Source organism: Cydia amplana, chromosome 26 (assembly GCF_948474715.1).
Source record: "Cydia amplana chromosome 26, ilCydAmpl1.1, whole genome shotgun sequence".
Taxonomy (NCBI): domain Eukaryota; kingdom Metazoa; phylum Arthropoda; class Insecta; order Lepidoptera; family Tortricidae; genus Cydia; species Cydia amplana.
In genome coordinates, this window is record NC_086094.1 from 6,666,517 (window position 1) to 6,810,695 (window position 144,179).

At 40.6% G+C, this 144,179-nt stretch overlaps 5 protein-coding genes across 5 annotated transcripts; 2 read left to right on the forward strand and 3 right to left on the reverse strand.

Annotated features, from left to right (window-relative positions):
• Positions 1–872: 872 nt before the first annotated feature.
• LOC134660325 (WD repeat domain-containing protein 83) lies at positions 873–1,840 on the reverse strand. Its single transcript, XM_063516072.1, has one exon. The coding sequence runs from the start codon at positions 1,806–1,808 to the stop codon at positions 909–911; it is 900 nt and encodes a 299-aa protein (XP_063372142.1). The 5' UTR covers positions 1,809–1,840; the 3' UTR covers positions 873–908.
• A 9,338-nt stretch (positions 1,841–11,178) lies between these two features.
• LOC134660264 (uncharacterized) lies at positions 11,179–27,283 on the reverse strand. The gene is made up of 7 exons (XM_063516008.1): positions 27,222–27,283; positions 25,539–25,763; positions 24,202–24,344; positions 22,512–22,671; positions 21,740–21,908; positions 12,293–12,394; positions 11,179–11,349 (listed from the first exon to the last, which is right to left on the reverse strand). Exons 1-7 carry the CDS (start codon positions 27,241–27,243, stop codon positions 11,184–11,186), a joined length of 987 nt encoding a protein of 328 aa, XP_063372078.1. The 5' UTR covers positions 27,244–27,283; the 3' UTR covers positions 11,179–11,183.
• Positions 27,284–27,742: 459 nt separating this feature from the next.
• Positions 27,743–54,899, forward strand: LOC134660095 (uncharacterized). Its single transcript, XM_063515795.1, has 13 exons — positions 27,743–28,030; positions 29,473–29,574; positions 30,317–30,441; positions 32,561–32,697; positions 37,518–37,645; positions 38,810–38,916; positions 46,954–47,067; positions 47,189–47,328; positions 48,741–48,846; positions 50,434–50,489; positions 52,137–52,368; positions 53,101–53,218; positions 53,845–54,899. Exons 1-13 carry the CDS (start codon positions 27,878–27,880, stop codon positions 54,859–54,861), a joined length of 2,535 nt encoding a protein of 844 aa, XP_063371865.1. The 5' UTR covers positions 27,743–27,877; the 3' UTR covers positions 54,862–54,899.
• An 8,387-nt stretch (positions 54,900–63,286) lies between these two features.
• Positions 63,287–111,228, forward strand: LOC134660274 (cyclin G). Its single transcript, XM_063516018.1, has 10 exons — positions 63,287–63,422; positions 89,095–89,201; positions 90,686–90,852; positions 93,070–93,185; positions 95,035–95,162; positions 96,623–96,819; positions 98,313–98,507; positions 109,590–109,715; positions 110,136–110,224; positions 111,106–111,228. The coding sequence occupies exons 3-10, from the start codon at positions 90,712–90,714 to the stop codon at positions 111,185–111,187; spliced, it is 1,074 nt and encodes a 357-aa protein (XP_063372088.1). The 5' UTR covers positions 63,287–63,422; positions 89,095–89,201; positions 90,686–90,711; the 3' UTR covers positions 111,188–111,228.
• Positions 111,229–124,567: 13,339 nt separating this feature from the next.
• On the reverse strand, positions 124,568–133,098 carry LOC134660192 (uncharacterized). Its single transcript, XM_063515918.1, has 5 exons — positions 132,333–133,098; positions 127,598–127,768; positions 126,847–126,974; positions 125,387–125,546; positions 124,568–124,695 (listed from the first exon to the last, which is right to left on the reverse strand). Exons 1-5 carry the CDS (start codon positions 132,500–132,502, stop codon positions 124,623–124,625), a joined length of 702 nt encoding a protein of 233 aa, XP_063371988.1. The 5' UTR covers positions 132,503–133,098; the 3' UTR covers positions 124,568–124,622.
• Between the last annotated feature and the right edge of the window lie 11,081 nt (positions 133,099–144,179).

Below are 144,179 nucleotides of genomic sequence, written 5' to 3' on the forward strand. Positions count from 1 at the left end.
AAGTTCTACGTTATTGTCAAACTCTAATTTAAAAAAATCAAACTATCGCTGTCCTGTTCTAGCGGACGGGAATGAAAAAAACAATACAGTAATAACTTATTACTGTAGTGTTTTTTACTTTTTAAAAATAAAAAACGCAAACAGCCAATTATTATAGCCGCGAGCCGCGTCTACACGACGCGATCAGCTATATTTTTTTAAGGATCTCATCCGTGTACATAAAGTTTATATAGTTTGTCAAAGGACTTTCTCATTTCAAACATAGACAGAGAGAATCATACTATCTTTGTCTTACACTAGTACTAGCACCCAAAAGAAAAGGATGGGTATAGTTTTCCTGGTTCTTACTGACTGACAAATTGGTTTGACCAACTATATTGCGCAATTAGTTATATTGAATGAACGAATATTGAATGGTACTGAATGGCAGAATAAGTTTGTGCCCTAAACTTTAAAAAAATAATTTTAGAGGGAAATTGTTTTTGACATTTTTGATGTGAAGGTTCGATTTGAGTGATGCTTGATGCTTAAATAATTATTATTTTACGATATTTCCTCGCATGTTTGGAGAAAAGCACTATATATGCCTCGGCAGGAATAGCAATTCGTGGATTCGTCTTCTTTGTCGGACTCCGCTTCGCGTCGTCCGACAAAATCGAAACTCATCCACGAATTGCCCTTTCCCGGCCTCTGCAATAATGTACTATTGTTTTGTTTTGTAATTATTTTGATTGTGATGATTTATATTTTATAGCATTGTGTTGATTATTTTATGTGATTATGATTGAATTATTTTTAATTGTTAATGCATTTTAATCCATTTTGGTGTTCTGAAAAGCAGGAGAAATAAAGGAAAAAAAATAAAATCAATCAACCACTTTTATTTGTGCATTGTTTTACAGATCATTTTACGGTAGGAGGACATCACCCCACAAAATTATTTCGTCCTCGCAAGCCGTCAACAAGTAATCTTCTGTAGGGTGGTGGCTCAAAGATACCACCGGCTTATTCTTACTATGAACCAGTTTACAAGTAACATTACTGCTAATTAAATCCCAAAAAAATATTTCTCCAGTCGCCGAGCCAGAGATAATATGACTGTCTTTCGCATTCACTGCATTTTCTAGCAAATAATCTTTACTGTCATGACCAGTAAATGTATTAAGTAGCTCTCCAGAATCCTTATCAAATAACTTAACCGTACTATCTGCACAACTCAAAATATAACACTGGCCATCATGAGTTACGCTCCCATATGTTATTATATGTCCAATATAGTCTGAAAACATCTTCCCCACCCTCATATCATACCGTCTCACGTGGGAATCTACGGAACAGGTCACAACTTCGTAATCTGTCACTTGTATTGAGGTTATCGTGTCTTTAGCATCCTTTAAAACTTGCACGGGCTCCTGGCGACGGCTTAGGACGTCCCAGAAGGCAACTGTGTTGTCCACAGAGCCGGATACAGCCATAGTAGATTCCTCGTTGTACTTGATGCGAGTCACTGAGCTGGCGTGCCCACGGTATCGTCTCAGCGGCTGCCCCGTCGTTACGTCCCAGAGAATAACCGATTTATCAGCACTGCAGGATATAATCTGACTGCTATCACAGCTCCCGGCAGCATCTAGGACCTCATTCGCGTGTCCTCCGTAAGTTTTAAGTAAGAGCTGTCGGTGCGGATTCCATAGTTTGATCTTCTTGTCCGCGCCGCAAGTGAGGCAGTAAGTGCCGTCAACGTTGAAACGCACAGCTCGTATGGCTTGTTGCTTACATTTTATTGTAACCAGTGGTTTTAATTCAGTCATAATGTAAAAATAAACTTACAACGCGAAACAGGCGAAAGGTAAACAACAAACATCAACTAATATGACAGTGACAGTTAATTAACTGTCATTTATGAGTTTTCTTTCGACCTAGTTTATTAGTCAAATATCACCATAATAAATCTAAAAGCCATAACACATTACTGCATAAGTAAGAACGACAAAGAAATACCTCTTGGTGCGGTGGGTTAGTGTGTTACGGATTTAAATCTGGCGGTCTAGCATGAGTTGCGTTCTCGTGCGCGAGTCCATCTTATACGAGTCGCTAGATATATAGCGCGATTCAGGGTTTATGCTACACGGAACAGCGCCATCGAACGGGCGAGACGTAAACTATCCTAAGAAAAATCTTGAAAACGCAATGCAAGATTTATACTAAAACAGCGCTGTCTGTGTATGAATAAGGATCCTGATCCTGAACGAATTTTTAGTAATTTTTTTCGAGGATTTTTCTACACTAGCAAAAAGCAGAGCTTTGTAAGGGCTCGCGGAGTTTTTCTACCTAAACGTACCGGACCGCGACTTTGATCCAGTTTTGAGTCTTGTTCCATGTTCGATCGATAAGTGAGAGCAAGAAAGAAATATACTTACCTACTAATAGGACCCCGGTCGCTGTCCGGTACGCCTGTCTGTTACAACTTTTACTTTGTCCTTTAAAAACGTGTCCAGACGACAAAATCAAATTGCCAATATCATCCACACGTAATATACAATTTCATAAGTGCTTAAATTTAGTGTCCGACCGAAGGTTCGGTTTCGGTTTCGGTTTCGGCCAGTTTCGGCCAAAAAATCATGTTTCGGCCGTAGTTTCGGTTTCGGCCAAAAAACGGCCGAACCTTTCGGCCAGGCCGAAACATACGCAATGGTACTTCGTTCTATGAAACTAAACTAAGTGACAAAGACCAAAAGTTGTGGAACAAGTAGGACAACAATATTAATACATATATGTACTGATTTATGTATACAGAAATTAATCGGTTTATTATTGTTTATTGTTTATTGTTTATTTATTAGGATCACCAACAGAAGATACAATTTACATACGAGTATACGTTACAAACTAAGAGGGCACATTTATTATTGATCCCCCACTTAAAGGCAATCACAGCATGCATTAAGTATTATAATGTTTAATTTAAACTGTAAGTTAACTCTCAGAAAAAGACTAACTAAGCATAAATTACAATAATTTAGAAAAAGTACCTATAAAATACTAATTAACAACTTAACATTAACAATAAATTTTCCACACAACGCAACTAAGGTGAGTTAGACGAGCTAGCTGAGGTTGCCAACAGATAATAATTTGTTTTTAAATAAGGCTTCACTGTCGTGAAACACATCCAATGAGGGGACATTGTTAGCATGCTTGTTGTATAGGCGAGCCAGGCGAGGCAAAGGGGAATGAGCTAATAGGTTAGTTCGACTACGACGCACATAAAGTAAGGCACAAGGGTAACGTGGCAAACGAGACGGCACTTTCAGCCCTATCTGACTAACCATATGCATGCAATCAATCCTGCCGTTCAGAAGCTTGTGCAAGAACATTAGGTCCAGCATAATACGCCTACTACTAAGAGATATTAATTTAAATTGTTTTAGTCTTGTATTATATCCTTGGCAGCCCGTTCCAAAGCGATACGCAAGATGTCTAGTAAACCGTTTTTGCAAACGTTCAATCCTTTCAATATGTACTTTATAACTAGGATTCCAGATAATGCTACAGTATTCTAGTTTACTTCTTACAAAACAGTTAAAAAGAGTCACCATTGTTGAACATTCTTTAAACTCCCTAGCACATCTTAACACAAACCCTAGAGATTTAAAGGCAGCATTTATTGTCTTATCTTATCTTATCGTCCGATAGATTTTTTATTACTCGTACCAATTTTAGATCATCCGCAAACAGCGATACGGCCGAATTATTGAATATACAGGTAATGTCGTTAATAAATATGTTAAAAAATAATGGCCCCAAATTAGACCCCTGTGGTACACCGGAGAGTGCAATGTAACAGTCAGACTGAGTGCCTTCTATTACCACAGTTGAAGGCCTGCCTTGAAGGTAAGATTGGCACCAGTTAAGTAAACTACCTGCAATGCCGAAACTGTGCAATTTATTAATTAAGATTTTGTGATTAACTTTGTCAAAAGCCTTCGAAAAGTCAGTGTAAACCGCGTCTACCTGATGACCACCATCGACAGCTTCTGTAAGGTTAGTGACGTAGCTAAAAAGATTTGTACAAGTAGATCGCTTAGGCATAAACCCATGTTGATATGGAGAGAGCCCGCCTTTGACATGATCAAATAGTGCAGCATACACCAGCCTTTCGAACACTTTGGCCACCGAAGACAAAATGGAAACGGGTCTATAATTTGCAACTAATTCCCGACGGCCGCTTTTAAATACCGGAATAACTCTGGCTCGTTTCCACGCTGATGGGAATAACCCTGACTTTAGAGACGCATTATATATAATCATTATATATAATTAAACACAATTCCACTAATGATGGGCCCACTGAACGGTCGACGCAGTCTTAAGAGGCTGTCAATACCTAAAACGCGCACACTGTCTAATTGTATCGTAATAGTAAATGAGATAGCACTGTCGCATGTTACTGGGCCTGGGCAAGGGAATAATAAGAAAACTCATCATCTTCCTCGCGTTATCCCAGCATTTTGGCCACGGATCATGGGAGCATGGGGTCCACTTGACAACTAATCCCAAGAATTGGCGTCGGCACTAGTTTTTACGAAAGCGACTGACATCAGACTGACCTTCCAATCCAGAGGGTAAACTAAGCTTTATCGGGCTAGTCCGGCTTCCTCAATGGTAAATATCAAATGATATTTCGTACATAAGTTCCGAAAAACTCATTGGTACAAGCCGGGGTTTGTAGTGTTTGTACCTGCGACCTTTGGATTGAAAGTCGCACGCTCTTACTCACCGCTAGGCCACCAGCGCTCAAGGGAATAATAAGAAAACTATTTAAATAAAAATAAATGTGGATTATTTGTGTAATATTACTCGTTATTGGTTTAGGTATATAAAGTAAATGTTTTGACAAATTGATTTTAATTTCAGACACATAAGTCAAGAAATAAAGACATTAGAACCGTTTAATGGTGATTTTAAGACCAATCTTTGCAATTATTTTCTATCGAGCCGATGTCGTTCAATCATGTATCGAGTGCGGCCACGGTCTTAAAATATAATAAATATTAACATAGGTAGGTATTAAATATATTTTTTGCTTTACTAAATCAAATAGTTTTTCTAAAAAGGGGCTACCTGCGGTTTTCATCGATTTTTGACAAGTTTTGAATCGTATCTCCTACTTTTGCACTACAGATAGATTTTTATAAGACAAACGGCTATCGGTTCTTCAATATTTATCTCCATTATTGTCTACCGGATTTTGAAAGAAATTCATACTATTTTATAATATTTTTAAACATTGCCTAAAAGAAAACTTTTTTTGTATCTATAAGATTGTTGTGAAGGATATTACTTATACGAAATCTACATATTTGGATTCGTCTTTGACGTGTCGTAAAACGTGTCTAGGGTTTTAATTTTAAACGAATTAACACAAAAGTTATGGCCAGAAAAGCAGTTTTTTGGCCTTAAATTGTTCAACTTTGATGCCAAATATCTCGAAGACAATGAACTTTGAAGTAAATATGGAATACTATATTGCTTAAAGCCGTTGCTGTTAATATGATAAACTACAAAAAACATAAGAAAACTAAGGGATTCAGATCGAAGGTTATTAGCGTGGCGGAGCCCCTTAAGTAACATCAATTTCAAGGACATTGGGTGTTGACAGCCCCTTAATATGAGTTTTAAAGCGGTTTTATGACATTTTTTCAACGATTTTAAAAAGTCTTCAAAAGTTTCGGTTTCGGTTTCGGTTTCGGCCGAAACTAGAGCCAGAGCCGAACATTCGGTTTCGGTTTCGGTTTCGGCAAAAAAACATGTTTCGGTCGGACACTATTAGTATTACATCCTACAGTCCTACACGGTCGCCCAGTACTTTTTGCAAGGAAGCCAACTGGCTTTCCTACATAATGTTGGTCAGCGAGCCAATGTCCTTGAATTTATTTATGCGTCCATACCACACAATTGAGCGTAAAACTATCCCGTCTGGATCTGGACACCTACTGGCGGTAATCATGCTGCTCCGCAGATAAACTTACGTATAATTTGCTCTCTTAAGTGCTCATCAAGACGAGTGAGATGACCAAAACAGCGTGTGCCTATGATGCAACAAACGTGAGTTCCACTAAATACTGCCAGGGTTCAGCTACAGCTCTATCGTGAGTATCGAAACAGCTCTATCGTGAGAGAGTGTGCCTATATTGTATTAAACCCGAGCTCCACTAGGTACTGCCAGAGTTCAGCATCAGCTACCTTGGGTACTACTCTCCTAAGTGCTCATCAAGACGAGTGAGATGACATCGTGTGCCTATATTGTGACAAACCTGAGTTCCACTAAATACTGCCCGGTTCAGCTACAGCTCTATTATGGGTATCTCCCAAGTGCTCAAAAAAACGAGTCGGATGACCAAAACAGCGTTTGCCTATGTTACACCAAACCTGAGTTCCAATAGGTACTGCCAGGGTTCAGTATCAGCTCTATCTTGGGTACTGCTCTCTCAAGTGCTCATCAAGATGTGTTAAATGACTAAAACAGCGTGTGCCTATTTTGCACCAAACCTGAGTTCCAATAGGTACTGCCTGCATCAGCTCTATCTTGGGTACTGCTCTCCCAAGTTCTCATTCTGACGAGTCGGATGTCCAAAACAGCGTGTATCTATGTTCCACCAAACCGGAGTTCCACTAGGTACAGCCAGGGTTCAGCATCAGCTCTATCTTGGGTACTACACTCCTAAGTGCTCATCAAGACGAGTCGGATGACCAAAACAGCGTGTGCATATGTTGTATTAAACCCAAGCTACACTCGGTACTGCCAGGGTTCAGCATCAGCTATCTTGGGTACTGCTCTACTAAGTGATCATCATGACGAGTCGGATGTCCAACCCAGTGTGTGTATATGTTGCACCAAACCTGAGTTCCGCTAGGTACAGCTAGGGTTCAGCATCAGCTCTATCGTACTGCTCTCCCAAGTGCTCATCAAGACGTGTCGAATTACTAAAACAGCGTGTGCCATGTTGCACCAAACCTGAGTTCCACTAGGTACTGCCAGGGTTCTGGGTCATTTTGTTGAACTGCACGCCGACGTTGCAATTGGCGTGCAGTCGGCGTGCAGTTTCCATACAAGTTGCAGTCGTGTTGTAGTCCGTCTGTATCGGCCCGGTATATTATGCTTATCTTTATTTATAATTTTGGCAGTTCCAAGCAATAGTAACACTAAAACTGTTTCTCGAACTGAAAATAACCGATTTTAGTTTGCTAACACAACATGACTGATCAGTTCATCGGCGTCACAAAACATACGAGTAAATTGACCTCCGCAGTGAATATGTCGTAGTCAGATTGTATAATCAAATTGCTAACAACGATGAATACAAAAAAGGGTTAAAAAAATGTAGATTCTGACTTTTCTGACCCATCTCGCTTCGCTCGGTTTGATTCCCAATTTAGCAATTAAGTTTCTCTGAATACTGGAACATTCAATCTTGCTGTATATTTGTCGCAGTCGGATTGTATCCGCCGTATTACATTACGGCTAGCCGTTTTACAAAACAGGGGCGTTTTGAAATGCGGCGGTTCGACGATTAGCCGGATTGTCATTGCGATACGTTCTTCAATAAGGCGGCCTACGTTTAGCCGCATCGTATCTACTATTTAGATTGTAGAGTGACCATTGTTTCGGTCGCCTACGTAACCGGAGATTGACAATGTTTGCAATTTAATTTATTTTTACCATGGTCCCACCGCACTACATGTGTTTCTTTTCCAAAACATTTCCTTCACAACTTAAATAGACGGAGCCCCGCAAGCGGGGCTCCTATTTCTGGGCGGTTTGCCCTTCGGGCATCTGAAGCTACCTAACGAACCTGACCTACTTACCTACCTACGCTTTTTTCCCCAAAGTGTAATGTTTTCACGGACGTCTCACTAAATCAATAGTTGTTGCAAGTTGCGAAGGAAATGTTTTTTGAAAAGAAACAGTCCGACGAACTCCAGATTTGATGGACACCCCAGCGTTTTTCATAGTTTGTTGTTGTTATGTCAGGCAGCGCCACGAGTGTTAAAAATGGGGACTAAAAACTGTCAAAGCGGCGGCTAATGACTCGCTGTATTACATTACGGCTAGCCGTCTTGAAGAACGTATGGCGCCGAATACATTCCAGCGGATTTTCATTCAGCCGCATTCAATCCGGCTAATCGTCGAACCGCCGCATTTCAAAACGCCCCTGTTTTGTAAAACGGCTAGCCGTAATGTAATACGGCGGATACAATCCGACTGCGACAAAAATACAGCAAGATTGAATGTTCCAGTATTCAGAGAAACTTAATTGCTAAATTGGGAATCAAACCGAGCGAAGCGAGATGGGTCAGAAAAGTCAGAATCTACATTTTTTTAACCCTTTTTTGTATTCATCGTTGTTAGCACATAGTACATTTAGCACGAATTTTAATTCATATTTTTTCTAACAGATGGCGCTAGTAGTAATACAAAGTATTTTTCCTGTATTTTATTATTTTAGGTTTATAAAATGATATTTTTATGTTTGATAACACATCTAGACATGAATTTAAATTACTATGTTAAATTTCAAACCTATAAGTGCGATAGTTTTTCCGTAAAGTGTACCACAAGAATGCATAGTTTGTCGAATAGTGATAGGGCTCGCTTCGCTCGCCCTAATTACAGCACAACCGAGGTTATAGCACAGAATAACTAATAGTACTACCGTACAGAAAATTCACTCCTTCACAAAAGTCAAATTTAGGTATAAAATTACACCTATATCGCTGCCTGCAAGCAAAATTGAAACTTATAACCGCGCACGAACCGTGAATCTCCTTTGCGCGCCGCAGTTTTATGACCGAGCTGTGAGTGTCGGCACGGGGTTATCACTTGACAAGTTTTTATACCTAAAGTCTATTTTTTTATTCGGTAGACTAAAATGACATTTTATAGTATGAAATGAGACATGATGTTCATACTGTGAAATGTCATTTTAGTCTACCGAATAAAAAAATAGACTTTATACCCACCGATTTATTATTTTTTAAGATAAATATGTAGGAATTACAAACGTTGATTATGTAAACATACATTTTTTATCCGGAGATAGTATGTCTGATTCTCACGGAAGTAAGTTTCGAAGCCATTGTGTATTTTCAATTTTGCGCGAGCGCCACGTGACACGACTATCGTGCACGCCGAGCGGCAGCCCACTACCATACCCCTGTCCGATGGGCGCGCCGGCCAAATGTACCTAAACTGCGGAGTGACACCCCCCTGGTTATAGATCCTGCTATATTTACGGGAGTGAGTACTTGTGTAGGTATTCGTTTTCCAAATAAGACAAGTCATGTTGTGTTATATCAGTCTTTATTAGTGAGTAATGAGTATACTAAATATAGTCCGTTAACCATTTTAGGCAGTAAAATATGCGCGAAATTAAAAATGCCTATGGGACCCGCCATTATCTCTGCGAGCGGGACAGCAATTTAATTATGCGCGTGCAATAGAGATAGCACATCGCCGCGCGGGGGCACAGCTGGGATTGACGCCGATGATGATGATGAATAGAGATAGCACATGTACGAAATTTTGCAGCGTCTTTACTTTAGTTTCCTCCATTTTTTGTGACAAAACGGAAGGGACCATGCGCGGAGGGTCTGCCATCTTGTGGCCTGAATCGGAACCTTAAAAATGTACATTGCAAGTGCTGCGATCTAACGTTCTCGTACGTTTTCTTGTGCATAGTAGGTTCTGCCATCTCGTGGGCTACTTTGGAAGCATAAACATCACATTTACGCCTCGCGCCAAAAGTCTGACGTGTCTTGTGCTGCCCCCTACAGTTTATGCACGCTCCCTATGGTACAAACCATAGAGATATATAAGTAAAGAAAGAGTGGTAGCTCCGTTCGTAAGTTTTCTTACCAAAACGCGAGTTATTTCGTAGACGACATCTAACGTCAAATAGTGGAATTATTAGTACCGGTACTTGTCACCAGATGTCACCAGTTTCGCTACTGACGAAAAATGTACTACTAAAACAATTTACAACTAATATTATAAGCAAAAGGAGTTGAAAATAGAGTTCCGGTTAATTCGCTTATAATAGCTAAAAATTGTCGAGCATTACAGTTTTTGTTTGCCGCGACATCTATTGTCAACTAGCAGAATGATAATGTCCGCTACTTAACGTTAGATGTCGACTGCGAAATAACTCGCGTTATGGTAAGAAAACTGACGGAGTTACCACTCTTTCTTCACTACATAGTATAAAACAAAGTCGCTTCCCACTGCCTGCCTGTCTGTATGCTTAGATCTTTAAAACTACACAACGGATTTTGATGCGGTTTTTGAAGTGAAAACTTCTTTAGCGGCGTTGGGCACTTTTAGAGGTGGGGAAAAAATTATAAACTAAGACAGCGTAAGGCGATCACGTGACCGTAAGGTTTAGATGGCCACTCATTTAGATGGCATTTAAATCAATAAAGAAAAACTCCATGACATTACATGAAAAAGGTTCTAATCTTGTACGGGCTGAAATACGAGGATCTCACAGTTACATTCTAACTTTATATTATTCAAATAATTATAATGCAATAAAGCTACATCTTGATGAAAACGCTAATAAAAGTGAACTCTAGTACTGGTGAATAAAACTCAAAATATCATGACCAAATATATTTAGATGCGAGGTCTGTAACTTTACAATTTCTATTCGAATTTTAAACAATTAACGCTACAAATTTGAATTTCGAATTTTAAACAAGCTCACTGACCAGCAATTTCGGAACTAAAGTTTTTCAATATAGCCGGTCAACCAAATATTGTCAGTAAAAAAAGGCGCGAAATTCAAATTTTCTATGGGACGATACCACTTCGCGCCTACATTTTTCAAATTTGCCGCCTTTTTCCACTGTCAAGATCTGGTTGAACAAGTATAGAAAGGAGGATGGGTCAATTACATAGTGCCGCAGACATTTTGGACTAGTCATTGAGTTTTCACTTCTGTCGGCACTCCCGGAGTGCAGCCCGTTGTTTTTTTTTTAATAGATAGAGTGATTCAAGAGGAAGGTTTATGTATAATTTATTAACCTGTGCGAAGCCGGGGCGGGCTAGTTTTTTTTTATTATTTTTTTTATTTTTTATTTATATTTATTTGTTCCTTATAAGTTATGTGTCTCTATGGTATAAGCTAGTCGTCGTCCCGCTGGTATGTGATGCTGCTGCTCTGCGTCTGGTGGAAGATCTGCACGAGCGGGGAGGTGGGCGCGAGCGCGCCGAGCCGCACCCACTCCTTCAGCGTGGCCGCGATGTCCGGGCTCTTCAGCTCTATGGTCAGGTTTATGTTCTTGTTTAACCTGCAAAATACTAGAATATTTACTATTCAACCACCCTGCAATTGATGAAATTATGCTCGAAACGACTAGTATTGTTTACATATCTACCTGATTGCTGTGCCCATCAGGGTTTCATGTGTCATTTGTGTACCTACCTATACTCTTAAGTACTTGGAAAACCTGTAATGTACATGTGAATTGCAATAAATAAATACAAATACAAATGTACATATTATAGGTAATTGAATCCGCTTTTTGAAGTGAAAACTTCTTTAGCGGCGCTGTGCACTTTTTGAGGTGGAGAAAAAGTGTTAAACTCGCGACAGATCACCGTCCCGTGACCGTAAGACGGACCCGTGACCTGATCGAAAAACTTACAATGTCATTGAGTTTTTCTTTATTGATTTAAATGCCATCTAGTGAGTTTCCCTCTAACTGGTATTAATATAACTCGAGTACTAACAGCGACGTGCTTAGGGGTTTCAAGTAATGCGACGAAATAACGCTAGATGGCGTTAACCTCAATTATACATAGTGCTGCAGACATTTTGCACTAGTCATTGAGTTTTCACTTCTGGCGGCAATATAATAGAAAGAAAGAATAAGAATAATATTTATTTAAAAGAAAAAACCTTATTAACAACACATTATGTATGTTTACATGGGGGCTATTCATAAATTACGTCATTTCAAATTAGAGGGGGGGGGGTCTGAACATCGGGTGATGGTAGCATGACGTAGGAGGAAACGGGGTCATTCGAAGCATAACTTTTGGATGATTTTTAGGGGGGGGAGGGGGTCAAAAATAGATGACGTAATTTATGAACAGCCCCATGGGCCATGATAACCGCTTACTATCAGGAGGTAAGCTCGATTATCAACAACACAAGGAAAATTTACAATAGGTTTTGGACGATTTTTAATATTACCTACTTAGACCAGAGAAAAATGTAGTCAACATTACCTATTAGGGTCATAGAAGGGCTCGGAGGTCTGTATCTTGAGGTTCGTCAGCAGCGGCGGGTCGGGGCCCATCACCAGCTCCATGTACTCCTCGTTGTAACCCCTGGGGGAACAAAGTACCCACATTATTTGAGCCCGGGACGTTACGGATTGTTGATGAAGTATTTCTATTTAGTCAGGCGTGTCTCATTCCGCGCTTTCGTCGCTTTGATACAGGTAGCTAAAAGTACATCCGTTCCACACCAATTTTGGTGGCTAGCCATAAGCCGCGCGTGGCGCTGTCGCCACCTAGCGGCCATATCTGTCCTGATCGTAACCATAAAGTAAGTATAGTATAGAGTAGTCGGCCTATACAAGCCTCGCTTAGTTCCACAAAAATTCAAGAGATGTCACTCAGAGCACCATTGGGCCTAAATATATATTTGTGTTATTTCAAATCTTGCCAATTTTTAAATTAACATGTATAGTTCTAATTTATTTAGCATATTACAACAAAAACCTTTTAAAACATCCATTTACACATAGTAAATCGACGCAGAAAAAAATTAATAAATAATGGCATGAACTATTCTAAGCGCCATCTATCGCATTACTAGACAGTTAGTTTCTTGCCGTTGTAACACACTAAATAGCTCGATTGTTTGAGAAAGACTATCAATAGATGTCACTGTAGTAAATCCTCATACTTTATGATCATATCAACATTATTAAGTAATAATATAATTTATCTCAAAAATGGACGGCAAAGTCGACGTTGCCGGTTAAAAAATAGGTCGCGAAGTGTGTAGTTTATGGTCATTCTAAAAATTAAAAACATTGCAGTCTCGATTTCGGGACTGCAATAATTATTAAGTGTAAAAAAGGAAAAATAATTATTAAGTAATAAATAATATAATTTTTCTCAAAAATGGACGGCAAAGTCGACATTGCAGTCTCGATTTCGGGACTGCAATGTTGCATACAAATTCCATTATTAAACGAGTTCCAAACTTTTTAAAACTTTAAATGGCCATATCAAATGAAGGCATAGGTCCATTAAACAGCCAAACAAATGATCAGCACTTATTATTAATATAATGTTGGTACCGCGACTATTTAGGTGTCTCAAATACGTTGGCGTGAGGTTGGCGTATTTTCAGCAGAAAAATACACTTCTATTTTTTTTAAAGGCGGCAAGCAAATCTTTTTAATGGTTTTACTTTTCTCTGTGAAAATTAGGACGTTGCTTCTGTAAAATATCTCTTGCACCATTTTTGAGAAAAGCACTATATATGACTCGGCTGGAAGGCTACTTGCTGGCTTCGGATTCAATTAAACGGACTCCCAAGGTCGTCCGTTTAAAACGAATCCTCAGCTTGCAAGTAGCTACTTCCGAACCTCGACAATAATGTACTATTGTTCTTAGAAACGTGATAATAATTAAAATATATTAAACCTACATGGTATCATCAGCCACACTGTTAAGTGTTAACTGTACCGATGTACAGTTAGGAGTGTTGCTGTTTGTATATTAATTTACTTAACCTTACGCATTACAAAATTGTCCTCATATAGCTATACATATATTTTAGGACCGTCTTACACTAATCGACCTACTTGATAACAAAACATTGTAAATTCTTGAGCAGTTTGAATAGCAGGGCAGGTGACAAAAACTTGCTCAAAAGCATAGAAGGTAGCATCCTATAGAAGTGGTGTACGCGTGCCTCCGTGAGGGACAAAACATATAAATTCGACCAATCATAGCGTCGCATTGCGCCGCTATGATTGGTCGAATTTATTTGTTATGGTGGGCAACAAATGAATTCGACCAATCACGGTGGTCAATTTACGGTGGGGAATAAAACAAGATGTGAGACTGTGACAAGGACAAACAATAATAGCGCTTTCGCTGCTACTCCTACTGAAAGATACATAAGACTATCCCGTTCTGTCAGTTATCCCCTGCTTCTATTCATGCTCAAAAGAGAAGAGACATCCGACATTTAAAAAAATATCCCTATATGTATGAGAGCAATAATACAATGTCTAAATATAAATACATACATATCTTATATTTTATGATCATATCAAAGCTGGAAGTCCTAGGTTCGGATCCCCCTAAAAGTGTATTAATATGGTGTCCCATGGTGGTGGCCCATTTGTCCCCGCCGCCATACAAGAGGTGTGGACAGATGGGAATAGATATAGACCATTAATATATACACACACAATTAAAAAACAAATAAATGTCCTATGAGGATTTGAACCCAGGACCTCCTACTTCATAGCACATAGCAGAGCAGGGTCACTGTCACTACTACTACTACTAGGAGGCCGTAGAAATAATATACAATTTATATATATTTAAATTAAGTACAGTCAGCGTCGTATAGTAGGTCGCATCCAAAGTATTCAAATAGTTCAGTACGCCATACAAATAATATGGTGTACCGAACTATTTGAATACTTTGGATGCTACCTACTATATGACGCTGACTGTACTTATATAACAATTAACAAATCAGACTGGTAGCCACAGTTTAATGGCTAATCTAGGATTAAAACTTTTTAGTGGCTTGCCATTATGTTCAAAACATTTAGCTTCATACCACATCAAATATTTAAGTTTACCGCCATTGCCCGCCAGCATTGAACAAATTGGTTGTTAGTGGGTAGACAAAATAAAGTCACTATCATGTTAAACATTGAATTTATTAATTGTATTTTATTATTTTTAAGAGAATCTTCATAGCATGTGTCTGTCCGTTGAAACAGGAATCAATCTCAACCATCTTCCACTCAAAATATTTTACTTGTGGTACAGTCGCCATCAGATATATCGGAGCGGCCAAGGCGCTCACAAATATCTGAACACGCCTCTATTGTCAGGGCGTTAGAGTGCGTGTTCAGATATTGTGAACACCTTGGCCGTTCCGATATATCTGATGGCGACTGTACAGAGATGCATTGACTATTTCATCTTCACTCTCTTGTTGCATACATTGTAACTTCTAGTGGCTAGAGGCTGGGTCCTGAAATCAGAAACATATTTTTTATATATAAAATGTAATAATATCACAATAAAGTTTAATACACATTGCCTTCACATTGGAGTCTGTTTGCAAACACTAACCATTGTATAGATTTAGACCAAGAAAAGTATGCAGCGATATTGATCGCCTGCGCAGTACATGTGCTATTTTAAATGTCAAACATCTTTGAAATTATGACGTACCTTTCTTCTTTCTTGCTCTAACTCTAAATACTTTGGAATCTTTCGCTTGCTCGGGTATCAATATTAGCATGGGGGGTTAAAATAAAACTTGACAATAGTTATTAGTGGGCAAGGGGGCAAAGCAGTTGTTTAACCGCTCATGCTAATGTTGATTCCAGAGCAAGCAGAAAATTTGAACTATGAGCGTAGCGAGTGGTTCGAGAAGTGGAATCTTGAGCGTTGTGAGAATTCAAGGCACGAGGGTTAAACAAACATTGCCACCTAATGAAACACAGAATTTATCACCATGCCAACGCAGGGAAAATACCAACTATAAAATACCAAAAAAATCAAATCCACATGAACATTATAAAGAATTTATAATTCAAAATCATCATTTAAAAGTAAATTCTACCAGCTAACATAAGGAAACTCAAAATTTAGATCTGATTACTTTGCCCCACATGTGGGAAAAATTCAATTTTCTCATTAGTATTTGAACAATCAAGGGGGCCTTTACCAGTTGGTGTGGTGATAAATTATTTAATTAACCTTTGTATTCAAAACAAACTTACCTGAAGTGTTATTTTTTTATCATTTATTGGCAAACAGTAGACACTGTCAGATTAATATGTAGGTTTTACCATTAGTAGTGTTCCGTTACTACATCGGCAATTCACGTCATCATCACAGGTCTTTTCGTCTATTGCAGACGATTTATGCATTGCTGTTTAGACAACGGGTTTGGTGATTGTGGAGGCCGATGCGTGAGCGGCACGACCTCCCACATTTTGGGCACATGTCACGCTTAGCACAGTCTTTAAAGCGCCACATCGGTCATCCAACTTTCCTTTTAGCATACCTACGCAACTGCACCAAGCAAGACACGTCTAGGTATTCTATTCACGTACTTGTACTATAGTTCAAATGAAGCTATAATATGAAATTAATAAGTTTGTATAAACAGAAACAAAGCAAAGGCAACAAACGCGGTGCCGCTTTGTGGCGACTTGACTATTTGACAGTTTATTTTTAGTGTTGCCGTTGAAAGTTCTTTCTTGTCCCTAAATAGAGCTTTTATGATTTATTATTATACAATATTATTAGTTCAAATAAAATATGATATTCCAAAAGACTACAAATAATATTATATAGTACTTAAATTCCAAAATAATGATAATTATGCCTCAGTGTCCATTTCTGCTTTTTTAAGGAACAGGCGTATAACATTACCCTGAAGTAGGGGACTAATTTTAAAATAGCAATAATCATTACTTGATGCCGCTTTTGACGTTTCTGTGCACGCTGTTGTCTGTCTATACTTATAGGTCACATAATTAGTGATACAAACACCTGCCTGGTCAATATACGCAAAATTAGATATATTTATTCTAATTATAACAGAAAAAGTTTATTAAAACAAACATTAAATGCTTTTGTCTAATAATTTCAGGTTTGATAGGTACGGGTTTTGCCATGGGAGAAGTTGAAAAGGAACGTTATGAAAACATATCTTTGTATGTATAGGTACTAAGATGGTACAAATCATGTACAAATCTGTTGCTTAAAAATAAAAGCACGACGCGACGTTGCCAAACTGCTATGAGTTACTGCGAAGCCAGTTTAACTCGACAACGTCGCATCGTATTGTTACAATAGGGTATTTTCGTACTAGTCAAATCAGTTACTTTTTTATAGTTATTGCAATGCAACTTGTATCGTAAATTTTTAGAAGGCACGATAAGAGTGAATTGAGCATGAATTGAGGTATTTTATCTCATTAGGATCGAAAGAGCTCGTGAATTTGAGTACAAATAACACAAAAGTGGCAAAAAAGATCACAATATAAAAAATGGCAAAAAATAGTAGTTTTCGATATAAGTGCGAGAAGTATGTCATTTTGCACGAGTACCGAGCTTTCGATTTTTTCGGTAATATACTGAGGGGCTACCGCCAAAACCGAAATTCGCAAATTGCGGGGATCTTTCTCTTTTACTCCAATGCAGGCGTAATTAGAGTGACAGAGAAAAATGCCCGCAATTTGCGAAATTCGATTTTCGCGGTTATAGCCCTGTCACTTACAACGGATGCCTTTGCTTTGATATCTGGTGGCGTTAAATTAACTCCAAAATCGTCTGAATCACTCATTTTTATTTAATAACTTATGCTTTCTTGGCAATTACTTACAAACATAAATCACTTTAAATGTTGAATAAAAAAGGCGGGAAGGGAATAAAAAAGTTTTACTTTTAATTGCCATTTTTTTCAATGTGGATTCTGTTGTCACTGTTGTCAGCATTATGCCAATTGAAGAGAAATTGTATTATTAAAATTAATAAAATTAATTTTCAGAACATATAATTATACATGGTCAACCAGATCTTGACAGCAGAAAAAGGCGGCAAATTTGAAAAATGTAGGCGCGAAAGGATATCGTCCCATAGAAAATTTGAATTTCGCGCCTTTATTTTACTGACAAGATTTGGTTGACCAGCTATATGTAAAAAAACATGAATCTTCTGTTATTTCATTATATTGATATATATCTAATTAATTACATTTATATTAAGTGTATAAAGTGTATTGTACGAACGTCAGCTTCATTCAGTCGCGCGTTGTTCAAGGTTCAAGTAATACTATTGGGTCTCGAATAATACTCCTTTATGCCCAATCGCGCGTTGTTCAGGTGGGTTATTTATAAGCGGGTCTCGCATAATACTCATTGATTTAAAATGTATCAATCAGATTACTTTTTAGCACTAGTGTAAAAAAATCAAACTTTACGCACGATTTGCAGCTACAAAAACTAAACTTTTTGAGCAATTGGATTAAAAAAATATAAAGAAACGCTCAAGTACCAGTGGCATGGTGGCATATAGACGGACTTACGCCAGTAGTAATGTCTAATCCTTTTGCCATGCACCAATGGTAGCATGCGCAAAATTATTATGACAGGTATTTATTTTCAGCCGGTTTCAATAGTTTCGGCAAGACTTATGTAGCATTCTTATAATATATAAATATTATCATCACCACAGTATCGTTTTCCGAAATTACTTTATGGTTATACCGTTCGGCTACGCTATTTCTCTGTACCCTGCCTCTCCCTTCCCTCCCTGTACTCCTTAAGTGCCCGAACTCTCTTTACTCATACTGAAAGATACATAAGACTATCCTGTTCGGTCATTTCCTTCCACCCCTCATGCTTGATCCAGTTTTAAACTAGATTCATGATTTATTCAATACGCTATAAAGCGACATCTGTTGATTACTTCTAATCGTTGGCAACGACATATGTCTACTAACTTTCAATGAAGACGTATAGATGTCGTTAGGAATTCTATGATTTGGATGTGACACAGCGCCATCTTGTATCCATGATAGGCAACAGTGCATTTTCAGTGACGCCATCTAGTAATGATGCGCTTTTAGGCGGTCACATTTGAATGTATGGGATAGCAGCGTCTGTATATATGTAGTCTGTGTCGTAACAGACGCGTTTTGTTAGAGAGTGAGTCTTCTGTACCTAGTACTATTATTTATTCTGTGATTTAGATACAGAGATACGAGGCTGATGGTATCCCTCCATGGGATTGCTCCATTTGGATCCTATAGATAAATTGTGACTTTCCATCAGAGAAGGGTCTTTATGCTATATGTGCATAAGGATAAGGACCCCGGAAAAAATAAGACCAAATATGTTCTGGCTTTTTCAATTATGTTGAAATCTAAGTACAGAAGAATAATTAAGGTTGTAGTAGATTCATTGTAATTTTTTCTTATGTTATAATAGATATGTATTGCCTGTAATTAAATAAATGATTATGATTGTGCTGACGTCGTACAATGCGTTTATTACACTGACTTAATATAAAAGAAATAGACACACAAAGCAGAACAAAAACGTCAAGAAATGTGGATCCCAATGACGTTTCGCACCATTTGCATTGATGATAAAAACGCTTACGTAAATTTTGAGTCAAGATAAATGTTTCGTACAGAAAAGAGCTTAATGTCGTAAGCATTAAGTGTCAAATTTGCAATCATAAGTACCAACACTGTTAAAAAATTTAGTCCGATGGCACTAAACGTAACGTATTTACGTCAAACAACGTCAAACGAGAATAATGAACGAATGGAGTCACTTTGGTACACTTTAATATGTATTACTGTACAGGAAAATATTAAAATTGAAGTAATAAATAAAACAAATTTAATTTAATCGGGAGCTCAAATAAAATTAATTCGTGGTTCAAATTCAAACAAATTAAATTTTTAATTCGTAAGTAGGTATACGTCTTTAAATACTAATTTCCTTGAAATAAATTCTACTTATTAAATAACTGTGTATTTAAGATCTACATTTACTCATAGCACGAGTGCACGGGGACATTTAGATACTGATTGGATTTTTATTATAGTCTACCTATACTTTATAAAAAAAATCCTGTGGTTGTCACTGTGTTCCGACAGGTTTAGCATTTACAGTTAAGTAGTCGATATAAGCCCTTATTGGTGGTGTATATGTCGGAAACAGGGAAATGGGCCAAACACACAAGTGCCGTTTTGCCTTGTTTAAAACTGCATCACCCCTATCTCTTGCTATAATTAAATAGCAGTCCACTTTGCACGTCGCATAGGTTTTCTTGGAAATCTTCAATTTAAACATAATATTATTTCTTATAAGATAAAGTGCAAATGCCATAAAAGGGTCACAACTCAGCATGTAGCTGGCAAAGCCAGCGCTGTTCTTCCGTTGTGACCCAGGTGTACGCCGTTCGACGACGAGGCGGCTATGCTTCAATTAACTAATTAATAACTAGATCTATAACTATACCTAAAACATAAAAATTAGACTAAACTATTACATAAAAATTAAACTAAACTATTAATACACTGCAACATTGCGGCAATTGCCGTATCTACAACAGCCCTGACAGCTGTCACTTGGCGTTGGCGTGGCTTATGAATTCCATATAAAAATATAAAAAAATATTGACCTCACATCGACTCAATAGAATTTTGTTCCTTGACATCCCTTCTTTGGTACTAACAAATTAATTTATTCAAAACCATAAAATTACCACCAGATTACATAAATTATGTAATGCTATCCAAAGAACTAACCGAAAGAAATACATTTCATCGTTTTTCCTTGTTTTATCATTGTTATTTTTACATATTTTAACGGCACATTTCGTAATTGTTGACAACTTCACATTTGAGCGTTTCAAACAAGACTAAACGAAAAAGTAATGCATGATCTGTTTTGACATCACTTTTGTGGGGCCATTTTTGGCGGCTGATTGGGTATCCAGTTCTTTATACTATATCAATGGTTTATTACTAATTTAATTTGATTCTGCCTGATAGGAGCAGTTGTGAGCAGGGGCCCATTTCTCCAACGGTATTAGTCTAATATTATTAGTGTGTTTTGAATAAATGTCATATACTAAGAAAAAGTGACCAAGGTCTCCAGTGCCCCAGGCTGGAATCGAACCAGCGTCCTCTGCTATCACCTCAGGCACCTGCCGCGATAGCAGAGGACGCTGGTTCGTTTCCAGCCTGGGGCACTGGAGGCCTTGGTCACTTTTTCTTAGTATATGACATTTATTCAAAGTTTATAATTTATAGTAGTGTGTCTACTTGAAATAAAAACAAATTAAAATATTTTCTGAAAATAATTTAATTTGTTCTAATACATTATTAGTGTGTTGTCATGAAAACCCATACGATTTGACAGTTCGTGGACTAATAATATTAGTCTAATAGCGTTCGTGAAATAGGTCCCAGACACAGAATGTACCCTAATAACAGCCCCCGTGAGGGTCCTTGTGAGCAAATTCCCTGTGAGCAAGGTCCCTGTGAGCAAGGTCCCTGTGAGCAAGGTCCCTGTGAGCAAGGTCCCTGTGAGCAAGGTCCCTGTGAGCAAGGTCCCTGTGAGCGAGGTCCCTGTGAGCGGGGCTAGGCAGAGTTGGGCAGAATTTATTCGAATAACGATTAACGATTAAAATTAACCGATTTAATCGCGAGCGACGATTAAAAGTGGCGATTAATTAGTTTTATTCGAAGAACTTCGATTAACATTAGTCGCGATTAAATTAATCGTCGACTAATTTCCGCGATTAATTTTTTCATTCGAATAATTATTCGACTAATTTTCTCTCGATTAATTTTAGGAACCATCGCCCACACTTAACTGTACATCGGTGGACCTTATGCCTTTTGTAATAAGGCCCGGCTAGGACTCACTTGTAGGTGAAATCGATCCCGTTGTCGGTGAGCAGCGGCTGCGGGCGGTACTCCGGAGCGCCCCGGAGCTCCACGTGGTCGCCGCCGGAGCCCCGCGCGTGGATGCGCAGCAGGGACGGGATGTCGCGCCCGTGGAGGCTCTCGTCCGTGTACGTCTTGTAGCCGAGACCTCGGATCATGATTAGTATTTTATAGTTAACTGCAGCTTATCGAAATGAATATTATAGTTGAGTTGGGATACATGAAAAGTACGCAATTATAGTTTGGTATACGAAATCTTAATTCAGCCATTACAGTTGACAAGTAGAAAAATACTATTTTATCATCCAAGATACTAAAGTTAAAGCTCTTAGGCCAAGCGAGCACCACGATTTTTTGTCGCGCGATTATTTTGTCGCAGAAATACAACGTATGTGTTTATGTGTCGGTGCGCGCACATGCGACAAGAAAATATGTATTACAGCGCGATTTTAAAATCGTGTCGCAAAAATTAAAATCGTGGTGCGCGCTTGGCCTTATATGTGTTTTTGAAGTACGCAAAAAATTAAAAGTCCATTTTTGTAAGACTTATTTTGAAAATACAGGCAAGCCCTAGTGTAGGAACCAGCTCTGTATGATAATGTGGAGTATGTTGTATAAATAAATAATCCTTTAATCTTGAAAAAACAAAAATTGGTGTTTATTTTTTAAATAAATTAAACAAAGCGGACCTATTAGGATACAGCAGCTATGATGAGGAGTGGAATGCTATAGAAATTTTATTTACTCATACCTTCCACGATGGCCTTCAGCATGGTCTTGGCCCCGAGGGAGCTGAGCAGCGCCACAGGGCGCCCCGGGGGCACTGCGCAGTACAGGGTGCTGCCCTGCTTCGTCGCGGATACTAGTTGTACGCTGAAGTACACCAAGTCACCGATGTTCACCGACTCCACCTTAAAAAACATTTTTTGGGGATTAATGGGCGTTTTTTTTGTCCCCTACACTTTTTTTTTCAAATTTGGGATTTTTTATGTTATTTCTACTCGGAATCACGAGCTCTTTCTATCCTAATAGGAGAAAAAAAGTGTCCTAAGGTTTTTATTTTCATTACGTCACCATTTTTCATTTTTTTTTTTTTTTTTTTTATGGCGGTCGCGGAATGGAAAGATCGAAAAATTTATGGAAATTTTGGGACACTTTTTTTCTCCTATTAGGATAGACAGAGCTCGTGATTCTGAATAGAAATAACATAAATTTGAAAAAAAAAGGTGTAGGGGACGACAAAAAAAAATGCCCTAATGACAGAGGACATTTTGCGTTTATATGTGTGCGCGGCACGTCTGTACACGCGTCATTGTGTATGTGTGGGTAAGTCGCTTTACTGGGAGCACGCCAGAAGTCCGTCAGATTCATGTCGCGGGGCGAGGTAATGCGAGTCGGGGCGGGGCGGTGCGTGGCCGTTCTGTATGATAATACTATTACTTATTCTATGTTTGTGTGTAGAACAAACTGGTCATGTTTAACAGGATTTTCACCCGACTTCATTAGTTTTTTCCCGTTTTCATTAGTTTTTTCGCTTTTTCGGTTATTATGCGTTTTTATATATAAAAAAACCGGCCAAGTGCGAGTTGGACTCGCGTTCCAAGGGTTCCATACATTAAGCCCGACTCACGTTTGACTCGGTAGTTTCGGTGACAAAGGGGGAGGGGAATGATCGGACAGATAGACAGACAGACGCACGAGTGATCCTATAAGGGTTCCGTTTCTTCCTTTTGAGGTACGGAACCCTAAAAAGTATGTAAACGAGTTGCAAGGACCAGCACAACATAGCATATTATAATCGTATCAAAGCTGATTGTATAGAAGGGGTTCTACTGTATACAGTTTAATTTTCAACAAGCAGAAACGTCTGGGAACCATGTTATTAAGCTTATAATAAATTTAAAAGTGGAAAAATTACTGCCGGGTGAGAGTTGAACTCCGGCTTCTGGAGCCACCGAGACCTCATCCATAGCCAGCAAACAACAAACAATTTTCTGTCATACTACAGTAATACGCTTTTTCGGTTATTATGCGTAATGTTGACGGATTGGTGGCCGCTTTCGGATGAAAGAAGCGCCTGGCGTCTGTTGGCTCGTTGGTTGGATGAAGTTCGAAGTATCGCGGGGCACTTTTGGATGAGACTAGCTCAGGACCGGGACAAGTGGCGTACAAGAACAGAGGCCTATGCTCTGCAGTGGGCATGATGATGCGGGTATATATAAAAGTATGTAAATGAGTCGCAAGGACCAGCACAACACAGTACATTATAATCATATTAAAGGTTCCGTCACACAGGCGCGTTTTCCGGGCGGGGCATGAGCAGAGCGCGAGCGTTTTATATGTAAAAGCGGCGCGCCCCGCCCGGAAAACGCGCCTGTGGGACGGAACCTTAAAGCTGATTGTATTAAAGAGGTTCTATAGTATAGAGTTTTCTGTCATACCACAGTGGTCATATTCTTGGGCGCCTTGGCCTTCCGCAGCGCGTGCCGCACGCGCGACGTCACGGCGGCCGCGGACACGGGCTCCTCCGACTCGGGCTCCGACAGAGACACCAGGTGCCACACTCGCCTTTGGGTCGCTACCACTGCAATGCGATTATTTAATTAACCCGTGGAGCACCCTAGTGTCACACGCGTGATGCTAACTCGAATTGGGCCGTAGTGACTCAGTATCAGACATGTGTTACTATGGATCGATATGGTTCAAATTGCTTTACATCAATTTGTTGTATGGTGGGTGTTCGACGGGTTAATTGTAAGGTTTTCTGCTAGCTTTCAAAATATTCCTTATCTTAATTTAATGGCCTTGTTGCAAAAATGTCACGAATAAATGCCCCTTTCGATGCTAAAATTTCTCCAATTTGAAAAATGTACAGTTACTTACCATCAGATATATCAGGCCGATCAAGGTGTTCACAAATATCTGAACAATTGCCCTAGTATCAAAATGTGAAAGTGTAGGTTCAGATATTTTTCAGCACCTTGCCTGCTCTGATATATCTGATGGCAACTGAAACATTTACAAAGAGTTCTCTGAAATGACCTGACCATGTGCCCTAGTTTTCACAAAAAAAATCATAAAACTTAAAAGGGACTTTTTGCAAGTGCAAGTATTATGCTAGGTTTTAGTGTAAGGCCTGAGTGGACGCTCTTGTTGTGCGTGCAGCGGGGCGGGGCGTGCGGCGTGCATGTTAAACAAATGCGCACGTATAGGAGCGGCCTTAGTGCACGCTGCTCACATCACGCGTGAGCTCGCCAGCACGCTGCACGGCACGCTGCACGCCCCGCCGAACGCTCTGCTTCGAGTGTCCACTCAGGCCTTACACTTAGGCATAAATTATGCTAGTAAGTGAAGGCTAGGGTTGGTTGACTCACTCTAAAGGTTTTTGAATGAGGAATAACAGCTTTTCCTTGTACACAATTACTTATATCTTTTGATTATCTACTCATATATTGTATTATGTCTGCCATCTTCAAATCTAATGTATAACTTATTTAATTACACAAACAGGTAATTAAATAAGTTAAAGGTAAAACCAATGAAATTATATTGCGGTAGACCCGTTTCTGTAATTAAATGTGTACACAACACAAGTGTTTAAAGTGTTATAATGTATAACTTGTCATTAATTGTGGTACTTTCAAATTAAAAGAAAATACAACAGAAGTAAGATTATAGCCTTCATAACAGCTAGATTTCATACTCAGGCATATAAAAGAACCTTCCAAGGCCACCTTAGAATACATATTTCAATAAAATCAGATGGTTATTTACTCACATTTAAGCTTCAATCGGTTTAACAAATCATCGTATTCTTCAGCCGGCAGTGACCGGGATATGTGTCTGCAGAGCACCCTCGCGGCGCTCGCAGGCGTCATGGGCATCCTCGAGCTGCGGATGGCACGCGACACGTCGCTCCAGAGGAGCCCTAGCTCCGGTAATACCGCGACACAGCACGCCTCCAGCGACATTTTAGAAATAGTCGCTTGAAGCTCGGATAACTCTGAAGCCATGATAATAGGTTAGTTATTTGAGATAGAAACATACTGCAAACGTCCAAAAATTACTTTTTTTGCAAAAAAGCATGGAAAAGCATTCAAACATCAAAATCATGTTTTGCTAACTTTAAATTTTATTTTATTTTATTTTATTTTATTTATAAGGCACACTTTAAAGACGACATTCAATACATGAATACAATAAAAGTGGTAGGCTTTGTATAGAAATGCCACCCAAAATAAGTGAGCACAGCAAGAACAATAAATAATAACGAGCAAAAACTATCCTAAAATTATAAAAAAAACACTACTACTTAACTACTACTGTTATTCTTTTTGAGAAATAAAAATATCTTTAAACCGACTTAATTATTAAATTACATAAATGATCTTAACATGTTAAATTGCTTACTATTGTTGTTGTGGGTTGGACTGTAGCAAAGGGGGGGCTGGGACTTAGATTTTTTTTTGACAAAGTGGTGTCATTATGACACTATTTTTAAATGATTGTAATGTGTATATCACGTCAAAATAAGCATCTTTTATTGGAAAAACTTTTCTCTAAAATAAAAAATGGCCGAGTTAGACGCCTCCAAAGATTGATATTTTTAAAGGGAGCTGGGACTTAGAAAATTTTCATTGAGAGTGGTGTCATTATGACATATATTTTAAATGATTTTAATGTATAGAACACATCGAAATAAGCAACTTTTACTTGGAAAACTTTTAACTAAAACTGAAAATGGCGGAGATAGAGCTTAAGGCAGGCCAGGCTTTTAAGGCAGGTCGGAGTAGGTACGACGACGAGCGAAGCGAGGAGGAGTGTTAGGTATAACTGCGACCATACAGCGCGCGAGCCGAGCGAGCGAAGCGAGCGTGCCGCGGCAGCGGCCGGCGAAGCGCCAGAACCGACGTTTTTATAATAATACAATTTTACAAGTCCCAGCTCCCTTTAAAAACATCAATCTTTGGTCGCGTCTAACTCGGACATTTTTTATTTTAGAGAAAAGTTTTTCCAATAAAAGATGCTTATTTTGACGTGATCTACACATTACAATCATTTAAAAATAGTGTCATAATGATACCACTTTGTCAAAAAAAAGCCCCCCCAGCCCCCCCTTTCGTACAGTCTGACCTTGTTGTGTAGTATGGTGGCCAAGAACCCTAACGACTTGCCTCTTGAAAACCGCTAGCCGTGAGTTGAAAATGTCGATGTCTCTATGTTGTGAATGTTGTGATGCTAAATCATTGTACTGACGACACATTCTAACAATTGGGTTATAAAAAGAAGTAGACCATTATTTTTGTAGACTTGAAGGGCGAAAGTCTTAGGAGCACGGGATCTGAATCGAGGAGTATTGAAAGTAACCAGGGATAGTAAGCTAGGTGAGTCAATATTATGATGAAGAAGTTTAAATGCAACTGTTCGTGTAGGGCAGCAATTACATATTTTGATTACTTACTAGATTTAGGATCAGTGGTCATCTTGGAGACTTTTTATCACTATCAATCTTAGAAAATCGCGGAAATTAATTTAATCAATTCAAGTGTCAACGGTGGTCAACGGTCAAAACGAAGTCTTTGAACGAAGTGCATCATAAATCATAAATGCATACTTGCATAGACAAACTTTTTTTTATTCTATAATAAAGCCTACACACATGTGCTACGCTGCCAAGCTTAAGGTACACTACCAGATTCACTTGGCAGATTGTCATACTTGGCTAATCACAAAATACGCAATAAAATGTAGATTACGCTTGTATTTCAATTTCAGGGTAAATATATATTACTTCTTTGCTTCGGAGTATTAATTTTCATCAAATTATAGCGATTTTAACTATTTTTCTACACTTGACTGCCAAGCTGCCAAGTTTAAGAATATTTCCAATTGCATAAAAAAAAACTCCCGCCAAATTTTGTGGCCATGTTTTGATTTGACATCTTGAATTCTTGATAATGGCACTGGATAATGGAATGGAGATGGTCGACAACTGCAACAAGTGAAAGCCTTTTACTTATACTGTAATGGAAGAAAGTTATTGAAAATGTGTGAAATAAAGTGATTAATAACAACTGATATTAAAATATATTCAAACTAACCATTTTGGCTTCCAAAATGGCTACTAAATTCTTGAAGAAACGGGAAGTAGCTAAGCTTGTTACTGAAAACAGGCAGCCTTGTGTTTTCTGCAACCAGGATGTGGACGATGAAGTGATTTTCGGCAAATTATACTCTTATGGTGATATACAATGTCATTACTTCTGTGTGGTAAGTTGCAGATTTGTCACCATCTTGAAAATTAAGCCCATCCCACCTTTACTGTGCTTTACTAGAAACTTATTCGTCAGTAGCTTTGATATATTTTCTCAAAGAAAACTCACGCATCACGCACGCATAGATACTATAAAACTACAAATGGTAAGTTATTACTTGGAAACTAATCAGAAGATATATCTTTAGAGTTGTAAAGATGCATACTACTCTCTACAACTCTGAAGATTTGTATTGTATTTGTTTTGGAAATTTTAGAAACAAACTAATCAAGTAGTCAATCAATAATATCAATCAAAGGAAATGTAATTTCTGCCTACCTCTTTGGAAACAGACATAATTTGCATGTATGTATCTGATAAGATTTATATTATGAGCTTATCTCATGTTGTAGTTATCTCATGGTAATTATTTTTAATGTTCCCATATCTTGTTTTTGCATTAGCTACTCAATGATTATTTTATTGAGTCAATGGTTATTGTAACTTCTGTCAAGATAATAATAAAGTTATAGAAGTCAATGAGGGTGGCTTGACCAACTTAAAAAAGTATCCCAGTGTGGTTTTGGCATGGAGAAATAATTAATAACTCTTTATGATTATATTACAATCAAAGTAAATTAAATTTAACGAATACTATTTGCCTATTGGATAAGAATCATTTATTTACAAACAAGATATATACAGTGTATTACTTAAAGAAATTAAAAACTAGCTTAAATTTAAAATAGGCCCTTGGGGCATATTTAGATAGTTTAATGAAATGGTTTGTTATTCCAAAATGTGGTTTTTACCGAGCCCAAAAAGTCTTAGTTAACCAGTTTATCGGTTAACTGGTTTGCAATCCCTAATTAACGCGTGTAGTGCCCCAGAATTACCGTAGTATGGAACTCCTATACTAGTTACTAGCACACGTGTCTTGTTAGGGCGCTCCACGGGTTAAATACATAAAGATGACTAAAAAATATACAGACAATAGGTCAATATGTACAGTTCACATTCTTCTTCTTGTTAGGGGCTATATAAGGCTCCAAAGCCTATGTAGCACTGCAACCATCGCTGATCTATTGTGATCGCCACCTACTACAACTCTCGATCCAAACCTGCAACTTCAAACAGCTGCAGGATCTTTTTGATCTCGAGAGACTTTACCTCCTCCAGGCGCAATATGTGTCCGCCCAGGATTAAGTCACGGGTACGCATTAGGCAAGGGCACTCTGTGAGGATGTGCAAGGGCGTCTCCTCTGCCTCCATACAGAGTCTGCACCGCCCCATGTCACGTTTACAGTTCACATTATCTGAACAGTGAACAAGCACTCTTAACGCCTTGACAATAGAGGCAGGCATAGATATTTTTGAGCACCTTGGCCGCTCGAATGTATCTGATGGCGACTGTGACTGTACATTGTCTGTTTTACAGTTCTCATGTTCATGTTTCAGCTGTTATCCTGCTGCCTGGTGCAAAAGGGCCGGGACACGGAAGGCCTGTTTGGTTTCCTGTACAAGGACATACTGGCCGAGGTGGAGCGCAGCAAGAAACATGTATGTTACTATTACTATAGGGCTCAGTATGGTTTATTTTTGAAAACTTTAATTAAAGGCATTTTGTACCTATGGCAAGCGTGGCCCACTCCGCGATTTGTCGCGTCGTTACAAGTACCTACAAGTACATGCGGCCCACACCAATTTTGGTGTCTAGCCATAGTAGTTGCCACGCACCACTACGGACCGGACACCTGCTCGCGCTTGCGTATCCGTCGTATAGACGCATTTTGTTAGAGAGTGTATCTTCTTCTGTACCTAGTACTATTATTTATTCTGTGTCATTGAGTTATGGGTAAGTCAATAGATTGGTGAGCCTTCTAAAATTCTTTTTTTTTTACCTTTTTGATAGGGAACCAAAACATGTTCATTCATATGAAACATTGAACAAAAATTGTTTTAAAGCGATAACTTACTTGATATTAATCTTGTTTCTTCTTCCTCGATTCCTCATGTCTGACCACATGAGTTCATTATTTCGTGCACCAAGGCTCTCCATTCTGTACGATTTTCCGCCTTCGTGTAAGGCCTGAGTAGACGGTCGAAGCGGAGCGTTCGGCGGGGCGTGCAGCGTGGCGTCGGGGTCAGGAGTAATTTGAGCAGCGTGCACTAAGGCCGCTCCTATACGTGCGCATTCGTTTATCATGCACGCCGCACGCCCCGCCCCACTGCACGCCCAACAAGAGCGTCCACTCAGGCCTTACACTTCCTGATGTCCGGCCCCTGTGTAATCTTGTTGCAGAAATGCTCGTACTGCGGGCGCGGCGGCGCCAGCCTGGGGTGCTCGGTGGCGGCGTGCCGCAAGCAGTTCCACCTGCCGTGCGGCCGACAGAAGAATGCTGTCTCGCTCTTCTACGGCAATTACAAGTATGTCTCTTTTTAGTCCGTCAGTCTTGACAGGTGATCCATTACGGGTCATTTTATATTATTATTTATTTATTTTTAGGGTTCCGTACCCAAAGGGTAAAAACGGGACCCTATTACTAAGACTCCGCTGTCCGTCCGTCCGTCCGTCCGTCCGACCGTCCGTCCGACCGTCCGTCCGTCCGTCCGTCCGTCCGTCCGTCTGTCACCGGGCTGTATCTCACAAACCGTGATAGCTAGACAGTTGAAATTTTCACAGATGATGTATTTCTGTTGCCGCTATAACAACAAATACTAAAAACAGAATAAAATAAAGATTTAAGTGGGGCTCCCATACAACAAACGTGATTTTTGACCTAAGTTAAGCAACGTCGGGCGGGGTCAGTACTTGGATGGGTGACCATTTTTTTGCTTGTTTTGCTCTGTTTTTTGTTGATGGTGCGGAACCCTCCGTGCGCGAGTCCGACTCGCACTTGGCCGGTTTTTATTAAAGCCTTATACGAACTGTTAACATTTCATTTAACAATTATATGTGTATGTATATTTCTATATGCATGTTCGTAAGGTCTTTTTGACCTAGGCCTCTTCCAAATCGCCTTTTTCTAATATATTTAAGTATTTGTCCAACATTTTCTTCCATTCTTGTCTATCTATTGCCCTTTCTTTCCAGTCTTTTCCTTTTGTTTCTATTAGGTCTATTTCCCATCTTGTTTTTGGTTTGCCCATTTTTCTTTTACCAATTTTTGGATTCCAATTTGTTGCTATTTTTGTCAATCTGTTGTTTTTCATCGTGGCGATTTTCAGGTCATTTTATAAATATAAATAAATAAATATTGGGGGACATCTTACACAGATCAACCTAGCCCCAAACTAAGCAAAGCTTGTACTATGGGTACTAGGCGACGATATACATACGTATATAGATAAATATATACTTATATACATAGAAAACATCCATGACTCCGGAACAAATATTAGTGTTCATCACACAAATAAATGCCCTTACCGGGATTCGAACCCAGGACCATCGGCTTAGCAGGCAGGGTCACTACCCACTAGGCCAGACCGGTCGTCAAATTTTATATAGGTTACGTTTATTCCTTTGCAATGTTTTGGCTTCAACGTCCAGTTCCCCAACACTTCGGTCCCAGTCTGTCCAATTCCCTGGACATTGAATCCCTGTTACCCGAATACCAATCTGCAGTGTCCAATACCTAAGGCCCGTCACACACTACTGCACCGCACCGCGACCTTGGTGCGGTGAGGTAGTGAGTAACGGCTTTAACTGTATTTAAAAAAATCGGCTCATTTTATGTTTCTTACTCTTTGTCTGTTAGCTTCCGTGATTATTTCTTATTTCTCACTTGATGGTCTCATCAGAAGATCAGCGCTGGAAGTCGCCAGCAACATGCTGAGATGTGGCCATTTCGTGACACTTTATTCTCACTATGTATGTCTATTGTCTGTGTGTTATCTAATAGATATTTTTAAATTCAATGTTACTGCTGTATAATTGCTAATGTATGCTGTGTATTGTATGGTATAATTATTATTTAAGATGAGTTATTTTTTTTGACATGTATTTTTATTGCTATTTAATTCTAATTCTAGTTATTTTATTGTACATTAATGTTAATATTCGAACACAATCTTGTATTGTTATATGAATAATAAATAATAATAATAATAAAAGACATTCTATTCCTGTCTTTGTTTGTATTGTCATAGAGAAAAATATACATAGATTGCTCACTCCATACATCAGTTTTAGTACCAAAAAGACTATTAGCATCTAGAATCGAGTAGCGGAACTATCAGTACTGCTACTTGACAATAGATGTAGCACCGACCGGAAAGTCTTATGCTGTTCAGATAAGACTTTCCGGTCGGTGCTACATCTATTGTCAAGTAGCAGTACTGATAGTTCCGCTACTCCATGCTAGATGTAGACACTGAAATTAATAGTCTAACTGATGTATGGAGTGAGCACTCTTGTCTTACTATATTTCTCTGGTATTGTGAACTTCTCTTTATTAGTGTACAATAAAATATGTTTATTATTATTGATGACTGTCTTACTAAGCGATCAGCCATTACACATATGCATAAATTAAAATGGCAGGTCGTTCTGCGAGCTCCACGCTCCGAAGCAGAAGATATCAGACGACGTAATGGCCAAGGCCAAGGAAAGGATGAAGATTGAGAAACTAAAGAAGACGGGCAAGATATCTGTCAGCGGTGAAGGAAACCAACAGGCCGGTAAGATCATTTTTGATAAAAACCGGCCAATTGCGACTCGGACTCGCGTTCCAAGGGTTCCGTACAAGTCCGACTCACGCTTGACTGCACATTTCTTATAGGTTTTCCTGTCATCTATAAGTAAAGAACTATTTTGTGTGTTTTTTTCAAAATTTTAGATCAGTAGTTTCGGATATAAGGGGGGGGGGGGGGGGGGATTTTTTGCCTATTTTCTTGAATAACTGCTAAACTATTTATCCTAAAATTATAAAAAAAATATGTGAGATTCGTACAATGAGCTCTTTCATTTGATATGTAACATGATATAGTTTGAAAAACTTTATTTTGTCAATTTTTTCATTAACCCCCCAAATATGGCCTCCATATATAAAATTCATTTACGTTACACGTCCATCTTTGGGTCACAAACTTACATATGTGTGCCAAATTTCAACTTAATTGGTCCAGTAGTTTCGGAGAAAATAGGCTGTGACAGACGGACGGACGGACAGACACGCGAGTATCCTATTAGGGTTCCGTTTTTTCATTTTGAGGTACGGAACCCTAAAAAATAGTTTTAAATACACAACAGTTATGGTGGAATGCTCCAGGAAACTGGACTGTGTCAACGAAATGTGTGTGTGTATTGTCCAACAACATTCTTCATTGATCTAGTCAACTCTATGGCTGCTGCTCGACGCAACGTCGGCGCAACTGCGCAGCGACGCCATTTTCCATAGAGCTGCCTAGACGCCGACGTTCAAAAAACGTTAGTGTGGGGTACACGCAAAGGACTGACTGTAATAATGGGGTGGCAACTATCAAAGGTTTGCATAGATGGTGCCATCGTAGCTTGCCCCTTTTTCTATGAGATTTGGCTTAAAGGACTGGCATCCAGGGCATTAATAGTACATTACTGCAGACGCCGGGAAAGAAGGGCTTGCCGGGTGAGTAGGTATAGCCGGCCGACCGTAGGGAGGCCGGATAGTGATACGAAGCCGGCAAGACCTTTTCACGGCTAGGCATGTATAGTGCTTTTCTCAAACATGCAATGAAATAAAAAAATACACCACTCAAAAAAACAAATTTATAATCTTTATAATAAAAATCCAACTTCACAACAAAAGTTTTTTAATTTTCCTTCCAATCCCGCCATAATTGTTTTTTTTTACGGAAGTCGTCCGTATTTCGCGTGCGTAGTGTTCGAATAGACCTTATTAGGGCCATTATACACAATCTGATAATAAGAATCTCAATTTCTATAAATAAAATAAATGCAGAGGATTTTAAATATTGTCTATGGTCTCTGGTGACTTACGTATAGGCAAAATTTTAAATTTATTCATCAACACATTGAATCATACAGATTCGTATTCTTAATATCAGTACGTTCGTGTATAACAGGCGTTAACACGGATATTTTGGTCCGATATAACCATTCATTCACCAAAAATAAAAAAAAATATATAATTCGGCTGTTTAGTCTGTTCATGGAGACAGACCCCATGTTTACATTAGAATTTAAAAAAAAATTACTTCCCGGCCTAGGCCTTCAATTTCGTATGAAATTCCTTTACAGTTCTTTGTAGTTGCTCCGCCCTAAACATGATACTTCGAAGCCTGATATAACGCCCGGAGCGACGACATTTCATTGCATGTTTGAGAAAAATAAGTTTTTGGCAAAAATTTCATTTTTGGTACAAGCTTTTATCGTTGACTACTTTTCTTACGACAGACAACTAATTCTCATCGAGACAATTCTAAAAACCCCTAACACAATTAGGTTGCGTTGTTTCATCACAGAGTTCCTATGGCCACCTCCTGTCTCCATCATCAGATCAGCTCGATGGTACCATAATATTGCATCGTCACCCGACTTACATGTTGAAAAATTTCAGCTCAATCGGAAACCGGGAAGTGGATCAAATTTAACTTGCAAGATTCCATTACATATACTTCGTTTTTTTTAGGATTAGAAATTTGGTAAACAATCTTGATGTGTCTTTTAATTGAAAAACACATTTTAAAAATAAGTTACGGTAAATATGTAACAATTATGAATCTAATACGATCTTTTATAGTCTTCTGCTTTCATAAGTAATAGTTATTGATTTTTAAAAAGTGTTTTTCGATTAAAAGACACATCAAGATTGTTTACCAAATTTCTAATCCTAAAAAAAACGAAGTATAGTTACATACAGGTCGACCTGCTTGTTAAAAACAAATAATTGACACAATTCTAGGGATTAAAAAAAATTAAAATTTAATCTGTTTATTTTCAATCAAGAGGTTAGTTGTACAATCAATCTCAGTTACAATCTCTATATTTGGAGATTATTTAAACTAAGCTTAGCCTTATATGTGAACTTATGTTGTTTTGTTACAGTTAGTTAGTGCTTACATGTTAATACTAGTTATATCTTACATTAATTCATGTTAATCAGTGCTTTCTTAAGTGTACTCTTTGCTTTATCAGGATATTTTTCTAAAGTTTCTACTACTTGTGTGGGTAAGCTGTTCAGGATATTAGGTAGGTATATTGACCAGAGCCTTTTCCCATATTCATTGGTGCTATTTAGTACATTATTGCAGAGGCCGGGAAAGAGCAATTCGTGGATGAGTTTCGATTTTGTCGGACGACGCGAAGCGGAGTCCGACAAAGAAGACGAATCCACGAATTGCTATTCCTGCCGAGGCATACGAGGGGCGCTCAAAATATTCTCGGTATTGATATCTTACGACCTCTTCTAAAATTTCTTTCGTTACTGGCCGCTAAGGTTTATTCATTGACATTAAAAAAAAGTATAATTCGAACCGAGATGGTCTTTTGTTTTTCTGCAATTGCTGAACAAACATGAACATCATGTGCGAATTGACAATGTTAACTAAATTAGAACATCGATGCGTGATAAAATTCTTGACAAAACAGGGTAAAAATTAAAAAACCATAAAAGAGGAAATGGATTGTGTTTACCGTGAGTCTGCTCCTTCTTTATCTACCATTCAAAAGTGGTCAAGCGAGTTTAAACGCGGAAGGGAGAGTATTGAAGATGACCCTAGACCTGGCCGGCCTGTAGTAGCTACTTCACAAGAAAATATTGATAAAGTGGAAAAACTTATATTGGAAGATGGTCGAGTGAAGGTAAAATCTATAGCCCAAGTAACCAATCTCTCTATTGGTACCGTACATGATATTATACATGACCATCTTAATATGTCAAAAGTAAGTGCAAGATGGGTTCCGCGAATGCTGACTCGGCTTCAAAAAGACATGCGTGTAGCTTGTTGTTCCGATTTTATTGACCTGTGCGGTGAAAATCCTGATGAGGTGCTGCAAAGAATAGTTACTGGAGATGAAACCTGGGTTCATCATTATGACCCAGAGAGTAAACAAGAGTCCATGCAGTGGCACATTAAGGGTTCAGCTCATCCCAAGAAGTTCAAGGTCATCCCTTCAGCTGGCAAGGTCATGGCCACGATATTTTGGGATTGTGAAGGAGTATTACTAATCGATTATAAAGAAAAAGGTGTAAATATCACAGGACAGTACTACGCTAACATTCTACGTCAATTAAAGGATGTAATTAAAGAAAAGAGGCGAGGAAAGTTAACCAAAGGTATTCTGCTTCTGCATGACAACGCCCCCGTCCATACTGCTCATATTGCCAAGGCAGCTATTGTTGAATGTGGGTTTAAAACTGTTACTCACCCACCGTATAGTCCGGACTTAGCCCCCAGCGACTTCTTTTTGCTCCCCAATCTTAAAAAGGATCTGCGTGGAAATAAATTTTCTGACGATGAAGCATTGAAGGCGGCAGTGGAGGAGCATTTTTACACGAAAGATAAAAAATATTTTTACGAGGGATTAAAAAAAATAATTGATCGATCTTTTAAGTGTATGAACATAGGGGGGGAGTATATTGAAAAATAAAAATATCAAACTTTTCGTACTTGTTTGTTTTCATTCTCATACCGAGAATATTTTGAACACCCCTCGTATATAGTGCTTTTCTCCAAACATGCGAGGAAATAAGGTAAAATAATAATAATTTAAGCATCAAGCATCACTCAAATCGAACCTTCACATCAAAAAATGTCAAAAACAATTTCCCTCTTTAATTAATTTTTAAAAGTTAAGGGTACAAACTTATTCTGCCAGTCAGTACCATTCAATATTCGTTCATTCAATATAATTGTGCAATATAGTTGGTCAAACCAATTTGTCAGTCAGTAAGAACCAGGAAAACTATACCCATCCTTTTCTTTTGGGTGCTAGTACTAGTGTAAGACAAAAATAGTATGATTCTCTCTGTCTATATTTGAAATGAGAAAGTCCTTTGACAAACTATATAAGCTTTATGAACACGGATGAGATCCTTAAAAAAATATAAAAATAATCTTTGATTTTATTAAGCAGTATTCGCACGATCATACACGAGCACAACGGTCTTGTAAGAACGAGACAAGTAAGGTCGTTTATCTTACTATCTCACTCTATCCTATAGCTTGAAATGATAGCTGATCGGGTCGTGTAGACGCGGCTCGCGGCTTGGCTGTTTGCGTTATTTATTTTTAAAAAGTAAAAAACACTACAGTAATAAGTTATTACTGTAGTGTTTTTTTTCATTCCCGTCCGCTAGAACAGGACAGCGATAGTTTGATTTTTTTAATTAGAGTTTGACAATAACGAAGAACTTCCGGTACTATTTTTGCTACAATAACGTGAACATTTCCGAGCATATTGGAGAAAAGGTATTTTAAAGTATGGTTCATTGGGTGGGTATTGGATGGATTGACAGGGCAAGCCATCTTCGACCCATTAGCATAATCCTGTTTTTCAGAGAGTGCTGAAGACCCGGCTATGGTGTGCGTGATTTGCTATGAGCCGGTGCAGGCGTACCCGAGCACGCAGACCTTCTGGCCGCCGTGCTGCGGCCGCGACGCCTGGCTGCACCGCGCCTGTCTCCAGGTCTGTCCAGCCCCGGATCTAGGGTAGAGCATAGAGAAAAAAATACCACTCTATGTATTTTTTTATCCGCACGAAGCGCTTTGCTTTCTCTTTCCTTATGCGCACTGCCAAGGAATGGAATTCCTTGCCGGCGTCTATATTTCCGAGCTCATATAACCCGGCAACCTTCAAATCAAGGGTGAACAGGCACCTTCTGGGCAGGCTCGCTCCATCGTAGGCCACGTCTTCGCCCCGGCTAGTCTGTGGCCATGAGTAAGCCCATTTAAAAAAAAAAAAAAAAGAGTGCTCACTCCATACATCAGTTTTAGTACCAAAAAGACTATTAGCATCTAGCATCGAGTAGCGGAACTATCAGTACTGCTACTTGACAATAGATGTAGCACCGACCGGAAAGTCTTATCTCAACAGCATAAGACTTTCCGGTCGGTGCTACATCTATTGTCAAGTAGCAGTACTGATAGTTCCGCTACTCGATGCTAGATGTAGACACTGAAATTAATAGTCTAACTGATGTATGGAGTGAGCACTCTTGTTTTACTTATTTCTCTATGGTCCGTGTCACTATAGGCTAGTGCACTAGTGTCACACTAGAATATATGTCTATACACAGAGCTAAAATTAAAACAAATTTAAATAATCTGTAAAACTTAAGATGTATTTCTATGTTACTCCTTTCTCATCTACGAGTTTAAGCTCTAATATTTTATCACCACACCAACTGGTAAAGGCTCTCTTGATTGTTCAAAAACTGATAGGAAAGTTGCATTTTATTCACATGTGACGCAAAGTAATGAAATGTAAATTTTTAGTTGTTTTCTTCCATTTTCTCGTAGAATTGACTTATAAATGATGATTTTGAATTATAAATATTTAATAACATTCATTTGGATTTGATTTGGATTGAATTTGTTTGATACCTCACAGTTAATATTTTCTTTGGGTTGGTGTGGTGAAAGAATTTGTTTCACTCGGGGGCAAATTTTGTTTAACCCTCGTGTTTTGAAACCCTCGCAACGCTCAAGATTCCGATTTTGGAATCTTTTGCTTGCTCGGGTATCCTTATTAGCACGAGAGATTAAACAACAACTTTGCCCACTTGTAAAACAAATAACTATTTCACTGCAGTCTTGTCACAATTTTTTTTTTATTATATATGTTTTTCAGCGAATGGCACTAAGCGCGGGTATGCACTACCTGAAGTGCCCGCTGTGCAATGACAAAGACAACTTCTACGATGCGGTCTGCGAGCAAGGATACTATCTGCCGGACCGGTAAGTCTTACTATCCCTTACTGCATGTAATAAAAAAAGCCGCCCAAGTGCGAGTCGGACTCGCGCACGGAGGGTTCCGTACCATCAACAAAAAATAGAGCAAAACAAGCAAAAAACGTTCACCCATACTGACCCCGCCCGACGTTGCTTAACCTCGGTCAAAAATCACGTTTGTTGTATGGGAGCCCCACTTAAATCTTTATTTTATTCTGTTTTTAGTATTTGTTGTTATAGCGGCAACAGAAATACATCATCTGTGAAAATTTCAACTGTCTAGCTATCACGGTTCGTGAGATACATCCTGGTGACAGACGGACGGACGGACAGCGGAGTCTTAGTAATAGGGTCCCGTTTTTACCCTTTGGGTACGGAACCCTAAAAATATTTGTTGAAATTTGAACTTTAATAGCTGTCAATAGAGTTGAATATCATATCCAACATACATATATGGCTTCGTATGCGGTAAAGGGTTACAACCCCGACGCAAAAAGAGGGGTTATATATGTTTGATGCCAATGTCTGTCTGTGGCATCGTAGCTCTCAAACGGATGGACCGATTTCTATGCGGTTTTTTTACGTGAAAGTTTCCTTGCGGTGGTTATTACCTATGTTTGATAGAAATGGATCCAGCAGTTTGAAGAGTATCAGCTCTGCCAAAATAATGTAAAGCATTTTTGGCATGAAATGGGTGGATCAACTATTTCTTGTAGTTATTCTGTCCGGTCAGCCAAGAGACAATAGTAGCATAGTTTGTTAGAAGACATTGTCCACCACCTTCTTCTGACACGCTTGGTAGACGACCCTCAATGGAAAGGGTTTATAAGTATGTATCACAAAAAAGCGTGTTTGGTGAATTTAAATGCCTAAAAATCAGGTTTTAAAGAGTGACCCAGGAGAACGTAATCATGGCAACGAGTGACAAGAAAAACTAGATTCACCCATTTGATAGGTTTATAATTATAACATAGGGGTTTTTAATTTAATAGTTATAGTATTTGAGATACACAGGTTAAACGCTCATTGTAAAGTTGCCTTTGAGGGCTTGTATAGTTACCAATAAAACGGATAACCGCGAGTCGGACTCGCCCACCGAGGGTTCCGTACTTTTTAGTATTTGTTATTATAGCGGCAACAGAAATACATCTGTGAAAATTTCAACTGTATAGCTATCACGGTTCATGAGATACAGCCTGGTGATAGACAGACGGACAGTGAAGTCTTAGTAAAATAGGGTCCCGTTTTTAGGGTTCCGTACCCAAAGGGTAAAAACGGGACCCTATTACTAAGACTCCGCTGTCCGTCCGTCCGTCCGTCTGTCACCAGGCTGTATCTCACCACAGACTACATATATACAGACGCTGCTATCCCATACATTCAAATGTGACCGCCTAAAAGCGCACCATTACCAGATGGCGTCACTGAAAAAGCACTGTTGCCTATCATGGATACAAGATGGCGCTGTGTCACATCCAAATCATAGAATTCCTAACGACATCTATACGTCTTCATTGAAAGTTAGTAGACATATGTCGTTGCCAACGATTAGAAGTAATCAACAGATGTCGCTTTATAGCGTATTGAATAAATCATGAATCTAGTTTAAAACTGGATCAAGCATGAGGGGTGGAAGGAAATGACCGAACAGGATAGTCTTATGTATCTTTCAGTATGAGTAAAGAGAGTTCGGGCACTTAAGGAGTACAGGGAGGGAAGGGAGAGGCAGGGTACAGAGAAATAGCGTAGCCAAACGGTATAACCATAAAGTAATTTCGGAAAACGATACTGTGGTGATGATAATATTTATATATTATAAGAATGCTACATAAGTCTTGCCGAAACTATTTAAACCGGCTGAAAATAAATACCTGTCATAATAATTTTGCGCATGCTACCATTGGTGCATGGCAAAAGGATTAGACATTACTACTGGCGTAAGTCCGTCTATATGCCACCATGCCACTGGTACTTGAGCGTTTCTTTATATTTGTTTAATCCAATTGCTCAAAAAGTTTAGTTTTTGTAGCTGCAAATCGTGCGTAAAGTTTGATTTTTTTACACTAGTGCTAAAAAGTAATCTGATTGATACATTTTAAATAAATGAGTATTATGCGAGACCCGCTTATAAATGACCCACCTGAACAACGCGCGATTGGGCATAAAGGAGTATTATTCGAGACCCAATAGTATTACTTGAACAACGCGCGACAGAATGAAGCTGACGTTCGTACAATACACTTTATACACTTAATATAAATGTAATTAATTAGATATATATCAATATAATGAAATAACAAAAGATTCATGTTTTTTTACATATAGCTGGTCAACCAAATCTTGTCAGTAAAATAAAGGCGCGAAATTCAAATTTTCTATGGGACGATATCCTTTCGCGCCTACATTTTTCAAATTTGCCGCCTTTTTCTACTGTCAAGATCTGGTTGACCATGTATAATTATATGTTCTGAAAATTAATTTTATTAATTTTAATAATACAATTTCTCTTCAATTGGCATAATGCTGACAACAGTGACAACAGAATCCACATTGAAAAAAATGGCAATTAAAAGTAAAACTTTTTTTATTCCCTTCCCGCCTTTTTTATTCAACATTTAAAGTGATTTATGTTTGTAAGTAATTGCCAAGAAAGCATAAGTTATTAAATAAAAATGAGTGATTCAGACGATTTTGGAGTTAATTTAACGCCACCAGATATCAAAGCAAAGGCATCCGTTGTAAGTGACAGGGCTATAACCGCGAAAATCGAATTTTGCAAATTGCGGGCATTTTTCTCTGTCACTCTAATTACGCCTGCATTGGAGTAAAAGAGAAAGATCCCCGCAATTTGCGAATTTCGGTTTTGGCGGTAGCCCCTCAGTATATTTCCGGAAAAATCGAAAGCTCGGTACTCGTGCAAAATGACATACTTCTCGCACTTATATCGAAAACTACTATTTTTTGCCATTTTTTATATTGTGATCTTTTTTGCCACTTTTGTGTTATTTGTACTCAAATTCACGAGCTCTTTCGATCCTAATGAGATAAAATACCTCAATTCATGCTCAATTCACTCTTATCGTGCCTTCTAAAAATTTACGATACAAGTTGCATTGCAATAACTATAAAAAAGTAACTGATTTGACTAGTACGAAAATACCCTATTGTAACAATACGATGCGACGTTGTCGAGTTAAACTGGACTCGCTTCGCAGTAACTCATAGCAGTTTGGCAACGTCGCGTCGTGCTTTTATTTTTAAGCAACAGATTTGTACATGATTTGTACCATCTTAGTACCTATACATACAAAGATATGTTTTCATAACGTTCCTTTTCAACTTCTCCCATGGCAAAACCCGTACCTATCAAACCTGAAATTATTATACAAAAGCATTTAATGTTTGTTTTAATAAACTTTTTCTGTTATAATTAGAATAAATATATCTAATTTTGCGTATATTGACCAGGCAGGTGTTTGTATCACTAATTATGTGACCTATAAGTATAGACAGACAACAGCGTGCACAGAAACGTCAAAAACGGCATCAAGTAATGATTATTGCTATTTTAAAATTAGTCCCCTACTTCAGGGTAATGTTATACGCCTGTTCCTTAAAAAAGCTGAGGGCCTACCGCGAACCACGTTCGACGTGTTGCCTCCCTGTCACACTTACGTACGAATTTACAAGTGCGACAGAGAGGCAACACGTCGAACGTGGTTCGCGGTAGGCCCTCAGAAATGGACACTGAGGCATAATTATCATTATTTTGGAATTTAAGTACTATATAATATTATTTGTAGTCTTTTGGAATATCATATTTTATTTGAACTAATAATATTGTATAATAATAAATCATAAAAGCTCTATTTAGGGACAAGAAAGAACTTTCAACGGCAACACTAAAAATAAACTGTCAAATAGTCAAGTCGCCACAAAGCGGCACCGCGTTTGTTGGTTGCCTTTGCTTTGTTTCTGTTTATACAAACTTATTAATTTCATATTATAGCTTCATTTGAACTATAGTACAAGTACGTGAATAGAATACCTAGACGTGTCTTGCTTGGTGCAGTTGCGTAGGTATGCTAAAAGGAAAGTTGGAAGACCGATGTGGCGCTTTAAAGACTGTGCTAAGCGTGACATGTGCCCAAAATGTGGGAGGTCGTGCCGCTCACGCATCGGCCTCCACAATCACCAAACCCGTTGTCTAAACAGCAATGCATAAATCGTCTGCAATAGACGAAAAGACCTGTGATGATGACGTGAATTGCCGATGTAGTAACGGAACACTACTAATGGTAAAACCTACATATTAATCTGACAGTGTCTACTGTTTGCCAATAAATGATAAAATTGATAAAAAATTAACACTTCAGGTAAGTTTGTTTTGAATACAAAGGTTAATTAAATAATTTATCACCACACCAACTGGTAAAGGCCCCCTTGATTGTTCAAATACTAATGAGAAAATTGCATTTATCCCACATGTGGGGCAAAGTAATCAGATCTAAATTTTGAGTTTCCTTATGTTAGCTGGTAGAATTTACTTTTAAATGATGATTTTGAATTATAAATTCTTTATAATGTTCATGTGGATTTGATTTTTTTGGTATTTTATAGTTGGTATTTTCCCTGCATTGGCATGGTGATAAATTCTGTGTTTCATTAGGTGGCAATGTTTGTTTAACCCTCGTGCCTTGAATTCTCACAACGCTCAAGATTCCACTTCTCGAACCACTCGCTACGCTCATAGTTCAAATCTTCTGCTTGCCCTGGAATCAACATTAGCATGAGCGGTTAAACAACTGCTTTGCCCCCTTGCCCACTAATAACTATTGTCAAGTTTTATTTTAACCCCCCATGCTAATATTGATACCCGAGCAAGCAAAAGATTCCAAAGTATTTAGAGTTAGAGCAAGAAAGAAGAAAGGTACGTCATAATTTCAAAGATGTTTGACATTTAAAATAACACATGTACTGCGCAGGCGATCAATATCGCTGCATACTTTTCTTGGTCTAAATCTATACAATGGTTAGTGTTTGCAAACAGACTCCAATGTGAAGGCAATGTGTATTAAACTTTATTGTGATATTATTACATTTTATATATAAAAAATATGTTTCTGATTTCAGGACCCAGCCTCTAGCCACTAGAAGTTACAATGTATGCAACAAGAGAGTGAAGATGAAATAGTCAATGCATCTCTGTACAGTCGCCATCAGATATATCGGAACGGCCAAGGTGTTCACAATATCTGAACACGCACTCTAACGCCCTGACAATAGAGGCGTGTTCAGATATTTGTGAGCGCCTTGGCCGCTCCGATATATCTGATGGCGACTGTACCACAAGTAAAATATTTTGAGTGGAAGATGGTTGAGATTGATTCCTGTTTCAACGGACAGACACATGCTATGAAGATTCTCTTAAAAATAATAAAATACAATTAATAAATTCAATGTTTAACATGATAGTGACTTTATTTTGTCTACCCACTAACAACCAATTTGTTCAATGCTGGCGGGCAATGGCGGTAAACTTAAATATTTGATGTGGTATGAAGCTAAATGTTTTGAACATAATGGCAAGCCACTAAAAAGTTTTAATCCTAGATTAGCCATTAAACTGTGGCTGCCAGTCTGATTTGTTAATTGTTATATAAGTACAGTCAGCGTCATATAGTAGGTAGCATCCAAAGTATTCAAATAGTTCGGTACACCATATTATTTGTATGGCGTACTGAACTATTTGAATACTTTGGATGCGACCTACTATACGACGCTGACTGTACTTAATTTAAATATATATAAATTGTATATTATTTCTACGGCCTCCTAGCTAGTCAGTAGTGACAGTGACCCTGCTCTGCTATGTGCTATGAAGTAGGAGGTCCTGGGTTCAAATCCTCATAGGACATTTATTTGTTTTTTAATTGTGTGTGTATATATTAATGGTCTATATCTATTCCCATCTGTCCACACCTCTTGTATGGCGGCGGGGACAAATGGGCCACCACCATGGGACACCATATTAATACACTTTTAGGGGGATCCGAACCTAGGACTTCCAGCTTTGATATGATCATAAAATATAAGATATGTATGTATTTACATTTACACATTGTATTATTGCTCTCATACATATAGGGATATTTTTTTAAATGTCGGATGTCTCTTCTCTTTTGAGCATGAATAGAAGCAGGGGATAACTGACAGAACGGGATAGTCTTATGTATCTTTCAGTAGGAGTAGCAGCGAAAGCGCTATTATTGTTTGTCCTTGTCACAGTCTCACATCTTGTTTTATTCCCCACCGTAAATTGACCACCGTGATTGGTCGAATTCATTTGTTGCCCACCATAACAAATAAATTCGACCAATCATAGCGGCGCAATGCGACGCTATGATTGGTCGAATTTACATGTTTTGTCCCTCACGGAGGCACGCGTACACCACTTCTATAGGATGCTACCTTCTATGCTTTTGAGCAAGTTTTTGTCACCTGCCCTGCTATTCAAACTACTCAAGAATTTACAATGTTTTGTTACCAAGTAGGTCGATTAGTGTAAGACTGTCCTAAAATATATGTATAGCTATATGAGGACAATTTTGTAATGCGTAAGGTTAAGTAAATTAATATACAAACAGCAACACTCCTAACTGTACATCGGTACAGTTAACACTTAACAGTGTGGCTGATGATACCATGTAGGTTTAATATATTTTAATTATTATCACGTTTCTAAGAAAAATAGTACATTATTGTCGAGGTTCGGAAGTAGCTACTTGCAAGCTGAGGATTCGTTTTAAACGGACGACCTTGGGAGTCCGTTTAATTGAATCCGAAGCCAGCAAGTAGCCTTCCAGCCGAGTCATATATAGTGCTTTTCTCAAAAATGGTGCAAGAGATATTTTACAGAAGCAACGTTCTAATTTTCACAGAGAAAAGTAAAACCATTAAAAAGATTTGCTTGCCGCCTTTAAAAAAAATAGAAGTGTATTTTTCTGCTGAAAATACGCCAACGTATTTGAGACACCTAAATAGTCGCGGTACCAACATTATATTAATAATAAGTGCTGATCATCTGTTCGGCTGTTTAATGGACCTATGCCTTCATTTGATATGGCCATTTAAAGTTTTAAAAAGTTTGGAACTCGTTTAATAATGGAATTTGTATGCAACATTGCAGTCCCGAAATCGATACAGCAATGTTTTTAACTTTTTAATTTTTAGAATGACCATAAACTACACACTTCGCGACCTATTTTTTAACCGGCAACGTCGACTTTGCCGTCCATTTTTGAGAAAAATTATATTATTTATTACTTAATAATGTTGATATGTTGTCTGTGATATGATCATAAAGTATGAGGATTTACTACAGTGACATCTATTGATAGTCTTTCTCAAACAATCGAGCTATTTAGTGTGTTACAACGGCAAGAAACTAACTGTCTAGTAATGCGATAGATGGCGCTTAGAATAGTTCATGCCATTATTTATTTATTTTTTTCTGCGTCGATTTACTATGTGTAAATGGATGTTTTAAAAGGTTTTTGTTGTAATATGCTAAATAAATTAGAACTATACATGTTAATTTAAAAATTGGCAAGATTTGAAATAACACAAATATATATTTAGGCCCAATGGTGCTCTGAGTGACATCTCTTGGATTTTTGTGGAACTAAGCGAGGCTTGTATGGGCCGATTACTCTATACTATACTTACTTTATGATCTCACGAACCGTGATAGCTAGACAGTTGAAATTTTCACAGATGTATTTCTGTTGCCGCTATAACAACAAATACTAAAAACAGAATAAAATAAAGATTTAAGTGGGGCTCCCATACAACAAACGTGATTTTTGACCGAAGTTAAGCAACGTCGGGCGGGGTCAGTACTTGGATGGGTGACCGTTTTTTTGCTTGTTTTGCTCTATTTTTTGTTGATGGTGCGGAACCCTCCGTGCGCGAGTCCGACTCGCACTTGGCCGGTTTTACCCTTTGGGTACGGAACCCTAAAAACAACATGTTTTATTGCAGGGATGCAGCTTGGGAGTTGGAGCAGAATGCATTCGCTGAGATATACCACCGGGACGCGTCGTGCGCTGCGGCGGAGTGCAAGTGCCCCTTCGGCCGGAGCCACGACGACCAAGGGTAAGCAGGGTTCGAAAGGATAATTGGGGCGTTATCTATGAAAAGGGACCTTGGAAATCTATGGATATGTATGAAAAGGGAAACGAGGCAGTCCTTCGACAAAGTATATAAATGTTTGCAGCACTTGGGATATAAAGCTGTGCCTGCTGTGCGGCAGCTGGGGGTTGCACTCGGGCTGCGGGGCCGCGCGGCGCGCCCTGTGCCCCGCCTGCGCGCCCGCCGCGCGGGACGTGGAGCGCCTCGAGGCGCGCCTCGCCGAAGGTAACTCTTGTCCATATTCGACTAGAATTTTGACGACCGGTCTGGCCTAGTGGGTAGTGACCCTGCCTGTGAAGCCGCGGTCCTGGGTTCGAATCCCGGTAAGGGCATTTATTTGTCTGACGAGCACAGATATTTGTTCCTGAGTCATGGTTGTTTTCTATGTATTTAAGTATTTGTATATTATATATATCGTTGTCTGAGTACCCACAACACAAGCTTTCTTGAGCTTACCGTGGGACTTAGTCAATCTGTGTAATAATGTCCTATAATATTTATTTATAAAAAAAAATATTTATTTATTTATTTATCTAGCAAAAAATATCATCTGAAAACATCACTATACCCCTCAAGTCCCAGGCATACTAAGCATAAACGATATCAAAAAAATATTAAATTTAAGTGGTTAATTTTCGAATTTTCATACATTTGTAAACTAGTCACGTGTATAATATCGTGTCTTCATAATAACTTTTCTGTCGACGTGATGTCGCGTCCTCGAGACGGGTTATCGCCAAATTTTAGCCCCGACGCTTGGCTAACTCCATTCCGCAGGACTCGATCAAAACATACAGATGTGAAAGTTGCGGAAAGTTTCCAAATAAAACCGGCCAAGTGCGAGTCGGACTCGCGCACGGAGGGTTCCGCACCATCAACATAAAATAGAGCAAAACAAGCAAAAAAACGGTCACCCATCCAAGTACTGACCCCGCCCGACGTTGCTTAACTTCAAACGGTCAAAAATCACGTTTGTTGTATGGGAGCCCCACTTAAATCTTTATTTTATTCTGTTTTTAGTATTTGTTGTTATAGCGGCAACAGAAATACATCATTTGTAAAAATTTCAACTGTCTAGCTATCACGGTTCGTGAGATACAGCCTGGTGACAGACGGACGGACGGACAGCGGAGTCTTAGTAATAGGGTCCCGTTTTTACCCTTTGGGTACGGAACCCTAAAAACTAAAAAAAATCTTAGAAATTTCAAGAAAATTGCACTAGAAATATAGGACACTTTCTTTTTGGAAATTGAATATTTCAATGAAACTCACCAATACCACAAGTTCGGAGTCATCTTAAAACATACTAGTATCAAAACAAAGTTGATTTATTTATTTTATTGTTCAAATAAGTTACACAGCTATTTATTTATATATTTTTTACAATGGGATTGGCAACTATCAAAGATTTGCATAAATGACGCCATCATAGCTTGCCCCTTTTTCTATGAAATTTGGCTTAAAGGCCTGGCATCCGAGGCATTAAAAAAAAACAAATATTTGACACAATTCTAGGCATTGACCGAGCAAGCTATAATGGCGCCATCTGCTAAATACTTCGACCGGCCAACCCCATTAATGAACTATAGTTGTACTTGTATCTGCCGATTTATTGATCCTAGTTTGTGTGTTGTCAGTGATGCTGGCGGAGCAGGCGCAGGCGCAGGCGCGCGCGCGCAGCGGGCCCGTCATGCCGGCGCGCATGTCGCTGCGCCGCACCAAGGGCGGGATCCACGCACACAGGTATACCAGAACTAGCTTCATGCCCGCTACTCCGCCTGTGTTCAATGATGCTAACGCCTTGAACACCTTGGCCACCCGCCGCGGTCGAACACGTCCCAATTTCTCGACTATATGCGGCGGGGTGGCTAAAGGGTTCAAGGCGTTAGCCCGGATTGCTAAAGACGCCGGTTCGAATCCGGCCTTCACCACTGGAGGGCTTCGTCACTCTTTCTTTAATATATGACATCTATTTCAGTTTATAATTTATATATAGTAGTCATCTTCCTCGCGTTGTCCATTGTGTGTCGTTGGCATTTTTTGCCACGGCTCATGGGAGCCTGGGGTCCGCTTGACAACTATTCCCAAGAATAAACGCAGGCACTAGTTGTTACGAAAGCGACTGCCATCTGACCTTCCAACCCAGAGGGTAAACTAGGCCCGTTTAGGGATTAGTCCGGTTTCCTCACGATGTTTTCCTTCACCGAAAAGCGGCTGGTAAATATCAAATGATATTTCGTACATAAGTTCCGAAAAACTCATTGGTACGAGCCGGGGTTCGAACCCGCGACCTCCGGATTGCAAGTCGCACGCTCTTACCGCTAGGCCACCAGCGCTTAACTCCGCCTGCGTTCAATGATGATGATTAATCATAATCATATATTCAATGTGCATCAATACAAACTATCCTATGCCCTTCCCCGGGCCTCCAACTATCTCCATACCAGGGATGTTACAGAGCTCCGTTTCCGTTAAGTCGGAACTTCCGTTTGGTATTACACATCCGTTTCTGTTCCGGTTCCGTTACTTTTGAAACGGAAGTTATATCGGATGTCAATGCTTAGCGCGGCAGCGGGACATGAGCGGTGTACATAAAAAAAACAGGTTTATACCAGTCATTCGCTCATAGCCCCGCTTGCCACGTGCTGCAGTAATTACATGTTCTGGTTTATCCGTGTTTTCGAATTTAAGGTACCTATTCGTATGTGTTGTGTTGTGTAATGTATATCTACTGATAGTACTGACTCAGGCTCCGGTTCTGGTTCCGGTTCCGTTTTCGGTTCCGATTCCGTTTCTGGTTCCGATAAACTAAATTTAAAACATCTGGTTCCGCTTTCGGTTCCGATAAAACCACATCCGTTACATCCCTGCTCCATACCAGGAATGTTGAGAATATCCGCAACCGCGGAACTTCATTTTCAACATCCGCATCCGCATAAAATCGATGCGGAGTTTAATGCGGATGTGGAACAGGTCGGTACAGGAACGTCTTAGCATCGGCGTAAGTGCTAGACTGCTAGGTAATCTAGTCATTAACCAAAAAAACCTATTAGAAATGAGCAGTCAAGCGTGAGTGGGACTTAATGTACGGAACCCTTGGAACGCGATTCCGACTCGCACTTGGCCGGTTTATTTAATAAAAATTACTAAAATGTAATATTTGACGTTTTTTATTTACCTATCTTGACATGCGCATCCGCGGATGTCAAAAAAATCGGCATCCACAACATCCCTGCTCCATACCGAACAAACCTCTAGCGAAACAAACAGATTACAATTTTAATTGTTTTTTTTAACTCAAAATTTAACTCATATTTGTTACATTTTCAGTGCTTCAAGTTCATCACAAAGTTTGCCGGCTCACGAAACTCAAATCAAGACTGAATGTAAGTTGTTTTTGTTATTATTTTTAAATTATGTAAATTCCCTGTTACCTTGATATTTGAGCTGTCAATTAGTCAATTTTTTATTATTACAATACAAATGCAAAAAATAGGAAATTCGCACATGTATCGTACTACGTTTTTCAGTACATATAGCTCTTTAAATTTTCGACATAGTCACGTATGTGCTAATATATTACGTGAAAGTTATCTCACTAGTGCGGTCATTAGCACCAGGGATGTTGCGAACATCCGCATCCGCATCCGCAACCGCGGAACATCCGCATTATTTTCAACATCCGCATCCGCATCCGCATAAAATCGATGCGGAGCTTATGCGGATGCGGATGTCGAACAAGTCGGTACAGGAACGTCTTAGCGGCGGCGTAAGTGCTAGGTAATTTCGTCATTACCTATAACGAAATCGTCTAGATCCAGAAAAGTCGGCGAAGTTACTGTTTATTAAATATAACGCACCTATATTCTTGCTCAAATACTAAACGTTTGGTTTTTTTTAAATAAAAAAATACTAAAAATGTAATATTTGACGTTTTCTAAGTACCTAATCCTGACATCCGCATCCGCATCCGCATCCGCGGATGTGAGCCTTTAAAAATCCGCATCCGCATCCGCATCCGCGGATGTCAAAAAATCTGCATCCGCAACATCCCTGATTAGCACTATATAATATATGTACCGTAACTCATGTCGATTAAAAACGCTCCCTTCGGTCGTGTTTTAATTTATCGCCACTCGTTGCAAATTTCCTATTTTTCGCACTTGTATCGTAATGTACACTCGGCTGCAGAGAAAAGGTACCACCGCTACATAGAAGTTTATATGCAGGGGTGGTATCTTTTCTCTGCAGCTGACTGTACTATGAGTGTACAATTGAAGGGATGTTTACATAAACAACATATGTAACTGCTTAGAGCGGTTGACACTTTTTTAAGAACATTGTTAGTCGTTTCAGGTGTCAACCAGTTATGTTGTTTTTGTAAACATCCCTTCAATTTGACTGGAGTAACTGACATTTATAATGTTATCTTTCCATAGATTGCATTCCAAGAACACCAATTTATTTTTCACCTCAGCAGCTCGAACAAGGGTACTTTGCTACTTAAAAACAGTGAGCAAAATCGCATTTTGCTCACTGAGTGAGACCAAATGAGCAAAATGCGATTTTGCTCACTGTTTTTAAGTAGCAAAGTACCCTTGCTCGAGTTGCTGAGGTGAAAATTTAATTGTTGGTATATCTTAAGAAAACATGAGTGAATAGAGGTAAGTGATGAAGAAGGAATACATTTTTCGGGTTCTCTAATATGTTCTCACTGCTGAGGTGAAAAGTTTTGTGAACTACACGAGATCAAAGTTATTTACATCTCGTGCGCTTTTGAGTCCCTTACGCTCAAGATTCTAAATTAGATTCACTCGCTACGCTCGTAAATCTAGTATAGAATCTTTCGCTTGCACGGGGCTCAAAATAAGCACTCGAAGAAATATCAAACTTTGATCTCTTCTTGTACAAATAACTATACCTGGTCAACCAAATCTTGTCAGTAAAAAAAGGCGCGAAATTCAAATTTTCTATGGGACGATATCCCTTCGCGCCTACATTTTTCAAATTAAAGTTTCAAAGTATATTTCCAGCCCGACCCACCAACCGTCTCGACCTGAACCTGAAGACCCCCCGCCGGCCCAAACTCCTCGCCCCGGCCCTCCGGGAGCTGGAGTCCAAGCTCCTCTCCCCGCTCAAGCTCCTCGAGCAGACCTGCCTGGAGGGGGGGGGGGGGGACGTGGTGCTGTCCGGGGATGTTCTGGAGAGGATCCGGCTGAGGTTCAGCAAGCCGAGACCGCTCAGTGCGAAGAAGAAGATTGTCAAGTGAGTAGTAGTAAATCACTATTGTACGAAAACAGCCAGCCTATTATGGATAGCTTTATCCATCTTTATCCACGTGATAAAATAACTGTCACTGTTTAACACCGTGGGAAAGAAAGTGACGGACACCGTTTTATCACGCTGTCACGTAGACAAGAACGACCATCATATCCGTACAGGTTCACATGAAATTCACATAAGTTTAGCTACAAAGGCGAACTTATCCCTATAAGGGATCTCTTCCAGTTCCAGTGAGTATACAGTTGAGTGTATTATTGTATGTGTATTTGCGATAACCTCTAGCCGCCCATATGTCAAACTTTGCCAAGCAAAATGAAATTTTATTTTGTCAACGCAAAGTTCAAATTAGAATGGAACCTGGAATGGATGGAATGGACCTTTTTATAGGTCTCTGGGCGGCTAAAGCAGTGGTTCCTAACCTTTTCAGTCCGGTCACCCCTATGACTAACTAGGGAACCTGATTTTACCCCTCCTCCCAATGGTAGTAAAAAATAAAACGTGTACGTTTGTTATATTGTTATATTAGGTTAGCTTATTACCCCCGTAAAATACCAGTTTTACCCCCACGGGAGTAATTACCCCCAGGTTAGGAATCACTGGGCTAGAGGATAAGACAGCCTGTTTTTAACCTCTTCTTTTCTGTATTATTTGTATTGTTTTCTGTAATGAGGTGTGCAATAAAGAGTAATTGTATTGTATTTTATTTGTATCCAGTGAGATCTTGGACGACCTGTTCAAGAATGTGTTCAAAGAGAGCCACAAGAGCAAAGACCCGCTGAGGGAGTGGAACTCGCCCAAGAAATCCTGTGACATCACTACCGACATGAACCAAGTAAGTGTTGATAACACAGACAAGACATCCTCTAGACTGAGCATAGTAGCGCTACCCCCTCTGCCACAAATATACGGTAGTTTTACTCCATTCTCGAGTCAAAGTGTCTTTGTGTGACGTCCGTGTCTTTGAACGGACCAATCACGGCACGGGACTCGCTCGCCTCGTCCCCCGCACCCCAGTATTTTTGGCAGCATCGGTTTCATGAAATAATTGCTCTAAACTCCGTCTAGAGGATTCCTAGTCTATGGTTGATAACTATAGTTTGGCAAGCCATTGTATTGTAAAAACAATTACAATATTTAAAGAATACAATATCCGGGAGACCGAGCTCTGCTCGGAAATCATATAAAAACTCAAAAATGCGCGTCTTCACAGAGATAAGACCTAGCTAGGTCGATTTTTCGCCCCCGAAAACCCCCATATACCTACCAAATTTCATCGAAATCGTTAGAGCCGTTTCCGAGATCCCCGAAATATATATATAAATAAATAAACACGAATTGCTCGATTAAAGGTAATAGATAACGGTACCCACGTGTCATGTCATACTTTTATCGACATCGACATAAGTTTCGCAGTTATAATTTTAGTCTTGATGCACTAATGTTTTTTTTTTTCAACAGGAAGTGAAGGAATTTATGGAGCCAACACTTAACACGAATGAAGAGGTTCAACAAAATACAGAAGAAAATTCAATGAAAGTTGATGAAGACGGTGAAAATCAACATGAAAATAGAGAAGAAAAATCTGATATACTTGATGGAAACTCGAGTGACAAAGAAAACAATATGAATCATAATAACGATGATAAAAGCGATGGCGAATCGTCATCTAGCACCTTCCAATTGGCTCCAGAATTTATAGCTGACGGTGAAGACAGCTTGCCAATCATCGACACACCGAAGAAGCTCAAAATGGTGGACATTAAACAAGACTCCATTGAAATATCGAAGAAAGATGAGATTGTTAACATAGACGTACTGCAAATAGGGAGCGACAAGGAAAAGGAGTTTGTGAAAAGCTTAGATTTGAGTCCTGTTAAGAGTAAGATGTTTTCGTTCAAATTCAGTCCGTTGGACAAAGAACCTTTAAACACTGAGGTAGATATGGACGTTGAGAGTTTTAAAGACCAGTACCTGAACGAGGTACTGGACAAAAGTGTGAAGCATTCGAATGAAGAGAGAAAGAAAGATGACTTGACTGACAGAAAATTTAAGAAAAGAAAATTAGAAATGAAAGAAGTTAGTAAGAAACGAAAGAGAGACGGTAAACAGAAGGATGGTGTGAAACATAAGAGAATTAAACTGAAAATAAAAGCATTAGATCCGGACAAAGCAGGACAGAAGAGAACCAAGAAGATGAAGAAAAAAAAAGAACTTGACAAGAAAATAAGAGAGAAGCATGTAAGAATGAAAATAAAGCTAAGGGATGGAAATAAGTCCAAAACTAAGAAATCCAAGAAAATTCAGGTGAAGAGTTATAAACAGTATGTGTTGAAATATTCGCCTTTACGGAGCAGTAACATTGCTAAACCGGAGACAGATATTACTCCAATGAAGAGGAAATATACGAAGATGGAGAAATCACCGTCGGACAAGCTAGTTCAGACTTCTATACAGAGTTTCTTTAAAGTTAAATAGACTCCGACCACGCTAAATTTGCACTGAATTGGCAGTAACAATCTTACGGGCACAGAATAAATAATAGTACTAGGTACAGAAGACTCACTCTAATAAAACGCGTCTGTCACGAACAGGACAGATATGGCCGCTAGGTGGCGACAGCGCCACGCGCGGCTTATGGCTAGCCACCAAAATTGGTGTGGAACGGATGTACTTTTAGCTACCTCTAGCAAAGCGACGAAATCGCGGAGTGAGCCACGCCTGTTACGGGCCCTTGCACACACTTCCAGATCCCGAGATAAAAGGGTTTGACTACACAGACTGACAGACAAGAAAACCCTAAAAAACCGGCCAAGTGAGAGTCGGACTCGCGTTCCAAGGGTTCCGTACCGTACATTAAGTCCGACACATGCTTGACTGCACATTTCTAATAGGGTTTCCTGTCATCTATAGGTAAAGAACTAATTTTGTGTTTTTTTTTAATGTTAGACCCAGTAGTTTCGGAGATAAAGGGGAGATAAATGGTCGCACAGACAGACAGACAGACGCACGAGTGATCCTATAAGGGTTCCGTTTTTTCCTTTTGAGGTACGGAACCCTAAAAACACCCATATGCCTTTATATATTATACAGTTATACAATTTTTAGTATACAACACAATGTGTAGTTTTTTATTGTAATTTGAATAAACTTGTTCTCAATTATATCTAAATTGGATCGTGATTTTCGGATAAAACTATGTTAAGGTAAGTTAGTTTAGAAAAATAAGTAGTATTACAGTGTTTCTTAATATTTAATTTTAAATATATTTAGATTGTATGCCTAATTATAAAATATTTATAAAGAGTTGTTAATGTTTTCCATCTTTATATATTGGATATAAATTGATTATGATTTTACTATTAAAGGAGGATGGGCAGATTTGTATGGACACTGGCCTATGAACCAATAAGAATAAGCGACATAATACCATTGGAGAGGTTTTTTTATATACTCCATTTTTAGGGTTCCGTACCCAAAGGGTAAAAACGGGACCCTATTACTAAGACTCCGCTGTCCGTCCGTCCGTCTGTCACCAGGCTGTATCTCACGAACCGTGATAGCTAGACAGTTGAAATTTTCACAGATGATGTATTTCTGTTGCCGCTATAACAACAAATACTAAAAACAGAATAAAATAAAGATTTAAGTGGGGCTCCCATACAACAAACGTGATTTTTGACCGAAGTTAAGCAACGTCGGGCGGGGTCAGTAGTGTCAGTACTTGGATGGGTGACCGTTTTTTTGCTTGTTTTGCTCTATTTTTTGTTGATGGTGCGGAACCCTCCGTGCGCGAGTCCGACTCGCACTTGGCCGGTTTTTTTTTGTATGACGAGACTTCTCAAATCTCTGATAAAAAAAAATTATGACACAAAAAGCATAAGAAAACGAATAAAAAACTAAAATATCGTGACACCAAATCATCCACAATAACAAAACCTTAATGATTGCGACACAGGAACTTAGTATAAAAAAAACTATTGCAGTCACGTTTAAACTCACACTACTTTTTGTGGTGATAACTTTTTTCACACAAAGATTTGGGACTATCTGCCATAGTAAAAGTATTAAAACTTAGAATAAGCTATCCAGTGACATATTGCTTGTCCTTATTGGTCATTAGACCAATTTGCCCACCCTCCTTTAAATTCTGTTCTGACCCTTTTATGTAGAATATTAAGTTCCAAGCTTATGTTTTTTCATATACATACATACATAATATTAACTGTTGGTGATAACTTTAGAAAGTGCCTTTTTATTCAAGATAATGTTGACATATTGTGCTAGTGTTATTGTTAGGCATCAAATTCAGTTAAGTTTATTAAAATACTACACTACCTAGGGGCTGTTCATAAATTACGTCATCTATTTTTGACCCCAGGCCCCACCCTAAAATCATCCAATAATCATGCTTCGAATGACCATGGGATGATTTGTCATAAGTCATAGCATATAATGTTTTAAATGATATATCGTATGCCACATATTTGTATGATATCACGGCGGTACGGCCGGTACGGTAGAAAATAGTAAAGAAAGTATAGAATAAAACTTTTTCACACATAAGATTTTGTTAATTCTCTACTCCCCATAGTCCCACGATACTAGTTAGAGCACAGACTTGTAATTCTCGCGCTCGCGCTTGAGTTAGAGCGACTGAAATTAGGTGTTTGACAGACTATATTTTTTTTAATTAAAATTTTATATTTTTAAACCATTAATTTTGGATATTTTTTTTTGGTTGTTATTTTGAATGGTATAGCCTGTCAAACGACTTTGTCAGTAGATAAATTCAAATGTTCTATGGGACACACAGACTTGTCATTTTCGCGCTCGCGCTTGACAGACAGCTGAAGTGTGCGAAAGGGAAGCCATCACGTATATGAACATCCCATGAGTGCGAAAGAGTCAGACTACCAATGAGAAAACGTGACCACTTTTGAGTTTGATGACGGCCGCAGACGTCCGGAATTCGGAAGAAAACTATTTGATAAAGTAATACAATGAAGATACTACCATCTATGTGTCTTGTAGTGTACCGGATTTCAGTGTCACGGGGCCAAATAAACCTAGCAAATACTCATTTCAAAGGAATAATGATATTCCGAGCGAAATTTTCTTAACGATATTTTGTCAAATTAACAGCATAAAAAGTGTAAGAAGCCGGTTTATACAGTTGATTATAAGTTTTTCTTCCTTTGTGTGCTAATATTTTATCATATTACTCAATAATTTAAAATATTTTGTGTAAAAACAAACTGTTACTTTACGCTAGGGCTTGACAAAATGTTCAGATGACAGTATCGATAACTTGTCGGTATATTAATAGCTATATATGTAATCATTTCTTCACAAGACATAATTAAGATATTAACCTTTATAACCTACTTCAAATAATAACGATTATTATAAGTACCATTTTGAAGGTGCAGATGTTTAGCAGTAAATTTAAACTTCACCTTCCAACACAGTAAGAGTTAGACTAAGATAAGGCTGTAACGATTTTGATAGCACACGCAGTCCAGGTGTTATTTTATACATCATAATGTCGTAGAATTTTAACGTTTAAAATAACACATTTGAAAAAGTAGTCGATAAAGCAATCAAACACCGACAGATTAGTAATATGTTGTAACATGACATCACTATTTTTGATCTCACATCTAGACAATTTACGCTTACACTTGCATTTCATTTTTGGTCGCACTTTTGAAGATTGACAGACGAGAGTGTAAGCGGTGGGCTCGCGGCTCGTCTCGTGGCTCGCAAGCTCGTCGAGCTAATATAATTTAAACACTAACGGCACGGCATAAGGTTTATAACCGAATGACAAGCCGAACGCGAGTGTAAACGGTGGACTCGCTTCTCGTGGCGCGGCTCGCGGCTCGTCTCGTGGCTCGCGCGAGAGTTTAAACCGGGGGTAATTCTATGATGGGACATATAGCTGGTCAACCAAATCTTGCCAGTAAAAAAAGGCGCGAAATTCAAATTTTCTATGGGACGATATCCCTTCGCAGCCATTGATATAGTATAAAGAACTGGATACCCAATCAGCCGCCAAAAATGGCCCCACAAAAGTGATGTCAAAACAGATCATGCATTACTTTTTCGTTTAGTCTTGTTTGAAACGCTCAAATGTGAAGTTGTCAACAATTACGAAATGTGCCGTTAAAATATGTAAAAATAACAATGATAAAACAAGGAAAAAGGATGGAATGTATTTCTTTCGGTTAGTTCTTTGGATAGCATTACATAATTTATGTAATCTGGTGGTAATTTTATGGTTTTGAATAAATTAATTTGTTAGTACCAAAGAAGGGATGTTAAGGAACAAAAATCTAATGAGTCGATGTGAGGTCAATATTTTTTTATATTTTTATATGGAATTCATAAGAAATAATATTATGTTTAAATTCAAGATTTCCAAGAAAACCTATGCGACGTGCAAAGTGGACTGCTATTTAATTATAGCAAGAGATAGGGGTGATGCAGTTTTAAACCAGGCAAAACGGCACTTGTGTGTTCGGGCCATTTCCCTGTTTCCGACATATACACCACCAATAAGGGCTTATATCGACTAACTGTAAATGCTAAACCTGTCGGAACACAGTGACACAGGATTTTTTTATAAAGTATAGGTAGACTTTATAAAAAAAATCCAATCAGTATCTAAATGTCCCCGTACACCCGCGCTATGAGTAAATGTAGATCTTAGATACACAGTTATTTAATAAGTAGAATTTATTTCAAGGAAATTAGTATTTAAAGACGTATACTTACGAATTAAAAATTTAATTTGTTTGAATTTGAACCACGAATTAATTTTATTTGAGCTCCCGATTAAATTAAATTTGTTTTATTTATTACTTCTATTGGTTTTCCTGTACAGTAATACATATTAAAGTGTACCAAAGTGACTCCATTCGTTCATTATTCTCGTTTGACGTTGTTTGACGTAAATACGTTACGTTTAGTGCCATCGGACTAAATTTTTTAACAGTGTTGGTACTTATGTTTGCAAATTTGACACTTAATGCTTACGACATTAAGCTCTTTTCTGTACGAAACATTTATCTTGACTCAAAATTTACGTAAGCGTTTTTATCATCAATGCAAATGGTGCGAAACGTCATTGGGATCCACATTTCTTGACGTTTTTGTTCTGCTTTGTGTGTCTATTTCTTTTATATTAAGTCAGTGTTCGCAGCCTACATTTTTCAAATTTGCCGCCTTTTTTTACTGTCAAGATCTGGTTGACCAAGTATAATAACCCTACGCGCCTACATTTTTAAAATTTGGCGCTTTTTTTCTACTGACGGAAATGAAAAACTTTAGTATCTAGTACATAGTGTTGCTACAAGTAAGAAGAAACCTACTATTCAAATTATTTTGTAACTCAAGGAAAGGTGCCCATCTGTCCGGCTCCGATTTGATTTATTTTTATATATGTTATACGAGTAGTCTAAATTTCTAAAATAACAGACACGTATTCATTTTTACATGTCCAAATTGGGAGAAATTGTCCTCCTAAGTACTGAAAAGTGACCAAACGCTGTAAGTTCTGTAGAGAGTTACTTTTTGTTAAAACAAATTGCTATACTTGTTTCCTTTACTTTTCTGGTTCGAGCTCATATCTATTTGTTTTATGATATATATTGAGTATTTATTTATTTATTTAATTTAGGTTATATTTATATATGTACGCTTTATTTTTATTTATTTAAGTATTTCTATTTATGTTTATGTATATTATTTGTAACAATGTGTATTCAAAACTTGCATTTCATTAACTTTAGTGATTGTACACTATTGTTTTGCTTGTCATTCATCGTTACTTCTGTTTTGTTTTATTCGTTTCCTCAAAGGTTAACTGGAAGAGATCCCATACAGGGATAAGTTCGCCTTTGTTGTATTTAATTTACTCTGTAACTATGTTTCTCGTGTTTTTATTTATATGTGCAATAAAGTATATACATACATACATACATACTTGGTCAACCAGATCTTGACAGTAGAAAAAGGCGGCAAATATGAAAAATGTAGGCACGAAGGGATATCGTCCCATAGAAAATTTAAATTTCGCGCCTTTTTTTACTGACAAGATTTGGTTGACCACCTATAGTTAATAACTGATTTGATTATATGTTAGAGAAAATGAAAAATTAATGGACACATGTTTTGGTATTTCGGCTCAAACTCATATTTTACAAAAAAAAACACTTCAATGTTTCATCACTGGAGTAAAAGAGAAAGATCCCCGCAATTTGCGAAAAACGTTTTCGCGGTAGCCCCTCTGATAGATTTTCGTACATTGACCCACCTGTTGCTATCTCTATTGCACTCGCATAAGAATATTGCTGTCAAAGGCGCACAGTAGTGACATAGACAACCAGCACTTACTTTACTCTTTGACGTTGTCTATGTAAACAAGATGGCGCGGTTTCCTAGACGGCGTTGATTGTCAACGAGGGCAATAATCTTTAGTAAGCGGAGTCCATACGAGACAATTTTTCGCCAATCTGATGAAATTCCCCGATAAAATCAGCAGGTGCGGACACAAAAATGCCAATTTTCGAAGTTAAGCTTTGGATTCCTCCGAAAACGGTGCCGTAATATGACGGCCGTCATATAGCGGCCGCAAAAGACGGCCGTCTTTAGGGTGACGACATGTGGAAAGACTGGAAAGTACCACGGCGTCATAACACACCGTCAGCCACCAAAGTCAAAGCGGCAAATTTGAAAAATGTAGGCGCGAAGGGATAACGTCCCATAGAACATTTGAATTTCGCGCCTTTTCCTACTGACAAGATTTGCTTGATCATCTATAATTTACTTGGAGGATGAAATATCATCAGAAGAGGAAAATAATCGTAGTACGGAATCATTTATTCAAATCTCGTGTCATTTATTCAAAATGGCGTCACCGCTATCTAATAAAACGTTCACGAAACTATCGACACCGTCATGACGGCCGTCATCTTACGTTACGTTGACAATCAACGTAACGTAACGCCGTCTAGGAAACCGCGCCATCTTGTTTACATAGACAACGTTCTAGTGACGTCATTCAACGCTATATAGCGGCCGTCATATTAAGCTTTGGATTCCTCCGAAAACGGTGCCGTCATATGACGGCCGTCATATAGCGGCCGCAAAAGACGGCCGTCTTTAAGCTTTGGATTCCTCCGAAAACGGTGCCGTCATATGACGGCCGTCATATAGCGGCCGCAAAAGACGGCCGTCTTTACGGTGGCGACATGTGGAAAGTACCACGGCGTCATAACACACCGTCATCCACCAAGGTCAAAGCGGCAAATTTGAAAATGTAGGCGCGATGGGACAACGTCCCATAGAAAATTTGAATTTCGCGCCTTTTCCTACTAACAAGATTTGCTTGATCATCTATAATTTACTTGGAGGATGAAATATCATCAGAAGAGGAAAATAATCGTAGTACGGAATCATTTATTCAAATCTCGTGTCATTTATTCAAAATGGCGTCACCGCTATCTAATAAAACGTTCACGAAACTATCGACACCGTCATGACGGCCGTCATCTTACGTTACGTTGACAATCAACGTAACGTAACGCCGTCTAGGAAACCGCGCCATCTTGTTTACATAGACAACGTTCAAGTGACGTCAGTCAACGCTATATAGCGGCCGTAATATGACGGCACCGTTTTCGGAGGAATCCAAAGCTTTACGGCACCGTTTTCGGAGGAATCCAAAGATTTAGTATCTATGAAATGCACCGAATGCAAATTGGTGATTAAATTGTGTATGTGTGGACGCTAGATGAGGTTGGCGCCAATTATTTTCCTGACCAAATCGGTCGATTTGCCCAGCTCGTCTGGATACGGCTATATGTCTGTCTGGCTATTCTCCTCTACAAATCACATTCGATTGTATTATGGATTGTATGTCAATTCAAATTTTGTAAAACTATAAAAATGGAAAACAAAATCTTAGATACTCAGACCTATAGCTGGTCAAGCAAATCTTGTCAGTAAAAAAAGGCGCGAAATTCAAATTTTTTATGGGACGATATCCTTTTGCGCCTACATTTTTCAAATTTGCCGCCTTTTTCTACTAACAATATCTGCTTGACCAGCTATAAGCTCATTGTAAGTTCATGGTTGCAATAAAGAATTATGATTACATACATACAAACCCGACATACAAATTTCAATACGACAAACAAACAAATTAGAAACACCACTAGTAGTTTTAGTAGCTTTTTTGAACGGAGTATGGCAACACCGCGTCTTTGTTTGTTTACTCCTACCCAAACGAAAACAAGCTCGTTCGATTTCAGTTATTTTTACACTTTCTAGCGATAACTATCAACTATCATATAAAATAAAAGTAGTTATTTTTTGACATCATTTTGTACGTTTGTAGTTTTAAACTAGTAAACTTGAGTTATTAACTAATAGTGATTTTAAACATAAAAGTCAGATTTTCTTTGTTCAAATAAATTCAAAGTGATTCAAGCTGAGCGACGTTGCCGTTCCGCCATACTAGTTTTGGGACAACGAAAAGTAATACTTGCGTTGATATTTTGATGTTTTTTCTTGTTGGAAAGATACTTTAACATTATTATTGTGGAATTAACAATAAGTTATGATCAAGTGTCTTGAAATGTTTAAATCTGAACGTTCTCAAATTTCTGATGCAATAACCATTTGGCAACAGCGCACGGAATCGGATTGATACCAGCCATCTAGATGTATTAGCAAAACTCACGAAATTGTCACTTATCCACATAAATCTTCAGTTCATGAGGTGAGTTCATAATTTTAAGCCTATTTTAAACATATTTATTAATTATAATTTACTATATTTTAATTAAAAGTATGTGAAATGACGATTTTTGTATTTCCCGCCGAGTGACGTAATTTGGCTACCATCCTCCATCTTTTTGGACGGCCAGTCATCTGTCAAGCGTTCAGTCTTATTCATCCGAGGTGGAAACAGAAAAATTATCCGCTCATAGGGTGTTTTAAACGCGAAAAATTATCACGGAGGCATCCGGGTAAGTCCTAAATTGTCATTTCTCATAATTATTTCCATCATTTTCATTGTGATTAGTTTGAAAATTGTCTTTGTTCGGAACCTAACCTAAATACAACCGTACACTACAACCGTAAGGACTCGTTTTTTGGGTCAACCAGTGTCGTCTTCGTCAGTTATTCAGTGTTTACTTGGATAAATTTGCATAATCGTCACTCGGAGCCCCTTTTACGTAGGTGAAATCTGTTTGACTTCAACAGCGCCTGCGACGTAGGTACCTAGTAGGTAGAAAGTCGCGCCTAGTAACAAGTTGTTCACATTTCTGATGATTTCGAGAATTTTCTTTGAGGCTGTATTAATAGATATGAATTTTCTTATAAAAAAAACGTAGGTATATTTTGAACAAATTTCTAAAAATATCTAGTTTTTTAAAGAACTTGTTCAAACTTGTCTGAGATATTTGCTCAATGTTTTATCATCCTTGGGTACCTATTAGTCATAGGTGTAATATAACTGAAGATGTTTTATTTTTCAACAAATTAAACATAAATATTTAACATTTTCACTTTCAATAATTACATATTTTGGTATAATGGGGCGGCTACATTTCTAATAACTGGCACTTGCAATTGCGAATATTCAGCTTAACATAGAAACAATACTGACCATACGGTTGGTGGCCACTTGTAACTAAAAATAAAAAGAAACAAAGTATGATTTAATGGAAACACTCCATTTTTTTGAAACCATACTGTATTCTCTTGAGTTTGGCTGGGCCTGGGAGTTGTATTTTATGATTCCGTTCCCAGGCCGTACAACCCGATAGTCAGGATTGTGGTACTACAGCTTTATATGACATTTTTGTGGCCTGGCGCCATTGAGGTATATACAAGAGACAACATCTCGAACAAAATGTTTCCGCACCTCAGAGAAGCGCATGCACTTCTTTGCTTTTAGTACGTCACCAACCACTGACGAGATGCCACACATGTACAAAAAATTAAAAAAAAAATTAAAAATTAAAAAATGCCTTTGTGCGTGTTAAAAAGTTGCAACAATAGCACAAGAAAATATAATAAAAGGGATGGAATAACATTTCACCGGTAAGCAATGGAATAACTGTTGATTTACTATTATTTAGTTTTCAAAGTAAATGTTTGGTCGTAGAAAAAGTATTGTATGCAACATTGTTTAACGGAGTCTAAAAATACTCGTGGCATCCTTATTAACAATTTTCGGCTTTGCATGCATGCATGCACTTATCTGAGGTGCGGAAAAATTTTGTTCGAGATGTCGTCTCTTGTATATACCTCAATGCCTGGCGCAGATGTTTTGTTTAGCTGGGTGGCAATGAATGTCATAGACATAGCGTAAGTCTTGTGAAGCCGCACATGCGCACCGTGATTTAATTCATTTTACATGACTTGAAGCTACAGTTTATTTTAATACTTAATTCTATTTATAAATTTAACTGCCTATTGCTACATCATATAAAGTGCCCCACCATGTCTGTCTGTCTGTATGTTTGCAATAAACTCAAAAACTACTGAATGGATTTTTATATGGTTTTCAACTATCAATAGAGCGTTGAGAAACGTTTTGGTGAATAAAAAGTAATTTGTTAAGGTTGTGTGTAACCTGTGTGCTAATTTTTTGCCATGATAGGCCGCTAGGCACTTATACTTGGTCAAACCAATTTGTCAGTCAATAAGAACAAAAAAAACTATACTCATCCTTTTCTTTTGGGTACTAGTACTAGTGTTAGACAAAGATAGTATGATTCTCTCTGTCTATGTTTGAAATGAGACAGTCCTTTGACAAACTATAATTTATTAATGAGCATGATGCCCAGTGTACAAAGTTCAACATTTTGTTATCTCCAACTATAACTTAAGTCGTTAACATGTGTAAATATAGGTCAGCTTTAACAAACTTGGCATGGACATAGAGCTATAGTTCATTTTTTTGCATTAGAAAGAACTTGCAAGAAGGTAAGCGATCTTGACGTCTTTTAATTGAAAAACGCTTTTTTAAATTCAAAAACTATTACTTATGAAACCAGAAGAATATAAATGATCGTATTAGATTCATAATTGTACATATTTTGTTTTAAAATGTGTTTTTCAATTAAAAGACACATCAAGATTGTTTACCTTATTTCTAATGCTAAAAAAAACGAACTATAGTAGAAGCTTTGTATTATAAAATTTGTCAGTCAAGTGTAAAAATATGGGTGCACTCATCATACTCAAAAATGTGTCCCATATCTCTTATCTCAGCAAATTAAGAATTATGGGACATATTTTTGAGTTAGTTGTATGCACACATATTTTTGCACTTTACTGTGCGTTTATTACCCATATTTTTGCAACTTAAGTGTAGTTGTGCGTGAAACTTGTACTTACTATAGTAGTTCTCGTCGGGGTAGATATCATTAAATAGAATACATCTTAGCCATTGGCACAGGGCGGACACGCCATACATCAGAAATTATTTGCGTTTATATGTGTGCGCGGCACGTCTGTACACGCGTCATTGTGTATGTGTGCGTAAGTCGCTCTACTGAGAGCATGCCAGAAGTCCGTCAGATTTATGTCGCGGCGAGGTAATGCGAGTCGGGGCGGGGCGGTGCGTGGCCGTTCTGTATGATAATACTATTACTTATTCTCATTTAATATGGCTAATGGAATCAATAAATTAAAAATGTAAATTGGCTATTTGAGCATAAAAGGGCTTTTTAATGAACAACCTTCAATAATCCGACTATAATGCTGATAAGCATTTGGGACGGTGATAACACCGCTCAGAACCAAAAGGCAGTGACTGTGTATGATAACCGTTTGTTTAAAACATTTTATGACCGAAAGTGAGGCAAATGTTTTGTAAACTACTTTATCTGACCCCGTTTTGTGTAGGGACACTTGGTTAAAATAGCCAAATATATTGGAAATAGCTATAGGTATTTATTTAGTCAAAGCAAACCTTTGTAAACTTTCTCGTTTGTAGTTTGTCTTACAACAAACTATGGTATTAACACGAAACACTCCTTTTATACCGCACTAGCTGTTGCCCGCGACTTCGTACCCGTGGATTAGTATATTTTCCCCATACAAACTTTGGACCCCCATTTTACTCCTTTAGGGGATGAATTTTGAAAAATCCTTACTTAGTGGGCCCCTAGACCTTATAAGGAACCTACTTGCCAAATTTGGACTTTCTAGTCCCAGCGGTTTGGGCTGTGCGTTGATTTAAGTCAGTCAGTCAGGTCTTTCACGTTTATCAAATCAAATCAAATCAAATATCATTTAATATCAGGCAACTAAGGCCCATAGATACATACCTTACAAACTAACATACATACAATAATAAAAATCTAGATATATATATAGATTATCTAGGGTAGGAACTAGAACCTAATCGCTATTTACACCCCGCTAACATAACCTGGGGCCTTACCATGAAACCATAATGTCTTATTGCGATTCTGTTTAGGACCTAAACTGAATCGCTAAAGGAGGGAGCTACATAAGTCTTATAACTCCGTCCCTTAGCAAATCAGTTTAGGTCCTAAACAGAATCGCAGTAAGACATCATGGTAAGGCCCCTGTAAGCCTTCTGAAAACAGCATTGTATGCATGGGCGTAGGCAGGTACAGGCAGGGGGGGCAGCTGCCCCACCCTGGAGCTCAAATTTTATGCATGCCCCTCTGTGGCCTCTGCTCTCCCCCCCCCCCCCCCAGGCCTATCAACTCGCCACCCCCTAGTTCACTGGCTGGCTACGCCCTTGATTGTATGTGTAAAACGACGCGGTCCCATCCGAAAACTCGACACAATGCGTGTTTACACAGGTGGCCGGTGGACTTATTACGCAGTTACGCTACTTTCAGCTTAGTTTGCCGTGAGCTAACACACGCAGTTTTCCGTATTCGGAAATAAGTTCAGCGCATTGACATAGATATCTAGGGACTGGCTTTACGGGCAATAATAATGAGGCATGACAGGGGCCAGTACAGCGCTGTGAAATCGCTACAACGCGATTGGTTGATGAGTTCGCATCACGCGCGCGATTGGTTGACGAGTTCGCATTACGCGCGCTATTTGTCGCAACTAGTTGCGTTAGACTGCACGATTGGCTGGAATTCGTGAGTGACACCGCTGAACTAGTACCATTTTTAGTGCCCCATTAGCCCGTCCTTATATAGATATTATACGTCAATGGTTCAGCGTAGGTATAGTCGGTATTTCAGGGGCTACTTTCCGGTTTTTATATCGCTGTCTTGTCAATTTTCATGTTCTTTCAGAATGTCGATTTAAAATGAGACCGTAACTAATCTAAAAATTTCCTAAAATGCATAACTTAGATAAATATAGTTGGTCAAACTAATTTGTCAGTAAATAAGAACAAAACAATCTATACTCATCCTTTTATTTTGGGTGCTAGTACTAGTGTGACACAAAGATAGTACATATGATTCTCTCTATCTATGTTTGAAATGAGACAGTCCTTTGACAAACTACATATAAATGCATGACGCATAGAGCTTACATTGTGATGTCTATTGCCATAGCAACTGCATTTTGTACATAAGTAGTGAGCAACCGGCCTTACACAGAGGTTAGGGATACACCAAGGTCAACACCCTTCGACCGTGCACACAGCTGTTGCATGCACCACAATGAAATCTGCACCTTAACGCGTAAAAAATAAAGCATTACTTCTCTTACTGCAACATTGCTTTACGATTGCAAACCTTACCTACAATAGAATAAGGCTGTTTTAGTTCCCCCTTTAAAAACTGAAACGAATCGGCGCGAAACAAATGAAAAGAAGACTTATTTACGCGAGTTAAAGTTCATTTTAGATTGATTTCTAAATGTATTTAATAATCAGCGTTAGTGTGCGTCAGCAGCAATTAAATTATACAGACTGGGATTTATAAAAGACCTGTAATGATGTGTCTCTTTCTAGCTAAGGTGGTTAGAAACAGCCAAACAGATATTACAGGTTGACAATTAACGCGAAAACTGTCAGTCTCGAAACAAGTTGCGTTTCTCATCATTGTTGAGTCACATTAGGTCATAAAGGGGGTGCATAGCCTTGAATGATTCCATTTTGAGGGCATAGGGCAGGGGTCGGCAAAGAGCAGAACGTCTACCACGAAAATCGAAATTTAATTATCTGCCCCTCTATCGCCCTTGTACAGTGTGGAATGATAAGTCGGGCCCTGGAGGGAAACTACCTTAAATCCTTAAGCTGGCTCATTTTACTTAAAGGAGACATTCCTTTATTTTTAAAAAGAAACAAAACTGCATTCAAAGATTTTTTAAAACTCGCTTGCCTCGCCCGGGACTCGAACAGACTAAAAATTCCAAAAAATAAAAACTGGCAATTTTATTCTACTAGTCGATACAGTTAATGTTAATGATAACATTTCTCCAAGAAACATTAGGTCTTAAACTCGTCTGTCGTACAAAATATCCATAAAATCTAATATTTATTACTCAAGATTTTTTTAGACAAGCCAAATTGAAGAAAAAAGAAAAATACTTTGAATGCAGTTTTGTTTCTTTTTAAAAATAAAGGAATGTCTCCATTAAGTAAAATGAGCCAGCTTAAGGATTTAAGGTAGTTTCCCTCCAGGGCCCGACTTATCTTTCCACACTGTATATTCGAGCGATAAAGAGTAAGCACTAAGCAAATAAATACATTTCGATTTTAGTTCTTTGCGTTAGGATCTCAGCTCTTTGGACGTACTATGGCTCTTTCAGGGTCCCAAAAGAATGGCAATGGCGTTACAAAAATGACAAAACATGCGACTTGACAGTCTATTGCCTTATCTCTGACTGTAGTTCTCACGACCATTGTCTAGTCTAGAAATCTGTATGTACGTGTGAATAGGCAGTTAATTTTATCAGACGGTGTATGTTTCGCGAACTCATTGTTTTTTGCTTGTTCTTCGCGTTCGCTGTTTAATGATGTCATAAATGGTTTAGAGCAGCGGTCGGCAACCTGCGGCCCGTGAACCTGTCACTTGCGGCCCGCGAGCCTCCCTGGCTATTTTGTATGTAATATTGACCAACGACAATGTCTGATAAAGTCATAAATATTAACAAAGTATTTAATATTCGCGGTTCTTTCGATTTTTGACAAAGTTGAGCTCGGCGCTCGAGGTCACAAACTTGGATTATTCATTGGGCCAACATCATAAACAAGTCTGCAAAAAATCAGAACTACCGGATTTGACGCAAAAGAGCCAGGTTACAACATTCGACAAAGTTACTGGATTATAATATGTGCACCCATATTTTTACACTTGACTGTCCCATAAATTTGTGGAATTTTAAACTAATTTGTGAAGTTTGCGTGAGTAAAATTGCATTTTGCAGCCTCAAACCCGTTTGCAGGCATCGGTTTTCGAAGCCTTTCCATTGCGCATCTGCTTTCCTGCAGACTGGCTTGACCACTTCCGGCCTACTTATGAATCACTTTAAGGTCCGCCCAGAGGGCCTACCGCGGAACACGAAAATCGATAATTTCTTTATCTCGTGCGAACGATAGGGAGGTAAATAACGAAATTTCGATTTTCGTGTTTTCCGGTAGGCCCTCGGAGGCCTAGAGCAGTGGTTCCTAACCTAATTACCCCCGTGGGGGTAAAACTGGTATTTTATGGTGGTAATAAGCTAACCTAATATAACAATACAACAAACGTACACGTTTTATTTTTTTATTACCATTGGGAGGAGGGGTAAAATCAGGTTCCCTAGTTAGTCATAGGGGTGACCGGACTGAAAAGGTTAGGAACCACTGGCCTAGAGCGACGTAGCTCTCTAACTGATGAACCAATTTAAGTGCGTTTTTATCGAGTCTTGATTCGGGTCTTGGCTTTTTGATGGAAATGTTTCGAAAGTTTTAATAAAAATAAAAATAATACACAATACATGTATGCAATATGACGTCCTATTAGTCCTAGACTCAAAAACGAGCTAAAGTTAAAAGTTATTAAAACTTATAAACATCAATATCTACCTACAGCCATGGACCTATAATATTACGGACGGACTGTCACCTAAGCCAAACTGTGACACTGCAATGGCGGACGGTTTGAATCTGTGCGTGTAGATGAGTGTTACCATGTAACACAAATTCTCCCCTAATGGTGAAACAATTACTTTTAATATCGTCCTTGTTTTCAAATAAAAAATTAGGATAGTTTTACGTTAGACAATAATTTTTTATTACACCTTTTGGTGTGTACGTATCTGATTTTATAGGTCTTGAAAATGCGCAATATTGCACAATTACTTTGTGCAAACATTATTTTCAATACCTAATGATATTTAGCATCGTAATGAAATCAGTTCGTCATGTTTTTTTTAATTTATACATTTAATTTGAAACATATCTGGTTTTCAACAAAAAAATTATAATACATAACAAACAAACGTTAAGTATCGCTCCTTAGTATCGGGAAATTACCATACCGACCTAGTTTGAAATGCACAATCAATAATTTAACCATTTACCTAAATGATCTCTTAATACATAATGATTTAATAAGAAGGGTATCAATTACCCTACTTTCGGGAAATTACCCTATTCATGTTACTGGTCACACTCCTGCTTTGCAGTTTGGTAATTTATAAACAACAAATTATCGTGATTTTACGTACTAATTGATAAACTTAAGTATGAAAAGTTATTCCTTGACTTTTTTTCTTTCGATCGGTACAATTCTAGCAGGATTTAACTACGCATGACGGCATATTTTATATTTTTCTTCGACATGTTTACTTCAATGACGTTTCGACTCGTCTGACGGCAGACTGGTGGATGTGGGCTGTCAATGTGTGTGTGTGTCACGCGTAAATACTATGAAACTGGTGGATGTTGGAATCACAGTTGTGTTGTAAGCGAAACTTTGTCCGTAATATTCTAGGTCCATGCCTACAGTACCATCTGCGTACATACTACGTCACATGCCCGAGAATAATACGCAAAATAACCGCGCCTACAACGTTGTAAACAAGTTCATATTACAAGTTCGGTTTTCATTTCATTAGTGCCCAAAATCCCTACTCTGTCTCTTACCTGTTCACGCTTAACCTTTTGAACGCCACAGACGGCAATTGACGTCAACGCAAAATCGTGACAACGACGCCAAAGACGGCATTTGCCGTCGATCGTTTTTTGATGAAAATCTACTGAAAAACACCCCACTTTTAGGTTGGCATTGTTTATTCACAAAACTAAATTTTACCCCCATGGCGTCAGTGGCACGGCAAATGGATGCGCCGTTTGGCGTTCAAAAGGTTAACCGCTGAACCGAGTTCGATGATATTTGGTATGGAGATAGTTTGAGTCCCGGGGAAGGACATAGGGTAGAATTTCACGCAAACGACGTCGCAGGCAGAAACTAGTAGCTAAAATAAAATAGAACATTAGTTTTATAAGTTCAATTGAAAGCCAACGTTATACGCAAGTACTAATCATTGAATTAATATCCTAAACCTATCGGGCGGCGCGGCGGGCCTCAACACGTTTCCTTATACTTTTTGCGCGCAAAAACATTCAAGGTGAAAGATAACATACAAAAACAAGTCTACTTTATATTTCAATATCGCAACATAATCTAGCTCGCGTTCAAAATATTTTCTTTTAGTTAAGGTGATATTTTATTATATCATATCTTATGATAGTATAATATGCGACGTTTTACGGCTAAACGTACCTTATGGCGGTCGGCGCTTACGCTATTATTGAACACGCCCCAATACAGTGCGGTACTACGCGACGTATGTGACGATCGCCATAAGGTACCTTTATCCGTGGAACGTCACAATTATATACGTAAATGTATATACTTGTATAGTATAGAGAGATGAGATACGTATCATCACGCTAGCTATGCGTGCTGGATTTTCGTGCGTAAACACGTGTTCCATCCACACAGTTTACTGAATATGAACTTTATTGCATATATATAAGATCTAACAAAGGAAAAAAGTGTTGCTGCTAATACTATTGTAACACAGTTACTATATAGCCGTAGTAAAAAAAGTGTGCCCCAGGGCCCCCAGGGATTTAACTTTTTTAGGTCCGGAACATTTCCTCATGGGGGCTTTCCACAAAAAAGTCCTAATTTGTCGGGGACGCGTGACGCGTATAGCAGCTAGCAGCTACCTTAATACATTCAGTGCCGAAAACCCGACTATCGGGTATTTTTGATTTCGTTCCCAGGCCGGACGACCCGATAGTCGGGAGCTTTATATGACGAAATTGTTGTGGCCTGGCGCGGATGTCTTGTTTGGCTGGGTGGCAATAAATGTGTTAATAACCTGTAGAAATCTGAATTATATACCGTTGAGTTTAAAGCTACGTTATCAAACGATATCATGCCATATATCGCCGTCTTAGCTTTATCAGAACTATCAGAAGTGTTTAAAAAATAGCGTCACGTACCCTATACTTCTCTGTAATGCCACTCATGAGAATACTGAAATATAGGGGATCTTATTTTAAATTTTAAGTTTACGTATTAACTATATTTGCGCTGTAAAGAGGCTACGATGTCAAGGATACGTGGTTTGACAAACAGAATGTATAAACGTAGAAAGTAAGTACCTGCATAGTCTACATACATAGTTCTTTCTCTACATCTAAAACGTAATTTGTTTATCAGTCATTCGTTCTACACGATAAATTCTCGAAAATTTCCTGAAAATATCAGCTGTAATCAATACGGTTACGTAATGAATGAATGACCGTTGAGTGAATATTCACAATCTTATCAATATCAGTTCCGTCTGTCACATAAATAATTGTCAAATAGGTACAACGCTTCATCAGTGGAGTGAAAACAGAAAAATAAGGACCTTAGTAGAGCCATCTTAAAATCTGAATAGCGAAGACAGTTTTTGATGATGATGAGTATTCGTTTTGCGTCGAATCCCTAAAGTCCATCAGCTAACTCTGCCCCAACTTTGGCATTATAAACGTCATATAGAAATTTGTAGTTTATGATGACATTTCCACACCCTGTCTTTAAAATGTAATAAAAGCCAAAAATGGTCCTTCGAGCATTTAATCGTAGCCAAAAAACAATAGAGGCCCGCCTAACCTGACCCCAGTTTCGCAAGCGACCTAATTCACGGCCCCGCTGCGTCCGCGCACGTACTCACTGCAACACTCTACTATCGTTTGAACTTTATGTCGTGTACAATAAAGTTTGGATTTGTTAGTAAACAGTGGACGAGGCGGCCTGTGGAGCCTGCGCATCGCGCGGCACGTTCGCATCTGGCTGCGCGTTGCATTGATGCACGAGTCAGTATATACAGGTGATATGTTTCACTGAGAAGTGAATATGTAGGTGGTACTGTGCTGATTTACTAAAAAACAAACAGGTTTTCCAAGGAATACATCGACATATGACGCCGAAATGTATGAAACAGCTGTTTCTTTTTGTTATTATTGAAACTAAGCTTTTCTGAGCTTACGTGAAAACTAGGGCTTCCAAATACCGGACTTCTCACAATACCGGTATTAATACCGAAACTGTCTTCATCAATACCGGGATCCCGGGATCCCGGTATTGGATATGAATCGCTTAAAAAAATATAGTTTTATTGAAAAGGGGAATTAAAAAAGGCTCACCGGAATACCAGATATGTCCAAAAAGCTATTACAACAATAAACAATAAATGCCGCCATCTGCAATAATTTTATTTCACACTCCAGGTTGCCAATAATTTTATCCAATTTGTTGACTTCACCTCACCACTCTCACCAGTCACATTTTTAGTCCAACTTAACCAACCAGACAACTTTTTTCAAATTTCCGTCAAAATTGGTTTGCCATTATTACAGTTACCTTTCTCTTTCGTTTTAAAAAAATAAGAATAAGAATAAAATTATAAGAACGAATTATGTTAATGTTAATGTCACTATCATCATATTCATCACTCACATAACTTCAGGATTCATCCACCACCAACCACCGAATATTTATCTGGCAAATCTTGTTTCAATAATAAAACCTAGCTTTATTTGACGTTCATAAGCGCATTGTAATTATGCCTACTTGAATAAACTATCTTTTATCTTTATCTTATCTTAAAATGACGGCTAGAGGTCAGTTAGAGTTAGACCAAGTAAAGTCTGCAACGATTTTGATAGCATACGCAGTATGCAGTGCAAGTGTTATTTGTACGTCTAATTTCATAGAAGTTTGACGTTTTTAAATAACACTTTCACTGCGCGTGCTATCAAAATCGTTACAGACGTTTCTTGGTCTAGCTCTATGCATCTAGATGCATCTGACGTTTAGTAAGCTTTTTGATACAGCTGAATATAATCGATTTAAACGGTTTATACTGCACATTTCCCTCGTTTTTTAAAATACCGGGATCCCGGTATTGCCTTTAAAAATACCGGTATTGAAAAATGCGTTTAAAAAGACGGGATCCCGGTATTGGAAGCCCTAGTGAAAACTACTACAGAATTTTTTTTATAGATTGTAAGGTAAAGCCAAGCCATAAACGATTGATTTAACTCTCCGTTATAAAATAAACGAGATCATTGTTTAGGAACTGCCCCAGTAATAAGACATGTCACATACTTTTAAATTTATTCTCACTATAACGCTACGGCTTACGACGCTTACGTAGGCGAACAACGCGCGAACGCGGCGCGCCGCGCCGCGCCGCTTCGCGTCTAAATCGCTCACGTACGAGTAGGACACACCTATACGTATCAACGGTTTGTTTCATCCTCGCCGCGCCGCGCCGCTTTCGCGCGTTGTTCGCCTACGTAAGCCGTAGCGTTACAAGTCAGAAATACCGTTTGACCTTGTATCACTTAACACGTACTCAATAATACGATAAACGGCCATATTTCGATAAAAACAAATGAAGCTAAACGTTGTAAACACATTTGAATATCGAAAACATGTAAATTCTGACGAGTTACGCAAATAATTTGCAAGCAAACCGTCACCTGCTGGTGACGTAAGAATTAAGATATCAAAAAAAAACTACAGATATGCAAACATATCTTGTTTTCAAAACGCATCTTCAATATACACGAAAATACGTAACAGTTGGCGCAAATGTTTGAAAACTGACATGAAAATTAAACAACACCTGCATAATTTTCCAATGAAAAGTCACAAGAACACCCATTATTATTGTACTTGCGATCTTTTTAAATACGCAAGGTTTACAACAGAATAACGTAATAGTTCGTAATAGAGAGTCAAAGCCATGGACGTTTGCCCAAATTTTTGTTTTTGTATCACATCTTAAACACTCGCAAAGCTTCAACAGTATAAAATTAAATGTCTGACTGGTAGTTCAATAATTCGTAAACTTTATTGCAAAAAAATCAGGGTTCGAAAGGATAATTATCAATGATCGTGATTTTTATGCCTGATAATTATCGATTTGATAATAACCTAAAATATAAAAAAACGCCCCAATCATGCATTATTTTTTACTATCAAAGAATATCAATAGCTGGGATAATTATCCGATAATTTATCGGATAATTATCAAATACTATAATTATCTGGATACAATACAATACAATACAAATACTCTTTATTGCACACCTCATTACAGAAAACAATACAAATAATACAGGAAGAAGAGGTTAAACAACAGGCGGTCTAATTCCGAACGGTGACGGCGGATAATTTCGAACCCTGAAAAATATTAGGATCACCATCGGTTAGTGTACTACTGGTACGTATTTTAACCTCGTAAGGCCCAATGTAGGCGTACATTACAATGTACACTCCGTGTCAATCTAATAAGAACAGAATCTTTCATAATTTTGTATGGTGATTTTGGATAGCTGGTTGCAGAACTTGCGGATAAAGTGATGTATTGTGAATGTTTTCAAGGTGTAGAGGACCGAATCTAGAGTGGGTGTGAGTTTAACTGTGTTGTTTATGCCAGAAGACAGTTATTTTCAGTATTAGAAATAAAATGTGAATAAACTAGTAGATGGTAGGTGTCAAGAATTCTTTGTGAACTAATTGGCTTTGGAAATAGTAAAAAAACAGTCATAACCACACATCTACAATGTACAAGATTGCCTGTCAAATATATGTAATAAAAAGTGCGACTAAAATCGGAATGATGTCCTGTCATTGGAAGGATCAGGGTTTGAAAGGATAATTATCAATGATAATTATCTTGAAAATTATCGCGATATTTATCGTGAATTTTATGCTTGATAATTATCGATTTAATAAAGTAAAATTTAAAACCTAAAAAAAAAATGCTTTTTACTATCAAAGAATTCAAAGAAAAAAAACATAGCACCATCCATACCTGGGATAATTATCCGTTATTTATCGGATAATTATCAAAGACTATAATTATCTGGATAATTTAGAACCCTGGGAAGGATTGAATTCAGAAATAATATGCGGGCGTCCGCTCCGTGCATCGAAAGCATCGAAAGGAAAGGCGCCAGGGTCCCTAAACCTTAATTAACGATTGTATCGTAGTCACAGTTGCCCATATGAGCGTAGTTACCCCGAACCGACTAACCATACACTTAGTAAAGCAAAACGAATACGTAAACATTCAAACGTGTCCTATTTACAGAATAATTGTCTGTTGAAGTCATTACACTTGTTGACAACATTATTTAGGTTAATTGAAAACTATTAAAAGCGGTCCACTTCTGCATATATAAATATAAACTTGACACTAATCACTATGGGATTGTTGTTGTCCGTAAATAGAGTCGGACCAATATAACTCTGCATGGCATTTGTAACGACAAAACGTGGAAATGTAATTTCTATGATTATAATATGACGTTTATAATGACACTGTCACTTTCTTTTTAAATCGGTGCAAAGTATCTTAGACGGGCTCTAGTTGTCATTTTCTAAATTAGAGGAAATTAGATCTTATTACTAAAGAGCTATTAGCGAAATTGCCTTAACGAAAACAGTTTTACTAAGTGTCTAGACTAGTTCTTATATAGAGAATTAACTATTATAAATACGCGCTCCCAATAATACCAAATTTATTGATAAATACAACTAAATGCCTCCTACTGGTATGGCTGCCAGAATCCTTATCGTTTGGCAATTTGTTTAAACCTATTCTCTAACTAACACATACTTTTTATCGAGTACCGATTAAATCACAGATTACATCACACTAGACCTTGACGAGGCCCCAAGTTGAGATGAGTTCGAAAATAGCTCGTAACTGTCCGGACGCACAGACGGTAAAACGGACAGGTGTCAGTTGTCACTGCCGTGCCGGCCTTCTGCGTGTCAGTCTACAAATAACTACGCGGACAATGTGCTCAGAATTATCTGCGCAAGACTTGTTTTATTAACAACGCTTCCGTGAGACACAGACGTTTGAAAATTTTGAAATGCTAGCTTCTGTCCGCGAAATTGTCTGCTGATACTTACTCTTCAAACATTTTTCTCAAACAGCTGAGAACCACCGCAAGGAAACTCGTTTTCACGTGAAAAAAACCGCTTCGAAATCGGTGCGTCCGTTTGAGAGCTACGATGCCACAGACAGACAGACATTGGCGTCAAACGTCAGAAAACATTTTTTCCCCACCTCAAAAATTGCACAGCGCCGCTAAAGAAGTTTTCACTTCAAAAATTATGTGATTATCCGTTTAGTTATGTTAAATATCGTACTTTTTCGTAAATCAGCGTAAGATTTTTAGGAAATACGGCGATTATATTGTACAGAATAAGGAACTCTATCTATCCACCAAATGTTATAGAAATCTAACGAAAAAAAGATTAAAGTCGGCCCAATTAGTAATTAATTACAGTAGTTTCTTTATTTTTATTACAAAGTTCATAGTAGCAAAGTCCCATTATAAACCTTTGATTTAACCTATTAGGAAGCTCGCACGTTATCACCACAGGGCCAGTTATCGTTTTGAAACGAGGCTGAGCGCGTACCATTGCCCACACTGTTCTGTACATCGGTGGACCTTATGCCTCTTGTAATAAGGTCCACCTATGTACAGTTTGGAGTGTCGCTGCTTGTATGAGTGGCCTTGGAGCCAGTTTGATCCAGTATTGTACCATTTGTACCTGATTAGCATATAGCAAAGTTGTTTTTCAAACCTTTTGTCATTTTAATCACAAGGGCAATTAGAGGGCTCAAAAAGGCTGGAGTCAAACACTCTAAGTTCTTATGCCAAGTTTTTGCAAAGTTAGCGTGGTCAGAGTCTAGCTATGTAAATGATCTTGTTTAGATATTATTGAACACCTTGACAGTCTGTTATAAATTTTACATGTAACATAAAAATTATTCGTTAAATGCTACATATATGATTAAAATCAATTATAATTGATAATGAGTAAAATATGTACAGTCAGCAGCAGAAGTTGCTAAGCGGGCGAGTTGTTCAAAATTATCTTGACGCGACATTATTGTTAAGGGATTAAGAGCGTGTCAAGGTAATTGTGAACACCTCGCCCGCTTAGCAACTTCTGCGGCTGACTGTACTTTAGAAACTGTTGAGTAAACGCCAATAGTCTTACGTCGCCGTGACATCATCCTTCGGTAATGATTCAAGCGGCCGTCACTTTACCAAGCCGTTATTGCAAACGTTGCGCGTACGCAAGCGACTCGAAATTTCGATACCTGTGATAGAGATATCGCTCGAAGCAAGAGGGAGAGACACAGTGCACAACCATATTTTTTTAGAAAGAGGTAAACAGTGAACTTCTTACATGTAGCTTTATAATATAATAAAAACACCCGGCCTGACTGAAAACTGCCGGAAAAAATGCCAACGCTTACTACGGGAATATAGCGAGGTCATGACGCAATTTTCCTTTTAAATTTATATTGTAGTTAACGGTTGACTTGTAGGCGTTCAAAATCGGACCTTAACTCGACGCTATTAGGTATATAATGGCTGTAGCGTAAATACTAATTTATTACCGTTTTAAAATTTAATGTGCTCAAAAGGTCCAAAGGAAAATCCTTCTCTGTGACGTTATGGAATTCAAGTTCAAATTGCGGTAGGCTGCTATTTTATAGCAGTAAACGTAAGTTAACGTCAACGTTGGTTTATTAATAATAATAAATAATACATTTTTATTTATTAAGTTATGAAAATCTGTGTTTTAAGAAAGTGTTTTTTAAGTGCTAAATTAACAAAGATAATTACTGAATTAAGGTTAGTAAGTTAATCTAAAAATATTTTTAACCTATTGATGTCACGGTCACGTTACACATTAGTATGCAGGGGTAATAAGCTAATAGTTTTGCTGACTGTACAAGCCAACATATTTGGTAAACGTTCTTGGAGCAGGGGGGCTACCGCGAAAACCGAAATTAAGGCTCTTGGCGTTGAGTTAAAACAGTTAAAATGTGTAATAGCTAGCTACATTTGTTAAATGTTTACTTAATCTCAAAACAAACGAATTCCTACTTTGTAAATCAGTAGCAGTAGTAGCACTATTAATGCATAAAATGGCAAATAACGAAGCGTGACTGAGGTGAAACGCGTATGGATACTATCTACGCAGTTTGAGAATAATTTCACCTTTTCTCTAAGACAATACTTGATGTTATGAGGCCGGTATCGATTTTAGTCGCAAAAATGTAAAATTGATAGATTTAGTCAAAGAAATTGTACACCTTTTGTTACGTAATAGAAATAGCAAGTACTGGTATCTACTAGCACGTCTTCTTATCTTGCACTTGTACAGATCATTTTTTTGAAAACAGACTCACTAAATTAGTAATGATTTTTTTTCTGATGGACGTTTAGATAAACGCGCGCAAAGCACTGATTTAGTCGATCTTATTTGGAAATTTCGTAAAGTTTGGACTGCTAAAAATGGTAATTTTGTATTACACATATCCTCTACTCCAACTTTTATAGACTACATTTTTGCTATATGATATTGAACAAGAGTAAATGAAAGTTAGACGAAATCAATTTTCACCAGAAATTACTTCAAAACAAGTGATTTTTTTTCGTGAAAATCGACTTAATTTCAACGTAATTTTGATACTTAAACAATCTACAATATTTCCTGAAACTGTTCTTATACATCATTTTGTATAATTTACCACTATAATTTTTTGATGAATTTTTAAAAACTGCCCCTTCTCGTCATATATTGCCGATGACGCACGCTCGAGACCTCATTATTAAAAGGCAAGATGAGAAGACGTGCTAATAGAAACCAATTCTTGTTATTTAGATATTACGTAACAAAATGTTTACAATTTCAACAACGAAATCTATCAATTTAACATTTTGGCTCTAAAATCGTTAACGGAGCCTTATGTGTGGCGTGTAGGGTTGCCAGATGGTCGGGATTTGGTGGGACTCCCGATTTTTTGCATGTGTTCCCGATTCCCGACAAAGTGAAAATTGTCCAGAAAAACAGCTTCACTTTAAATAGTGAAAAAGGCGAAAAAATTGTAAAATCGGTAAAAAGTAACATAAAATACATGTGGCAAGGGCAAGCTGAGAAATAAATTAGTTACATTTTTTTATTATTGATACCTAATAAGTATAAGTATGATAAATGATAATATAGGTAGATAATGAGAAGACATTTTTTTTTTGTTTGTTCAAGATCTCAAATCATTTATACTATTTTTATATAAAAACGTCTATAGGCAGAGCAGCTGGCCTGACTTAGTGCCAATAATGTAAAATATCGTTGTTCTTGATACAATTACTTTAATTTGAATGTTTTTTTTTTAACTTAACCCGACTTAAGTCCCAAAATCCCGAAAAATTGATATGAATTCCCGATAATAGCGCGCCTTTCGATCTGGCAACCCTAGTGGCGTGGCATACACAACTCACCGTGTAGTCCGTAGGTGTAATCCCGGTGAGGGCATTTATTTGTGTGTTCATCACGAATATTTTGTTCCTGAGTTGTGGATGTTATCTATATTAAGTATGTATGTGGGTGGATCAACTATTTCTTGTTGTTATTCTGTCCGGTCAGCCAAGAGACAATAGTAGCATAGTTTGTTAGAAGACATTGTACACCACCTTCTTCTGACACGCTTGGTAAACGACCGTCAATGGAAAGCGTTTACAAGTTTCACAAAAAAAGCGTGTTTGGGGAATTTAAATGCCTAAAAATCAGTCTTTAAATATGACCCAGGGGAACGTAACCATGGCAACGAGTGACAAGAAAAAGTATCATATACATATCGATCGTCGCCTTCTAAAGTTTTGCTTAGTCTGGGACTAGGTCGATTTGTGTAAGATTGTCTTCAAAGTTCAAATACTTCTTTCTTTTGATTTAGGAATTTGAAACTAGCGGATCTCCCGTATTCGGCAGTGTTCACGAGGACAAAGTTGTCATAGGTGTAGCCTCGGTTACGCCCGTGGGGGTTATCTGTTATCTTACCATACATGGTAACGATTGCTGGTATTGGCAAAGCATTTCGTATTTTTTTTCCAATGAAATTACAAGTCAGTACAGTACGTAGGTGCATAACTATTGATTTAGGTATCTATTCTCAGTTATAGATTATCTATCTAATCTCATTTATCACGTGTGACCCGTGCCGTGTGACGCATTCCATATACACACATACATACATATTACCTATACATAGCCGTAGTCCTTACACGTGGAAGGTATTGTATATAGTAAGCGGACACCACAATAAGATAATGGTTCCAATTACGCAATCAATGGCCTTGTTACAGTATCAATAATAGAGAACTTTCTTTTTAAAAATGGTATTTCTGCAGAAATGACTGTTATTTTGATAATTCTTAAAAACATTTTCATGGGGGCACACCTAATAAGTATTTTCTCGAATAAATAACTTATTATATCGCAATATGTGGCTTTCCAGAACTAGAAGAAAAGGGTCTTACTGCTTATGCACATATATTTTTCAAACTGTTGTCACTATGCTACTTTTTAGGGTTCCGTACCCAAAGGGTAAAAACGGGACCCTATTACTAAGACTCCGCTGTCCGTCCGTCCGTCTGTCACCAGGCTGTATCTCACGAACCGTGATAGCTAGACAGTTGAAATTTTCACAGATGATGTATTTCTGTTGCCGCTATAACAACAAATACTAAAAAGCGGCCAAGTGCGAGTCGGACTCGCCCATGAAGGGTTCTGTATTTAGGGGATTTATGACGTATTAAAAAAAACTACTTACTAGATCTCGTTCAAACCAGATACCCCACACGTATACACGAGTTTCAGTTCTAAGTATGGGGAACCCCAAAAAAAATTTTTTTTATTTTATTTTATGTATGAAAATTTTAATGCGGTTCTGTGAATACATCTACTTACCAAGTTTCACTTCACGCCGATTAAGCCTGAAATAGAACGATTCGGAATTAGAACGGTGATCCGTCCGCCATTTTGTTTGTGTAACGGTCTTTTTGTCATAATTTCTCGTGGCGTATGATAATTTGGTGTAACGAAGGATTCGGACAAGCGGCGTTGTCGCACTTTGCTGTTCTGAACCTGTTTTGCATATTTTTACGATAATTTTCTCTCAACGGCACTGTAAAACTTTTCAATAGTAACGTACGCTCGTCCGAAATTAAAAAAAAATATTGCAAAGAAATAACGTCCACCGATTTTTATCTAAAAACAAATTTGTTATTTTTAACAACTTTCGTTGAATAGGTATATTGCGAAAACAAAATGCTAATATTAGATAGCACGGTCGGTCGGTGCGGTCTGTGCGTGACATTTTGGGACAATGGCAATCAAAATGTTCAATTATCTTTAGAAAGATACCAAATAAACTTTAACAAAACTACTTCATAAAGTAGTTTAAATTTTAGTTCAAGAGGAATCGAAAATTCTCTCCTATTTTCAAATAAAATCATAAAAGTAAAATGTATTTGATAATTTTTTTTTTTTTTTGATTTATGTATTTATGTATTTATTTCATTTCAAATGTATTTTGATTCTTAATAATATGATTACATCTTTTTTTTACTGTTGCGTAGGGCTTGTGTGACGTTATCTCTAATAAAACTGAAATTTATTACCATATAAAAACCCCAACCCCATTTTATTAGGTTTATGTTGCATGAATATGTATGTTACTATGCGCGCATAAGAGTGGAAAGAAAGTTTACAATAGTTATGTAAAGACACATTATAACGGTTGTGGTACACACAAATTATATACTAGAATATACTATTTATATGGACGATTAAGTACGAATTACCAATAAAAATAGTTTGTAACCTATCTATCGTACTTTAAATTATAATTTCTTGGTCTTCAGTATGTTGGTCAAGCTAGTATGTAAATTAATAAAGTATGCCGAATTGGAAAGTATTTGCTGTATGGTCTGTGGAAATCTATACATTTGTGGAAACTGTCTTACGCAAGATGTAATCTCGGATAGACGAGTCAATAATAAAGATAGCTAATCTTTACGATATGACAGATAATTTTGGTAGTTTATGTACCTACCTAAAAAGTGCCCTAACTCGCCAGTAAAGAATACGTTAAAAACAGTTATTGAGTCACGAGTCATGTCATGACACGATATAATTAAATAATAATGCTAAGCTTATACCTACATAACGGAATTTCTCTTATCGTTTGTTATTATTATTTGTGCGATTTGATACGAAATTAGTGCGCGAAATTAAAACGCTATTGACTAAACATAGAAGCTTAGAGAAAGTTGGATTGTTTTCGAAAACTGGTCTGTTGTATGTACTGGTCTGTCGTGAATTTATTATTTATGTTTGTATTGGCGTGGCTATAACGTGCGTCATATTCGTATTTTCTCTATTCGCTCTTAGTTTTCAAAGTTTGTTATTTTATTTCAGATCTCTCATGTATTCTGAGTGTTTATTTTAAAGATTCCACGCTATTTTGTTTAAACCCCGATCTCATGATGAGATTTTAGAGGAATTACGGATATTTGTAATCATAATATAGGCATACATTGATTTTTCGAGCAAATAAAAAATCAATTCAATTTTGCGTAGAAAATGACGCAGCCATAAATTGTAATGTACAGTTATAATACATATAACATAGGAATAGGAACCAACGAACATTCTACGATTCATTATGACAATCGTAAACCTAATTAATAATTATAAACAGTGTTCGGTTTACCAAAGTTATTACGGAATTCCAAGTTGTTTACCCAGTAGCGGGTTTCGTGTGAGAACCCAAACGTTGTGCGCCATTAAACTCTTGCGCACCTAATTGACGGCTCGCTGTTGTTATGATTTACTATTTACTCGCATAGCTGGCGTCGCGAGAATAGTGAAAGTGCACGTGTTATCGTGGCGTTTGTGGAAAAAGGACCTTAGTACACGTGTAATAAAGTTGAAATATAATGTAAGCGTTGAATTTCAGTTTATTTTTCAGACATGTGGAATAATAATTATGATATGTACGCACTATGAAATGCTCAGTAATGTTAAAAAAAAGGTTTTATTTTTTAAGATGTGTTATTTCTACATTTTCTACTATAGTCTATAATAGTGCGTCGTATACAAGCAGAAACCGCTTTTCATACTTGTATAATATGATTAACTTTAATGCACTTCGTTGCAACTTAAACAAAAGTATGAACATTTTTCAACTTACGGTTTTCAACGGATTAACCAATCGAGTAAATTAAGATGTATTGTCCGTATCGTACATGTGAAATCGTGCCCTTATAGTTAGACGTATGACGACACCGCAGCCAAACTGTGGAAATCGTTTAAATTCTCTACGCGAAGATGTAACTAGGCGTAGCGTTATAAAAACGACTGAATCTAATATAACTTGGCCCAGAGACTCATAACAATTGTGAGTGATTGTAGTTCTAACTTATAACTGTCTTTATGGTGAAGAGAGAATAACGGTACATTTGGCCACCGTCCGATATGGTTTAGAGACCGCACTAGCATCTTCGTTGACCGTCGGTGTACCTTATATTTTGGTAATAAGGTTTAAGGTCAGTTAAATGTGGGCGACGGTACAAAGGTGGGGGATTTAACGCTTGTGACGTCATTCGGAGGTCACGCATTAGTAATGAAACCTTCGGAAAACGAAATACCAAACTTATGAAGTTATGATTACGATATCGTTTTCAAACATTTTATTGAGAAATCTTGCCATTTATTTTTAATATTGTAGAATCAGCCAAGATAACTCTGCATGTCTAGGGGCTGTTCATAAATTACGTACCCTCCCCCAATTTGAAATGACGTAATTTATGAATAGCCCCCTACGACAATGTCAACTTTCTATGAAAAGGATCTTCTATGAAAGGAATAAGGATCAAAGTCGAATGGCGTTCTAAAAGCTTTAATCATGTGTCGAAACGAAAGATGGCAGTATATTTACTGTGGCTGCAAAGTTTACTTTGATAATACGCCTCTATTTCAAATTCTCTAGAAGTATTAGTAAGCTATGATAAGAAATGTCCATAAGTGTGGCCTGAGTGGACGCTCGCTCGAAGCGGAGCGTTCGGCGGGGCGTGCAGCGTGGCGTCGGGCACACAAGTGATTTGAGCAGCGTGCACTAAGGCCGCTCCTATACGTTTGCATTTGTTTAACATGCACGCCGCACGCCCCGCCCCGCTGCACGCCCAACTCGAGCGTCCACTCAGGCCTTACACTAAAAAATGACCATAAGTGTAAGGCCTGAGTGGACGCTCGAAGCGGAGCGTTCGGCGGGGCGTGCAGCGTGGCGTCGGACTCACGCGTGATGTGAGCAGCGTGCCCCGCTGCACGCCCAACAAGAGCGTCCACTCAGGCCTTACACTAAGAAGTAGAGCGTTAATATCCGATTTATTGGCACAGGATATGAGTTTATCCTCTAGAATTTCATCACAAGTTTACAAAAGTTGTAGGTTTAGTTTTGGGCAAAACTGAACCTTAAGCCGAAACATGATTTTTATGCCTGCACTGAAAGTTTGGTCGAGGACGCCATTGAAAACATTCCAATTTACATAAGTTGTTTTGCATAGTTTATTGGTAGCTAGAGTCATCGACTCGCTATCGGAACACGGTTCATCGCCAACTGTTGATACCCTCAATACGTAGCTTAATTAAACACATACATACGTCAATAGCAGACACTAGTCAATAATACACAATCATGAAAACACAACCATGTATGGAAATTGAGTCTTTGTCACACGAGTGGAACAAGTTTTTTTTTTATGTTGTTCTGTCCCGTCAGCTAGGTGACTATAGTAGCAAAGTTTGTTAGAAGAAATGTCATACTACGTTCTACTGATATGCTAAGTAGATGACTCATTATGGAAAGGGCCTATGACTGCCATAAAACAATATGTATTTCAAATATAACAAGGGTTTACAGAGTGACAAAAAAAAGTTGATTCACCCACATAATATGCATGTATTTTTAAATGATTGTCACTGAGCCTGTGACAAGTTTGAAAATGTACGAAGTGGCAAATAATCAAATTCCTTGACTGTATATCCAAATAGCTTAACTATTAAAGTCCTCGATAAATGACAACTTGACATGTTTACCTATTTAACTCATAAACGCTAACGTGTTAAATATTACGGTAAACGAACGTCAACGAAACATCATAACAAGTGACGTACCACATTCGTATGTCACTTGTTTATAAGGGTTTAACCATTGACAATATTGACATAGATATCTAGGGACTGGCTGGCACTAATAATGAGACATGACAGGGGCCAGTACAGCGGTGTGAAATCGCTACAACGCGATTGATTGATGAGTTCGCATCACGCGCGCGATTGGTTGACGAGTTCGCATTACGCGCGCTATTGGTCGCAACTAGTCGCGTTAGACTGCACGATTGGCTGGAATTCTACATTAGATATTATACGTCAATGCGTTTAACATAATGCAGCTTCATGCAGACTAGCCTCCAGTCCGTCGCTGGCCATAACTTCTTACCAGCTGCCTCAGTTAAACGGTTTAACTATATTTCTATAAGTATATATAAAAATGTATGCCTCGTCGTTTGCGCCACCCTTCACGAACTTCGTATAGCCAATAGGACCTATTAACGGTAATATATATAGATTGAACATATGTATGACGTTTCATACGCACCCCTTCATGAACTTCGTATAGCCAATAGTACCTATTAACGGTAATATATATAGATTGAACATATGTATGACGTTTCATACGCAGGGCACGTGTTGGTCCATGCTTATTTTATCTTTTTTGCACTGAATTATGCTACATTACGTTAATTAATCAATAATTACGACGCAATATTTGAAATCAATTAAAATGTACATATATTATCTCATTTACTAAGTTTACCCTGAATTTAACTCTAACTATAAACAGTACGTACTTTGATATATGAAAGTGGGAGTGTTATCCATTTCAATGGACATATCGTAAATTACGATAAAAGTAGATTCTAATTATGTATTAAAACCGGCATCATTCTGGTTTTAATCTTTATTATGAATAATATTTTATTATCCATTAGTATGTTCAAGCTAAATTGCACCCTCTTGTATACATAACAAAGCAGATTGTGCGACAAACCGACGCTTTAATAGTGTAAATAACAAATATAACGATGATTTCTTGTTTAGGTGATACTATATTTATATTTCACAATCTGAATAACCTTCGTACTGTCAATGTCATATGTTACAAATGTTATTAACCCAATATATTACGGGTATGTGATAAAATTTAAAAAATAGAACATACAGCCAGCATCAAAACTGGCTAAGCGGACCATGTGGCTTATTAAGCCTGTAATAACCCTTTTGACACTGACATATTATGTCCATAACAAGCCAGATCAAATCCATGTCTGTTATTTATTTATTACAATTAGAATAAGCCTACTAGGCGACCAAAATAACTTACGTCGGAAGTAATATGATTTCAGAAATATGTAATCCTAAAAATATCATTTCGTTTTATAGTATTTTCGATCAACGAACTTTTCGACTAAATATCTAGATATTATTGCTCATATTAATACGGTTTTTAATCTGAAATTTCTGAATGTAGGTATACCAATACAAATATTGTGTAAAACATGTAAAACGTAGGTCAATATGTCATACAGTTTTTTTCTATTGTCAAAGTCCATTGCCATTGCATTGTTTGTTAACAACAAGGCGGCGCTCCAAAATAAAAATAAGTAATATAACATATATTCACGAAGACACTGGTTGACCGACTCTCCCACATTGATCACATCACATCGTCATATTCATGTTTTAAATATTTACAGATATTCATACAGAGTTCCAAACATTGTACATTTCCCTGTCAAGCGACCCGATACGAACTCACGTTCGTTTAAAAGTAGTATTAAGGGTTAGTACTAACCCGGTGTATACTAGAGGGTCAAGGGAGACCGGGCCTTAAATTTACCTTAAAGCATTGCTGTGTGCACTGTGTCTCGCTAGAGTTCAGTGCCTGCCCTACATCAGTGTTCAACCGCTGGTGTATAGTCCTGACAATAAAGAGAGCGAAGGCGGCTGAGCAATAGTCTTTCAACAAGGCATTGACTCGGTAACCTTACTGAACCTAATCCCAACCTAGTCCCAAACGCATCCTAGATCTATCCAGTACTTACTGATCTAGTCCTAAATAAAATCCTTTTCCTTTATTCCTCGCCCAACAAGGGAGGGTTTCTTGTACGTCCTGCCCTCCTGGTCATCGCTCAGAGGCCCCGGCCGCTCTGTGTTGACCGCTCTCTCTCGTCAGGTACTAGGGCCGCCGCGCCCGGTCGCGCACTCGGGACGGACGAAGGGGGAATCGGTGCAGGCACATACAACGACTTCACGCCGCTGCTGCCCTCTGCACTAAGTTAGGTGAGTTTGAGTTGTTGCACAATTCTTATCTCCTGGTACTTGAATACATCAAATCCATGTTTTTACCGTCACTCTAGTCTAGTCTTTATCTGCCTCTCTAGCTCTACGTTCAATATTCATGAAAAACACTAAGGCAAGTAACGAAATTTGCATTTTTATGTTTGAGATAGGCACTCCGCATTCTGCTATCCGCGAAAGGGTTCTTTACAAGTCACAATCTAATTATTTAAAAATTTTGTAAACCAAAAGTAGTTAAATTTGGAGACTGAAATCTATCGACATTTTTGAGTGAGTGTAATCAATATTTCGATGATATTATGTCATAAGTATAAAATAAATGAGCTGTACATTATTTTATGCGTAACCTTAGCGAATGTCAATTTGTTTATTATTGTTCAAGGTACGCTATTAATACCTGACATAGGGGCGCCTAGATATTTGTTGAGACGCCAACTATGTTTAAATATAAAGGCAATAACTATAATAAACAATGGAATTTATTATTTGTGTCTGCATCTCATAAATAGATCAACTATGATCGCTCAACACGCCCGCATCGAGAAAAATATTAATTTACTTTCTTTTTCCAGTATTCTGAATTAGTTTTCGATTATCCGAAATTATCACGTCGCAAACCGTGCGTGCTAAGTTGCTAACGTTGCAAGAATTTAGGAGTCTTGCGCAATCACAAAAATCATAGTATTCATAGTTAACACGTCCGCCGTAATATTTCGGAAGCATTAATTTAGTTGCATTAGATTCGCCTTGGTGTAGTAACTCTAGCTAATGTTGTTTGCCCCGGCAGCAAAAGTTTGTTTTCCTATCGTGCCCTCGCGCGAGTCGCAACGCACGAGATTCTGCTTTTAGAATATTGGATATCCGAAACAGGGATGTTGCGGATGCAGATTTTTTGACATCCGCGGATGCGGATGCGGATGCGGATTTTTAAGGGCTCACATCCGCGGATGCGGATGCGGATGCGGATGTCAAGATTAGGTACTTAGAAAACGTCAAATATTACATTTTTAGTATTTTTTTATTAAAAAAACCAAACGTTTAGTATTTGAGCAAGAATATAGGTGCGTTATATTTAATAAACAGTAACTTCGCCGACTTTTCTGGATCTAGACGATTTCGTTATAGGTAATGACGAAATTACCTAGCACTTACGCCGCCGCTAAGACGTTCCTGTACCGACTTGTTCGACATCCGCATCCGCATAAGCTCCGCATCGATTTTATGCGGATGCGGATGCGGATGCGGATGTTGAAAATAACGCGGATGTTCCGCGGTTGCGGATGCGGATGCGGATGTTCGCAACATCCCTGATCCGAAAGATATTAATATTAAGCCTGTCAGTTAAACGCAAAAGGCAGCTCCAAACAACTGACAGGCTGATATCGTCCGGCGGACTGGTAATCAGTGGGCCCCTTTAGAAAACTATTACTTCAAATAGCAATAGTTTTAACTTCCTAACTGTACAGGTGCCGATTCACCCTTCAGCCCGACGATGCAGAGAGCGGGCGCGAGGCACCCGGATGCTAGCCCGTCCACCTCCGGCGCCATGGAGGAGCACTACGCTACGCTCAACGAGTACCTGCAAATGGAACACAAGTTCCAGCCGAGACTGTGTCTGCCTAATGAGTCCGAGGTACCTAGCTTACACCCTACGCTCTTATTCGCTAGGTGCACGACTGGTGCTGCCCTCATTTTGGCAGACTTTCTACGTTAAATCTTATGGAGTAAAATTAGTTCAAGCGGCTGCCGCTAGTACTAATGGCGGCCACTCCATAAGATTACCTGTGTTTGTGATGATCAGCGCCACTTCCCCCTCCACCGACTTCGCACCTTGCCAATACGCCCTCGCAACCAGAGTTTGTGACCGACAAGTCTGCTATCCTGTTATAAGTAAATAAGTACCTACCTTTCAGTGGCGGCTCGTCAAACATATCCCTAGGCAAGCCGGGGCTAATTTGGCTTACATATTTCCTTTACAACTCTGATCAAACGTCCAAAAACAGGCAAGCCGGTGGGAATCGGCTTTTATGGACGCGCCGCCACTGCAAGTTTGTGACCAACAAGTCTGCTATCCTGACTGTGAGGAATTCCTGTTATAAATAAGTAACTTTAAAACAGTGTAGATACTTTAACACATTCATTGCCACCCAGCCAAACAAGACATCCACGCCAGGCCACAAAAATTTCGTCATATAAAGCTGTAGTACCACGATCCCGACTATCGGGTCGTCCGGCCTGGGAACGAAATCATAAAATACCCGATAGTCGGGTTTTCGGCACTGAATGTGTTAAAAGATAAAGATTCTATGTTTGACGACTTTAGGGGCCAAATTAGTGCATGATATTCCCTCTTTAATTGGATGTTTAGCCGTCGAGACAATCGTCTTCAATGTACCTAAATATTCAAGTCTTGACTGTCGCCTAATGATTTAAAAGTATCTCATACCAAAATGGTGTTACTGTCTTCCCAGTCTACTGGTGAGCCTTTGACGACATGATACTGCACTTTGGTAGCCTGCATTATTTTATTTAAAAAACCTATGCAAATTATTTGAAACGATTATGGCGGTGACGGCATATCTTGTTTTTCGAATATTAGGTACATTGATCCGTAATTAAGTATGAAACAAGGACAAGCTATTTAGGCCTGGCCTTTGTTTAGCTAGAGACCTCAAAACTTCCTGATTATAGTTTACAACTATATAAACAAATCTACTTAATACAACCGGACCGCATAGGAAGCGATCAAACATCACAGAACACACGAAACCGATTCCTAGCCGACATCATCATCAAAACTCGACTCTATAACCTATTTAATACGGTTTCAAATCGAGCAACAAAAACGCTCCATGAAGGGCAATGTTAAACGCCACCGATTCAGCCTTAAACATTCACCATTTTGCATTAAATCGAGGTCTTTCGAAGACGACATACGAACATTTCAAAAAGCTGTATGTATCTATGAACGACATTGGCTTGTACGACGTTTTAAAATTCAGTTGAATTTTGTTTACGCATGCTGGTTGACAATAAACCTGTTTGAATTTCGGTATTCAAAATCTATGGATAAGGAATGTTCGCGAAAAGTTTCTACTCGTATTATGGAGGTCATGTACTGTGCGCGGTGCTAAGAATCCAATGTTTTTAGGGTTCCGTACCCGAAGGGTGAAAACGGGACCCTATTACTAAGACTTCGCTATCCGTCCGTCTGTCACCAGGCTGTATCTCATGAACCGCGATAGCTAGACAGTTGAAATTTTCACAAATGATGTATCTCTGTTGCCGCTATAACAACAAGTACTAAAAATAAAATAAATATTTAAGGGGGGCTCCCATACAACAAACACGATGTTTTTGCTCTATTTTTTGTTGATAGTGCGGAACCCTCCGTGTGCGAGTCCGACTCGCACTTGGCCGGTTTTTTATATAGTATGCCTTGTAAGCTTGACCTTCATATAGTTTTTTGTTAATGACGTTCCATTGCGTAAGTGACGAGTAGCGTCCTCGGTCCAAACCTGTCAAACCTGGATTTTATCAATGTGATGGATTAATGTATTATTATTATTAAATTGTACAACGGGACTTAATCGCGTATCTAAGTTTTAAGATTTACCTCCGACGTTTCGAGGACGGCGTTGTCCCCGTGGTCTCGGAGAAGACTGGCTTAAGTTGGCATCAGCATCTTCTAACCGCGCGAGTTTTTCGAACTACCCGCACTTGGTCTTGTTTATCCGCTTGAACGTTTTGCGCACTAGGATACGCTTAGATACGCGATTAAGTCCCATTGTACAATTTAATAATGTGTAAAAATCGTGAATGTTTAAATCAGTGTATTAATTGTTTGCAGAACGGGGAAGTAACAACTGGGGCCCGCGATGGCGCTGCGCACGTGATGCGCTGCCTCAAGGTGTGGTACGACCTGCCCACCGAGGTGCTCATAGACGCCGTCAGCCTCTTCGACAGGTGAGAATGTCACACTTAACGCGTGAGCGTTGTAATATACAGGTCCTTATGAGAGACGGCACACCGCTTGCGTGACGTGTGCGTGTGCGGCTCCAACATTTTTGCACAAATGGACGTCTACGCATACTCGGTCGGTGTGCTCTGGCCTTTAATGCCACAGACTTAACGCCCCTATTCATAAAACTTTGCAGATCTCTCTCTCTTTCTAACAAACAACTGTCAAAATGGCAGAGAGGAACAACCGATTATAAACGTTACCACCATAAACTGCTGAAAACAGGACCTTTTAAAATGTTGTACAACTACAATATACAATGGTGTAGGATAGAAGTCAGTAGAGGTGCTCGCGGGACCTTAAGATTTTTATGCTTCATAATGAGTGTGTAAAGGGTCTCTATTGTTTCCCAAAAAGTTTTAAGCCGTAATGTATTGTGTGCATTTTCGTTAGTCATAATTCATATGGTTCAGAAACGCGTCACTTTTCAGGATTGCCATAAAACAAACCTAACCTATTTTAACCTATCTACAGGGTGGATTTTCTTTTTGGGTCAGTGAGGGCAGTCCTGTTACATTTAAGGATCATAATACTGTATGAAGACATTGCTGTAAGACTGATGGGCGAGATAGAAAATTGTGAATAAAATTTCACGTTTTCTCCATAGTAAATGTATGCAAAAGTTTTTATTAATTTGTGGCTTTTTAGTACATTATCGAAAGTTGACTCCTAGGAAACTATTGATACTGGATAGGAATGGAATCGATTGGCATACAAAAATAGCATGTGAAAAATAAAAGTTTTCGTTTTCATACAAATTGTATGGGAAAAGTTTTCCTCGATTTGTGGCTTTTCTAGCCGGAATTTTTTTTTTGGTTCCATACAAGCTTTTGATCCTGAATAGGAATGGGATCGATTGGCATCAAAAAAAAAGTTTGTCAAAAATGACCTTTTTCTCGCACCCTGTATGTTTTTTTCAAAATCTGTAAAAGCCAATCTTCATTAATTTGAAATCGAGGGAAGGTCTTCTAAGACCGTTTTCTCGTAGCAGCACGGGATCTGGTAGCTGCCCTCACTGACCCAAAAAGAAAATCCACCCTGTATAGGATAACCTTGCGAAAATCCTGAAAGTTAACGGTTTCAGTTTTATGACTAATGACAATATGACAAACAATACACTAAGACTTAAAACTTTATGAGACCACGTGTGTAGTCGGTTTCAGCTTTATGACTAACTAGCGACCCGCCCCGGCTTCGCACGGGTTAACAAATTATACATAAACCTTGCCCTTGAATCAATCTATAAAAAAACCGGCCAAGTGCGAGTCGGACTCGCGCACGGAGGGTTCCGCACCATCAACAAAAAATAAAGCAAAACAAACAAAAAAAAAACAAGCAAAAAAACGGTCACCCATCCAAATACTGACCCCGCCCGACGTTGCTTAACTTCGGTCAAAAATCACGTTTGTTGTATGGGAGTCCCACTTAAATCTTTATTTTATTCTGTTTTTAGTATTTGTTGTTATAGCGGCAACAGAAATACATCATCTGTGAAAATTTCAACTGTCTAGCTATCACGGTTCGTGAGATACAGCCTGGTGACAGACGGACGGACGGACGGACGGACAGACGGACGGACGGATGGACGGACGGACAGCGGAGTCTTAGTAATAGGGTCCCGTTTTTACCCTTTGGGTACGGAACCCTAAAAACCGCATCAAAATCCGTTGCGTAGTTTTAAAGATTAAGCTTTATAGGGACAGACAGCGGGAAGCGACTTTGTTTTATACTATGTAGTGATAATGAGTGTGTAGTTTCATAGCTTGTATCTGACATGTATATATTGTTGTACAGGTTCCTAACCAAGATGAAGGTGCGTCCGTGCCACGTGCCGTGCATCACCGTGGCCTGCATGAACATAGCCATCGACCAGCACGCCGCGCACACTAAAGAGGCTCGCAAGGTGTCCGTCGAGGAACTGGGTAAGTGACATGGCTTCAGAGATAACAGGCGGTCTAGCCAAGGCATAGAGAAAAAAATACATAGCGTGCTCACTCCATAGATCAGTTTTAGTACCAAAAAGACTTAGCATTTGCATCGAGTAGCGGAACTATCAGTACTGCTACTTGACAATAGATGTAGCACCGACCGGAAAGTCTTATGCTGTTGAGATAAGACTTTCCGGTCGGTGCTACATCTATTGTCAAGTAGCAGTACTGATAGTTCCATTACTCGATGCTAGATGTAGACACTGAAATTAATAGTCTGAACTGATGTATGGAGTGAGCACTCTATGTATTTTTTTCTCTATGGCCAAGGTGACAGAATAAATAATAGTACTAGGTACAGAAGATTCACTCTCTAACAAAACGCGTCTATTACGACAGATATGACCGCTAGGTGGCGCAAGCGCGAGCAGGCGTCCGTTCCGTAGGGGTGCGCGGCAAATAATATGGCTAGACACTAAAATTGGTGTGGGCCGCATGTACTTGTAGGTACTTGTAGCGACGCGACGTAATCGCGGAGTGAGCCACGCCTGTCAAGGTGACAATCGCTTGCGCTTCGCCATTCAATCGCTTTGTGTCTCTTTATCACTCTTCCGTATGTGTGACAGTGAGAGTTGCGTTTCGTTCGCTACGGAGCGTAAGCGATTGGCATGTTGGCTACGCGGACTGGCTGGTCCTTACAGAACCAGTCTTTCCCCATTGATACCAAGTCTAATGATAAGATCTAAAGATTCTGAAATAATTCGTGTATTTGCTGTTCCGCCGCCAATCAGTGACCCCGATTTAGTGATTTAGTGATGTGATAAATGATAGTATTTTACAAGTACTATGTATGTATGTTTGTACGGGTCAAATCTTGCAAGTTAAATTTGACTCACTTCCCGCTTTACAATGAGTGTGTAAGTCGGGTGACAATGCAATATTATGATACCATGGACCTGATCTGATGATGGAGACAGGAGGTGGCCATAAACAACGCAACTAATTTGTGTTTGGGGTTTTTAGAATTGTCTCGATGAGTAAGTAGTTGATGATATAGTTGTCTATGGAAAGAAAAGTACAGTCAGCGATAAAAGCTTGTACCAAAATTATTTTTTTGCATAGACTAGGAATCCTCTAGATGGAGTTTAGAGCAATTCTTTCATGAAACCGATGCTGCCAAAAATACTGGGGTGCGGGGGACGAGGCGAGCGAGTCCCGTGCCGTGATTGGTCCGTTCAAAGACACGGACGTCACACAAACACACTTTGACTCGAAAATGGAGTAAAACTACCGTATATTTGTGGCAGCTACTATGCTCAGTCTGGATGATTTCTTGTCTGTGTTTTTTTGTCAAAAACGTATTAAATAGTGTTGTAAAGTCGGTTGATTGTTTAAAGACGATTGTCAGTTCGATATCTGTGACCATAGACGTTACAATTAGTTTTTTTTTCCAGTGTCGATCTCCCAGTCTGCGTGCACGGCGGGCGACGTGGCGCGCATGTCGCGCGTGGTGGCGGACAAGCTGGCGGCGGCGGCGGGCACGCGCGCCGTCACCGCGCGCGACTGGCTGCGGCTGCTCGCGCAGCTGCTGCAGCCGCACTGCTGCCCCGCGCCACCAGAGGTGAGCCTCCAGACCAGGGATGTAACGGATGTGGTTTTATCGGAACCGAAAGCGGAACCGGATGTTATAAATTTAGTTTATCGGAACCAGAAACGGAATCGGAACCAGAACCGGAGCCCGAGTCAGTACTATCAGTAGGTATACATTACACAACACAACACATACGAATACGTACTTTAAATTCAAAAACACGGATAAACCAGAACATCTAATTACTGCAGCACGTGGCAAGCGGGGCTATGAGCGAATGACTGGTATAAACCTGTTTTTTTTTTATGTACACCGCTCATGTCCCGCCGCCGCGCTAAGCATTGACATCCGATATAACTTCCGTTTCAAAAGTAACGGAACCGGAACAGAAACGGATGTGTAATACCAGACGGAAGTTCCGACTTAACGGAAACGGAGCTCCGTAATATCCCTGGTCCAGACAGTTGGCTTGAACCACAGAATAAATAATACTACTAACTACAGAAGACTCACTCTCTAACATAACCCGTCTGTTACGATCAGCACAGATATGGCCGCTAGGTGGCGACAGCGCCACGCGCGGCTTATGGCTTTCCCCAAAATTGGGGCCGAACGGATGTACTTTTAAATACCTGTAGCAAAGCGACGAAATCGCGGAGTGAGACCCGCCTGCTTAAACGTCTAAAATGATTGTGATGATGGTCTCAGACACAGAATAAATAATTGTACTAGGTACAGAAGATTCACTCTCTAACAACACGCGTCTATTACGAAAGATATGACAAGCACGAGCAGGCGTCCGTTCCGTAGCGGTGCCCGGCAACTATCATGGCTAGACACCATAATTGGTGTGGACCGTATGTACTTGTAGGTATTTGTAGCGACGCGACGAAATTATGGAGTGAGCCACGCCTGTCTTCGGTTCAAACTGTGATCCGCGCGCTAGGTCTGACGCGGGAGTCCTACCGAGGTGGCTAACGAAACAATCGAAAAGTCAAAAGTGTATGGATGGATTTATCTTAATTCTAGTGTGCCCCCGGGTTCAAAAGTTCAGAATGTTTCAATCCAGATTGATACGATTGGGCTTGTCGTGCCAAATTATTTGGTACTGCTACTGAAAACAAAACCATACATTCATTAAGCCAAGAAAAATCGTACAAAATTTGGTTTATCAACATTGAAATATGTTTAGAGACTGGAATCTCAATTTTATGAAAATAAATAAATAAATATTATAGGACATTATTACACAAATTGACTAAGCCCCACGGTAAGCTCAAGAAAGCTTGTGTTGTGGGTACTCAGACAACGATATATATAATATACAAATACTTAAATACATAGAAAACAACCATGACTCGGAACAAATATCTGTGCTCACACAAATAAATGCCCTTACTGGGATTCGAACCCAGGACTGCGGCTTCACAGGCAGGGTCACTACCCACTAGGCCAGACCGGTCGTCAAAATACTCCCAAGAACGTTAATTTTCAAGAAAATCGCTCGCTACTTTGATCCAAACGATTGTAATTTTTTTTTTAATTTCCAGGAGGCGGAGCTTCTAAAGCTGCTAGAGATAGTTGTGTGCGACGCGGCCTGCGCCAACGCGCGCACCAGCGAGCTAGCGCTCGTCCTGCTCTACCACCACCTGGAGCAGCGGCTCGTGGAGCTGGCCCGCGGCGCGCCGCTGCCCGACCGGGCCTACCAGCTGTTCGAGGTCGGCGCACAGCTGCAGCACTACTGCAACGTATGTATAGCCCTGCTCCTGCTCTACCACCACCTGGAGCAGCGGCTCGTGGAGCTGGCCCGCGGCGCGCCGCTGCCCGACCGGGCCTACCAGCTGTTCGAGGTCGGCGCACAGCTGCAGCACTACTGCAACGTATGTATAGCCCTGCTCCTGCTCTACCACCACCTGGAGCAGCGGCTCGTGGAGCTGGCCCGCGGCGCGCCGCTGCCCGACCGGGCCTACCAGCTGTTCGAGGTCGGCGCACAGCTGCAGCACTACTGCAACGTATGTATAGCCCTGCTCCTGCTCTACCACCACCTGGAGCAGCGGCTCGTGGAGCTGGCCCGCGGCGCGCCGCTGCCCGACCGGGCCTACCAGCTGTTCGAGGTCGGCGCACAGCTGCAGCACTACTGCAACGTATGTATAGCCCTGCTCCTGCTCTACCACCACCTGGAGCAGCGGCTCGTGGAGCTGGCCCGCGGCGCGCCGCTGCCCGACCGGGCCTACCAGCTGTTCGAGGTCGGCGCACAGCTGCAGCACTACTGCAACGTATGTATAGCCCTGCTCCTGCTCTACCACCACCTGGAGCAGCGGCTCGTGGAGCTGGCCCGCGGCGCGCCGCTGCCCGACCGGGCCTACCAGCTGTTCGAGGTCGGCGCACAGCTGCAGCACTACTGCAACGTATGTATAGCCCTGCTCCTGCTCTACCACCACCTGGAGCAGCGGCTCGTGGAGCTGGCCCGCGGCGCGCCGCTGCCCGACCGGGCCTACCAGCTGTTCGAGGTCGGCGCACAGCTGCAGCACTACTGCAACGTATGTATAGCCCTGCTCCTGCTCTACCACCACCTGGAGCAGCGGCTCGTGGAGCTGGCCCGCGGCGCGCCGCTGCCCGACCGGGCCTACCAGCTGTTCGAGGTCGGCGCACAGCTGCAGCACTACTGCAACGTATGTATAGCCCTGCTCCTGCTCTACCACCACCTGGAGCAGCGGCTCGTGGAGCTGGCCCGCGGCGCGCCGCTGCCCGACCGGGCCTACCAGCTGTTCGAGGTCGGCGCACAGCTGCAGCACTACTGCAACGTATGTATAGCCCTGCTCCTGCTCTACCACCACCTGGAGCAGCGGCTCGTGGAGCTGGCCCGCGGCGCGCCGCTGCCCGACCGGGCCTACCAGCTGTTCGAGGTCGGCGCACAGCTGCAGCACTACTGCAACGTATGTATAGCCCTGCTCCTGCTCTACCACCACCTGGAGCAGCGGCTCGTGGAGCTGGCCCGCGGCGCGCCGCTGCCCGACCGGGCCTACCAGCTGTTCGAGGTCGGCGCACAGCTGCAGCACTACTGCAACGTATGTATAGCCCTGCTCCTGCTCTACCACCACCTGGAGCAGCGGCTCGTGGAGCTGGCCCGCGGCGCGCCGCTGCCCGACCGGGCCTACCAGCTGTTCGAGGTCGGCGCACAGCTGCAGCACTACTGCAACGTATGTATAGCCCTGCTCCTGCTCTACCACCACCTGGAGCAGCGGCTCGTGGAGCTGGCCCGCGGCGCGCCGCTGCCCGACCGGGCCTACCAGCTGTTCGAGGTCGGCGCACAGCTGCAGCACTACTGCAACGTATGTATAGCCCTGCTCCTGCTCTACCACCACCTGGAGCAGCGGCTCGTGGAGCTGGCCCGCGGCGCGCCGCTGCCCGACCGGGCCTACCAGCTGTTCGAGGTCGGCGCACAGCTGCAGCACTACTGCAACGTATGTATAGCCCTGCTCCTGCTCTACCACCACCTGGAGCAGCGGCTCGTGGAGCTGGCCCGCGGCGCGCCGCTGCCCGACCGGGCCTACCAGCTGTTCGAGGTCGGCGCACAGCTGCAGCACTACTGCAACGTATGTATAGCCCTGCTCCTGCTCTACCACCACCTGGAGCAGCGGCTCGTGGAGCTGGCCCGCGGCGCGCCGCTGCCCGACCGGGCCTACCAGCTGTTCGAGGTCGGCGCACAGCTGCAGCACTACTGCAACGTATGTATAGCCCTGCTCCTGCTCTACCACCACCTGGAGCAGCGGCTCGTGGAGCTGGCCCGCGGCGCGCCGCTGCCCGACCGGGCCTACCAGCTGTTCGAGGTCGGCGCACAGCTGCAGCACTACTGCAACGTATGTATAGCCCTGCTCCTGCTCTACCACCACCTGGAGCAGCGGCTCGTGGAGCTGGCCCGCGGCGCGCCGCTGCCCGACCGGGCCTACCAGCTGTTCGAGGTCGGCGCACAGCTGCAGCACTACTGCAACGTATGTATAGCCCTGCTCCTGCTCTACCACCACCTGGAGCAGCGGCTCGTGGAGCTGGCCCGCGGCGCGCCGCTGCCCGACCGGGCCTACCAGCTGTTCGAGGTCGGCGCACAGCTGCAGCACTACTGCAACGTATGTATAGCCCTGCTCCTGCTCTACCACCACCTGGAGCAGCGGCTCGTGGAGCTGGCCCGCGGCGCGCCGCTGCCCGACCGGGCCTACCAGCTGTTCGAGGTCGGCGCACAGCTGCAGCACTACTGCAACGTATGTATAGCCCTGCTCCTGCTCTACCACCACCTGGAGCAGCGGCTCGTGGAGCTGGCCCGCGGCGCGCCGCTGCCCGACCGGGCCTACCAGCTGTTCGAGGTCGGCGCACAGCTGCAGCACTACTGCAACGTATGTATAGCCCTGCTCCTGCTCTACCACCACCTGGAGCAGCGGCTCGTGGAGCTGGCCCGCGGCGCGCCGCTGCCCGACCGGGCCTACCAGCTGTTCGAGGTCGGCGCACAGCTGCAGCACTACTGCAACGTATGTATAGCCCTGCTCCTGCTCTACCACCACCTGGAGCAGCGGCTCGTGGAGCTGGCCCGCGGCGCGCCGCTGCCCGACCGGGCCTACCAGCTGTTCGAGGTCGGCGCACAGCTGCAGCACTACTGCAACGTATGTATAGCCCTGCTCCTGCTCTACCACCACCTGGAGCAGCGGCTCGTGGAGCTGGCCCGCGGCGCGCCGCTGCCCGACCGGGCCTACCAGCTGTTCGAGGTCGGCGCACAGCTGCAGCACTACTGCAACGTATGTATAGCCCTGCTCCTGCTCTACCACCACCTGGAGCAGCGGCTCGTGGAGCTGGCCCGCGGCGCGCCGCTGCCCGACCGGGCCTACCAGCTGTTCGAGGTCGGCGCACAGCTGCAGCACTACTGCAACGTATGTATAGCCCTGCTCCTGCTCTACCACCACCTGGAGCAGCGGCTCGTGGAGCTGGCCCGCGGCGCGCCGCTGCCCGACCGGGCCTACCAGCTGTTCGAGGTCGGCGCACAGCTGCAGCACTACTGCAACGTATGTATAGCCCTGCTCCTGCTCTACCACCACCTGGAGCAGCGGCTCGTGGAGCTGGCCCGCGGCGCGCCGCTGCCCGACCGGGCCTACCAGCTGTTCGAGGTCGGCGCACAGCTGCAGCACTACTGCAACGTATGTATAGCCCTGCTCCTGCTCTACCACCACCTGGAGCAGCGGCTCGTGGAGCTGGCCCGCGGCGCGCCGCTGCCCGACCGGGCCTACCAGCTGTTCGAGGTCGGCGCACAGCTGCAGCACTACTGCAACGTATGTATAGCCCTGCTCCTGCTCTACCACCACCTGGAGCAGCGGCTCGTGGAGCTGGCCCGCGGCGCGCCGCTGCCCGACCGGGCCTACCAGCTGTTCGAGGTCGGCGCACAGCTGCAGCACTACTGCAACGTATGTATAGCCCTGCTCCTGCTCTACCACCACCTGGAGCAGCGGCTCGTGGAGCTGGCCCGCGGCGCGCCGCTGCCCGACCGGGCCTACCAGCTGTTCGAGGTCGGCGCACAGCTGCAGCACTACTGCAACGTATGTATAGCCCTGCTCCTGCTCTACCACCACCTGGAGCAGCGGCTCGTGGAGCTGGCCCGCGGCGCGCCGCTGCCCGACCGGGCCTACCAGCTGTTCGAGGTCGGCGCACAGCTGCAGCACTACTGCAACGTATGTATAGCCCTGCTCCTGCTCTACCACCACCTGGAGCAGCGGCTCGTGGAGCTGGCCCGCGGCGCGCCGCTGCCCGACCGGGCCTACCAGCTGTTCGAGGTCGGCGCACAGCTGCAGCACTACTGCAACGTATGTATAGCCCTGCTCCTGCTCTACCACCACCTGGAGCAGCGGCTCGTGGAGCTGGCCCGCGGCGCGCCGCTGCCCGACCGGGCCTACCAGCTGTTCGAGGTCGGCGCACAGCTGCAGCACTACTGCAACGTATGTATAGCCCTGCTCCTGCTCTACCACCACCTGGAGCAGCGGCTCGTGGAGCTGGCCCGCGGCGCGCCGCTGCCCGACCGGGCCTACCAGCTGTTCGAGGTCGGCGCACAGCTGCAGCACTACTGCAACGTATGTATAGCCCTGCTCCTGCTCTACCACCACCTGGAGCAGCGGCTCGTGGAGCTGGCCCGCGGCGCGCCGCTGCCCGACCGGGCCTACCAGCTGTTCGAGGTCGGCGCACAGCTGCAGCACTACTGCAACGTATGTATAGCCCTGCTCCTGCTCTACCACCACCTGGAGCAGCGGCTCGTGGAGCTGGCCCGCGGCGCGCCGCTGCCCGACCGGGCCTACCAGCTGTTCGAGGTCGGCGCACAGCTGCAGCACTACTGCAACGTATGTATAGCCCTGCTCCTGCTCTACCACCACCTGGAGCAGCGGCTCGTGGAGCTGGCCCGCGGCGCGCCGCTGCCCGACCGGGCCTACCAGCTGTTCGAGGTCGGCGCACAGCTGCAGCACTACTGCAACGTATGTATAGCCCTGCTCCTGCTCTACCACCACCTGGAGCAGCGGCTCGTGGAGCTGGCCCGCGGCGCGCCGCTGCCCGACCGGGCCTACCAGCTGTTCGAGGTCGGCGCACAGCTGCAGCACTACTGCAACGTATGTATAGCCCTGCTCCTGCTCTACCACCACCTGGAGCAGCGGCTCGTGGAGCTGGCCCGCGGCGCGCCGCTGCCCGACCGGGCCTACCAGCTGTTCGAGGTCGGCGCACAGCTGCAGCACTACTGCAACGTATGTATAGCCCTGCTCCTGCTCTACCACCACCTGGAGCAGCGGCTCGTGGAGCTGGCCCGCGGCGCGCCGCTGCCCGACCGGGCCTACCAGCTGTTCGAGGTCGGCGCACAGCTGCAGCACTACTGCAACGTATGTATAGCCCTGCTCCTGCTCTACCACCACCTGGAGCAGCGGCTCGTGGAGCTGGCCCGCGGCGCGCCGCTGCCCGACCGGGCCTACCAGCTGTTCGAGGTCGGCGCACAGCTGCAGCACTACTGCAACGTATGTATAGCCCTGCTCCTGCTCTACCACCACCTGGAGCAGCGGCTCGTGGAGCTGGCCCGCGGCGCGCCGCTGCCCGACCGGGCCTACCAGCTGTTCGAGGTCGGCGCACAGCTGCAGCACTACTGCAACGTATGTATAGCCCTGCTCCTGCTCTACCACCACCTGGAGCAGCGGCTCGTGGAGCTGGCCCGCGGCGCGCCGCTGCCCGACCGGGCCTACCAGCTGTTCGAGGTCGGCGCACAGCTGCAGCACTACTGCAACGTATGTATAGCCCTGCTCCTGCTCTACCACCACCTGGAGCAGCGGCTCGTGGAGCTGGCCCGCGGCGCGCCGCTGCCCGACCGGGCCTACCAGCTGTTCGAGGTCGGCGCACAGCTGCAGCACTACTGCAACGTATGTATAGCCCTGCTCCTGCTCTACCACCACCTGGAGCAGCGGCTCGTGGAGCTGGCCCGCGGCGCGCCGCTGCCCGACCGGGCCTACCAGCTGTTCGAGGTCGGCGCACAGCTGCAGCACTACTGCAACGTATGTATAGCCCTGCTCCTGCTCTACCACCACCTGGAGCAGCGGCTCGTGGAGCTGGCCCGCGGCGCGCCGCTGCCCGACCGGGCCTACCAGCTGTTCGAGGTCGGCGCACAGCTGCAGCACTACTGCAACGTATGTATAGCCCTGCTCCTGCTCTACCACCACCTGGAGCAGCGGCTCGTGGAGCTGGCCCGCGGCGCGCCGCTGCCCGACCGGGCCTACCAGCTGTTCGAGGTCGGCGCACAGCTGCAGCACTACTGCAACGTATGTATAGCCCTGCTCCTGCTCTACCACCACCTGGAGCAGCGGCTCGTGGAGCTGGCCCGCGGCGCGCCGCTGCCCGACCGGGCCTACCAGCTGTTCGAGGTCGGCGCACAGCTGCAGCACTACTGCAACGTATGTATAGCCCTGCTCCTGCTCTACCACCACCTGGAGCAGCGGCTCGTGGAGCTGGCCCGCGGCGCGCCGCTGCCCGACCGGGCCTACCAGCTGTTCGAGGTCGGCGCACAGCTGCAGCACTACTGCAACGTATGTATAGCCCTGCTCCTGCTCTACCACCACCTGGAGCAGCGGCTCGTGGAGCTGGCCCGCGGCGCGCCGCTGCCCGACCGGGCCTACCAGCTGTTCGAGGTCGGCGCACAGCTGCAGCACTACTGCAACGTATGTATAGCCCTGCTCCTGCTCTACCACCACCTGGAGCAGCGGCTCGTGGAGCTGGCCCGCGGCGCGCCGCTGCCCGACCGGGCCTACCAGCTGTTCGAGGTCGGCGCACAGCTGCAGCACTACTGCAACGTATGTATAGCCCTGCTCCTGCTCTACCACCACCTGGAGCAGCGGCTCGTGGAGCTGGCCCGCGGCGCGCCGCTGCCCGACCGGGCCTACCAGCTGTTCGAGGTCGGCGCACAGCTGCAGCACTACTGCAACGTATGTATAGCCCTGCTCCTGCTCTACCACCACCTGGAGCAGCGGCTCGTGGAGCTGGCCCGCGGCGCGCCGCTGCCCGACCGGGCCTACCAGCTGTTCGAGGTCGGCGCACAGCTGCAGCACTACTGCAACGTATGTATAGCCCTGCTCCTGCTCTACCACCACCTGGAGCAGCGGCTCGTGGAGCTGGCCCGCGGCGCGCCGCTGCCCGACCGGGCCTACCAGCTGTTCGAGGTCGGCGCACAGCTGCAGCACTACTGCAACGTATGTATAGCCCTGCTCCTGCTCTACCACCACCTGGAGCAGCGGCTCGTGGAGCTGGCCCGCGGCGCGCCGCTGCCCGACCGGGCCTACCAGCTGTTCGAGGTCGGCGCACAGCTGCAGCACTACTGCAACGTATGTATAGCCCTGCTCCTGCTCTACCACCACCTGGAGCAGCGGCTCGTGGAGCTGGCCCGCGGCGCGCCGCTGCCCGACCGGGCCTACCAGCTGTTCGAGGTCGGCGCACAGCTGCAGCACTACTGCAACGTATGTATAGCCCTGCTCCTGCTCTACCACCACCTGGAGCAGCGGCTCGTGGAGCTGGCCCGCGGCGCGCCGCTGCCCGACCGGGCCTACCAGCTGTTCGAGGTCGGCGCACAGCTGCAGCACTACTGCAACGTATGTATAGCCCTGCTCCTGCTCTACCACCACCTGGAGCAGCGGCTCGTGGAGCTGGCCCGCGGCGCGCCGCTGCCCGACCGGGCCTACCAGCTGTTCGAGGTCGGCGCACAGCTGCAGCACTACTGCAACGTATGTATAGCCCTGCTCCTGCTCTACCACCACCTGGAGCAGCGGCTCGTGGAGCTGGCCCGCGGCGCGCCGCTGCCCGACCGGGCCTACCAGCTGTTCGAGGTCGGCGCACAGCTGCAGCACTACTGCAACGTATGTATAGCCCTGCTCCTGCTCTACCACCACCTGGAGCAGCGGCTCGTGGAGCTGGCCCGCGGCGCGCCGCTGCCCGACCGGGCCTACCAGCTGTTCGAGGTCGGCGCACAGCTGCAGCACTACTGCAACGTATGTATAGCCCTGCTCCTGCTCTACCACCACCTGGAGCAGCGGCTCGTGGAGCTGGCCCGCGGCGCGCCGCTGCCCGACCGGGCCTACCAGCTGTTCGAGGTCGGCGCACAGCTGCAGCACTACTGCAACGTATGTATAGCCCTGCTCCTGCTCTACCACCACCTGGAGCAGCGGCTCGTGGAGCTGGCCCGCGGCGCGCCGCTGCCCGACCGGGCCTACCAGCTGTTCGAGGTCGGCGCACAGCTGCAGCACTACTGCAACGTATGTATAGCCCTGCTCCTGCTCTACCACCACCTGGAGCAGCGGCTCGTGGAGCTGGCCCGCGGCGCGCCGCTGCCCGACCGGGCCTACCAGCTGTTCGAGGTCGGCGCACAGCTGCAGCACTACTGCAACGTATGTATAGCCCTGCTCCTGCTCTACCACCACCTGGAGCAGCGGCTCGTGGAGCTGGCCCGCGGCGCGCCGCTGCCCGACCGGGCCTACCAGCTGTTCGAGGTCGGCGCACAGCTGCAGCACTACTGCAACGTATGTATAGCCCTGCTCCTGCTCTACCACCACCTGGAGCAGCGGCTCGTGGAGCTGGCCCGCGGCGCGCCGCTGCCCGACCGGGCCTACCAGCTGTTCGAGGTCGGCGCACAGCTGCAGCACTACTGCAACGTATGTATAGCCCTGCTCCTGCTCTACCACCACCTGGAGCAGCGGCTCGTGGAGCTGGCCCGCGGCGCGCCGCTGCCCGACCGGGCCTACCAGCTGTTCGAGGTCGGCGCACAGCTGCAGCACTACTGCAACGTATGTATAGCCCTGCTCCTGCTCTACCACCACCTGGAGCAGCGGCTCGTGGAGCTGGCCCGCGGCGCGCCGCTGCCCGACCGGGCCTACCAGCTGTTCGAGGTCGGCGCACAGCTGCAGCACTACTGCAACGTATGTATAGCCCTGCTCCTGCTCTACCACCACCTGGAGCAGCGGCTCGTGGAGCTGGCCCGCGGCGCGCCGCTGCCCGACCGGGCCTACCAGCTGTTCGAGGTCGGCGCACAGCTGCAGCACTACTGCAACGTATGTATAGCCCTGCTCCTGCTCTACCACCACCTGGAGCAGCGGCTCGTGGAGCTGGCCCGCGGCGCGCCGCTGCCCGACCGGGCCTACCAGCTGTTCGAGGTCGGCGCACAGCTGCAGCACTACTGCAACGTATGTATAGCCCTGCTCCTGCTCTACCACCACCTGGAGCAGCGGCTCGTGGAGCTGGCCCGCGGCGCGCCGCTGCCCGACCGGGCCTACCAGCTGTTCGAGGTCGGCGCACAGCTGCAGCACTACTGCAACGTATGTATAGCCCTGCTCCTGCTCTACCACCACCTGGAGCAGCGGCTCGTGGAGCTGGCCCGCGGCGCGCCGCTGCCCGACCGGGCCTACCAGCTGTTCGAGGTCGGCGCACAGCTGCAGCACTACTGCAACGTATGTATAGCCCTGCTCCTGCTCTACCACCACCTGGAGCAGCGGCTCGTGGAGCTGGCCCGCGGCGCGCCGCTGCCCGACCGGGCCTACCAGCTGTTCGAGGTCGGCGCACAGCTGCAGCACTACTGCAACGTATGTATAGCCCTGCTCCTGCTCTACCACCACCTGGAGCAGCGGCTCGTGGAGCTGGCCCGCGGCGCGCCGCTGCCCGACCGGGCCTACCAGCTGTTCGAGGTCGGCGCACAGCTGCAGCACTACTGCAACGTATGTATAGCCCTGCTCCTGCTCTACCACCACCTGGAGCAGCGGCTCGTGGAGCTGGCCCGCGGCGCGCCGCTGCCCGACCGGGCCTACCAGCTGTTCGAGGTCGGCGCACAGCTGCAGCACTACTGCAACGTATGTAGCTTCAAACTTGGAAAATACTGATCAAAAGTCATATACTATTCGCTAAATACTTATCTAAAGTCTATTTTTTTATTCGGTAGACTGAATAATATGAATAGTAATATTAATAGTATGAAATGACATTTCATATTCATACAATTAGCTGTCATTTCAGTCTACCGAATAAAAAAATAGACTTTACCTAAGATCTAGTGTATAAATTGTTTATGTACCTTATCTGACATGTAAAACATTATGTTTTATGAATAAATAATCAATCAATCAATCTAGGTGCACGACTAGTGCTGCCCTCATTTTGGCAGACTTTCTACGTTAAATCTTATGGAGTAAAATTAGTTCAAGCGGCTGCCGCTAGTACTAATGGCAGACGTTCCATAAGATTACCTGTGTTTGTGACAATCAGCGCCACTTCCCCCTCCACCGACTGCGCACCTTGCCAATAGTTCGTTTTTTTTTACCATTAGAAAAAACTTGAAAGAAGGTAAGCGATTTTGACATGTCTTTTAATTGAAAAACACTTTTTTTAAATCAATAACTATTACTTATGAAAGCAGAAGAATATAAAAGATCGTATTAGATTCATAATTGTTACATATTTACCGTAACTTATTTTTTAAATGTGTTTTTCAATTAAAAGACACATCAAGATTGTTTACCTTATTTCTAATGCTAAAAAAAAACGATGTATAAGAAAAATTGACCCAGGCCTCCAGTGCTCCAGGCTGGAATCGAACCAGCGTCCTCTACTATCGCGGCAGGTGCCTGTTGCCATTCGGCCACCGGGTCACAACGGCATAGGTCGAATTTTTCCAAGTATATGCACTTCTTGGCTTATGGGGTTTAGGAAAAACTATTTTGAGGGTTCTGTAATTGAAAGAAGGCCTAGACCACGTAGCCAACATGCCAATCGCGTACGCTCCGTAGCGATCGAAACGCAACTATCACTCGCAGTAATATGGAAGAGTGTTAGACACGAAGCGTTTCGTTGTAGCGATAGCGATTGTCACCTTGGCTAGGTCGGCAGAACTACTATTAAATCTTTGCCATCTGTGAGGATGATTTATTCAGCGCGCCGTATCTTATTAGTGTAAGGGCTGAGTGGACGCTCGCTCGGCGACGCGTGCAGCGTGGCTGTGGGTTCACTTGTGATGTGAGCAGCGTGCACTAAGGCCGCTCCTATACGTGCGCATTTGTTCAACATGCACGCCGCGCGCCCCGCCCCGCTGCACGCCCAAAAAGAGCCTCCACTCAGGCCTTATACTTAGTCGAGTCCACGCAGAAAGCGAGGAAATCGTTCAAAGCGACTCGTTTCGTACAGACGTACCTCACTCGAGGCGTTCGAAATTGCGTGTGAATTTGTGGCTCGTTTCGTCCGAATGTTCCCATTTATAAAAGTTTTACGAGTAGTAATAACAGGAATATTTGTTGAACTTGCAGATGTGTGACGCGTCGCTGGTGAGCACGCGAGGCCGCGTCCAACACGTCCTGGCGCGCTACGAGGCGCGCGCGGCGGCGCCGCAGCGCCAGCGCCTCGTGTGGCGCCTCTCCGAGCGCACGCTCAAGGTACACCACTATACCAATTTTTTCATAACGAGAAAAAAAACAACCACAAAAATAAAATTAGTATTAATACTTTACTGGGTGTTGAACTTGTGTGTATAATTCAATTTATGATTTCTGATTAACATGATTTGTTTTACGAAGTTAACACATGCAGTGCCGAAAACCCGGCTATCGGGTATTTTATGATTTCGTTCCCAGGCCGGACGACCCGATAGTCGGGATCGTGGTACAGCTTTATATGAAGAAATTTTTGTGGCCTGGCCCAGATGTCTTGTTTGGATAGGTGGCAATGAATGTGTTAAAATGTGACTTTTCATATCATAAAATATGTCAGTATTACAGTAATCATAATCATAGAATTTTCTTATCGTCATATATCTGCTAAGAAAAAAGATTGTAACTGTAAATGTTATTACCCAGGTGCTCCGGCCCACGGACCGGCTGGGCTCGCTGCTACCCACCATCGAGGAGCAACACTATGCTGTGGAAGCCACGCCCAACAGGAACAGGTACATGCACCCTAGCTTTGTTCTTATAGAGCCGACCTTAACCTTTTCCACGCCGTGTCAAACAAAGCTGTCATTCAGACGCCACATCATTGAAGCACAGAATAAGTAATAGTATTATCATACAGAACGGACACGCACCGCCCCGCCCCGACTCGGATTACCTCGCCCGCGACAGGCCGCGACATGAATGTGTGCGTAAGTCATGCAGCATGAGAGCATGTCAGGATTCCGTCAGAAACTCAATGACGCGTGTACAGACGTGCCGCGCACACATATAAACGCAAATCATTTTTGATGTATGGCGTGTCCGCCCTGTGATTGAAGTGTCAAAACTGAAGTTGAACTTTATGTATATGCACGTAAGTCGTTTGGTGTTGAACCTACGGTGCAGATATATCGGTCATTGGCGTCCAAAAGGTTAACGTTTTATTTGATTAGCTCCAGTTGAGACTAATTTAATCATAAATTTTAGCGAAAAGAAGTACACGTAGAAACACCAAATTGAGTCTTGAGTATTAAACAAAATGGTGTCATAATCATACGACAGGACATTGAATGGTGAAGAGATACATTTACACAATAACAATCTTGTGATATGAAACTCGGCGTTGCCTTAGTTGGACTGTCTCCTATCCTGTCCAAATTTCGACACGTACAAAATCACTACATAGTATAAAACAAAGTAGCTTCCCGCTGTCTGTCTGCCCCTATGTATGCTTAGATCTTTAAAACTACGCAACGGATTTTGATGCGGTTTTTTAAATATATAGAGTGATTCAAGAGGAAGGTTTATGTATAATTTGTTAACCCGTGCGAAGCCGGGGCGGGTCGCTAGTGATTTATGAAAGCAAATAAGCTAATAGCATGATTTCCTCGAACAGATCCGGCAGCGAAAGCAGCGAGAACGAGGAGACGTCCGACTGGCCGCGCAGCCCCGTGCTGCCCGTCTACTGCGACCACTGAGCGCCGAGCACCCGCGCCGCGGGGCCTCGCCGCCACCAACATGCAACTCATGTAACAACACGCAACGCTCCCAACACCAACACAGTACAGTGCTAAAGTTACTTAGTTAACAGTTCACATGGCGACCCAGCCAAGCCATAATGTATGGGTTAAATGGGGTACTTTAGCGATCTATCACGACTGTACCCGAGTATAACAATGTTACATATTTTATTATAGATGTTTTTAATGATCTGATGTGGACGCGAGGCCCTTAGTCGTAGTCTTAAAATATGGCCGGCACTGTCCTAAGTGGTCGTGTATCTAGGGGTTGCACTCTTTTAAAACTTTCTCATTATCTTTAAATACAACCAGATTGGTGAATGAGTTAGTTCCTAAATGTGTAAAATTATGTTTTTGAAAATTCTATCAGAATAGTGCAGTCCCTAGTACCTGAGTGTAGTTAGTTTCCTGGTATTAGGCAGCTTGGATGTCAACAGGATGAATGTGATCCCAATTTTGAAAAATAGTCAAAAGTCCGTGATCCCGAAAGATGTGTTATGAGTATTTAAAGTGAACTGTGGTCTTTTACGATATTTGACTGTGTAGGCGGATTATTATTATTTTTGTTTTGATACTCTTAAAAGCGAATGTAGTGTTATTCTGTATAAATAACGAAGTTTTTGGGCAGAGCGCAGTGAGATGTCGCAGGAGACGGCAGTATAGTTTAGTTAACGGTTAAGACATGGTCGAGTGCCAGTGCAAGCGTGTTTTAACGTTTTATAAACGAGAATAGGTAATTTTTCTACAAATTTACAGTTTTAAGATTAAATAGTGCAATTCAAGTCGAAATTTGTCTTGACATTTTTGGAGTATTATAGAATTTCGTTTATTGCATGCGTCCCGGGCGTCGCTTATTCCAGAGACGAGGCCACAAGAGCGAATATATACTTTAATAATTACATCTAAGTTAAACTTTCCTTTCTTATTTTTTTCCTTGATTGCGCTTGTATGGGCGAGTCGTTATTGTAAACTAATATCAGTCTTTTTAAGCTTTATTAAATTTAATTGTAATTAATAGTTTTTATTTCGAGTAAGCGGCGACCGCGTCGCCCATAGCTTTCTACTGTGATGATTTTTATAAGAAAATGTTGAAAGAAAATTCCATATTGCGTAGTTGTTAAGGATACCCATGCGAGACGGCGTGTATGAACGTAACGATATCCACCGAAATGAAGTGTACATGATCAGTAAATTATTTACTATTATATCATAATTAATATATTTTTTCTCTTTAAATACCACTGACTAACTCTCAGCTGAAGAGTTTCAAAATTTCATAACATTTAATCTAAAACGTTGGCATTATTATTTTCATTTGTTTACATTATTTTATAGCTTAATAATAATTCTTATAAAATATTTCGATTATTTCATAATTATGTCTAGCTATAAACAAATAAATGACAAAAAAATTACAAATCTTTGAAAAAATAAAAAAAATGATCTCAGGTAATGTTTTCAATCTGTCGCGGAGAAGACAACAATAAAAAAAAACAAATGTGAAAGCGTGAGCGGCGTGTCTATGGTTTGCATTTTTCCGCTTCTTTAAAGACGCACGCCGCTTGCGCTTAAAAAAATCTTTCTAAGATTTTTTAAACGTAGCCCTAAACAGAGTCATGTATCGTGTGTAGCGAGTGAGGTGAAAATGTGTCTTAAAAAATGTAAAAAAAATGTCCAAAAATCTTAGTAGCTAGTAAAACTCTGTGATTAAATCTTATCAATAATGTTTCACTTTTTGAGCATAATACTGGCGCAAAAAAGCCAAGAAATAAATATTAATAAGAATTAATAAGGGACTAATGTCTTCTTTCTAATAATAATTTGTAAACACATGACATTGCGATTCGTTTTTCTTTCAATCAAATTTTGTAACATGTTTTTACAAATTGTTCTCTTCTGTCATGCTTCTAAACATGTTTAGATTAAGTGTAATTGGCATTTTGTGTGACTGTTGTACAAGCAGTCTGTAAAAGACTCGACCACTTGAACTAATATACATTATTGTTAAACGCACTTTTTAAGGCACCTATGCTTACAGGTAACTCGCACAGACACAACTCTTTGCTTTCGCTATTTGTGTGCGTTGGTGTCAGATTTATTTTTACATCTATGTGGACTTAGGTGCCTTAGGGAGAGTAAAGAATAAATAATCATTTTTGCATTTAATTTGCGTTGGTGAAGATAGTTGGTTTCAAGTTGGTCGGGCGAACACCTGTGTATGCTTGAGTGTTTTGTGGTACAATCATGAAACGGATAATATCTGAAATCTCGAATCAATGAGAGAATAAAAGTTGAGACTCTTTACTTTTGCGTTTTATTTTTTTATACCATTGCAGCTGGCTTTTTTAACCTTTTCCACGCCGTGTAAAACACAAAAGCTGTCACTCAGACGCCACGTCATTGAAGTGTCAAAACTGAAGTTGAACTTTATGTATATGCACGTAGGTCGATGTTGCTCTATGGTCTGTGACCGATTAATCGGTCTTTGGCGTTGAACCTACGGTGCGGATATATCGGTCATTGGCGTCCAAAAGGTTAAATGACCCATAGGAGTTATAATTATTGGGATTAGGTGACCAAGCGGAGATTAAGCTACTTTTGTATTTAACGGTCAAACAGATTACTGTGTTATCGTCTTTCCTGTAGACGTACACAAGTGTTAAGGGCTATAAAGTTTAATTTTCTTATTTAACCCTTATCCACGTGAAATGGTCCTCCTTTTATTTAGAGAACTATGATAAAATCATTACTTACATGCCCACAAGCTGTTAACTATTGCCCACAGGAGAGAAAAATGTACAGTTCGCGCTAACACACTAGTTTTCTCTCCGGTGGGCAATAGTTAACAGCTTGTGGGCATGTAAGTAATGATTTTATCATAGTTCTCTAAATAAAAGGAGGACCTTTTCACGTGGATAAGGGTTAAATAAGAAAATTAACCTTAATAGCCCTTAACTCTTGTGTATGTCTACAGGAAAGACGATAACACAGTAATCTGTTTGTACAGCCACCATTCTATCGATACGTGCACCATTTTTTGTGCCCTAGTGTATCCCTTGGCTTTAGGATTATTATACATGAAATGGCTTGTATAGTTTGTCAAAGGACTGTCTCATTTCAAACAGAGAGAATCATAATTATCTTTTCACCTCAGCAGCTCGAACAAGGGTACTTTGCTACTTAAAAACAGTGAGCAAAATCGCATTTTGCTTACTGAGTGAGACAAAATGAGCAAAATGCGATTTTGTTAAGTAGCAAAGTACCCTTGTTCGAGCTGCTGAGGTGAAAACTTAATTGTTGGTATATCTTAAGAAAACATGAGTTAATAGAGGTAAGTGATGAAGAAGGAATACATTTTTCGGATTCTCTAATATGTTCTCACTGCTGAGGTGAAAAGTTTTGTGAACTACACGAGATCAAAGTTATTTACATCTCGTGCGCTTTTGAGTCCCTTACTACGCTCAAGATTCTAAATTAGTAGTAGTAGTATAGAATCTTTCGCTTGCACGGGACTCAAAATAAGCACTCGAAGAAATATCAAACTTTGATCTCTTGTTGTACAAATAACTATTGTCTTACATTACACTAGTACTAGAACCCAAAAGAAAAGGATGAGTATAGTTTTCCTGGTTCTTACTGACTGACAAATTGGTTTGACCAACTATAAATTGGACTTAAAAGTATGTGTGGGGTGTGACCTTTATGAATAAAAGTAAAAATAAAATCAAACATCAAAGGAACATTTACTAATATAATATACTTAATAGTAGCATATAATCATATGACAAATAAAAATAGATTCTTTTCCTTAAGCAAATTAATAATAGCGTTTTACAGTAATATGGCAACACAATGATTGCACCCAAAGATCTGATGACACGGACAGAGATCATTTTAAAAAGCAAATAATACCAGACTATTTAAACAGAGAAAGGCGATCTGTACTATAGATTACATAACCCAAAATCAGATACACCAGAATTCCTATTCTATCGGTAGGGTAAGATTGTAGACATTTTTGTAAACCAAAAAACATTGGGTTGGGGTAAACCCGACCCAATAATAAAAACAAAACTAAAACAAGCCGAAGTAGATGGCGGTGTATATGCGTAACTAGAATGTCCAGCGCTAACATTTGACAATCCGGTGTATTCCCATTTGTACCCGCCCCACGTGACCGCCGCCATAGCCATACATGAGGCGGGGCCACATGGGAATGATTTATATGAATTATATGAACACATCTGTGCCCGGCGGGGACAAATGGGAATACAACGACAATCCAGTTAATACAAAGTAGGTACAGTACAGTGCTATGTATTTTTGTTACAATGTTCTGTACTATTTTAGGTACATACATACATATAATCACCAGAGATGTACAAAATGGTTTTAAAAAAGCATTTAAATACAAAATGCAAAATACTTTTCAGATTTACTATTTCAAATGCAAAATACCAAATAGTTTTGCGTTTTGTATTTCAAATGCTAAATGCAAAATAGGTATTTTCAAAATACTTTTTCAAAATAAAATACCTTTTGACCAAATCTCAGATATTTTTATTTATTTTAGGTATTTATCATGAGAATAGCCATAGAATAGATAATGTTCGTCGTTTTCGTTTGACATTGACACTAGTCAGACATAATAGCCGGTTTAGACTCTCGTGGTTCGCAAGCTCGTCGAGCTAATATAATTTAAACACTAACGGCACGGCATAAGGTTTATAACCGAATGACAAGCCGAATGCGAGTGTGTCGAGGCGAGCCACGAGACGCGCCGCGAGTCTAAACGGCTATAAGGCGCGCACTCTGACCAAAGAAGAAAAAAAAGCGGCCAAGTGCAAGTCGGACTCGCCCATGACGGGTTCCGTATTTAGGGGATTTATGACGTATAAAAAAAAATTAGTTACTAGATCTCGTTCAAACCAATTTTCGGTGGAAGTTTGCATGGTAATGTACATACATCATATGTTTTTTTTTTGTTTTATCATTCTCTTATTTTAGAAGTTACAGGGGGACACACACACATTTTACCACTTTGGAAGTGTCTCTCGCGCAAACTATTCAGTTTAGAAAAAAAATGATATTAGAAACCTCAGTATCATTTTTGAAGACCTATCCATAGATACCCCACACGTATGGGTTTGAGGAAAAAAAAAATGTTGAGTTGCAGTTTTCTAAGTATGGGGAACCCCCAAAATTTATTGTTTTTTTTTCTATTTTTGTGTGAAAATCTAAATGCGGTTCACAGAATACATCTACTTACCAAGTTTCAATAGTATAGTTCTTATAGTTTCGGAAAAAAGTGGCCGTGACATACGGACGGACAGACAGACAGACAGACATGACGAATCCATAAGGGCTCCGTTTTTTGCCATTTGGCTACGGAACCCTAAAAAAAGGGCGCGCAATGCGCATGGCTAGCAGGCGCCTCTATCGGTCAAATTCGGCAATACAAGCGTCATTCGTTCATTTAATTTTGTTTGACTGGTAATGTTGGCTAAACTTAATCACAAAGTATTTTGCATTTTGAAATGAATATTAAAAATGCAAAATACATCTCGAAAAGTATTTCAAATAAAATACAAAATGTTTTTTACTAAAAGGCATTTAAATGCAAAATACAAAATAGGTATTTTGCATTTTAAATAGAACTATTTCAAATAAATCGCATCTCTGATAATCACGCCTATTTCCTACTTTAGATAACTTGGGATTATGTATTTGAATTCAGTTGTAGTGAAATAATTAACACATTCAGTGCCGAAAACCCGACTATCGGCATAGAGAAATATAGTAAGACAAGAGTGCTCACTCCATACATCAGTTCAGACTATTAATTTCAGTGTCTACATCTAGCATCGAGTAGCGGAACTATCAGTACTGCTACTTGACAATAGATGTAGCAGTACTGATAGTTCCGCTACTCGATGCTAATAGTCTTTTTGGTACTAAAACAGATGTATGGAGTGAGCACTCTATGTATTTTTTTCTCTATGCTATCGGGTATTTTATGATTTCGTTCCCAGGCCGGACGACCCGATAGTCGGGATCGTGGTACTACAGCTTTATATGACGAAATTTTTGTGGCCTGGCGCGGATGTCTTGTTTGGCTGGGTGGCAATGAATGTGTTAAATAGGTATTATTTGTACAGGCCGCCTTACATTGTCACTTTACTGATGAAGAGTAGGCCAATGAAAATATTTCAAAAATTGATACAAGTTTTAAAAACAACATACTCTTTCATGTAACATAACGTTTAATCCTATTCATTAAAACAACATAATACCTTAAAATTATAGAAAAACCCAGTTTCCAATAAAACTAAAAAATGGTCGCTGTAACTGTATATAGTAAATAATAATTTGAGCATATATACGTCCCACTGCTGGGCACAGGCCTCCTCTCATGCGCAAGAGGGCTTGGGCTATAGTGCCCACGCTAGCCCAATGCGGATTGGGACAGTAGAGGCAAAAAATATATATATCTATATTCCTATTTTCTTGCAGGCATTCATTAGAAAAGTCCGTTAAATTAGACTTATATCATATAAACAACGATCGAATCATCATCACGATCATATATATAATCACTACATAGTATAAAACAAAGTCGCTTCCCTGTCTGTCTGTATGCTTAGATCTTTAAAACTACGCAACGGATTTTGATGCGTTTTTTTTATAGATAGAATGATTCAAGAGGAAGGTTTATGTATAATTTGTTAACCCGTGCCAAGCCGGGGCGGGTCGCTAGTTATATATATACTATCAATGTGCGCGGGGGTTCACCTCGAAGATCGGCTACGTCAGTCATCTTCGGGCGCACGAGCGCAGAGCAAACTAGGAGTCTATCGCCATGGCCGAAATCGGCCGGAAGGATCATCATCATCATCATATACAGGGTACCCAGTAATTAATGGATAACCTTCTAACCACCGACAGGGCACCTTAGGCTGGTCCAGAAAATGCACTTATAGGTCTAGTAAAAGTTTCGTGGTTTTTGAGATAATCGCACATTCTAAATTTGAAGTATGGTGCTAGCTATTAAAAAAGACAGAAAAGTTCGATTATCTCGAAAACCACGAAACTTTTACTAGACCTATAAGTGCATTTTCTGGACCAGCCTAAGGTGCCCTGTTGGTGGTTAGATGGTTATCCATTAATTACTGGGCACCCTGTATACCTATGTCCCGCTGCACGTGGCAACATAGGCATAACGTTAAACGTGCTGTGGTCGTGGACTTCCACGATAAATTATAAAAGCGACCATCACGATTGAAAGCAAAGTCATTTTATAAAACTTGTATCAATATTCAACGCCAAATGTTCATTAATTAATGCAGAGCAGATCCTTAATTATCTACGTTTATCTATTACCTTTCCATTTTCACAATAAAACTTTTGACTAGCTAAAATCAAATATACAGTGCGACAAGACTTAAAGGGACCATTTTAAACATGCTATCAATAATGTTATATAGTTCAAATGTCAGTATAGAATTTCATGGTATGTAGGTATGTAGAGTGGTGGTGATGGTATGTGAGGTGAATTCGTAAATGCTCCAGATCGCAGGTGTTTGAGGCCCGAACCGAAGGCGAGGGCCATAAATATGCGATCTGGGGCTTTACGAATTACCGCCCGTGGTTTGTCTAAAGTTTTACGTCTTGCCTTGGCCAGGAAGTGAGATTTTCTTCACGCGTAGCGTCGGAGACGTAAAAAATATTATTTAGTTATAAAAGTTTCAGATCGTTTAAATACAAACATCTCATTTTACTGATAAGAGGTCGTCGATTAATTACATTACATAAAATTTCGATTTATTTAGACCCTGGCGACCCCAATTTAAATTTTCGTACATTTTAAAAGGAACTTTTGCAATATCGCCAGAAAGCAACATTAATTATTAACATTTTTAAAATGGATAGTTAATTCGTTATTTTTTTGTTTTATCGTCATTTTAGTCTTGTCCCACTGTATAGACAAGCAGAGCGAAATAATCATACAATATTTTTCAATAAAATTAATAATTACTTAGCACCAATAATTTAAAAAAGAACATACATAAAGTATGGGAAACTTAATTAAAACTAATTATTTTTCTTACTAGCAACACCTTAGCATAGACAACAAAAAACACTTTTAATCGCAACATTTTTAACATCCAAAAAACACCGTCGTACCAAAAGTTCTAACTACTCGTATAGGACCGACTTATCGAGGCTGGTGTTAGGGCCACCCCACATCTAGCGTCTTTCGAGCGTCGGCGTCTGGTCAGCGCTATGGAAAATGACGTTGCGTCGACGTTCGGCCATAGAGTTGTTGACGCCGACGCTCGAAAGACGCTAGATGTGGGGTGGCCCTTAGTGTAAGGCCTGAGTGGACGCTCGCTCGGCGACGCGTGCAGCGTGGCTGTGGGCTCACGCGTGATGTGAGCAGCGTGCACTAAGGCCGCTCCTATACGTGCGCATTTGTTTACCATGCACGCCGCACGCCCCGCCCCGCTGCACGCACAACAAGAGCTAGACTAGCTAGCCACTTAGACTATATTTTTTTAGGTTTTATACATTTTTACTATAATCCAGACTTAGATAAGTCAAGTCTGGGCTATAACCGCGAAATATTTTTTTTATGGCCAAAAGTTTTATTCAATTTGACCATACGCCGCAGTGGATTTTTTTTAATAGTGTTGCCAGCCTAAATAAATCAGTGCTCACTCCAAACTCGCCTTATTTTACTAACTAGAAAGAGATAGACATTTTTCTTGACGAATTTTAAAAACACTAATTTTTAAATATAATTTTTGTACTGAAAAACGGCCAATTCTATTCATTAACGGGCTTGCCATAGACAATGTTTTTTTTTCATTTATAGCCTTTTTAAAAGGCGGCCAAGCGCGAGTCTGACTCTTACATAATACTTTTTTTTTCTAAAATGTTAAAATGCTTAGCATATCGAACAATAACATTTTAATACAATGACATGCTAAGAGAAAATGGCCCAGTTTTAATTATCTCGCACAGATAATAATAACTTCAACGTAAGTAGTACTCTACTCTCTCCCCTTTGAACGCCACGCCTATCGAGTGCGACGCGTGATTGTGAACCTTGTCGGAATGCACGAAGGTTGATATTGGGTTGTAGCCGCGAGCGTCACTTGACGTCTTTGGCGGTCAAAGGGTAAACATAGGATTTTTTATTAATTTCCCCGTCCCAATCAAAATAGTTATTTACGATACAAGTGCGGAAAGTAGGAAATTTGCAACGAGTGATGATAAATTAAAACACGACCGAAGGCAGTGTTTTAAATCGACACGAGTTGCGAATTACGTATTCGCACGTGTATTGTACAACGTTTTACAGTGCATATGGCCCTCTAAATTTTCGACATAGGCACGGAAAGTGCTTATTCCCGCACTAGTGCGGGAAAGTAGCACCATATGTACAGTAAAGTTGTTGTCTATGGCAAGCCCATGCTCATCGAGCTAAACTACGATCACATTATGCCTTCAATCACAGATATTTGACCCTGCCACGGGGTTTTTTCGCGCTGTCTTGGAAATCATTTTATTAATTTTGTATCAAGCAGAAACGTCTACCAACGATGATATTAAGCTTAAAAAAACCGGCCAAGAGCGAGTCGGACTCGCGCACGGAGGGTTCCGCACCATCAACAAAAAATAGAGCAAAAAGAAAATCGTGTTTGTTGTATGGGAGTCCCCCTTAAATATTTATTTTATTTTATTTTTAGTATTTGTTGTTATAGCGGCAACAGAGATACATCATTTGTGAAAATTTCGACTGTCTAGCTATCGCGGTTCATGAGATACAGCCTGGTGACAGATGGACGGACGGACGGAAGGAGAGCGAAGTCTTAGTAATAGGGTCCCGTTTTTTACCCTTTGGGTACGGAACCCTAAAAAAAGTGGTTTGCTCTGTGGAAAATTCCGTATTTTTCCGTAGACCGCCATATTGATTTGTGAACTCAATTCTTGATTTAAATTCTCAAAAATAATGTTTTAATATTGTTTCTTTTTTAATAAAAGCAGTGTTTTGACAAATCAAGACAGCACGAACTAACCGTAAATGCTTCAATTCCACATATCACTTCAACCATTTTTAAAACGTCCTAAATCACACCGAAATCCTTAATACTAGGAAACAAAACGTCGTTACAACTAAAACAAAGTTAAAGGTGCGGTCGGCGAAATATACAGGGTGTCTCATTTAAATCGGTCAGTATGGGGAAGTCTGAAACTATAAGACATAGGTACGAAGATCTGTTCTTAGGACCCATGTCATCGATTTTAATAAGAAGAAATACTGCATTCATACATAAAAAAAAAACCTGTACTCAACATAATAAAAAGGCGGTGGTCATTTTCGAACACTTGCTAAAATAAATTAAAGAATATGAAAACAATGCATTTTATTCATTTTAGACATCATGTTTCATAGTAAAATTTATTGCTTAAGACCTACACAATCGATATCTAAATAGAAATAGTGTAAGTTTTTTTTTTCAAAACAACCGGGTTCGATTCCCGAGCTGAGTACAGGTTTTTTTTATTGTATGAATGCAGTTTTTTTCCTTATTAAAATCGATGACATGGTTCCTAAGAATAGATCTTCGTATGTCTTATAGTTTCAGACTTTCCCATACTGACCGATTTAAATGAGACACCCTGTATAATGAATGCAAGTTCGTACAAAACGTAAACTTATTAAAATAAAAGCCGAACGCACATTTAAGTCTGTATACGCGATTCTGTTTTCGTAGTCTCTACTTTAGGGAATTTAAATAGTAGTTTATGCAACAGTGATATAATAAGGGTTCTTAAAATTCAAGGGTCGAAGTTACAAAACGAGACGTAGTCGAGTTTTGTAAAAAAAGACCCGAGAATTTTAAGAACCAATTATGAGCTGTTGCATACATTACTTTTTCTATGACAGCTGCAGCAAAAAAAAAAAAAAAAAGTTATTATTAAAAAAAAGAGTTATTATTAAAAAAAAAGAGTTATTATTTAAAAAAAATTGAGTTATTATTAAAAAAAAAAAGAGTTATTATTGTAAATGAAAACATACCTCTTTCAATCAAGATGATCGGAACTTGTATCTTTAAAAAAAATAAAGCAGTTGTTTTATACTCATAAGATGACTGCTAGCAGTCATCTTATGAGCCTATAGACAAAGCATTCAAATGACATTGCTTTAGATATCACTGTCAGTCATTTAATTGACACATTTAAGTGCTGGAGTAGAAAAAGAACATAATAAAATCATTTGTAGGTACAGTCAGCAGCAACAGTTGCTAAGCGGGCGAGGTGTTCAAAATGATCTTGACGCGATTTTATTGTTAAGACGAAACAGGAGCTGAGATTTAAATATTATCGGTAAATATACCCGTCTCGCTAACGGAAGCGGCTCCTAAAACTAGTGCGATAAGGACAAGGCGAAAAATCCTGCGTAAAAATCTCAAAAATCGAGGTTTCCTCCTCCAAAACTTAACCAATCGTAACCAAATTTGGAAATCTAAATGATTATGAAATTATGTGTGTTGGACCGTTTTGCTTTTTTGGCTAATTGATATCAGTTTTGAATACCACGCCTCTCATTGCGGCATAGTCAATTAGGCCATTTTTGAAGGGCTCTAGCGCCTTAAAAAACAAAAATATCAAAAAAAGCCAAACGGTCCGACACAGATATTGACAATATTAATCTGTGTTGAAAAAATCATTGCTCTAGCTTCAAAACCCACGGAGGAAACAGTCGAGTACGTTTGTATGGAGAAATGACCTCTCCTGTTGGCTCTTAAGAGAATAAGAGCGCGTCAAGGTAATTTTGAACACCTCGCCCGCTTAACAACTTCTGCTGCTGACTGTATATACCAATAAAGTAAGGATGCTATACACGAAGAATTCCGTACATTGATCCGCCATTTCCTATGTCTGTCGCACGCGCATACCTATAGAACTGTCCCGCTCGCACAGTGGCATCTTCCGTCGGCATCACGAACGGGACAGCAATATAGTTACGCCCACGTGCGGTAGAGATAGGAACAGGTGGGTCAATGAACGATTTTTTTGTGTTTAACTTCCTAAGAAATAATTTTATTAGTTTATATTCTTTTAAATACCTAAATGAAGACGATTTTCAAAACATCCCAACCGAAAACGGAATCGCTACTATATCTGTCCTCTTTCAACACGTGGTCTCCTGATATGGTAGATAGAGACGGCATTACATTTCGAAATTCACTTTCTAATTTTTTTTTTTATAATTTCACTATCATTTTTATCAACTTGTGTATGTATCTAGTCTCACAAAAAAGACAATAAACTAATAAAAAAATGGATTCTTAAGAGTCCGTCCAAGGTAATTCTGCACCCACTTAGACATGACAAGACAAATTGTGGAATAACCACAATAAAGGACATATTTTTATATAATCTGACGTTTCTGATGACACGTCCACACTTTGTCATGGCCAAAGTCTGTGAGAGCTACCTTGTTCTAACTCTAGTCGATTTAAATGTCAAAAATCATTTATTTTCAGTAATAAAGTTGATAAACATATTAACTCACATTTATAGACGGGTCTATCGCGAATTTTATTTTATTACCTTTATTTACCGACGTTTCGACACAAATAACAAGTAGGTTTCGGTAAATAAAGGTAATAAAAAAAATTTCGCGATACCGTCTATAATTGTGAGTTAATATGTGTTCAAAACGCGAAAGTTTTAAATAAAGTTGATAAAAATGCATTTTATCTAAAAAATATGTATCTTATGAATTGAAGGGATGTTCACAAAAACAACATAACTGACTACACTGGTTGACACCTGAAACGATTAACAATGTTCTTAAAAAAACCGGCCAAGTGCGAGTCGGACTCGCGCACGGAGGGTTCCGCACCATCAACAAAAAAATAGAGCAAAACAAGCAAAAAAAAAAACAAGCAAAAAACGGTCACTCATCCAAGTACTGACCCCGCCCGACGTTGCTTAACTTCGGTCAAAAAATCACGTCTGTTGTATGGGAGCCCCACTTAAATCTTTATTTTATTCTGTTTTTAGTATTTGTTATTATAGCGGCAACAGAAATACATCATCTGTGAAAATTTCAACTGTCTAGCTATCACGGTTCGTGAGATACAGCCTGGTGACAGACGGACGGACGGACGGACAGCGGAGTCTTAGTAATAGGGTCCCGTTTTTACCCTTTGGGTACGGAACCCTAAAAAGTGTCAACCGCTCTAAGCAGTTATGTTGTTTTTGTAAACATCCCTTCAATTCTTCATATCGTTGCTTGTCGCAAAGGGCCAACGGACTAAGCTGTAGTACGTATGTGTTAGAGTGAGACAGCGCTCGTTGGCCGTTGGTGAGTACCTTAAGCCGGACTGTTGTCTCTTTCACGCTTTCGGGGGTCATCTGGAGTGATGTGAGTCATGTTCATGTGGCGCCTGTAAAACAAATATGCCATATTTTAAATATGATATTTGTTTTACAAGGGGGCAAAATTGTTGTTTAACCTCTCGTGCTAATATTGATACCCGAGCAAGGCAAAGATTCCAAAATGGTTCGAAAAGTGGAATCTTTAGCGTTGCGATGGTTTCAAGGCACGAGGATTAAACAATTTTGCCACCAAGTGAAACACAAAATTTTTCACCACAGCAACGCAAGGAAATACTAACTGTAAAATATCAAACAAAATAAAACCATATCAATTCAAGATGAATGTTATTAAATATTTATCATTAAAAATCATAATTTAAAACTCAATTCGACATAAGGAAAAAACTAAAAATTTACATTTGATTACTTTGCCGCACATGTCGACAAAATGCAACTTTCTTAGCAGTTTTTGAACAATCAAGCTAGCCCTTTGCCAGCTGGTGTGGTGAATTTTTTTTTACAGTACATATGGTGGTACTTTCCCGAACTAGTGCGGGAAATAGCACTTTCCGTGCGTATGTCGAAAGTTTAAAGTGCCATATGTACTGTAAAACGTTGTACGATACACGAGCGAATAGGTAATTCGCAACTCGTGTCGATTTAAAACACTCCCTTCGGTCGTGTTTTAACTTATCGCCACTCGTTTCGAATTTCCTCTTTTCCGCACTTGTATCGTAAATAACTATTTTGTGTCTGTACCTTAATCCTCTTTCGCCCCTGAAGTACAAGCTACACTTGCTGCACGCTCTCAGCTCGCTCCTCTCCTTGTCTATGGCGTTGTCTGTCTTGTCTCTGCCCTCGACCTTGTCTTTGGTGCTCCACGGCTTGCGCTCCGGCGTCTTGATACGCGGCTTTGCGTCTGAAATTACATTATCAATATATTACACTAGCGACCGAAGCGCTGGTGGCCTAGCGGTAAGAGCGTGCGACTTGCAATCCGGAGGTCGCGGGTTCGAACCCCGGCTCGTACCAATGAGTTTTTCGGAACTTATGTACGTAATATCATTTGATATTTACCAGTCGCTTTTCGGTGAAGGAAAACATCGTGAGGAAACCGGACTAAACCCAATACGGACCTAGTTTACCCTCTGGGTTGGAAAGTCAGATGGCAGTCGCTTTCGTAAAAACTAGTGCCCACGCCAATTACTGAAATTAGTTGCCAAGCGGACCCCAGGCTCCCATGTGCCGTGGCAAAATGCCGGGACAACGCAAGGAAGATGATGATTATACTAGCGGTCCGCCCCGGCTTCGCACGGGTTAACAAATTATACATAAACCGTCCTCTAGAATCACTCTATCTATTTAAAAAAACCGCATCAAAATCCGTTGCGTAGTTTTAAAAAATCTAAGCATACAGACAGACAGCGGGAAGCTTTATCTTATACCTTTCTTATATATATATATATATATATATATATATATATATATATTTTTTTTTTTTTTTTTTTTTTACGGGTATCTCGGAATCGGCTCTAACGATTTTGATGAAATTTGCTATATGGGGGTTTTGGGGGCGAAAAATAGATCTAGCTAGGTCTTATCTCTGGGAAAACGCGCATTTTTGAGTTTTTGTATGTTTACCGAGCAAAGCTCGGTCGCCCAGATATTTTTATACTATGTAGTGATGAGTAGATACAATTTGGATTCTTCTTCTTATTCCTCGCGTTGTCCCGGCATTTTGCCACGGCTCCCGCCTTGGGTCCGCTTGGCAACTAATCCCAAGAATTGAGGTAGGCACTAGTTGTTACGAAAGCGACTGCCATCTGACCTTCCAGAGGGGAAACTAGACCTTATTGGACATTTTCAACGGCTTTTACTGAATTTCAGTTATAGCTATCCATGCCGTAATCGGCAACGGCGACCCTAGCTAATTACGAGTGTGAGCTCTGATATGGCTGGCAAAGCCGAACTTACTTTTAAAAACTCTATCGCAGGTGGGGCAGTAAAGTTGACCAGAACTATTATAAAGGCTTCGTCACACAGGCGCGATTTCCGAGCGGCGCGTGAGCGGGGCGCGCCGCTTTTACATATAAAACGCTCACGCCCCGCCCGGAAATCGCGCCTGTGTGACGAAGCCTTAAGTGTAATTATAGGAGGGTTTCGGCCGGGATTTACGTATCTAACGTTTCGTGTCAAGGTCAAAAGCACAGCTGGCTCACCTTTAGTGATGATCACAATGTTGGGCACCACCCGCTCCCCGAGCATGCGGCTGAGCGGCGCCGCGGAGTCGCTGGACGCGTCCGAGTCAGGGGCGGCCGCGGGCCGCTTCTTCACTCGCTTACGGAATCTGGGGACAACGACAATAGGCTACATGACTATTTTTTTTTATGGTATCAATCGATCGGGTTTGTTTTTAGGATCAAATGTCTATATGGGACCCGTTGCATTAAAGTAACACAAAAGTCAGAAATTGTAGTCAAAGTCCGACAGTCGCACTTCACTCGCGAAACGCCCTATACAAAATGGCCAGAGGCCGTGACGTCATCGCCTATCTTGTAGTATGGACAAAACAAGAAAATTGCGTTTTTGTCGGTAAAATATTGCGTTTATGTATATAGTTCCTATAGAATATTTTTTTGGATGAAATGTAAGGAATCGAATGGTACCCTTACTTTTATCGTTTTTGGAAGTTAAAAAAAACTTAAATTTTGAACCTTCAGGTCCTGTAATTATGTAATTTTTCAATATTTTATTTTAATATCCACATTATTGTGATAAATTGCTCGTTTGCTATCTATTTTACTAGATTTTGTTATAAAATTCAACACGTGTCATCATCCCTATTATCAGCGAGCCAAATTGGCGTTTGCGTCCGCACGTCCTGATTTGATCGGACAATTTCATCAGATTGGCGAAAAATCGTCCTCGTCGGATGAACGGAAATGGTTGACAATTGACATGACACAGTACCTCTTCCTCGGCCGGCGGGAGACAGCCGCTTTCTTTTTCTCCTCGTTGTTGTTGATGTTGACAGCCCTCGCCGGCGGCTCGGCCTCCAGCTCCGAGCTGCTGGATATGCTGCTCTTGTCGCAGGCGAACAAGTCAGTCTCGTTGCTTAGTTCGTTGCTGTCGATTACGTCACTGTAACAATAGTTATTTGTTTTACAAGGGGGCAAAGTTGTTGTTTAGCCGCTCGTGCTAATATTGATACCCGAGCAAGCGAAAGATTCCAGAATTGAACCACGAGCGTAGCGAGTGGTTCGAATAATGGAATCTTGAGCGTTGCGAGGGTTTCAAAGCACGAGGGTTAAACAAAATTTTCCCCCAAGTGAAACACAAAATTTTTCACCACACCAATCCGAAGCAAATATTAAATGTAAAATATCAAACAAAATCAAACCAAATCAATTCCAAATGAATGTTATTAAATATTTATCATCCAAAATCATCATTTAAAAGTCAATTCTATCAGCAAACATAAGAAAACAACTCAAAATTTGCATTTGGTTATTTTGCCTCACATGTGAATAAAATGCAACTTTGCTATCGGTTTTTGAAGTGCAAAGTAACCCTTTCCGAGCTGGTGTGGTGAAAAGAACTTTTACAGTACATATGGGACTACTTTACCGCACTAGTACGTAAAATAGCACTTTTCTTGCGTATGTCGAAACTTTAAAGTGCCATATGTACTGTAAAACGTTGTTCGATACACGTGCGAATAGGTAATTCGCAACTCGTGTCGATTTAAATTTAAAACACTCCCTTCGGTCGTGTTTTAATTTATCGCCACTCGTTTCGAATTTCCTCTTTCTCGCACTTGTATCGAAAATGACTATTATTTACGTTTTCCAATACTCGTATTTGTTTACGTCTCGGGATTTGGCGATTTTTGCGATCTCCTTTACACCGCTGTTGAGATTGTCTGAGACATCGCTCCACCTCATAAACGCCGCACGTAATAAATGAATGTCCCCCGCCCCGTAAGCGCGTCCACGCAGAACGAGCCGCCTCAGGAGGAAAGTGCCGCGCTAAATATCGGTTTCCTAGGATAGCGGTGCCGTCATATAGCGGCCGTCTCCATACTAAATAATACGGCTAAATATGGATGTCGTAGTATTTGTATGGAGACGGCCGCTATATGACGGCACCGCTATCGGAGGAAACCAAAGCTTAAGCAGCTCGGTCGGTGGAGACGTCCCTCGCCCGAGGCAGGCGTGCGTGGCTCACTCCGCGATTTCGTCGCTTTGCTACAGGTAGCTAAAAGTACATCCGTTCCACACCAATTTTGGTGGCTAGCCATAAGCCGCGCGTGGCGCTGTCGCCACCTAGCGGCCATATCTGTTCTGATCGTAACATACGCGTTTTGTTAGAGAGTGAGTCTTCTGTACCTAGTACTATTATTTATTCTGTGCCCGAGGCAATGCGGCCGAGGCACGTCTGCACAGGCCGAGCTGCTCCACGCGGCATTTTCCTAGCGAGGCAGCTCGTTCGTAGAATCATGGACCTATTTCCGCCATTTTACTTAAAGTTGCATATATAGTTCACCCCCCTACAAACAAATTTATATACAGGGGCCAGTTATCTCTGCAGCTACACACCACTTTTCTGTTTTTTACTCAGAATCATGACAGGAGGATAGTGTCCCTAATTTACGATAGGTATATAGTTTGTCAAAGAACTGTCTCATTTCAAACATAGACACAGATAATCATACTATCTTTATCTTACACTAGTACTAGCACCCAAAAGAAAAGGATGAGTATAGTTTTTTTGCTCTTATTTACTGACAAATTGGTTTGACCAACTATACATATGTATATCTACGATCTATAAATAGAGGTTAACGTAGAAAATAGCACTGGTCACGAATCGTCATTTCTATTTTTACTATAAACGGGTTTGTTATTATACCTACTGTCTGGCGCCTAAATGCATTTTAATGTAAGTAAATGTGTCTATTTTTACGCGAAAACCTGTTTTGGTCTTCTGATTTTATATTAGACGTGTTTCTGTGTTACGTTTGGTCTTGGTCCTATTTGTTTGAAATCAGCATATTTAATGATCAGACATAGGAATCCGTGGGGCAAATTTTCTTGACAGGTAGGGACTTCCTATATCGATAAACTCAATTATCGATGCTCGTTCTATACAGAGTGTCCCATAAGTGACACGTCACAGTGACACTGGAGGTAGACCAGGCAAAGAGGACCCAAACCAACTTAACATGACCCCAGTAAAAGTGGCACGGTTTTCAAGTTATTGCCAAATTAAGGTTTTTCATGAATTTTGCCCGTTTTTAACATTGTTAGTGTCAGTGTGCACTCGGAAAGGTCTCAAAGTTAGTTTTTTTTATGTGTACGGCATTATGAATAGTTAATTAACATAACTGAAGAGGTATTTTGTCGATAAACAATGTAAAATTCAATAAAATACTGGTTTAATCTTGAAATAAAATCACAGCGAAACATTAATTTCGAATTTGACCACCTGTCGTGAAAAAAAAAATACTAGAAAAGTAATGAGCAAATAACGTCATATTATTAAGCATGTCATGCAGATTCAAAAATGGTACAATACATGTGCCTTCCTGCAATAAAATAGGAATTATTATCATCTTTCGGATGCCTCATAAAAAGTAAGTTAAAATTAGGAAATCTGCAATCCGTTGCTACTTAGTAGAAATAACGATTTAATGTTAAGATATCTCATTATGGATACAGAAATAAATAAAAGCGGCCAAGTGCGAGTCGGACTCGCCCATGAAGGGTTCCGTATTTAGGCGATTTAAGACGTATAAAAAAAAAACTACTTACTAGATCTCGTTCAAACCAATTTTCGGTGGAAGTTTACATGGTAATGTACATCATATATTTTTTTTAGTTTTATCATTCTCTTATTTTAGAAGTTACAGGGGGGGGGGACACATTTTACCACTTTGGAAGTGTCTCTCGCGCAAACTATTCAGTTTAGAAAAAAATGATATTAGAAACCTCAATATCATTTTTGAAGACCTATCCATAGATACCCCACACGTATGGGTTTGATGAAAAAAAAATTTTTGAGTTTCAGTTCGAAGTATGGGGAACCCCAAAAATTTATTGTTTTTTTTCTATTTTTGTGTGAAAATCTTAATGCGGTTCACAGAATACATCTACTTACCAAGTTTCAAGAGTATAGTTCTTATAGTTTCGGAGAAAAGTGGCTGTGACATACGGACGGACAGACAGACGGACAGACAGACAGACAGACAGACATGACGAATCTATAAGGGTTCTGTTTTTTGCCATTTGGCTACGGAACCCTAAAAAACGCCCATTCAGTATTTGTCGAATGCCTAAAAGAAAGAGTGTAACGTGTCACTTATGGGATATCCTGTATACTAGTGATCACTCAAAGATTTGCTTGTAAAAATATGTTTTTATTAAAAGTGTAAAAATCAAATGTGACGTTATCTATGAAAAGGGACCTTATTGTCAATGGCGCTTACGCCATTATTAACGATGCTCCGATATAAATATAATGCGACGCTGTGCGGCGTAAGCGCCATCGACAATAAGGTCCCTTTTCATAGATAATGCCCCAAATAAAATAATGACTCAATTCGCTTTGATTTATAATCATTTAATCAATCAATAAAGAGGTTGAGATAATATTGACTATTTCATAGTGCAATAAGTATTACGCCCTACCTTTATATAACCTAGCAATTATTTAAAATAGGCTATGTGTGATTTTCATACTTGTCTTCAAAACAATAGTTACAAAAAACACACAATGTTGGGAGCCATCACTAGTATATAGAACGAGCATCGATAATTGAGTTTATCGATATAGGAAGTCCCTACCTGTCAAGAAAATTTGCCCCACGGATTCCTATGTCTGTATAATGCTATTTGATCAGCGCCTATTGCCATTACAGCCAACATCAGAATTGAATGTCAATGTTATTTATTTGCATTATTGAATAATATCCGGGAGATCGAGCTTTGCTCGAGAAACATATAAAAACTCAAAAGTGAGCCTTTTCCCAGATAAGACCTAGCTAGATCGATTTTTGCGCCCAAAAACCCCAATATACAAAATTTCATAGAAATTGTTAGAGCCATTTCCAAGATCCCCGAAATATATATAAAATAAATAATCAAGAATTACTCATTTAAGGCGCACACTAGCCCCACTGCTGTTGTATGCGTCCAAAGTTAAAACGGCCGTTTTTGTTTTGAGTTCATAGATTGACGAATCCAGCAACATAGAAACTAGTTTGATATATTCAAAAGGTACTTTAATACAAGATACAGTATGTAGCGGCCCCCTTTTTTAAATATCTTTCGTTGAATTTAAATAATCCCGATTATTTAGCAGTGGAGCTAGTGTGCACGTTGATGGGCTCTTAAAGGTATACCTTTAAGAGCCCATTAGCAAAAATTACAATTTTGTTTCAAAAAAACCATTGCCTCCATTTCATCCAATTGGAATATCCAATTATTTTTATAAGAGATAGTTTGAGACAATATAAAAGTATTAAGATGTACTATTTGTAGCAATAAAAATGATTGTTGTGTATTCCATTCCCATAGTAATCTAAAATAAGCCAATTTTAGATCAATATGGTAAGTTAAATCATTCATTATTGACCAGCAAACATATTGAAATAGAATGTTATATATATATATTGTTCAGCAAGAGGAAAATAAAACAAAAATACCTTTGGTCCGAATCATCACTTTGAGTCCCCGTTTCCAGCTTTTTGATTTGAAATGTTATGTTAATTCTCTTGTATATTTCCTCGGTGATATTTCGACATTTCTCGTACTTCTCGTCAAGGTTATCCCTCGAAATATTGGGCCACACTTGTTTGGTATCTATTGCTGACATCCTTATAATTCTTATTGGAATCTTATGTGTTTACCACCAAATCCCTGTTTCAGGCTGTTTGAAAAGCTTCCACGGCCGAAATTGAGCAATACAGCCATGTTTCTCGTCGAAAACACAAGGCGAAGTGTTACGAAATATTACAACGAACCACAATCTATGGTCGACGATTTTAGCGTGATTAAACCTCGAAATACCTGCTTCCGAAACTGTATAAGTAAAAACAGTGCGCAATAATGGTATTCTAGTCCACAAAACACTTAATCATTGGTCCACGGCCGCAGAAATAGGAGAGTTGCAAACAAAGGATCGTCAATCAACAGTTTTATGGCACAATAACATGGTCATTGCTTTGGAATTGCGAGCTAAAATACCGTACATACAACTAAGACTAGATTAAATTATGGTTGGAGCACTCTTTAGGAGTTTATGTTAATAATAATTAAACAAATAACACTAAAAACTAAATAAACTACAATAGCCTTTGCGGCTTTTTTGATTTTTTGACGTTTAAAATTTAGTGTTGCTTGACGTTAATTGCCCATGCTCATAATTTTTAATGAAACATCATTTTTATCCCATAGACAAGCATGTACTTTGAGATTTTTAGTCTGGCAACTTTTGGATGAGAATCGAGCCGAGCGGGCGATGGCAATCGATACTCGATAGAAATTCGTTTCCTCCACTCCTTTTTCACCAGAATCTTAAATTTAAGGTAAGTTTGTGTGTGATGACATGACCAAGAAGACTCTTGCCCCGATCTTACCACAAACAATTGCAATTCTTCTTCTAAATGACGTAAAATCAAAACACTGACATGTGGTATATATTCTCTTTGACCGACATTTCAAAGAATGAAACGTAAAAATTCAATAAACATTTTACTTAATTTATATAAGAGCTCTAATGTTATTAATTAATTTTATATGGTGAGTTTTATATTCGGGAGAGATCGTATTATACTCCCAGAAACTTATAACTAAGTATTGTGTTGTTGTTGTTGGTTTAGATCTTGAGATAGTAGGTAAGGTACCGCTTCTAAACTGTTTTAAGTCTCCAACCCGCTCTGGACATCGCAGGGCCTAAAGCCTCTTTCTGCTCTTATTTCCCAATTTTATCGTATGAGATCGAATCAATGGAAATTATGTCATCATCATTCATCATCATCATAATGCATACTAAGACTAGATTGAGGGCCTACGTCATTTGTCCGTTTGTTCATCTATTTGCCTCTCTATCGCTCGATTGGGCAAGAGCGAGAGAGGCAGATCACGATATTTCGAATATCTATATTCGCGGTAGGCTGTAGCTTCTCACTGCTTATTTCTTAAATGTTTTATTTTACAGTATATTTTATTTAATGGTGTTTGTAAGATGCGATACTATATATAAAAGTAAAACTAACACAGAGTCATATGATGGTCTAACGTACCCTTTTAACGCGCTGTATTCGCGACAGGATGTCTCAGGTAAACTAAAGGGATGTATTAGACACTGGCCACGCTAACTTTACACAAACTTGGCATTATTGCGCACATTTCCCTATAAGCCTCATATTACTTAACGTAACCCTTGTCAGAAAACTTAGCGTGGCCCAAATCTATTCATTTTATACTAGACTAGAGACCCGCCCCTGCTTCGCACGGGTTAATAAATTATACATAAGCCTTCCTCTTGAATCACTCTATTTAAAAAAAAACCGCATCAAAATCCGTTGCGTAGTTTTAAAGATCTAAGCATACATAGGGACAGACAGACAGCGGGAAGCGACTTTGTTTTATACTAGGTATGTAGTGATTCTGCCTCCGAATTTCTCGGCGTGGAATCTTTCGTCCTTCCATGAGCCACAAACCACAAACTTCTGCTGATAAATTTATTCGTGCACTACCTGTTTCTAAAGTTTTATTTTCTTTATATTATCCTGCTATATTACCCTAAGGTTGTCTGGAAGAGATCGCTTACAGCGATAAGACCTCGTGTTGTTACCTTTATTTACATTGTAAATCTTTTTTTTTAATTAGCCTATTAGTGTGTCCCACTGCTGGGCAAAGGCCTCCCCTCCTTCCCGCCACTGTAAATCTATTTTTTTTTTCTTTTGTAGTACAATAAATAACTTACAAACTATCACTATACCAATTTTCATTTCAATACTATTCAACAGGGTATTTTACTGTATTTAAAATATATTATTTTACACCACGCATGAAATAAGCACCAGAAGATTAATAGGGAAACGTAGACAGCAGTTATTTTTAGACACAATTTCTATTTTAAAACCCGTATAAAACTATAAAGAGTAGGTAATTTGATACCCTATTGGTTTAGCGGTTTGAGCGTTAAGAAGTAACAGTCAGACAGACAGAGTTCCTTTTGCGTTTAAAATACTTATAAAGTAGCGATTTTCGGTATCGTCTTGGGTCGTCCCATTCGTTTTTCGTTAATTTCTTAAATTAGTCCTATTCTGCTTTCGTCACTTCATTCTACATTGAAAGCCACTGACGATTGTGACGAAAAACGAATGGGATGACCCAAGACGATACCCGATTTTCGCCTATCTATCGCCGCCCATCCACACTGAATTCAGCCGAATGGATCGATTTCTTTTGATATGTTACTGCCACGCTCCAGATCCGGATTCTATGCGCGCTTTGAAACTTTCTGTCTCATCGGTTTAAACAGAACAGTTAACTTAACCTTAGCAGTTTTCGGTCTCAGTTTTGTTATATTTACTTGTTACCTACCGAAATATTTTTACACAGCTAGTACTTTGTTGTAGATTCCAGTTATCGAACCTCGGAAAGATCATATCAAGAAAGCCAGAACAGACCGTGGCTTACTAGAGTCCCGTTTAGTGCTTACGGCACAAATGCTCTTGAAGAAGTCCTCGAGAACCTAAAACATAGAAACTTACAGCACATGGCCACCTCCCCATTCTCAGCTGGTAGACTGGTTTTCCCCACTGAGTTCGGTTACGGTACAATGGTACAAAATTCTGGGTTTACTGCTACCACACCCAAAAACTTGAATAATAAAAAAGCAGAAAATAAATACGCAAATGATAAGACACTTGACGCAAAGACAGAATTTGATGAAACGGTTTATTTAGACAATTTGAAAATACAGGAAGCTAGAAATAAGCCTCGAACAAGAAAAGAAAGTAAAGAAGAAGAGAATAAGAAAAAAAAGAAAAGTAAATTCAGATTTAAAAATATATTTAAATTTCTTCACCCCAAAAAGAAAAAATGTGTCCCGACAACTGCACCTACAAAAAAAAAGCTTCTGAGCGAAGTTCCAGCGTCGTGTATTAAGGAACATAAAGGCGCGAAAAGTAATACTGGAGTTATATCTACAGCTACAATTGCCACAAGTAAGGTTACGGATAAGCGTGGATCAAAGAAAGTTAATGCAGCATGGAAGAAAAATCGACATAGACGAACAGTCGATCAAAACAACGATGTCACAACGTCGCAAAAATACTACAATCAGAGATGGTTAATACCTAACTTTAAAAGTCGAAAACCGATTCAAGCTGACAGCAGAACATACGAACTTCTTTCAAACAAACTGTCTTATAAAGACTTTGTGGAAGGATTCAAGTATTATTTAAATTTCGAGAGAGATATGGCGAGATCGAACTTTTCGAATTGGGTGCGATATGAAGCGCACAAGCAACACAATGTTGATGATATTGGCAAGTTTATACTAGAGAAGATCCCGCAAGTGCCGGTCGCTAAACGTTATGAAAAGCTTTATGAGTCTACTGACCAATCACCTGAGTTTGAGGACACGACCGATACTGTGAGCATCAGTGCTCAGTCAGACTTAGGTAAATTGGGTTAGGGAAAGTTTATAAGTTTCTAATTTGGTTAAATTGTGGGGATAATATTTTCAGACCGTTCCACACTTCACGAATCGCGCGAGGAACCGTGAATTTTAATGATAGGTAGTAAAGTTTTCGATGTCTTTGTCGCGGAACAAAAAAAGCGATGAAATTCGGGGAACAAGAAGCGAAATGAACTGAACAGTCCCCATAACGGGAGATGTGTTCTGGAGGGGACTAAAGATATGTCTGATAAGTACTGGTTAAATTTGCATCACAAATTCTTTAGAGCCCGGGGCCCCACCATGGGTTAGGACGGCCCCTGGGACTTAAGACATACCGACTTCTTTATGGACTAAAAACCAGGTCATTTTTAATTAGATATCACAACTTTTAATTATCTTGGTTTCAGATGTGGGTTTGGAAAACTACGGTAGCACACAAATAACAACTATTCCTACAAACTTTCGTCGTCTCGATCCCCTTAAGAAACGCCTGATTGACTTTCAAAAGCCATCGTGGCTTCATAAAAAATCAAGTAGCTCTTATTTCGACTCAAAAACGAGTAGTCCTAGAATCCGGAGGGGTCTTAAGACTCGCACTCAAAACACTATCCGTTTCGGTATTACCGAATTCCCACGTTCATTTAAAAGTAATACAGCACAGTTGAAGGATTCAACCAAAAACGTTGCTTTCGCCAAAGTAAATTTAGTCGAAAATTTAAAAACTGATAAACACTTCAGAGGTTTTTTTGGAAAATTCAAAAAGCACAAGGCGAAACGTGATGCAAGTGGCATTTTACATTATCTTCGACAAATATTTTCGAACGGCCAAACCACGTCTGCCCGACTCAAAGGATTCACATATAGTTATACTCCCAATCTTTACAACATCCTCCGCACCTCCTCCTTACAATATCCAATGTACACACCTCGGCAGGGAACGGCTGATTATTTAGACGTCATCATGGAAAAACTTAAGAAGCCTGCATCTCACCCTGGTACAACTCTGCTTTCGTACAATGATCAGGAGAACTCAATGTATTCTGGTTAGTTGGTAAATTACGTAATAGGGGACTAGCCGAGATAACAATCGCACATCAACCAACAATTAAACGACAACGGATTTAAATCTTCTCGGGGCAGAGGCTTGGCAGAGGTGTAGGGTTGGAGCCGGTGTAGCTTTATTTGACGTTCATAAGCGCATTGTAATTAATTGTTATGCACGTTCATCGCTCAATACCTTATCTATTCCAGCCGATCTTCACCTTGGCACAGATGTGCCCTTCGAGCTAACTACGCCGCCAATAATGGATAAAATGCTTCAGAAAAAGCTTCACTCGTTGCAAAAAGAATATGATTCCGTAGCTGCCAGGGCTTTTGAGTCAGATTACGACTTTAATAAAAAAATAAATCCTCAGCGGACGACGTCTGGTGTTTTCTACAAGCTAACCGCTTTTAAAGAGCCTGGAAATCTAGGTATGTAATCCAATAGGTGCTTTTACTCGTATATGATCGTCCACGCCAGGGTAACGTCCCCTGCTTTTTGGTGACGATTCCGTAGCTACCGGCCCCTGCTTCACAACTGTGACAATGGCAATTCCCCGTACATTGCTGGTCCAACAAATGACTATGTATTGACGCTACGTGTATGGCATGGTGTCTATTTCACCACCTTACCAGCTTGATCATTGACACATGTAACTTTTATCTAACCTCACACAGGATCGTTGCGAGCGGCACGGGTGATCTATCACGCGGTCGAGATACCTATTACCTACTGTTGCGGCGCTCCTGTGCTAAGCTCACTGGCAACACAGAATAAATAATAGTACTAGGTACTTACAGAAGATTCACTCTAACAAAACGCGTATATTACGACAGATATGACCGCTAGGTCGCGCAAGGCGTCCGTTCCGTAGCGGTGCGCGGCAACTAAGGCTAGACAAAAAAATTGGTGTGGGCCGCATGTACTAATGTCTTGTAGGTACTTGTAGCGACGCGACGAAATAGCTGAGTAAGCCACAGCTGCTGGCAGTGACATCCTTATCCTGTACATTGCTGGGCTATAACCGCGAAAATCCAAGTTCGCAAATTGCGGGCATTTTTCTCTGTCACTCTAATTACGCCTTCATTGGAGTAAAAGAGAAAGATCCCCGCAATTTGCGAAAAACGGTTTTCGCGGTAGCCCCTCTGGGTCGGTAAGTAACAACGGTAATATAGCATCAATCAATGCTTACTTGTTAGACCAGCAATTATGGTGACTTGTCAATATCACGGTGAAACAGGGACTGGGAACTATTAAAGATGATACATTATGTTACAGAAGCGCACAAGCCAAGCAGCGGCCGGTCGAAAACTGATACTACTAGCAAATACCCCGCGTCGACAAATGATTTAGAATACGACCAATTTCTAGATCTGCGTAAGTCGCGTCCGTTTATGATTTTCACTTGTGATGTGGCAAACCAATTTGTTAGTAGGAAAAGGCTCGAAATTTAAATTTTATATGGGTTCGTAACTCAGCGGCTACCTAAATTACTCTTCTATGGTATACTTCAGTCGCTAGTGCTGCACTCTGGCGGCAAAACATTGCAGCAATACTCCCTATTTTCGAGACAATTAATGTCATTTAGCAAATGTCAAGCGAAGGCTCTTTTTCAGGGCCCGTTTTAGCGGTCGCTGTAGTTCATTATCACAGGACTAAGACAAGCGTGCCTGCTGAAGATGCGAGCGAGAATGATATATGAATGCTGAGGAAAGCCGAGATTTGTAGGGAGAAGTGCATTTTTACAAGTTGCGAATGGTAGGTGCATTGACATATATCTCAGGACTGGCCTTACGTGCTCTAAAAATGGTACTATTTCAGCGGTGTCACTGCAGTCTAACGCAACTAGTTGCGACCAATCGGCGGCCGCGCGCACGTGATCCGAACTCATCAACCAATCGCGTTGCAGCGTTTTCACACCGCTGTACTGCCGGCCTAGCCAACCTGACAATCGCTATCGCTTCGACAACGAAACGCTTTGTGTCTCTCTATCACTCTTCCATATTAGTGCGACAGTGACAGTTGCGTTTCGATCGCTACGGAGCGTAAGCGATTGGCACGTTGGCTACGCGGCCTGGCCTCATTCATGCTCCATTCTTGTTGCCCGTAAGGCTAGTCCTTAGATATATATATGTCAATGACCGCAGTGCTATGCATAAAGGGGCCGTTCATTAACTGCGTAAGAACTATTTTGATACCTACGTAACGATCACTGCAATTTAAATTTGTGTATTGTACAGGGTTTGAAATAACGTAGGCAGACTAAACATGGAACCAGCTGGGCTTAGAATTTTACTCATATGAAAATAAAATCTTATCTGACTTTTCCTTGTTCCTACATGTCGGTTAACTTAACTATTTTCAGTATCATTTACTGTTTTCAGTTGGATTCTCTCAGACACAAGTGTCCTTGTTCAAACACTTGACCAACGGTTATAATAAACCTGCCACTGTAAGTCAAACAATTAATAATTATGTATATTAGTAGAGTTATGGCGTTATCCATAAACGGCTGCTAACTTAATCAGTTGATGATCGTCGTTATGTCATATTAGAGAGGGAGAAACGATGATCATCAGCTGATTAACTTAGCAGACGTTTATGAATAAAGGGGTTAGTCCCTAAGTAACGTATTGATACGATGAAATTTAATTACACAAACGGGTCTACCGCGATATAGTTTCATTGTTTTTACCTTAAATTCAGCTTCCGTGACCACAGCTGGTGCAACTCAGCGGAAACGTCGGAATTTAAGGTAAAAAAAACCGGCCAAGTGCGAGTCGGACTCGCGCACGGAGGGTTCCGCACCATCAACAAAAAATAGAGCAAAACAAGCAAAAAAACGGTCACCCATCCAAGTACTGACCCCGCCCGACGTTGCTTAACTTCGGTCAAAAATCACGTTTGTTGTATGGGAGCCCCACTTAAATCTTTATTTTGTTCTGTTTTTAGTATTTGTTGTTATAGCGGCAACAGAAATACATCATCTGTGAAAATTTCAACTGTCTAGCTATCACGGTTCGTGAGATACAGCCTGGTGACAGACGGACGGACGGACGGACGGACGGACGGACGGACAGCGGAGTCTTAGTAATAGGGTCCCGTTTTTACCCTTTGGGTACGGAACCCTAACAACGAAACTATATCGCTGTAGACCCGTTTGTGTAATTAAATATGTATACAAAACGCGAGAGTTTAAGAGCCCATCAACGTGCACACTAGCGCAACTGCTTAATAATCGTGATTATTTCAATTTAACGAAAGATATTTAAAAAATAGGGGGCCGCTACGGACTGTATCTTGTATTAAAGTACCTTTTGAATACATCAAACTAGTTTCTATGTTGCTGGATTCGTCAATCTATAAACTCTAAACAAAAACGGCCGTTTTAACTTTGGACGCATGGATTGACGAATCCAGCAACATAGAAACTAGTTTGATGTATTCAAAAGGTACTTTAATACAAGATACAGTACGTATTTGCTGCCGGCTACTATGCTGGATATAACAACTTAACAAGCACCAAAAGTAATGAACATTTACCATGCACTGAGGTCTCCATATGTATATATGTATGTATGTCATGCTGTCAGTAACTGTCATGACAAAATTAACCGAAGAAATAATTGATTAAATTTTGTTTTAGCTTAAATCGAAAAGTCCAAAACACCATAAAACCATAACTGTGCAAATAAATGACTCGGAACTAGGTATTAATATGCAAGACGACGACCTTGAATATAAATCTGCTCCTGAAGTTAGAAGTACATCCGAAATACCAGCAGGTGTAAGAATTGACGATTATCCAGCAAAATATTATAGTATAAAACCTAGAATGCTGAATAATGTTGATGCAACTAAAACAAAAGCTAGGATAGATAACATGCATATCCTTAACACAAAAACAACAAGACCTATGAATAAAAATTATAATGAAAAAATGAATAAACAACTAAAACCTGGCAAAGATATGGGCTTTCGTGTAAAGGGTTTGCCGGGGAAAAACAACAATGATATAATTCTTCAAACAAGTACTGTGCTAATAGCTAAAGAAACAAATGATAGCGATAATAACTACAAGGATGATATTCAGATTGACAAGGATCGATTATCAACATCGGAGCGAACTCGAGAATTTGACAAAGGATTAGATATTGATTCTGATACTGAAGAGATTGAACTAACTTCAAAAGTAGCGAATGGAGCAAAATCACAAAATGTATATGAGGGACAATCGTTACCTTTTAATAAAAAAATAATGGATGGTACAGTTTCTGGGCAAGTAGCTAATGCAAAAAATCTGGTAAACGTATCTCCAGGTATTTATAACAAACACGTTGTGTTCTTACCTTCTTACTAAACGTTTCCAGTGGTCGTGGGTTCAAGTCCCACCCAAGACAGTGAATTTTTCCACTTTTAATTTATTTCGAAGCTTAATAGCATCGTTCGCAGACGTTTCTGCTTAATACAAAATTAATTTAAACGTTTCCACTATCGTATTATTATGTACAGTCACGTCTGACAACATCGATACGGACAAAGTGCCAAAAATATGTAGACACTACCTTATTGCCCATATATTAACGTGTATACATATTATTGGCACAATGTCCGCACAGATGTTGTGACGTTGGAGTTTTCAAAATGGCAACATTTCCACATGGATAAATTTCGGAAACTTGTCATGTTTTTGAATGGAAACGAAATTTTTCACTTCCAAAATTAAAGTTTCCTTTGTTTCCTGTAAAAATTTCCTGAAACATCTGAGAGCTTTTCAAAATAGGTACCTATATTGTTTAATATCTAACTATGTAACTGTATAATGCGTATAAATAGTAATTAAGTTGGTATATATGTAGTGTCACTGCAGTCTTATATAACAACCATATTTAACACCTTGACTATACCTTGCAAATACACACAGTAACCTTGTAGCAATTTACAGATAAACACCAGCCACAAGTTTCACTCAAGAACCCTGCAAGCAAATTAGACACAAATATGCAGCTTAGAAATTACAAGGTTCGTATCGTACTATTGTTTTTTTGTAACGATTCTGTATACATATTAATAATAACATATTGAAATTTCTGAAACTTTCCGTCGGCGAGATCTAATTAGTAATTAATTGATTTACACATTTCCGACCTTAGGCTTAGTTGTTAAATAACTAGAATACATACAAAGTTATAAACAAACAAATATCTGGGAGACCGAGCAAAGCTCGGAAAACGTATAAAAACTCATAAAATGCGCGTTTTCCCAGGGATAAGACCTAGCTAGATCGATTTTTCGCCCCCAAAAACCCCCATATAGCAAATTTCATCGAAATCGTTAGAGCCGTTTCCGAGATCCCCGAAATATATATACATATAAATAAATAAATATACAAGAATTGCTCGTTTAAAGGTATTAGATAAATGCTACGTTTTTACAAGTTCTGTACCTATCAAATAGTTTCTACATTCTGTGTCGTTAGATTTATAATGCACCTGTAACCGACATCCCACCAGCCAGCCTATTATGCATAGCTTTATCCATCTTTATCCACGTGATAAAATAACTGTCACTGTTTAACACCGTGGGAAAGAAAGTGACGGACACCGTTTTATCACGCTGTCACGTAGACAAGAACGACCATCATATCCGTACAGTAATCCGACACTTCAAGTTTTATTCAAGGCACCTTGTACCCTTATTTTCTTGGATAAAAATTGAAGTGTCAGATTAGGTACTGGGTCCCTGTCCTGTCAGTCACTACTCACTCGGTGCCACTGCCACTACGTTATTCGAAATACATTGAATCATGTCGTTCTCAGGAAAAGGCACCTTTTGAAAGTAAGCGCTTACCGCACTACGGTCCCTATTTCCTGAAAACAACACCAATGTGTTATTTATAGACCAAACCGAAAACTAAGCCGCATCTGCGGCCCACACCCTGGAATCCAGACGGCTTCGAAATGAAGTCTAAATACGGTGGTGACGATAAACCTGCATATCCAGAAGAAATATCTGATAAGGGGAAAAAAGAAACTAATACATTAAAGTTTGATTTATCCAATATGCTAGATAGCTTTGGTCATGACTTTCCTGAATTTGAAAAACACGAAAAAACCACAACAGCTATTTTTGATTGGTTTGACAACTACTCCGAGACAACTATAGGCAAGCAAACGAACAGCAAAGAAAAAGCCAAATTTGAAACGTCTGCTGTCGGGCGCCCTAATCAGGATTGGTGGGAGATACAAGACGCTTATGATAAAAAAACTACGAAACCATTTAATAAACAGGATTGGTGGGAGATACAAGACGCTTATGATAAAAAAACTACGAAACCATTTAATAAACAAAATAAACCTAAGTGTTACATAAACAAGAAGCCAGCTGTAGAAGTCCAATCTGCTAAAGATAACATTAAAACGCAGTTAAAAGAAAAAGAACCTAAGAAACAAACAGCTAAAACGACCAAAAAACAGGAGACTATTGTAGGCGTTGTAGGACGCGTAGTAAAGGATTGGCTCAAAACAACTACAAACATAGGAAAAAGTCAAGCTGAAAGTGACCAAAATGGGAAGAGTGAGAGAGATATGGCAATGTATTTGCCAGGCTATCTGGATAATGATGTTACTGAAATAAGCACAATGTCAGCAAATAAAAACAAAAACGTTGACGACTTTCCTAACAGAGTATCGGAATTAGATAAAAATTATAATACTAAGAAAATTGTATCAACAGATAATTACAAATATTTGTTCGAAGTGTCAAATTCTAAGAAAAACAATCATGGAAACGGGCAGCTGCACAATCCAAACT

Coding starts and splice junctions, on each gene's coding strand:
- LOC134660095 (XM_063515795.1), top strand. CDS start 27,878: ATGGCTACTAAATTCTTGAAGAAACGGGAAGTAGCTAAGCTTGTTACT. Junction 38,917..46,953: donor GGATACTATCTGCCGGACCG/GTAAGTCTTACT, acceptor GTTTTATTGCAG/GGATGCAGCTTGGGAGTTGG. Junction 47,329..48,740: donor CGAGGCGCGCCTCGCCGAAG/GTAACTCTTGTC, acceptor GTGTGTTGTCAG/TGATGCTGGCGGAGCAGGCG.
- LOC134660325 (XM_063516072.1), bottom strand. CDS start 1,808: ATGACTGAATTAAAACCACTGGTTACAATAAAATGTAAGCAACAAGCC.
- LOC134660274 (XM_063516018.1), top strand. CDS start 90,712: ATGCAGAGAGCGGGCGCGAGGCACCCGGATGCTAGCCCGTCCACCTCC. Junction 95,163..96,622: donor GGTGTCCGTCGAGGAACTGG/GTAAGTGACATG, acceptor TTTTTTTTCCAG/TGTCGATCTCCCAGTCTGCG. Junction 109,716..110,135: donor TCTCCGAGCGCACGCTCAAG/GTACACCACTAT, acceptor GTTATTACCCAG/GTGCTCCGGCCCACGGACCG.
- LOC134660264 (XM_063516008.1), bottom strand. CDS start 27,243: ATGACCACTGATCCTAAATCTA. Junction 21,909..22,511: donor GCTGAAGGCCATCGTGGAAG/GTATGAGTAAAT, acceptor TCATGATCCGAG/GTCTCGGCTACAAGACGTAC. Junction 11,350..12,292: donor CCCTTCTATGACCCTAATAG/GTAATGTTGACT, acceptor AGTATTTTGCAG/GTTAAACAAGAACATAAACC.
- LOC134660192 (XM_063515918.1), bottom strand. CDS start 132,502: ATGTCAGCAATAGATACCAAACAAGTGTGGCCCAATATTTCGAGGGAT. Junction 125,547..126,846: donor CATTGTGATCATCACTAAAG/GTGAGCCAGCTG, acceptor ATGTAATTTCAG/ACGCAAAGCCGCGTATCAAG. Junction 124,696..125,386: donor AGGGGCGAAAGAGGATTAAG/GTACAGACACAA, acceptor TTTGTTTTACAG/GCGCCACATGAACATGACTC.